The sequence below is a fragment of the Amphiprion ocellaris genome, chromosome 20 (genome assembly GCF_022539595.1).
Source record: "Amphiprion ocellaris isolate individual 3 ecotype Okinawa chromosome 20, ASM2253959v1, whole genome shotgun sequence".
Lineage (NCBI taxonomy): Eukaryota > Metazoa > Chordata > Actinopteri > Pomacentridae > Amphiprion > Amphiprion ocellaris.
In genome coordinates, this window is record NC_072785.1 from 31,391,187 (window position 1) to 31,516,856 (window position 125,670).

General features: G+C 38.3%; 6 protein-coding genes and 5 non-coding genes across 16 annotated transcripts; 1 reads left to right on the forward strand and 10 right to left on the reverse strand.

Moving 5' to 3' along the window:
* Positions 1–1,667: 1,667 nt before the first annotated feature.
* kiaa0586 (KIAA0586 ortholog) lies at positions 1,668–47,648 on the reverse strand. 5 transcript variants are annotated; one of them, XM_055005640.1, is made up of 27 exons: positions 47,103–47,648; positions 45,372–45,441; positions 45,073–45,298; positions 44,925–44,995; positions 44,478–44,562; positions 44,283–44,397; positions 38,831–38,936; positions 17,841–17,919; positions 16,606–17,687; positions 16,218–16,290; positions 15,542–15,712; positions 15,252–15,453; positions 14,982–15,176; positions 14,507–14,619; positions 13,958–14,110; positions 13,141–13,325; positions 12,508–12,632; positions 12,190–12,356; positions 11,959–12,112; positions 10,198–10,342; positions 9,876–10,129; positions 9,680–9,732; positions 8,749–8,853; positions 8,021–8,153; positions 6,892–7,022; positions 6,776–6,806; positions 1,668–1,997 (listed from the first exon to the last, which is right to left on the reverse strand). In XM_055005640.1, the coding sequence occupies exons 1-27, from the start codon at positions 47,362–47,364 to the stop codon at positions 1,882–1,884; spliced, it is 4,602 nt and encodes a 1,533-aa protein (XP_054861615.1). In that variant the 5' UTR covers positions 47,365–47,648; the 3' UTR covers positions 1,668–1,881. The 5 variants fall into 5 exon arrangements, with proteins under 5 accessions (XP_054861615.1, XP_035796996.2, XP_023150358.2 ...); XM_035941103.2 differs by having other exon boundaries at positions 16,606–17,690; XM_023294590.3 differs by having other exon boundaries at positions 17,841–17,997.
* irf2bpl (interferon regulatory factor 2 binding protein-like) lies at positions 25,673–32,572 on the reverse strand. The gene has a single exon (XM_035941104.2). It carries the CDS (start codon positions 32,430–32,432, stop codon positions 30,414–30,416), a length of 2,019 nt encoding a protein of 672 aa, XP_035796997.1. The 5' UTR covers positions 32,433–32,572; the 3' UTR covers positions 25,673–30,413.
* Positions 47,649–49,230: 1,582 nt separating the features above from the next.
* timm9 (translocase of inner mitochondrial membrane 9 homolog) lies at positions 49,231–52,337 on the forward strand. 2 transcript variants are annotated; one of them, XM_023294599.3, is made up of 4 exons: positions 49,231–49,335; positions 49,722–49,771; positions 50,237–50,332; positions 52,016–52,337. In XM_023294599.3, the coding sequence occupies exons 2-4, from the start codon at positions 49,733–49,735 to the stop codon at positions 52,148–52,150; spliced, it is 270 nt and encodes an 89-aa protein (XP_023150367.1). In that variant the 5' UTR covers positions 49,231–49,335; positions 49,722–49,732; the 3' UTR covers positions 52,151–52,337. The 2 variants fall into 2 exon arrangements, with proteins under 2 accessions (XP_023150367.1, XP_054861640.1); XM_055005665.1 differs by lacking the exon at positions 49,231–49,335 and adding an exon at positions 49,374–49,525.
* Positions 52,338–54,320: 1,983 nt separating this feature from the next.
* On the reverse strand, positions 54,321–86,108 carry arid4a (AT rich interactive domain 4A (RBP1-like)). The gene is made up of 25 exons (XM_023294597.3): positions 85,941–86,108; positions 84,925–84,975; positions 78,580–78,690; positions 76,209–76,274; positions 74,063–74,153; positions 71,268–71,347; positions 71,095–71,192; positions 70,016–70,148; positions 67,581–67,660; positions 67,277–67,353; positions 67,008–67,192; positions 66,858–66,930; positions 65,450–65,544; positions 65,046–65,143; positions 63,820–64,057; positions 63,028–63,221; positions 62,611–62,769; positions 62,206–62,287; positions 61,924–62,131; positions 61,771–61,833; positions 60,096–61,679; positions 59,917–60,021; positions 58,440–58,589; positions 58,216–58,362; positions 54,321–56,724 (listed from the first exon to the last, which is right to left on the reverse strand). Exons 2-25 carry the CDS (start codon positions 84,928–84,930, stop codon positions 56,621–56,623), a joined length of 4,227 nt encoding a protein of 1,408 aa, XP_023150365.1. The 5' UTR covers positions 84,931–84,975; positions 85,941–86,108; the 3' UTR covers positions 54,321–56,620.
* LOC111585193 (small nucleolar RNA SNORD53/SNORD92) lies at positions 75,229–75,314 on the reverse strand. Its single transcript, XR_002747808.1, has one exon. It is a non-coding gene; the product is annotated as a small nucleolar RNA SNORD53/SNORD92 (small nucleolar RNA).
* Positions 77,476–77,561, reverse strand: LOC111585192 (small nucleolar RNA SNORD53/SNORD92). Its single transcript, XR_002747807.1, has one exon. It is a non-coding gene; the product is annotated as a small nucleolar RNA SNORD53/SNORD92 (small nucleolar RNA).
* Positions 86,109–87,746: 1,638 nt separating the features above from the next.
* Positions 87,747–100,399, reverse strand: psma3 (proteasome 20S subunit alpha 3). The gene is made up of 11 exons (XM_023294595.2): positions 100,266–100,399; positions 97,853–97,935; positions 96,723–96,846; positions 94,514–94,615; positions 93,599–93,672; positions 92,162–92,234; positions 92,019–92,084; positions 90,664–90,710; positions 90,398–90,465; positions 88,044–88,108; positions 87,747–87,917 (listed from the first exon to the last, which is right to left on the reverse strand). The coding sequence occupies exons 1-11, from the start codon at positions 100,284–100,286 to the stop codon at positions 87,873–87,875; spliced, it is 768 nt and encodes a 255-aa protein (XP_023150363.1). The 5' UTR covers positions 100,287–100,399; the 3' UTR covers positions 87,747–87,872.
* On the reverse strand, positions 90,233–90,310 carry LOC111585194 (small nucleolar RNA SNORD53/SNORD92). The gene has a single exon (XR_002747809.2). It is a non-coding gene; the product is annotated as a small nucleolar RNA SNORD53/SNORD92 (small nucleolar RNA).
* Positions 93,016–93,095, reverse strand: LOC111585191 (small nucleolar RNA SNORD53/SNORD92). The gene has a single exon (XR_002747806.1). It is a non-coding gene; the product is annotated as a small nucleolar RNA SNORD53/SNORD92 (small nucleolar RNA).
* Positions 94,162–94,239, reverse strand: LOC111585195 (small nucleolar RNA SNORD53/SNORD92). The gene has a single exon (XR_002747810.1). It is a non-coding gene; the product is annotated as a small nucleolar RNA SNORD53/SNORD92 (small nucleolar RNA).
* Positions 100,400–101,801: 1,402 nt separating the features above from the next.
* On the reverse strand, positions 101,802–118,036 carry snx6 (sorting nexin 6). The gene is made up of 14 exons (XM_023294593.3): positions 117,975–118,036; positions 117,755–117,805; positions 113,909–114,013; positions 111,630–111,740; positions 111,418–111,539; positions 111,221–111,344; positions 108,389–108,484; positions 108,195–108,300; positions 107,769–107,844; positions 107,620–107,659; positions 106,065–106,151; positions 105,821–105,980; positions 104,976–105,061; positions 101,802–104,549 (listed from the first exon to the last, which is right to left on the reverse strand). The coding sequence occupies exons 1-14, from the start codon at positions 117,978–117,980 to the stop codon at positions 104,496–104,498; spliced, it is 1,224 nt and encodes a 407-aa protein (XP_023150361.1). The 5' UTR covers positions 117,981–118,036; the 3' UTR covers positions 101,802–104,495.
* Between the last annotated feature and the right edge of the window lie 7,634 nt (positions 118,037–125,670).

Sequence of the window (125,670 nt, forward strand, 5' to 3'; positions counted from 1 at the left end):
TGTTAATATGTGTGTGTTTCAGCGTGTGTGTTAATATGTGTGTGTTTCAGCATGTGTGTGTGTGTGTTAATATGTGTGTGTTTCAGCATGTGTGTGTGTGTGTTAATATGTGTGTGTTTCAGCGTGTGTGTGTGTGTTAATATGTGTGTGTTTCAGCATGTGTGTGTGTGTTAATATGTGTGTGTTTCAGCATGTGTGTGTGTGTTAATATGTGTGTGTTTCAGCATGTGTGTGTGTGTTAATATGTGTGTGTTTCAGCGTGTGTGTGTGTGTTAATATGTGTGTGTTTCAGCATGTGTGTGTGTGTTAATATGTGTGTGTTTCAGCATGTGTGTGTGTGTTAATATGTGTGTGTTTCAGCGTGTGTGTGTGTGTGTTAATATGTGTGTGTTTCAGCATGTGTGTGTGTTCAGTTTCAGTCTCTGTGTCTCCTGCTGCTTCTATAAACCTCATCTTTTCTCCACCTCAGTGTTCAGAGCTGATATCAGCGTTCTGCGTTTGAACATTTGTGTGTTAGTTTTAGTGTGTGTGCGTGTGTGTGTGTGTGTTTAGACTCACAGGTTCTCTTCAGTTCTCATCTGTATATTATCACAGAAACACACTGAATAAAATCTGATTTTAACCTGAATCTTAAAATCGTCTCACATATTTTTATATTTAACACAATGAATGAACAAACTGAGGGATTTCTTTCTGTAAAAGGAATTCAGAAATCATCAGTTAGTGTGAAAACACCACAAAAACACATGAAACAGCCAGACACAGACAATAAAATACAGAAAGTCTCACAAAACAACTAAAGAAATACAAAAAAGACACAAAATGACCATATAAAGACAAGAAATGGGCAAAGAGAGGCACAACATGAACACAAAACACACAAAGTAAACACAAAAAGAGAAAAAATGAACTGGAGAGAGACATTAAAACCCACAAAGACACAAAACATCCACAAAATGACCATAAAGAGACAAAACCCACAAAAACATAAAATAACTATAAAAACACACAAAACATCCACAAAATGATCACAAAACAAACAAAATAGCCACAAATAGAGGCAGACAACAGACATTAGAACTCATAAAACACATAAAATAACATAAAAAATGTTCAAAACAACCACAAAAAACACACAAAATTAGCACAAAGACACAAAACAACCAGAGATAAATGCTGAAAGAATAAGTAAAGAAACGCATCAAACAAAAAAGAAAAAAAAGAAACAAAATCACAAATAGAGAAAAATGAAGTGGAAAGAGACTTTAAAACCCTCAAAAACACACAAAATAACTTAAAAAAACACACAAAAATAGAAAAAATTAGCACAAAGAGACAAAAACAACCACACATAAACACTGAAACAAACAAAAACACATAAAACAACTAAAAATAGACACAAAACAACCGCAAATAGAGAAAAATTAAATGGAAAGAGACATTAAAACCTACAAAAACAGATAAAATAGCTTAAAAAATGGCACAAAATGACCATAAATGGAGACAAAAAGGGCAAAAAGAGAAACAAAAACACAAAAGACACAAAATGACCACAAAAGACACAAAAAATAACCACAAGAGACACAAACAACCACAGACAGACGTTGAAATCAACAAAAACACAGAAAATAAAGAAAAAAAGGCATAAAATCACCACAAAGACACAATTTTCATTAAAACAAATAAATGTACTTTATCTATTTATAGTGTTATAATTAAAGTACAGCTAAAAAAATGTTTATTGGTTCATAAAGTTCTAAAAACATGAATGAATCAGGAAATAAACTGTAAATCTGAGAGATTATTTATCAGTTGATCTCTTCATAAATCATTATTGAGGATCAGCAGCGTTTTAACTGATAAACTTTATTTACTTTTCTTCTAGAAAACGTCGCTGGATGAATCTGAAGCTCCGCTGATCGACTCGTCGGGTCTGAACGACTCCAGCTGAACCTCCAACTTCCTGCTTCTTCCTCTATCATCAACTTCCTGTTTACCTGAGAAACAAACAAACAAACAACCTTCAGGCTCCAGCAGCTTTTACTTATGATCTGAACTAATCTGGACACATTTTAAAACTCTGGGAAACATTTTGGAGCTTTTCTGGACAAAAGTTGAGTCTTTTTGGACACATTTTCACTTCATTTTCTGCCTGTTATTTAGATTTTTTTTTTTTTTTTTTTACAATTTTGGACAAATTATGGTCATTTAAGACACATTTTTTGTCACTTTGCACAGATTTTTTGATACATTTTGGCGAAAGTTTGGTCATTTTGGTAAAATTTTGAATGATATGGAAGATGTGAGTTATTAAGGAAACTTTTGAGTCATTCTGGACATAATGTAAAGCATTTTAGATCATTTTTGATACATATTGGACAGATTTATTCATTTTGGGAAAATTTTGAATAATTTTGGGAACTTTTTGAGTCATTTGGGCAAAATTTGAGTAATTTTGGATTAATTTTGATTGATTTACGTCAGGTTTGAAGTCATCTTTGACATACTGTAAGAAACTTTGTCATCTGAACCAATTTTGGGTCATTTTGGGAACTTTTTGAGTAATTTTTTACAAATTCTGAGTCATTTTTTTTTTAAATTTGGGGAACTTTTACAGCCATATTTGACAAATTTAGAGTCTTTTGGGGAATTTTTTGAGTCATTTTGACAGATTTTGGATCATTTTAGACTAATTCTGAATAATTTTGAGTCCAAAATGTTATTAGTTATGAAAAAGCTACTTTAATTTCAAGCCTATCATTCAGATTTGTTGCCATTTTGGAAAAATTCTTGTCATTTGCAACACACTTTTAGTCATTTTGCACATATTTCAAGGTATTTTTTTGACAATTTTGATTTGTTCTGGACAGATTTAGGTCATTTTGGGAACTTTTTGACTCAACTAGAAAAATTTGGAGTAATTTTTGGATCTCTTTGAGTCAGTCTGGACAAAATTTGAGTCATTTTATGCAGTTTTTGAGAAATTGTGGACACATTTTGATTGATTTCAGCCCAGTTTCAAGTCATTCTGGATATATTCTATGGTATTTTGGATAAATTTGGGGTCATTTTGGGAACGTTGTGAGTCATTTTGGGGACTTTTTTAAAAAAAAATCATTTGGACAAATTTTGAGTAATTTTTGACAAATTTAGAGTAACTGTGGACACTGTAAGCCACTTTTGAGTCATTTTGGACCAATTTTACATCATTTTAGGGACTTTTTGAGTAATTGTGGACACATTTTGATTGATTTCAGCCAAGTTTCAAGTCACTATTGACATACTGTGAGCCATTTTTGATCATTTTTGAGTCATTACGGATGCTGTTCACTATTTATGGAAAAATCTGAGCGCTTTTGAACAAATTTTGAATAATTTTGGACCAAATTTGAGTCCTTTAATGCAGTTTCTGGATAATTGTGGATGTATTTTGAGTGATTTAAGTAAGTTTCAAGTGATTTTTGACCATTTTTGAGTCATTTTGTAAAGAAAACACCCAGGAGCTGCTGCTCGGAGCTCATAGAGTAAATAAAAAAGAGGCAGAAAATCTTTAAGTGAATAAAAGCTGAAGCATTTCTTTGCAGTGAATCTGGTTGCCATAGAAATGTGCTGGATGTCACCGTCGGCGACCCGGCGTCTGTGCTGATATGTTTACTATCGACTTCATCGGCCAATCAGAGCACGAGTTTACGTACGTCTGACCCTGAGTGTGTGTTGATGTGTGTGTGTTGCTGATGTTGGGTCCTCAGAAGTCCTGTAAACTCCTGGTGTGTGTCCAGCTGAAGGTCTGTCAGTTTTCTGTCTTTAATTAGAGCAGCTCGGTAACCGTGACGACGGCTAACGGAGGGATGTGTTGTTGGTTTGTTGCCGTGGCGACAGCATCAGTGTGAGGCTGTGTGAGGAGGATTCAGACGTTCACACTGACTCCTCTGTCAGAGCCTCGACACTGGATCCTTTCAGGAGACTTCGAACGTTTCCTCAACGAACTGAAGCTCAGTGTTTCTGATTCACGACGAGTTCAAGGACCGTCAGAAAGCAGAAACTCTGAAGATTCTTAGGGTTTTCACAGTTTCTGCCTGATAAAAGTCTTTTAAACCTTCTGCAGGGCCTAAATTCATGTAGAAAGGCTGTTTTTTAGAAATCAGCAGGAAGCTTTGTGCTAAAAGAGACACAGAATAATCACAAAAAGACACAAAAACACAAAGAGACACAAAAAGACCCAAAACACAAAAACTTCCACAAAGAGATGCAAAATGACTGAAAAGACACAAACAATAACCAAAGAGAGACAAAAAAAACACAAATAGCTGCAAATTTAACAAAAAGAGTGGCAAAATGTCCAAAAGACACACAAAATAATCACAAACACAGAAAATGAAGACAAAAAGATGCAAATTGAAAAAAATTAAACAAAAATCACCACAGATGGAAAAAAACTATACCACAAAGAGACACAAAACAACTACAAAAGGACACAAAACCACCACAAAAAGACAAAACAACCACAAACCCGCTCCATGCTTCCATTTCCAGTCTCTTGCTGACTACAAACGTTCTTTATTTTGTGTATGAATCAGTTTTCTGGAGTCTTTTAGTCCAGATTTAGTTTCTCTACATCAGACTGACCCACAGTAACACAACACACACTAACACACACTAACACACACCATCTGTGTTGTTTCAGTAAAGATCTACATCCTGACACTCGAACAAACACTGAGATCCTCGACGCCGATGGATCCTGTTTGGATCCATGAGGACCAGAGGAATGTTTCACTGACGAGCTTAAATCAGGAAACAGTTTAGAGTCTAGAAGAGCTGGTTGGTGTAAAACAATCTGGAACAAAGATACAAAACTAGGAAAAATACTAATGAACCAGGAAGAAACACAACACCACCACAAAAAGATGGAAAACAAAAAAACAAGAAAAGACACAAGACAATGACAAAGAGACACAAAAAGAGATGTAAAGTAACTAAAAAAATGATGTAAAATGACAAAAACACAAAACAGCCACAAAAACATATTAAACCAAAAAAAGACACAAAACAACTAAAACTGATGAAAGAAGACCACAAAAGTATGAAAAATGATTACAAACATATGCAAAATCAATACAAAAACACACAAAACAACAACAGACACACAAAACAATGACAAAGAGATGAAAAATAACACTCAAAACACACACAAAGAGATGCAAAGCAACAAAAAAATTATTTAAAATGACAAAAATATGCACAACTACCACAACATGACATCAAACAACCACAAAAAATACATTAAACAACAAAAAAAGACACAAAGCAACTAAAATTGATGAAAAAAGACCACAAAAAGAGGAAAAACAACTATAAAGTGAAACGAAACAACTAAAAAATGAAGTAAAATGACAAAAAAATGCAAAGTAGCCACAAAACAGTCACAAAACAGACACAAAAAGACTAAACAACTAAAATCACGGAAAAAAAGACCACAAAAACATGAAAAACAACTACAAAACCATGCAAAAATTAATGCAAAACCAAAAAATGACATAAAAAAGACAAAAAACAACTACAAAGCAATGCAAAACAACAATAAAGGCTGCAAAACGACCACAAAAATATACAAAACAACCATGAAGATGACAAAACAACCAAAAATATATACAAAACCACCACAAACAGACACTAATCTGCAGCTTTCTCAGCGTTTTCCATCAGAACTTTGAATATTTTTGTAGCTGTGAGCAATAAAAACACAAATATTTATTATAAATGTTTGTTTTCAGCTTCATCATGTTGTTTATTTATGAATGTAAGCATCCGTTATCTACTTTACTGATGTGTAAACAACAAACATAAGAAGACACACATATAAACAGGGAGAGACGGACTGAGTTTCTCCCAGTAGAAGCAGTAAACAGTCACACAGCGCCCCCTGCTGCTCACTGGCTGCTAATGCTGTTACACGTTATTTCCTTTATCTGTTATGTTTTTATTTTTATAAAGGTCACTTTATTTCTTCTATTTTTTAACTCCTGTTTCCATTTTTAAAATTCATTTCTTGAATATTTGTGTATTTGTATGCTTTTATTTTAGTCTAATTTGATTTTTTTTTTATCGTTTTAAAGCCAAGTTTTTCTTTTTAATATTTTAATCATCTTTATTTTACTTTCTTGTTCTAGTTTATTTTCAGCACCGTGAACTGCATCAAATGGCTTTAAAAACAGTAAAAGAAATAATCATTAATGATGAAATATTTATAAAAAGGCACCACAATACCAGGTTTTTCTATCTCGGTATTTTTACACATTATTTATAGAATAATTCAATATTTTTCATTTTAAGGTAGAGAAGAATTTGTAGAATATCAACATTATTTATGTGTATTATTCATTTATTTTAATTTATTAAAACTGTCCTTTTTAGCTGCTGTAACTAACTTCCCCGCTGTGGCATTAATTATATATACACACATATATGTGTATATATATATATATAAATATATATATATATATATATATATATATATATATATATATATATATATATATATATATATATATATATTTATATAAACTATATATATATATATACATATATATATATAGTTTTATGTCACTGTGCTTTTGACAGTTTATTATTTTTACTTAACTTCATTGAGTTTAACATGAGTTTTATTAATCATTTTTTAATCACATCAGCATTAAATCATCATATTAATTCAATTTATTTGTCTTATTTATTGTGTTTAAACCTCAAACATCATATTTTAGTAAAAGTTTCCTACCTGTTGGTGAGTCGAGCTGTTTGACAACAACCTGTAAACAAACAATTAATTTATTTTACTAACTTATGATAGAAATAATCATCTAAAACCTGCCAACAGGCGAGACTTCTCCACACCTGTGCTGCTGCATTTGTTTCCTCCAGGTGAGGAGGCGGAGTCAGCGACAGGTCAGAGGTCAGCGTTTCCATTGGCTCCAGCCGGTTGCCCACGGCAACCGAGCTCTGATTGGTGGCTTCAAAACCAATGTCTGAAGGAAACAAACATCAGAGTGGAAGAAAGTCGACAGAAATTTGACTGGAGGGAAAATAAAAACTATATAATAATTATGATAAGAAGAAGAAGAAAATAGAGGGTAAAAACCATAAACACAAGGCTAAAAAAATAACAATAGCAATGGTAAATAAATAAAATAAACAAAGAATAAAAGACAAGTAAATGAAAAATGATATAAATATAAAAAAATCTACTAGACAATAAAAAGATAATAATAATAATAATAATAATAATAATAATAATAATAATAATAATAATAATAATAATAATAATAATAATAACAGTAATAATAATTTTATTCATATATCATCTTTTTAAAGAAGACGTGGAATAAAAGAAAATACAGGGCAAAATCATAAACACAAGGCTAAAAAATAATAACAGAAACTAAACAAAAATTAATATTTGAATTAGTAAACAAATAAAGAATAAAATATAATAAAATAAACTGAAAAAAATCCAAAATAAAATCTTGGACAATAAGAATAGATAATAATAACAATAATAATTAAAACTTTAATTATTATATTACATAGCATAGTTTAAAGAATAAGTGGAAAAAAGAAAATATAGGGTAAAAACACAAGGCTAAAAATAATAATAGTAATAGTAACTGAATAAAATAAATAAAGAATAAAAGACAAAAATTCTATGAGAAAATAAAAATATATAATAATATTATTAATAATAATGGAAGACAAACGCTGGCTGAGTTACCAAAATAAAAGCATGAGGGACAAACACTGGCTGAGTTACCAAAATAAAAGCATGAGGGACAAACACAGATGTAGTTACCAAAATAAAAGCATGAGGGACAAACACTGAGTTACCAAAATAAAAGCATGAGGGACAAACACTGAGTTACCAAAATAAAAGCATGAGGGACAAACACTGATTGAGTTACCAAAATAAAAGCATGAAGGACAAACACTGACTGAGTTACCAAAATAAAAGCATGAGGGACAGTCGTACCTGCAGCCTGACTGATCTGTCCAGGTGAGGACGTCTGACTCTGCCAGCTGGGATTTGTAGTCCTGTGAGGTTTTGTAGGCCGTTCGTCTCTCACCTCCCCGACACTCACCTCCTCCTCCTTCCCCCAGGAGTCCTGAGGTCAGAGGTCACAGAGTGCATTTTAAAAGGTAAAATTAATAATTATTACTTCAATTAACAATTAATTTCTGGATGAATCAATTAGTTTCATGGAAAAAGTATTTTAAAAAATGTGGACATCTTCTTTGTCCAAAAATATTCAGTTTACTGTCATAGATGAGAAAAGAAACCAGAAAATATTCACACTGAAGAAGCTGAAATCACAGAATTTACATTATTTTTTATTCAATAATTGCTCAAATCAATTGATTTATTACTGTACATCTAATGCGTTTGTGTATTTAAATCCTTTGAAGCCCAGAAACACTGAGCTTCACATATCCACCAAATAAACAGAAATAAAATTTTAAAAAAGTAAAAGTGACATGAATAAAAAACACATTAATTAAGTATAATTAGAGTTTTTTGATAAATACTATGTTAAAAACAAACAAGAAACATCTCAAATTTCCAGCTGTTTCTGTCAACAGTGAAACATTTCCTCAATATGATGCTGATATTTTGGATTAAACTTCAGTCCGAGGTGAGCATCTCCCTGATAAACCAGTTTATTATTATTAGGAGTAGTATTTTTATTATTGTTATCTAACCCCTGGCTGAGGTCTTTCTCCTCTGGAAGTGACTCGTTCCTCCATCCTGTTGATCAGCAGCAGGTCCTGACCTCTGATCTGACCTTCACTGGGGGGGTCCAGGTCCTGCAGGAGACATTTAATGTTCTTTTAATGATTTTACAGTAAAGCAGCATGGAAATGTTTAGTTTTCCTACAGTGAAGAACAAACCTGAACACATCAGAAGTGAGAAATAACACACAGAGATTATTACTGAGTTTCCCTTGTGTGTCTTGAAGCTTTAACTCTGTTGTCAGTTTGTTAATTAAATTCATTAAAACATCACCTGGATGTTTTCTGGTTAACAGGTGAGTAACAAGTTACCTGCTGGAATTTATTCCTTCTGAGTGAATCGTCTTAGAAATCAACAATAAGCAAAGCAACTGCATACATAAAACCCTCACATAAACCCACGAAATGATCATAAAGAGACAACAACGGCTACAAAAGACAAAACAACCAAAAAACATACACGGAATTACCAATCAGAGACACAAAATGAGCAATAAGGGACAAAAAATGTATACAAATGACATAAAACAAAAACAAAGACACAAAATTAAAACAAATAGACACAAAAATTACGATGGAAAGACAAAATAACCACAAAAAGACCTAGAATCACCACAAAAAGACACAAAACCACAACAAAAAAACACAAAACCATCACAAAAAGACTTAAAACAATAACAAATACACACAAAACAACCAGAAAAAGACCCAAAATTACCACAGACACACAAAACAACCACAAAGACAGAATACTACCACAAAGACACAAAACAACCACATAAAGACACAAAACAACCACAAAGAGACACAAAACAACCACAAAACGGCAAAAAGCTACAACAAAAAGACACAAAATCACAACAAAAAGACATAAAACCACCATTATTCGTGCTTCCTCACCATCTCCTGCAGCTCCTGCAGAGAACTGGAGAAACTATCGACGGCTTCTTCCTCTGAAAGACAAACACGACAAGACGATGAGTTTCAGAAAACATAGAGATCTGAAGTTTTCTACATGGAGTCTGGAGCACAAATATACAGTAAATATACAGTATATTCACTAGATTAATAATGATGATGATGATGATGAAGGTACCCGTCATGGCTGCCAGCTGGTTGAGGCTGATCAGCATCTCTCCCTCTGAGATGTGTCTCAGTGCTGCTTCTGTTCCTGCTGTCACCGTACTGGTGCTGGAACTGGAAATAGAACTGGAGCTGCTGGACTCTGAGCCGCCGGAGGGGGAGGCAGGTTCTGGTTCTGGAGGGGGAGACGGGGAGCGAGCAGTGGAGAGGGAGGGAGGAGGAAGAGGGGAGGAGAGGGGAGGCTCCTCCTCTGCCACCGACATCAACCTGCAGGAGGAGAAACAGTTTAATATGAAACATATTCACCGTGTTTAAATGAAGGTCTGAGTTCGTACAGCTGCTGTTTGGGGGAATCCAGATGTTCCTCTGGTCTCTCCTCGTCCAATGGCAGCTCAGCGTCTCCCCAGGTGAGAGGAGGCGGGGCCTGAACAGCTGCTGGACTTCCTGGCTCCGGGCTGGGAGGGGGCGTGGCTACAGGCTCTGAGGTCATAATTAGTCACAGAGAGAAACAGAATGTAATCAGATTACATAATTCTGCATTTAAGTCAATAAGAATGAAACAATTTAGGACAAGTTAGTGAATTAAACTCTGAAAACATAAACAAGTTGCTGCTGATGCTAACTCTACTGATAATTATGCTAATACCAGTTTTACTACTAAGGCCACCGTACTGCTGCTACTACTATACTGAAACTACTGCTAACAGTGCTATTGCTGCTCCTGTTAATGCTACAATGCTATTGTTTACAGCTAATGTTGCTAATGCTACAATCTGTACTGAAACCATTGCTAAAACTACTGCTGCTAACTTTACTTAAACACATTAACACCAGTGTTTGCAGCTAACATTGATAATGCTCCAATCTCAACATGAAACTACTGCCAACACTCCTGCTAAACTGCTCCCGCTAATGCTACTAATAACAGTGGTGTTTACAACTACTGTTGCTAATACTACAATCTACACTGAAACTACTGCTAACACTGCTAGTGTTGCTCCCGCTAATGGTGCTAACACTATTGCTAACAGCTAATGTTGCTAATGCTACAATCTGTAGTGACACTGCTGTTAACATTCCTACTGCTACTTCTGCTAATGTTGCTAATAACACTGGTGTTAGCAGCTACTGTTGCCAATGCTACAGTCTATCCTGAAATTCCTGCCAACAGTGCTATTGCTACTCCTGCTATTGCAACTAACACGACTGCTTACAGCTAATGTTGCTGTTGCTACAATCTGTATTGAAACTACTGCCAACACTCCTGCTAACACTGTTCCTGCCAATGCTGCTAACAACACTATTATTTACAGCTACTGCTGCTAATGCTGCAATCTAAACTCATACTACTTCCAACACTCCTGCTAAAACTACTGCTAACACTGCAAATACTACTAATAACACTGGTGCTTACAGCTAATGTTACTAATACTGCAATCTATACTGAAACGCCTTCTAATGCTTCAAATAACACTGGTGTTTAGAGCTAATGTTGCTAATGCTACAAGTAATACTGGTGTTTACAGCTGATGTTGCTAATGCTATAAATAATACTGGTGTTTAGAGCTAATGTTGCTAATGCTACAAGTAATACTGGTGTTTAGAGCTGATGTTGCTAATGCTATAAATAACACTAGTGTTTAGAGCTAATGTTGCCAATGCTACAAATAATACTGGTGTTTAGAGCTAATGTTGCTTATGCTACAAATGATACTTGTGTTTAGAGCTAATGTTGCTAATGCTACAAGTAATACTGGTGTTTAGAGCTAATGTTGCTAATGCTACAAATAATACTGGTGTTTAGAGCTAATGTTGCTAATGCTACAATCTAAACTGAAACTCCTGCTAACAATGCTATTGCTAATACTACTAATAACATTGGTGTTTACAGCTAATGTTGCTAATACTACTAATAACACTGGTGTTGAGCGCTACTGTTGCTAATGCTACAGTTTATACTGAAACTCCTGCTAAGAGTGCTACTGCTAATACTACTAATAACACTGGTGTTTACAGCTAATGTTGCTAATACTACTAATAACACAATCTAAACTATTGCCAGCACTTCTGCTAACACTGCTACTGCTGCATCTAACCTGGCACTGTGATTGGCTGAGGAGACTCCCGGTTCAGAGGGCTGGTTGGTTCTGATGGAGGAGGCGTGGTCACAGGTCCGGTCTCCCTACTGGGCTGGGTCGGACTGGGAGGTGGTGTCGGTACTGGAGTGAGGACCAGTGGAGCCAGTTTAACCTGGAACAGAGGCAGAAGTTAGCGATGAATTCAGCTGAAGGATGAAGATTGAGACTCTGTGAGGAGAGTTTCTGTACCTGCTGCTGTTCTGCTGTTCCTGGTCCTGGTCCAGTTTCTCTCTGACCCAGCATCAGGCCAACGGTCTCAGTCAGAACCTCGTTAACCAGCTGCCTGATTAAATCTGAATCCACCGACGTGTTGGAGTCGACGAAAAGCTGCAAACCTCCTCCTCCTGCTGCCTCCACTGGAGATACACAAGATAGAAGAAGAGGAGGTGAAGGAGGAGGGAGAGAAGGAGGGGAGGAGGTGAAGGAGGAGAGAAGGAGGTAAAGGAGAGAAGGAGGTAAAGAAGGAGGTGAAGAAGGAGGTGTGTAACGAGGTCAGTCCGTCCTCACCGATTTCAGAGGTGACGCTTCCCTCCTCAAGCTCTGATTGGTCGGTGTGCTGGTTGTGGGCGGGGTCAGGCTGAGGGGGGCGGTACATGTCAGAGATGATCCTGGACATCAGCTGCTGTTCAACCCTGAACACAAACACAGGACAGATCAGAACGAGAACCAGGACCAGAACCAGTAGAACCAGAACCAAAACCACTAGAACTAGAACCAGTAGAACCAGAACCAGAACCACTAGAACCAGTGGAACTAGAACCAGTGGAACCACAACCAGTAGAACCAGAAACAGAACCAGTGGAACCAGTGGAACAAGAACCAGTAGAACCAGTAGAACCAGAACCACCAGAACCACCAGAACCAGTACAACCAGAACCAGTAGAACCAGAACCACCAGAACCAGTGGAACCAGAACCACCAGAACCAGTAGAGCCAGTAGAGCCAGTAGAACCAGAACCAGTAGAACCAGAACCACAAGAACCAGTGGAACCAGAACCACCAGAACCAGTAGAATCAGTACAACCAGTAGAACCAGAACCAGTAGAACCAGAACCACCAGAACCAGGAGAACCAGGAGAACCAGTAGAGCCTGTAGAACCAGAACCAGTAGATCCAGAACCAGTCTTCCCAGTTCCTCACCATTCCACCAGCCGGGTCTCCAGGGCGTCTCGCTGCTGCTCGATGCCTGGGACGGACACCTGATCCTGGGCAGGGAGGCCAGAGGAGGCCTGGGGAGGGAAGGCTGGACCCTGGTACAGAACCGGAGGAGGAGACGGACCTCCATCCAGCAGAACCTCCTCCTCAGCCTCCACACTCACCTCCTGCTGAGGGGAACCCCAAATATTAATAAAATATCCCCAAATTTGAATAAATATCAAACAAATATCCAAAATATTTATGTAATATTACTAAAAATGTCCGCAAGTGCTTTTAAATATTAATAAATGAATATAAGATTTGAAAAAAATAGTATAATCTCTATAAATATTAAAATCATAGGTTTAAAATTATGACAAATATGAATAAAATGTCAAAAATCTGAATAAATGTACAAATATATTGATAACTTGTCAACAGATGTTTTTATAATGTCCAACATTCAAAAAAAAATTAAAAAACATTAATGTTCAAAATAGACATCAGTTTAACAACTAGTTTTATCTTCTATCTAAACAAACATACTTTTAAAAACACCTTTTGATGATCTGTTATAATTAATACCACTGCAGGATCTGTTTGTTAGTTTACAGCAGATTTTTTAGGAAGTTATGAGGAAATTTTCCAGGAAATTATCAGTAAAATAAACCTGCAGAGCAACTTTTCAGCTTTAAAATCTAGTTCTAGTCGTTTAAATAAAGATGTTGTTCTGTTTGTGTCCAGCAGGAGGAGCAAGAGACTCAATGAGAACAGCCTGGAGATTAACGAGCAGAGGAAGAAGAGGAGGAGGAAGATTTACCTGGATGACATCAGCAACAGACAGGAAGTCAGATCCAGGGAAGACGTTCTCTTCTTCTTTTTCTTCTTCCTCTTCCTCTTCCTCGCTCTTCCTCTCGATGATGTCGACGGTGTTTGATGGAGGAGGAGCTTCGTCTTCATCCAGCTGCTGCTTCTGTCGACACAAAAACATCAGAATTAGAAACAGAGTTTATGACAACATCAGGACTGCAAATTAGAATGAGTGATTTGTGTTCCTGATTATGGATTCATCATTTAGATCACAAAGCACGTGAAAACGATCAATTTTACATCTTTAAATAAACTTTATTGTTCAAAAACGTACACTAAACTATATTAAACTACACTAAGCTAAACTAAACTATCCTCACTTTGATAAATCAGGGTTCTGATGCTTGGTAACGGACGACAGTTACCGTGGTGACGCCATCAAATATAATCACTACGGTAACACCATGGATGTGTGTGTTCAGGTTGTGGCAGTAATGAACTGTAGGGGGCGCTAACACCACTTCTATAGAACCTGATCAGAGCGGAGGATTCAGCTCACCTGTTGCTCAGGTGATCCGTCGTCTATAGCAACCACAGCTGCTTCAGGAGGCGGGGCTGGTGGTGATGATGTCACTGTTCGTGGACGTCTGGAGGAGTCGATCCTTGGACGACCTGAGAGAAGATGGAGGAAGATCTGTCATTTTATTATTAGCAACATGTTTAAATTTAGCTTTTTCACAGATTTTTATTGACGTTATTCATTACTTTATCAATTTTATCTTATTTTATTTAATTGCTTTTGTCAATATTTTGCTTTAACGGCTGTTTATTTATTTGATTATCATTATTATTGATAATTTTTTGCAAACCTCAACCGTCAACGTTCTTTGGTACAAATTTTTTTTCCAATAAAATTTTTATTCAACAAGTATTGATGACCATCTCGGGGTTTCTGGGTAATGGAGTTCACTCGGTTTCCTGTCACAGCAAAGCACAAACAAAATAAACAACAACACGTTCTTTTGTTCACTGACCCAGCGGGATCGCCACGGCAACAGGGAAACTCTCTGCAGGGGTCACGGAGAGGACGGCAGGGTCACCTGAGGTCAGGTGGGAGGAGCTGAAGACATGGCGATGCTGACGTCGTCCAGGTGATAAACTGAGGGGCGGGGCCACATTAAGGGGGGGAGCCAGACTGGTCTGAGTCTTACAGGATTTCAGCTTCACACCTGAGAGACAAATCTGGAATATTTATAATTGTGTTTTACTCGTTTGGAGATTTAAACGTGTTTTTATTTCCCGACCTCGGACACTCTCCACCAGGCGGGGGCGGGGCTTCCTGCCCAGTGGCGAGGCAGGTGAGTTGAGGCGAAGGTATGGACTCTTCTTTAGGGTTCGTCTCTGGCCTTCGTACGGCGCTCTGCCGTACAGACGGTTCAGGTACGACTCTCCACCCACCTGCTGGCTGTCCATCAGTCTACCTGAAGCTGCGTCAGGCTCCGCCCCCTGTTGAGTAAGAATCATTGTGATTGGCTGCTGATGTCTTACTGATCAGATCAATCAAACTAATGGTTGTTAGTAGATCCAGTCTGACCGCTTTGTGTCCAGCTGTCCGTCCTCTGCTTCCTCTACCTGCCATCGGTCTACTTCCTGCTGTTCTGGGCATGCTCAGTGGCTTCCTCTTTCCTGGGTGGGCGGAGCTCTGTGATGTCACAGCAGCGTCTGTGGCTCTGCAGCGGGCGGCGTCTTCTAAAGACATCTCAGCCTGAGGAGGACGAGGAGAAATATGAGATTTAATCTGTTTCTTCCTCTAGTCCTCCAGAGAAGAAGAAGAAAGAAGAGGAAGAAAGAAAGAGACAAGGAAGAAAAAGAGGAAGAAGAAAGGAAGAAGAAGCAGAAGAAGAAAGGAGAAGAAGGAGAGGATGTAGTTGCTGTAGTTGTGTTCAGAGAAAACTGATCTTTATAAACCTGCTGTCATACCAGTGACAGAACACATGGTGGCAGTAGCGCTACATCACTGATTTCTTGAGCTGAATCCTAAAGAAACACGGTGATACTTTTCAAAAAAAGCTATTTTATGCATATCTAGAGCTACAAATAATAGTTTAACAGTTGTGTTCCCTTGTTTAACCTGCCGCCCTTGCTTCAAACTCATGTTTGTTATTGTTCTTTGAGTCAAGTTTTTGTTTGGGTTCACATATTTAGCCAATAAAGCTGATACTGGTTCTGATTCTGGGTCAGATTCTGGGTCTGCAGGTGTTGCAGCTCACCTGGATATCTCTGGTTAAAGTGCTGATACAGGCGTCCACCGTCTTCTTGATCCGAACCTCCTCGGTCCAATCTCTGCAGAGACAAAAACATGTTTTAATCAATGAAAGTGGTGATCAAAGGGATGTTTGTGTGTGTGTTATTTATTAGAAAGCACAATGTTAGTTAGCATCATGTTTTCAAAAATAAATGCTAGCTACCTGTCAGCTGTAAATAGATCTTAGCTACCTGTCAAATATAAATTGTAGCGACATGTTAGGTATATAAATAAGTATTTGCTACCTGTCCGCTATAAATGAGTCTTAGCTATTTGTCAAATAAAAAATTTAGCTACCTGTGAGCTACAAATAAGTATTAGCTACCTGTGGGCTATGAATTAGCATTAGCTACCTGTTAGCAGCCAGAGCTTCCAGCTGGCAGTGTAGCACCTCTCCAGTCTTGGCTCTCAGCAGAGCTTCCAGGTTCTCCTCCAGAACTTTCTTCTGTCTCCGGACCTGACGGAGAACCTGACCAGCCTCCTCCAATGGGGACGGAACCACAGGCTTCCTCTGGACCAGTACAGACTGGAACTGCTCGGACTGGGCTCGATGGGTCTGATGTTGTTTTGGCTGGATTTGATGGAACAGGGGATGGGACTGGTTTTGTTGGGATGTGTGCTGGTGGGACTGGTTTTGGTGGAACTGGGAAGGTTCAGACCGGAAGTGGTGTTCTTGGTAATTTTGGGACTGGTTTTGCTGTGACTGGGATTGTAAGAACTGTGACTGGTTTTGTTGGAAATGGGAAGGTTTGTAGGTAAAGTGGTTGTCTTGGGAACTGGTTTGTTTGGACTGGGACTGGTGTTGATGAGATGAGTTTTGAAGGCACTGGGATAGCTGGGAATGGGACTGGTTGTGTTGGGAATTATTTTGTTGAGATTGATCTTGATGGGATTCAGACTGGTGTTGTTGGGATTGGATTTGTTGGGACTGGTTTTGTTGTGATTGGTTTTGGTTTGACTGGTTTTGATGGCACTGGGATAGCTGGGGCTGAGATTGGTTTTGTTGGGATTTCTCATAATGGAACTGGTTTTGTTGTGATTTCTTTTGTTGGGACTGGTTTTGATGGGACTGAGATGGAATTTGTTGGGACTGTTTCTGTTGGGACTGGTTTTGTTGGGATTTGTTTTGGTTTGATTGGTTTTGATGGTACTGGGATAGCTGTGACTGAGACTGGTTTGATTTCTTATATTGGGACTGGTCTTGTTGGAATTGGATTTGTTGGGACTGGTTTTGATGGGACTGAGATGGGACTTGCTGGGATTGCTTCTGTTGGGATCGGTTTTGTTGAGATTGAGTTTTGGGGGGTTTGTTTTGTTTTGATTGGTTTTGTTGGGTCTGGTTTTGATGGCTCTGGTGTAACCGGGTCAGATGCTGGTTTTGTTGGACCTGGAGGTGGTCCGGTACAGGTCTGGAGGTTTCCAGTGAGTCTTCTGGCTGCTGGACGACAGAAAGTTGTTCACAGTTTACATCAATAAACTCTCAGTACAGACATAGAATCTCTGGAACTTTTTCTTCCCTGAGTTGAGTCTTGTAGGACTCTTATTTTAAATCATATCATAAATGAAGTCTGTTTGACGGTCTACTCACCGTCAGCAGCACCTTCATCTCAGTCTTCAGACGTCCCATCTCCCTCAGCATCTCATTGGCTCTCCTCACCACCTCCTGGCTGTCATTGGATGAAAAATGCAGGTGAGTTCTTTCAGCTGCAGAAACTCTGGAAGCACCTCGAAGATACCACTCGTCCCTGAATATAGAAAAAGACATATATTAGTAGACGCTACAATTTACAGATGCCCCTAAAGGCCTCACATGAACCAGTAGAAGCTGCTAGTCGTCTGTGCACTGAGAAGCTTCTAGACTCCATCAGTTACTGCAGCCTAAGCAGCGAAGAGTCCAAAAATTAGTTTTGAATGAGTGAAATACAGAGTTATAATGACAGATTAACTTAAAACCAGGTGATTTTATCGACATGGATTGTCCAAACAGAGACACACAGACAGGAGAACCAATGATCAATGAAAACGTTGAGTTGTGGCTGATAGATTTTTGGTCAGACCAACATGATATGAAGGCAACACACAGGAACGTAAACCCCGAACACACAAAGCCTCTTATATTGTCATCGCCTACTGTAACCGTAAAACACATTCTCACACTAAAATCGAATGATTTACCTCCTCAGTATTTGCTTTGTGTCTCCATAATGTGAATCTGCAAACAGACGTACGTCCCCACAACATGAGTAACTCCGACACACACACTCAGACGGCAGGAAAAGCCCATTAGCGTCGGCCGTCTGGTGTTTACTGAGTGTGTCTACGGTCTGCTGCCTCTGGAGTCAATCAGAGGACACCATGCAGCGAGAGTTACTCACGTTGTGGGGACATTAGTGTTTACAGCCACATCCGAGCACATCGTCCCCATAAATCAATAAAATTACACACTTAATGAATGGAAGTCAATGTGACGTCCTCTGAGGAGACAGCATGGCAGTGTGTGTGTGTGTGTGTGTGTGTGTGTGTGTGTGTGTGTGTGTGTGGGTGTGTGTGTCTGTGTGTGTGTGTGTGTGTGTGTGTGTGTGTGTGTGTGTGTGTGTGAGGGGTGGGGATAAAATGGCCGCCGCTATCGTCTGCTGCTCTGTCATTTAGCCACTCAGAAATGAAATCGCAAACAGCTGCCTCAGACATCATGCTGCTGCTGCTGTTGCTAGGCAACGCCTCGGTGGTTTTCCATGGTGACAGGGAGCAGGTATGCCGACAGAGGAGAGGAGCTTCCATTCACAGAGAGGAGACGAGGGGGAGGAGGTGAAACTGTTTCCTCTGTATCCAGATTTTGTTCGCCTTTTTCCTCCTCGCTGCTCCCTTCTTTTGTTTCCTCCTCACCCCCTCCTCTTCCTCACCCCCTCCTCTTCCTCACCTCATCCTCCTCCTCCTCCTCCCCTCCGTAGACCTTTACATGGAACCAATAATTCATGAGCGTTGTAGTAACGGCTGGAGATGAATATTAATGCAGCGTTTGTGAGCGTTAACCTTTTCTTTCCTTCCGTCCTTGTGGCTTCCCGTCATCCATCCGCTACAGACTGAGTGTGGACCAATGTGTGCTACATGTGGGCCCAAGCAGGCTAAAAGTGGACACAGATGGGCCAGACAAGAACTAACAGACACTGTGGAATCTGGATCAGGCACAAAATGTGGATTAATAAGAGCTAGATGTACTAAATGAGGAGAGATTTGGACTAAACAGGCTAAATCAAGACACATGGGGAGTCTGCTGGGGTTAAATATGGACCAATGCAGGCCAAAACAGGATCCCTTGTAGCTAAATATTAACCCCTTTGGTCTAATATGGGATAAATGTGGGCTAAATTGGCCTAAAAATGGTCCAAATATGAATCCATGTTTGCTACATGTTGTCTAGATTGGTTAAATCAACACCTATATGGAGTCTGTTGGGGTTAAATCAGGACCAATGCAGGCCAAAACTGGTCACTACAGCGCTAAACGTCAGCCACTTTGGACTTAAACTGGAACAATTGCAGTTAAATATGTGTATATATAATTTAAAAACTCCAAAAAGTGGTCTAAACATGAGCACATGTTGGCTATATATGGACCAAAACAGGCTAAAAGTGGACACAGATGGGCCAGAAGAGGACCAGCAGACGCTATCGGATGTGGATCAAGAACAAAATGTGGATTTATAAGAGCTAGATGTACTAAATGAGGAGAGATTTGGACTAAATGGGCTAAATTAAGAGTATGTTGGGGTTAAATATGCACCAGTGCAGGCCAAAACTGGATCCCTTGTAGCTAAATATTAACAGTTTTGGTTTAATATGGGTTAAGTGTGAGTCTAAATATGAATCCATGTTTGCTACATGTTGTCTAGTTTGGTTAAATCAACACTGATATGGAGTCTGTTGGGGTTAAATATGGACTAAAGCAGGCCAAAAGTGGACACTAAAAGTGGGCCCATGTGGGTATATGGTTGTTACCCCTAGAAGTGGTCTAAATGTGAACCCGTGTTGGCTACTTATGGACCCATGCAGATCAATGTGGGTTTATATGTACAAGATGTACTAAAATTGGACTAAAACATGCATCCATGAAGGTGCAAAATGGACCAAAAAAAGACTCAAATGGGTTAAATCAAGACACATACTGACACGGTTGGGCTAAAAATGGGCACATACGGGTTAAACGTGTCTACAGAAGTGTTCTAAATGCGGACCCATGTGGGCTCAAGCAGGCTAAACGTGTCAGACTAAGCGGGTTAAATAAAGAGCCAGAGGTGCAGGTGAGATCTGCAGCATCACCTGCAGCCGACCAATCAGACGAGACAAAGGCACAGTGAGACGTCTACAGCGGGAGGAAGTTTCTGCAGGCAGAGGGGGGGTGAGACACTCGGGGGGGGGGTGTAACGGGAGAGTGCTGACATCATCGTCTATAAATGGAGTCGACGCCATGAGACGATGACGGAGGGGGGAGGGGGATGAGGGTGGGGGAGGGGGATGAGGGTGGGGGAGGGAGGGGGGGTGAGCCTCGACTCACGATCAGATCAAAAATATTGATTATCGATCGCTGAGGTCTGAATTAGCTCGTAACCACCGGTCATGTTTCTCGGCGTCATTTTTCAGCTCATTCCTGAATAAATCCTCAATGAGGGGGGGGAAAGCTGGTTGCCATGGCAACTACAGCATCCTCCACGGCAACAGAAGAGGAGGATGAAGAAACCGACTGCAGTGAGGCAGACGACTCCGTGCCTCCGGTTTTACCCAGTTTATCCCACATGTGTTCGTCTACGTTTAGAGAAACATTTCAGAAACCGTCAAACTGAACCAGACTCCATTCAGAAATTAAATCATTTTAGATGAGATTTTATCAAAGGGAAATAATCACGTTTGTCCTGTCAAAGCTCATTTTGGACAACATAATTTCACGCCCTCACATATACACAGATAGTACCAGACTTCATTCTGCATATTCCTAATTTTAACCTCGAATTTATTCATTCTCGTACGGATGCAAAGTCATTAACAGGCCAGATGTGAATTCTGGTTGTCTAGATGAATTTCCAGCCGTACAATAATGAATAATGATGAGGTAAAAAGTAGAAATATTTAGAATGAATTCTGGTAGAATAGATGTAGTTGCAGCCACACAAAAGACTGAATAAATTCAATTCTAAAATTAGGAATATTTTGTATGAAGTCTGGTACTATAGATGTATTTATGTTTCCATAATGGGTCTTGACAGGAAAAAACACAGAATTTCCAGATGAATAAAATCTCGTATAAAATTAGCAATTTTTTGAATGAAGTCTGGTCCTGTTAATGCCTTTGCAGCTGCACAAAGTCTAAATACTATTAAGGTTATTTAGAATGGAGTCTGGTGCTATAGGTGTATATGCAGCAACAGAAGGATTGGTTAAAATCATGTATAAAATTAGCAATTTTTTGAATGACATCTGGCCTGTTAATGACTTTGCATTGGTTATTACTTCATTCAGACTCATGGAGTGAAATGTTCTGACTTTTTCCCACGGTTTGGTTGAAGGAGGATTAACAGGAGACTCTGCAGGTCTGAACAGAGCGATGCTGCAGCAACGAGTCTTTGTGCTTCACTGCAGCACAAACATCACATCAGAGGCCTCAGAGAGCAGCAGAGACGCACTGAGCATGTGCAGAAAGTCACATTATTATGAGTTGCAGTCAGACTCCCAGTGCAGTACGCGTAGTACTGTAGTAGTACTGTAGTAGTACTACGTGAGCAGCAGCAGTACTCTGAGATGTTCCTCTAGTTTGGGTTTCTTGCTGCATTGCAGATTTTCCTCTTGGAGCAACAAACACCTGGACCGCGTGGACAGTGATGGTTAAGGTGCCCTTGGCTCAGCGCTGCAGTCGTCGTGTGCATGCTAATGTGTGTGTGTGTGTGTGTGTGTGTGTGTGTGAGGACACCTTATAATTCTGCACAGGAAACCACCCGGAGTCCCCACAGAGTGTGTGTGTCGCCGTCTTCCTCATGTTGTGGGGACGTTCTATTCTGATCTGAATCGGGTTTTTTAAGAAGCCGTTTGATATTCAAGGACAAGATGAAACCCGATGTTACATTTTATTCCTAAATGGAGACGAGAGCAGCAGAGCAACACAGGATGAGCTCCAATATCTGTACCATCATACTGCAGAACACACTAGGAAACTGTTGTTTGTCAAATGAAGGACGATTAAAAACACCACAATGTCCGACTGCATCCAATCAGATTTAGCAGTTTTCTGACCCACAATTCTCTACATTCATACGTCTTGATGTCTCACGCACAGACAGATTATAGCTCATTTTACACTAGATTGGTACTAAATGATGCCAAAGTACAGTAAAATTGGTATTCACTCTGATTCGAAAGGTTTCCCTTTCAAATGCTTTTCAACGCTGAATCGTGGTAATTTTAATTTGGCTTTTTTAAAAAACAATTTGCAAAAAGACTCATTTATGTCAAAGTGAAAAAAAAATTCTAAAGTTTAATGTCAATTAATAAAAAATATAACATGTGAAATAAGTGACTGCATCAGTGTTCTCCTCCTTCTAGTCTGTATCTAGTAGATGAACCTTTAGCTTCAGTTCCATCCTTGATCCCGTTGATCTCTATCAGTCTGAACATCTGGATGCTGCAGGTTCATTTCATTCTTCTGTATAATCTCTTAAACTCTGTCAGGTTCCTCAGGGATCCTCAGTCAACAGAACTTTTCAGCTCCTGACTCTAATCTTAAGTTGGATTGAGGTCCAGAATGTCCACCTTGTTGTCTTCAAACCATTTCTGAGGATCTTTGTCTGTTTGCTTCGACTCGTCGTCTGGATGGAAAACTGATCTTCTCCAAGTCTCAGTTCTCTTCATACTGCATCAGGTTGTCCTCCAGGATTTCATTTACCCTGTACCTTTACAAGCCTTCCAGGACCTGCTGCTGGGGAACATCATGATGCTGCCACCACCATGCTTCACATCATGATGCTGCCACCACCATGCTTCACAGTGGGAATGGTGTGTTTGTGATCTCACCAAACATATCATCTAGTCTGATGAACAAGCTCCATCCTGGTCTCCTCAGACCAAAGAACCTTCTTCGGGTGTCTTCAGAGTCTCCACATGTCTTCTGGTGAACTCTAGTCCTGATTTAATGTGAACTTTTTCCAACAGAGTCTTTCTCTTTGTCTCCATAAAGCTTTGACTGGTGAAGAACAGACAACAGTTGTTGGATGAACAGTCTCTAACATCTCAGCTGCTGAAGCTTGGAACTCCTTCAGAGGAGTCATAGGAGTCTTGGTGGCCTCCCTCTCTAGTCTTTCTTCTCGGTCTCTCAGTTCTTGAGGATGTCCTGCTCTAGTCAGATTTATTTATGTTCCATCTTCCTTCCATTTCTTAATGATGGATGTAACTGGACTCCAACAGATCTTCAGGAACTTGTAAATGTTCTTGTATCGTCCTGACTGATGCTTTTCAACAAGCTTTTCTCAGGTTTCTTGGAGTGTTTTTCAGTCTTCATGGAGTAGTTCTAGTTATGGTTTTAAATTGGGTGAGTCTCTTTAAAGGGGATAAATACTTATGCAATCCCTCAGACAGAAATCTACCTGAAGCTGAATCAGCACCATGTAATTAATTAAAAACATCCCCTTGTTCTGGCCACGTTCCACCGAGCTTCGTGAAATTCTACTTGGCAGATTTTGCGTAATCCTGTTAACAGCTTCTGTTCACGTCTGGCAGAGGAATTATTATATTAGACACTTTGGCATGTTTGTGTGTTTAAATAAACGACAAAAATGTTGTTTTTTTGTAGAGATAAAGAACCAAACTGTGGCTGTAGTGTCCAGCAGTACTCCAGAAATAGTGTCCACAGATACTGTAGAGCCAAAGGAAAATAGGAAACTATTATTTCAGAACAACGGACACATTAATCCTCTGAACCTCCAAACCCACTGGCGGGATTGAAAAGCAACAAAAATCACCATTTATCAGCCGGAAACTGTAGAAACACAAAGAAACATTATGATGGTAATCCTAAGAGCTTCAGTAAAAGTAGCTGGGCTTCTGTTTTGGTTCTAGAAGATGTTTCACCTTCATACAAGATGTTTCTTTGTTCTAACGGACTGATGGAGAGTTTTATGGTCAACTCACAAGGCTCATTTGCACATATATCCACATTTAACAAGCTGTGGTGGAATTCAGACAATATTTATTAGGAAATTACCAAAATCAATTAACTGATTACCAAAATAGATGCCAATGGATGTAGTAGTTGACAATAAATCGATTGTTAAACCGCTTTTCCAAACAACCTGTCTGAAGATGTGACTGAACTGCTGCTTAAACATTTAGAAATATTTATATATTTTCTGTCAATTTGGAGACAGAGTCAATTAATTGATTGACACTGGGTCACATATTTACAGATTCTTGTATGTTAGTTTTTGGGGGGGTTGTTTGGTCTTTAAAAAGTCAGAAAATGGTGAAAAATGTCAATCAAATGATGTCCTTAAAAGTCTTGTTTGGTCCAAAGATCTTCAGTCATAGAGGAGGAAAGAAACCAGAAAATATTCACATTTAAGAAGCTGTTTTTCTCTAAAAACTTTCTTAGAGATCCATTGACCAATTAATCAAAATAAGTCTTTTAGAGTTTGACTTTTAGACACTGTGATGAACATTTTCAACGTCCTGCGATACTTGAGACAAAAATAATCAGTAGATTAAACACTAATGAAGAAAATTTTCTGTTGAAGCACTAAAAAGGCAAAAAAATACAGATTTAACAGTAGTTTTACTAGAATTTATGCTAATAATTCAGGTTACACCACAAACAAACCACACTGAGAGTCCATCAGAGATGAACTGGACTGAAACCAACAACTTTACTGGTCTAGTAATCTGTGGATTATTGTCTGGATTGATTGATTAGTTGTCAGAAAATGGTTAAAAAAATTACAAATGTCTTGTTTTGTCCAAAGATCTTCAGTTTACTGACCGAGGAGGAAAAAAAACTGAAAATATTCACATTCAAGAAGCTGAAATCACAGAATTTAAACTGTTTTCCTTAAAAAATGACTTGAACCGATTAATCAACTTCAACAATAAGTCATTTTAGAGTTGACGACGGATCGATTAATCACTGCAGCTCTACTCTAGTTTGAGTCTTAGTGAATATTTGTGCGTATTAAGAAAACAATTCCAGTTTAAGCTGCAGGAATTTCTGAAGGCTGCTGTTTTACATAAACTCATGGTGAAAACAAGTTCACTGAGTCTCTTGACATTGTGAGAAAGAATAACTTCGACTAGTATTCTGAGCTTTTTGCAAACTTGTCCATGAATTTCCGCCACCAGAATTTCAAAACAAAGTTCAGTCCCATCTGTTGAGTCAGAAAGAAAAGTCTCATTTCACTGAAAAGGTTCATACCAATGGAATTTATTACAACGGACTCAGCTCCAAGGCACGTTACAAGATCAAATGTGTTCGTTTCATCTGCTTTATCATATTTATTTGTCACTACAGGAACAGAAACAGAAACCGCCGAATCAAACCTCTGATGCGAAACACAAACACAAAGAAAGGCTGAAGAAAAAGGTCTTTATTGCAGTAAAACATTTAAATTAATAAAAAAATTCTCAATCATCAATTAAAAAATACAAAAAAATCAAAAATGATTCTAAAAAAAAATCAAATAGATTCTATAAAAAATCAAATAGATTCTATAAAAAATAAAAAACGTGTTGTTTTTTTTTCTTTTACAGACACGACTTTATAACGCGATGATGAAGTTTGTTACCGTCAGTCTCTGAACCGTCCGTCTGCTGAAACACAACATCACTGTTCACCTCCGTCACCGACAAACACCAACACTCGGATTTCTGTTAGACGACTGTTTCTGGAACATCCACACGTAGAATATTTATATGTTTGACCGCCGCCTTCATTCAGCTGCTGAGAAACCTCACGACTTCGTTAACGTGTCAGTGGAGAGAAAACTGAAGTTATCATCGTACACCGACGATCCACTCCTGTGAATCCATCCATAAAACTTCAGGTTATACTAGAAATGGTTGAGGCTAAAAGTTTCCCCCTAACAGACAATAATTACACCCAGTTTCTACATACATTTCATCTGCTTTGAGGTACAAATTACTTTGAAAACCGGTTTAAAAACAATTTAAAACCAGATGTGCGTGTTTTCCCATCTATCTTGCACCAGCCCAGTCTCACAAATGACTGTGCAATGGAGCATTTAGCAAAAAAAAAAATCTTTTCACAGTAAAAGCTGTAAAAATCTGCAATGCTCATGTTTTTTAAGAGGCTATTATTATTACGGAACTACATAAAACAATCAGTTTTGTGTTTGATTGTATTTAAACTGAAAACTTTCGTAGCGTAACCATAAAAAAGCAATCTAAAAAATGACTGTAAACAGCAAAACCAAAGTTAATAGCTGTCAAAAACAAAACTAAATAGTGAATGAAAACTAGAGTAAACAGCATCTGACAACGAAAGTAAACACAAAAGTATAGATTGATCATAAACAATCATAAACAGTGACTGAAAATGACAAACAGCGTCTGAAAAAGAACTCTGACCATAAACGTAAGCAGCCAACGAAAACAAAACTAAAAGTGATCGAAAAGAGGTTTAGAAAAGTAAACAGTGGTCGACAATGAATCTAAACAAATGTAAACAGTGAAGAAAAATGATAGCAAACAGTGACCGAAAAAGAATAACTGCTTACTGAGAAAACAAAAGGAAACCACAACTGGAAACCAAAGTAAAAACAACCGAAAATGGCAGTAAACAGTGACTCAAAACAAAACAGAGACTAGAAACAAAAGTAAATGCACTACAGAAACCAAAAGTTAATCAAAACTACAGTAAACCTTACCCAAGAATGAAAGCAGTGATTGAAAATGAAAGTAAACAGTGATTGAAAATGAAAGTGAACAGTGATTGAAAATGAAAGTTAAGTGAATGAAAATGAAAGTAAATAGTGATTGAAAACACCAGGACCACATGGTTTATGTCTTCCAGCCTCTGAACACCAACTTTCTGCTGTTTTTGTTCTGCATGAAGTGAAATAAACTAACAAAAAAACGCAACGTGGATGCAGATAAAAAAGAAAAAACTTTCAGCATCGCATCATTTTACAGCTTTTATGGTGAAACTAAACATTCTCACTCTTTTATTTAAAATTATCTCCATATTTAAGTTTTAAATCTGCTTTTATTGTGAGAAAATCTACAGATTGGTGAGAAAACTTTAACTGAGCTTCTTTTGTCCCTGATGAATCCGTCCTTAAACTTTATGAAACTTTTGCATAAATGACTCAGTAAAGTGATTTCAGCTTCCATATGGAGTGAAAATCTGCTAATAAATCAGTCTTACGAGTTGTTTTTCTTCTCTGTGCTTCATTTTTAGCATTTTATATTAATTTTAAACGTGGGTTTTGTACATTTTCCTGTTTTATTTTTTTGCACATATTTTTATTGTTGCTTGTCATCTATCATGAAAATAACTGTTCTTTTTTAAACATGCTGCAGAAATAAAGCAGATTTGATGCAATTCTTTAGTTAATTTTATTCTCTGCATCTTAAAAGGTCATGGTGATGTCTCTAAGTCTTGTTTATTTGACTAGAAGAGAAAATCTGCGTTTTTTTTTCACGTCGAACCAGAACAAAAGCTGGAAATCAGTGAGTTCTTGGTAGTTTTTTGCTTCAATAGTTAATTAATTAGCAGATTTTTGAGCTTCAGTCCTAAAAAAATCCCTCAGAGCTGCAGAATATTCTCCTGCACAGTCAGCTAATTAAATATTTACTGTTCTTAAAGTAGTAAAAACTGTTTGATATGATTCATTACAGCAGCAACACGATGCCGGGATGAAAAAACGGATCAGTTTCATGCAATAAAGTGAAAAGTTTAGCATTAAAACAAGATATTTTCATGTTATTACAACATAAAAACACGTCAGGGTGCAACAATAAACCATTTATCTGGTTCTAGTGTGAACATTTTACATTAAGTGATAAAAGTTTGATGTTCTGCTGTTATTGATCGATTATTTTGCGATCAGTCCACGACACGGAGACGGATTTTAAGGAGTCTCATCGATCAACAAGACCGATCGATGAATGATCAATGTGATCAAAAACAGCAGAAACTCAGCAGGAAGCAGAATTTATTAACATATTTTTCAATTTATCTGCACTGTTGATATAAGTTATCAAATAAAGAGGTGACAAGCTTTAATATTTTACAAGATAAATGATAAATTTGCATCATAATAACAAAAATGTGAATAAACTTTTCACTTTCTGACATAAAATTGGTCCGTTTTGATTTTCCTGCTGCTGTAATTCATAAAACAACTTTAAAGACTTTCATATTTTATGTAAATTTGCAGAAAATAAAGAATTTAGTGAAATCAGATGTGCAGCAACTGATGGAAGGAGATCAACAGCATCTGGTTTGTATTATTCTACACGCTGCTGAACACAAAAAATGCCCCTTTATTGTTAAAATTATACGTTAATTTGATGTTTTTCAGTCAAATTTGAGCCTTGAAAAGCCCAGAGTGTGTAATTAGTGAGAAAACGTGAAGTCCTTTCATATGTTTTAGGTTTAAAAACTCTTTCCTGCCGCGTGTCGACAGCTTCACTGCAAATAAAACCGCAACAGACGAGTTAAATTCAAGAATTATCGACGTAATTTAAAGTGAATTTCACCACAAAGCCTCGAAGTCTGACGGAGAACCAGCAGGGACAAAATAAACTGTGATTATTTGTTATTGGGCAATACTTCCAGCTGTGTGGAACAATAATTCCCCACGATAGAATTAATTAAATTAACCGTTAATGAATAAATGGAGGCGGCAGAAAGCAGGTGGATGAATTAACTAATTATAAGATCAACTGTTTCAGTCATTTCTCATTTAAAGCTGCAAAATGTGAAGATTTCTGTCGTACATGGAGATAAAACATCAGATCTTTGAGTTTTGGACTGATAAAGGAGCAAAAAACAAACAGATAAACTTTTATAAATTAAATTTAAGTCTAATTTTAAACCATTTAAGGCCTTTTTTTGTCTTTAACTAAGTAATCTGTTTGTGATTCTGCAGAAAATAGAGCCAAAGCGCTGCACTCCTGAAACAAACACAACATTTAGGATAATTTACACTCCAAAATAAGAACTAAAGTAATAAAAAAAATGCAAAATATCCACTTGCTTTGTGTCTAATTCGCTTTAATTTCACACAAAGTTTCCGTCTCTATGTCTTAAATGTTCATTAAACAGCATATTTCACTGAAAATCAGATCTTTATCCATCATAAAGAGCCTTAAAAACATCTTTTTATCTTTACGGTCTCAGACTCCAACATTAAAGCAACCGTCGTACATCATCACAGAGCGTTTTTAGAAATTAGAGCGAATAATATTAAAGCTTCTCTGCTCCAGATGCTGCAGGACTACTCACAAAATGTCTGAGAAACACTTTAGAGGGAGTCATTTTAGCAGAAATCTGGCAAATTATTCATATTTCCTATTAATAATCCTGTAAATTTCCTCATTCTGGTCAAATATAAATGCAAGTACTCAGTATATACTGTGTTTAAATGTATATACTGAGTGATGGAGGAAGTATTACACACTGAAATACTGCAAAAATATCCAAAAGTATGTCACATAAATGTACTGAATAACTACTATTGTACTTGTATTATGTAACTAGATTAATAATACTGATTAATTTATGCATAAACAGCATTACTTTGTCTCCTCCACAGTCCAAACTTCAATTTCCTCACAAATAATTTAAAATTATTCAAACAATTTGCCAGAAAAGCAGCAAATATTGAACATAAGTCATCTGAAAAATGACTGAAACTGTTAAACTACTGAGCTCTGCTTGTTTTTACTGTTTTGTGTGTTTAGTTTGTATAAAAAGCATCATAAGCTGTGAAATGTTGCATGAAAATTAAAAAAAAAAACTCAAAGCACCTCATTTCTGATCCAGGCTAAAAGCAGACTGATTGATTGGCTAATTGATTGATTAATTGGCATCAATAAGTCCCTCCACTGACAGACAGAAGATTCTCAGCAGACTGATGATGAAGAGCTCCAGCTACTCCTCTTCCTCCTCACGGGTCTCTCTCCTTCTTTACCTTCACGTCTCCGGCCAGGATGGTCGCTATCTCCCCCTGCATGAAGGCCCAGGGCACGTTGGAGCCGACCAGCGGGCACTTCTCCCCGCTGGGGCAGTACACCTCCCCGGAGGCTCCCTGGGCCTTGATGCTCTCCCTGGAGCAGGGGAAGCAGAACTTGTGGCCCGGAACCGACGGACACTGCACGAAGTGGGTGTCCTCCAAGCGTTCGTGGCAGATCGTGCAGCACAGAGGCCCGCTGTTGGCCATCGGGGAGTCGGGCACGTTCTGGGCGTGCACCGGGTCCAGGCCTCCCGAGGACTGGGACGGCGCCGGCAGCCCGAGGTCCCCGTTGCGGGACGAGAGGCGCCTCTGGCCGGACACGGAGGCGGGGGACACCGGGCTGCTGCTGTTGTGTCTGGAGGAGGAGGTGGTGGAGTGGACCGAGTCTCGGTCCTTGTTGGGGGACTGCGCGTTCCCGAGCGTGTCCGCGACCGACATGAGCGCGGCCATCGGGGACTGTCCGTTCTGCGGGGGCGCGGAGGGCTCCGGGGGGGAGGCGCGGCCGGAGGGGAGGCCGGGGTGTCCCGGGCCGAGCGGCGGCGGCGGACCGGCGAAGGAGCCCGTGGCCATGGAGAGTTTGAGGGCTTCGGTCTGGCTGTTGATCCACTGCTGCCGCTGCTGCTCCTCCGTCAGCTTCAGCCCGCCGTCAGAGTCCGGCTCCGGGGACGCTTTCCTCTTCCTCACCCCGGCCCTGGAGCTGCTGTTCCCGCTGCCTGAAGCCAGCGCACGGCCGGGCAGCACCAGGGAGGTGGGCAGCAGCGGGTAGCTGCCGTCGATGTAGGGCTGCGGCAGCATGTCTCCCCCCGCAGCCTCCTTAAAAAACCGAAGCGACTCCGGCAGTAAATCCCCGAGCAGCCGCCAGTCCCCGGAGCCGTGTTTCCGCTCATATTCCAGGTACTTGAAGCCGGAGGACAGACCCCGGCCGAAGTCCTTCATGCAGTCCTGGTACATCTGCTTGGCGACCCCCGAGGCGCTGGAGAAAACGTTCCCGGAGCCGCTCGGATACTCGATGAAGATCTTCAGCTCGTAGTCCATCCCGGGTTTGGAGACCGCGTCGAAGGCGAACACTCTGCCGACCAGCCCGTGGTCCTTCTTGAAGCGGACGTCGAACGGCGTGCAGCCGGACAGAGTCACCAGCGTGTCCCGGACCGTCTTCGGCTTGCTGCTCCACTCCTCCTGCCGGTTCCGGAGACTCTCGCTCAGCTCGGCCAGAGTCTCCACGTTCCGCTGCTTCTCCTTCAGCTCCCGCTCCTGGTCGGTGCTGGACACCGAGGCGGGCCGCTTTCCTCCGGGCTCCGACAGCCCGACCTGTCCGGGCAGCACGCCGACCATGGAGCTCTGCGGCGGGGCTCTGCTGGACATGTGCGAACCCGGTCCGTTCAGGAGGGTCTGCGGCAGCAGGTTCGGCGGTACATTCATCTGTCCCGGTGCCGACAGCAGCCCTCCGTGGCTCCGGCTCCGTGAGTTCGGGCTCTGTCGGTTCAGCTCCGGAGGTCCGTCGTCCTTAAAGCCGTTCGGTCCTCCGAGCCCGTTGGGCAGCCTGCTGCTGCTGCTGCTGCTGTGGCCGCTGTAGTCGAACCGAGCCCGGCTGTCCGCTCCGAGCGAGTACCGGTCCATTCCGGGCTGCTGAGCCTTCCCCGGTCCGTCCGCCTGGTGGTGGTGGTGGTTCAGCTGCCCCACCGGCTCCTTCCCGCTCAGCAGCACCGCCTGGCTCTTAGCCGCGGAGGGCTGCTGCGGTCCTCCGGCGGGGGAGCGGCCCTCCTGGAAGCCGTGAGCCCGCTTCAGATGCCGGGCCGTCTCGATGACGAACTCGATCCGGTCCGCGCCCTCGTAGTTGACGCAGCCCCGGCAGACCGGTTCGGTGAAGTCCCAGATCATGGCCCAGGGCATCCGGGGCAGGTCGCACAGGTAGCATGACTGTCTGCGGGCCGAGGAGACCTGCGGGGAGGACATTCCGCCGCCTGCCTCCTCCGCGGAGCTGCAACCAGCCGCCGGCTCGAACACAGAGAAGCACCGAGAGAGGAGGAGTAGGAGGAGATCCGGGCTGCGGTGTCTCCTCTCCGGCCGTCAGCTTATTGTTCCTCTGTTCCTCTGCAGAAGGAGGCGGCGGATATTTCCCTGCATGCATCACTCCCCAGCGGAGGAATGTGCCCCCCCCCCGCAGGAATGCCACCTGGTAGAGTAAGTGACGTCACCGCCCCTCCTCCAATGATGACACTTGATACCCCCCCAACATTTAAAAAAAATCATATATTTTTAATACTATTACAATTTTTGATGTTGACAGTATTTACAATTTTTGGTCTTTTTTTGAAGCAGCAAAACCGTAAAATGAAACTATTTTAAATAAATTAGTTATATAATGTAAATAAAAAAATATAAAAATACAGTGGATTTGTGTGTAACAATAAATCCTGATGATATAATTAATGAAACTGATAAATAAGTGCAATAAAATATCAGAAAGTCTGGTTCAGGAATTGGAGCTGCAACGATTAATCTGTCAGTTTAATTTGTAATAATTAATTTTGCTCGGACTGAGCACATTTTTGCAAAAAAAAAAAAAACGTATTGATTTTCTCTTATTTTTTACATATTTTGCACAAAACACACAGTGAAGTCATGATCTTGCAGCACTTTGAAAAGTTACAGAACTATAAATATAAACTATATAAATATATTCTTACTTTAAGTGGACAAAGATCTTCAGTTATTGTTGACTCCAGGTTTTCTGACATCTTTCTGGATTCTTTAGTGCTAATACTGCAGAGCTGCAAAGCTGTCATCTATTAAATTTACTACTTAATTGGTTTGAGTAAACAATGAAAAATCACCACAGAAAGATGCAAAATCAACATAAAAAGACGCAAAAAAGAAAAAAATCACCACAGAAAGATACAATAAGCACCATAAAAACTCAAAATGACCACAAAAGATGCAAAACCACCGGAAAATGATGCAAAAATCGCCACATAAAAATGAAAAAAAAAATTACTTTTAAAGAGACAAAATCACGAGAAAAAGCTGCAAATTTACCAAAAAAGATGAAAATTCGCCAGAGGACGCAAAACCACCTGAAAATGATGCCAAAATCACCATATAAAGATGTAAAATCACGACAAAAAGACGCAAATTTACAAAAAAAGGTGAAAAAAATCACCACATAATGATACAAAATCTCCACTATAAGATGCAGAATTGAGAATTAAAATGCAAAAGACTCAAAAAGCACCATAAAAACTAGAAATCACAACCAAAGATCCAAAACCTATTTTTTTAAACAGTCATCATGTAAATGAATTATTTACCTTTTTTAGTCCTTAATATACATTTTTTTTAAAAATTTCAAACAATAGTAAACATCTGTAAAATGATTCTATTTTTGCTGATTTAAATACAATAAAATGGTTTAATTTTATGGGCAAATGTAAAACAACAAATTAATATTTATAAAAATAGATATTTTTAAAGATTATTTTTATTTATTTGTGATTATTTTAAGTTTCAACAAACTTGTAAAATTAAAATAGTTTAAATATGAAAAATAAATAAATAAAATTATGGTCCAGGTAATGTTTCTGTGAAAAATGGTTGAAAAATGACTCGACATTCAGTCTGAGCAGATTTACGTCACTGTAGATAAAATCTAATAATAAATAAAATTCTTTAAAACACAGAGAAGCAGTTAAAATGTTATAATTTACAGCTGAATAATTCAAACCTGCAGAACAAACTGTGTTTATGTAGAAACAGCAGAGAAGCTGCTGCTGCAGCGGTTTAAGGCGGACGGTTTAAGGTGGATCTGCTGCAGACTGTTGCTAGGCAGGTTTCCTCTCTCTCTCTGAGCCTCCATTGCTGCTCTTTGTGTCTCTCGGCTTGTTTTCGATTCTGATACGACGACATGGAAACTTCGGAGACGATCAGTCAGCGATCAATAACCTGCTCCACTGATCGATTAATAAAGAAAAACTCATCCATCGGAGATTTAACAGAACAAGATCGATAAAATCACAACAAGCATCGATTCTCCAGGAAAAAACCTGTGAAATAATGTCGCTGCTTGTTGTTTACGTCACTCAAATGTTCAATTTATCCAAAATAAAGACAAGAAGCGACTTTAAACGTCCTAAAAACACAAAAACAGTTTAATTTAAAACAGTTGCTGGATCTGCAGCAGTTCTGGCTGCTCGATATTCAGGCTTGAAATGATTTAACTGAATGTTTGCTCAGCTTCAGACTAACTGACACCAAGTTAAACAGATGAAACAATAGCAAAGAGAGACGAAATTATTCAAAACAAACACACAGACAGAAGCAAATACAATGAACATAAACAGAACTAAAATCACAGCAACGCCTCGTTACTGGATGCAAAACGGCTAAAATGAGACAGAAATTTAAAAACCAACACAGAGAGAGACTGAAAAACAGCAAAGACGCATAAAAATGATTCAAAACAAACAAGAAGAGACACAAAACAGCAACAAAGAGAAACAAAAAGACCAGAAATAGACAAATCAACCGAATAAAAACGGACGCAAAATGATGCTGATTCATTGTGGTGACGTAAAATCACCACAAAAGACGCAAATTTACCAAAAAAAGATCCAAAATCACCATAAAAAGATGCAGAAATCACCAAAGAAAGACACAAAAAGCACCATAAAGATTCAAAATCACCACAAACGATGACAAAGTCACCTATAAAAATGCACAATGCTTTCAAAAAGATGCAAAAACCCCCACAAAAAGAGGCAAATTTACTGAAAAAAGATGAAAAACCATGATGTAAAGATGCCGAATAACCATAGAAAGATACAGAAAGCACCATAAAGACTCAGAATCACCACAAAAAGATGCAAAAATCTTCACAGATGAAACCACCTCTTAGACACACAAACCGATCACTACTAGATGCAACACGGATGCAGACACACAAATCAGCCACAGAAACACAAAGTGAGAAATACACGATGCCCTCAAAGGGATTGAAACTGACTATAAAAGACAGAAATAAAAAGAAAACCAATGCAAACGAACACAAAACAACAGCAAGGAGACACAAAATTACTACCAGACAACTGCAAAGACACAAAACGACCAGACAGAGACGCAAACACAATGAACACAAACAGATGCTGTTATAATTCAGACAGATATCGGCGATAGAAAAACCTTAGACACACCAAAGGACTATGAGATGCAAAATGACAAACACATCCAAGATTACTCAAAGCAAACACCAAGAGTCACAAAACAGCAACAAAAACACACAAAAAGACGGAGACAGAGAAAGAATCAGTCGACTCCAAACTAACGAATGTCAAAGAAGTCGTCTGTGTTTCTGCATTTCGTTCAAACTCATTCAACTGTACAAACAGCAGCTCAACAACCAACATCTGCATCATCTAGAAACAGCAGCTCATTGTTCTTTGTTTTATTCCTCATTCCTTCTGCTTCTGGATCTCCAACTGACATATTTTCATAAATCATGTGAATGTCTGGTCTCATATGAGAAGAAAGTATGAAAAGATGCAGGAATCACCACAGAAAGACACAAAAAGCATCATAAAGGCTCAAAACCACCAGAGAAAGATGCTAAATCACTGCAAAACGATGCGAAAAGCACCGTAATAACTTGAAAAATCACCACAGAAAAACACAAATTTATCAAAAAAGATGAAATATCACCACATTGTATCGAAACTATTTCAGTCCATTTAGATGTTTATTTGGTTGAATTTATTCCCCGATTATCGGAGAGAAACGAAGAAGCAAATATGACAAACGACCAGGTTACTCCTGAAATATGACGTCATCTAGTTCTTTCAGAAACACGTTAGCAGTAGTTTACATGTTGGGATCTCTATAAAAATACACGTATGTAGCTAAAAGTAAAACCTTCTGTCTCAGTCTGATGTTAACAGGCGGATAGAGACGCTGTATGATCTGAGTGACATTAATGCACAACTCTTTTGGTTTCTCTATAAATCCTTAATGTTGGACGAGCAGAACGTTTTAAATCCTGATCTTTACTGTGTTTCAGACGTGAAGCTGCAGGAATCAGGAGTTTACCGATGTAGAGAGGAAATAAATCCAGATTTCAGCTTCCAGACATGACGGGGTTAACCGACTCTGTGTGGCTCCTCGCCATCCTGATGCATTCTGGGTAAAATATGAAGTTACCAACCAGCCGCCACGAAACCTCCAGGCGAAGGTTTAATGTCGGCTGTTTGGCTCAGAGCCACACACTAAAACACACACTGAAACACACACACACACGAGCATTGGCGTGCCTCTGATGGATACCGCCTGCGTTGCCGTGGAAACGTGCCCGGCGACGAGGAGGAGGAAGCTGAACACGTGACGAGCTGCAGAGTCTCTATGAATGATTATGCAAATGAAGCTGCTGCAGCGTTCAGAGGGTTGATGCTGATGCAGTGAATCTGAGAGCGACAACACGCTACACAACACGCAACACGCTACGCAACACCGCTACACAACACGCTACACAACACGCTACACAACACGCAACACGCTACACAACACCGCTACACAACACGCTACACAACACGCTACGCAACACAACACCGCTACACAACACGCTACGCAACACGCTACACAACACCGCTACGCAACACAACACTGCTACACAACACGCTACGCAACACACTATGCAACACAACACCGCTACGCAACACGCTACACAACACAACACCGCTACACAACACACTATGCAACACAACACCGCTACACAACACGCTATGCAACACAACACCGCTACACAACACGCTATGCAACACACAACACAACTCAATACACAACACACTACACAACACAATACACACTACACAACACCATACATGCTACACAACACGCTATGCAACACAACATGCTACACTACACGCTACACAACACACTATGCAACACAATACACACTACACAACACGCTACACAACATGCTACACAACAGGCAACACAACACAATATACAACACACAATGCAACGGTTTATATGGACACAACACCAATATGACGCTTTATTTAAAAAAATAAAATATCTACACCTGACCTGATGGTGGCAGTATTGTAACGTCTAAACCCAGACACACTGATACAGAAGTTTGTCCCTTTGTCTTATCGTCATGGTAACATGATGCTGCTACATCTGGGCAACACTTTTAGCACAACTTATCCAGTTAGCATCTGAAGAGACGTTCAACTTTCTAGCTTGTAAAATAATTATTACTGACATTAGTCACACCGACTTCTTATTAAAAACATGTTTTCACAGCAGCATTACATCCGTATGTGACAAGGTTAAGAGCTGAGAGACTCTCCTGGAAAACCTTCAGCTGCAGACACATGACTTCCAGAAGCATCTTTAGTTTGTGCAACAACAACAAACGTGACTGTGATCGTTGATTACTGTCCGACTGATTTGGGTTCATTAGGCGTCGCTTTAGATTCAACATTTACGATTCAAGACCTTTATTATCATAAATGTTGCTGAAAATCTGATTTGATTTGTGGCTTCATCTGCCTTAGTGTTTAAAAACAACCCTTTAAATGAGTTCTAAAGCTGCAAAGGTACATAATTTTAAATATCAGCTATTAAATTCCTTTATTTACTTTATTTATCAGTTTATTTATCAGTATCTGCCCCGAATAAACCATATTAGTCCACATGATAGAGGTATAAGGTTAGCAGGTGAAATCAAACTGTTTCCAGTGTTTTAATTTGTCTTTAAACAGCCACAGATTCACAGTTTTCCAACAACTTTTAACTCTCCCAACAAAAAACAAAAAAAATTTTCCCAACAAAAAATGTGCAAAAATTTCCCAAAATGTTGAAAATGTGGACATCAGAAGTTTCACTGTGAAAATAGATTTTTTTTCTCCACATTTTCAAAATTTAAAACGGGTCAATTTTGACCCACCAGACGACACGAGGGTTAATGGAATTATTACTGAAGTATCGTTATAGTGGAGTGTAATATCCAGATGCCAGCAGCTGCTATTTGTGTTTAAATGTGTTTTGAACGGAGCTTTGTGACGCTGCAGAGATGCTGCAGTCCGTCTGGTGCAGACAAACTGCAGCAGGAGTCACATCATCACTTCTACATTCGGTGGAGAACAGATGCAAAAAAAAAAAAAAAAAAAGACCGTTGTCACCGAAATCGTGACTCACATCTGCAACATCTGTCAGAACAGCGTCGGTGCGATTCCTCTGTTCTGACACTGAATCAGATTCATCCTAATGACCTGAAGCCTGCAGGATTCAGTTTCAGTTTAAGAAAACCATCACGATCGGACCCACAGAAACACCCTCTCCATCCCCTCCCCCTTTACCTGGTTTGCTCTGGCCATCGGTCACGGCGGCACGTTTCCATGGCAACTGGCACGGTTTCCACGGCGGCAGAAGAGGCTGCAGTTGCCGAGGAGCTCCGGCCATTTGCTGGAGGAGAGGAGAAGGAGACAAAGCAGACGACACATCCATCATATTTATTATCTATTATTATTTATACTATAAATATATATACACTAGATACACTCACTGACCACTTTATTAGGTACAGCTGTGACATTTTCTTATATAAAGCTGCTGCATTTTTAAAAATATGATAAAAACAAGCCCATTAATACCCAAAATAAACATATTAAGGATGTCTCACTACATGAATGTATATTGAAAAGGTGGAAAAATGAAATACAGTCCAGTAATGAGCCACCACCAACACCTCAATAATAAATATAAGGTACAATTACTGCATTTTTAGCAGTGAGACAACAGATAAAAATGCACAAGTTTCTTGAAAGTAGAATTTATGGCAGAGCTGTTGTATTGGATTGCATTAGATTTTGCAAGTGTTCCTAATAAAGTGGCTGCTGAGTGTACAGTACAGTAGAAAAAGTAAAAGCCCTCTTCTCAAATTCTTATTGTTTTGAATATTTCCCCCTCTTAAATGTTTAACACCATCAAACAAATGTTATTAGATAGTAATTAGACAAAGATAACCAAAATAAACACAAAATGCAGTTTTTAAATGATGATTTAATGTTTTAAGGGGACAAAGTTATCCAAACCTACCTGGCCCTGTGTAAAAAAGTAATCGGCCCCCTTGTTAAATCATGAATTAACTGTGGCTAATCACATTTTTTGGAAAGCGAGTTCAATTTCACTGACTACACCCAAACCTGATGACCTCCAGAACAGTTCAATCAAGAAATCACTTCATTAGAACCCGTCTGACTAAATGAAATCGACCAAAAGATCTCAAAAAGCTGCAACAAAATGATCCAAAGAAATTCAAGAACAGATAAGAAATAAAGTAACTGACATCTATCAGTTTGGAAAGGGTTACAAAGACATTTCTAAAGCTTTCGGACTCCAGAGAACCACAGTGAGAACCATTATCCACAAATGGAGAAAACATGGAACAGTGGTGAACTTTCACTACCAAAATGACCCCAAGAGCACAGCGATACTCATCCAGGAGGTCCCAAAGGAACCCAGGACAAAGACCTGCAGGCCTCCCTGGCCTCAGTTAAGGTCAGTGTTCATGACTCAACTATAAAGAAGAGACGGGGCAGAAATGGATCCATGGCAGAGTTCCAAGGTCAAAACCACTGCTGACCAAAAAGAACAGAAAGGAAACAAACATCTGAATGATCCCCAAGACTTCTGGGAGAAGATTCTACAGACTGACGAGACCAAAGTTGAAGTTTTTGGAAGGTGTGTGTCTCGCTGCATCTGTGCCCCAGCAACCCAGTGTCCCCTAGCAACCCAATGTCCCCCAACAACCCAGTGTCCCCTAGCAACCCAATGTCCCCCAACAACCCAGTGTCCCCTAGCAACCCAGTGTCCCCTAACAACCCAATGTCCCCCAGCAACCCAGTGTCCCCTAGCAACCCAATGTCCCCCAACAACCCAGTGTCCCCTAGCAACCCAATGTCCCCCAGCAACCCAGTGTCCCCTAGCAACCCAATGTCCCCCAACAACCCAGTGTCCCCTAGCAACCCAGTGTCCCCTAACAACCCAATGTCCCCCAGCAACCCAGTGTCCCCTAACAACCCAATGTCCCCCAGCAACCCAGTGTCCCCTAGCAACCCAATGTCCCCCAACAACCCAGTGTCCCCTAGCAACCCAATGTCCCCCAACAACCCAGTGTCCCCTAGCAACCCAGTGTCCCCTAACAACCCAATGTCCCCCAGCAACCCAGTGTCCCCTAGCAACCCAATGTCCCCCAGCAACCCAGTGTCCCCTAGCAACCCAATGTCCCCCAACAACCCAGTGTCCCCCAGCAACCCAGTGTCCCCTAGCAACCCAATGTCCCCCAGCAACCCAGTGTCCCCTAGCAACCCAATGTCCCCCAACAACCCAGTGTCCCCTAGCAACCCAGTGTCCCCTAGCAACCCAATGTCCCCCAGCAACCCAGTGTCCCCTAGCAACCCAATGTCCCCCAGCAACCCAGTGTCCCCTAGCAACCCAGTGTCCCCTAGCAACCCAATGTCCCCCAACAACCCAGTGTCCCCTAGCAACCCAGTGTCCCCTAGCAACCCAATGTCCCCCAGCAACCCAGTGTCCCCTAGCAACCCAATGTCCCCAACAACCCAGTGTCCCCTAGCAACCCAATGTCCCCCAGCAACCCAGTGTCCCCTAGCAACCCAATGTCCCCCAACAACCCAGTGTCCCCCAGCAACCCAGTGTCCCCTAGCAACCCAAGGTCCCCCAGCAACCCAAGGTCCCCCAGCAACCCAGTGTCCCCTAGCAACCCAATGTCCCCTAGCAACCCAGTGTCCCCTAGCAACCCAGTGTCCCCTAGCAACCCAATGTCCCCTAGCAACCAAATGTCCCCCAGCAACCCAAGGTCCCCCAGCAACCCAAGGTCTCCAAGGTACAGCAGCGTCCCAGTGTCCCCCAGCAACCTAAGGTCCTCCAGCAACCCAAGGTCTCTACCAAGAAATCCTGAAGGAGAATGTTCGGCCATCAGTTCGTTACCTCAAGCTGAAGCTCGTTTGGATTCTGCAGCAGAACAATGATCCAAAACACACCAGCAAGTCAATTTCTGAACAGCTTAAAAAAACTAAATGAAGGTTTTGGAGTGGAGCATTCAAAGTCCAGACTAGAACCCGACTGAAATGCTGGCAGGACCTTAAAAAGGCCGTTCATGCTGGAAAACCCTCCAGTGTTGTTGAATTAAAACAATTCTGTAAAAAACAGTGGACTAAAATATCTCCACAGAGACGTGAAAGACTCAATACCAGTTCTAGAAAACGCTTGATTTCAGTTGTTGCTGCTGAGGGTGGCCCCTCCAGCTATTAGGTTTGGGGGCAATTACTTTTTCACACAGGGCCAGGGAGCTTTGAATAGTTTTTTTCCTTAATATATAAAATCATCATTTAAAAATTGAATTTTGGGCTTATTTGGGTTATCTTTGTCTGATATTTACATTAGGTTGATGATCTTAAACATGAAAGTGTGGAAAATATGCAAAAAATAAGAATTCGAGAAGGGGGCAAATACTTTTTCACAGCACTGTATATATTGTCTATAATGCTGCAGTGAAAAAAAACTTAATTTAATTTTGGATTTATTCTGAACGTGCTGCAAACATAACGGTGGAATAAAACCACATAAACATGCTGCAGATCTACATCATCTTCCAGGATGACGCAGTGATTTTCAGCACATTTCATCATTTCTCTCATTTTCTGAAAATCTGCTCTGAGATTCTCCAGGTTTTCCAGATGGAACTTATAAACACCGCAAAGAACAATTTTCAGGTTTTCTGAGACATTAATGAGGATGTTTGGTTCGATGTCGTCGTCTGTCACAACCCAAAACACACACACGCTAAAACACACACACTACAACACACACACACTCGGCTGCAGAGCATCAACGCTGAATTCAGGATGGAGGCTATAAATAGGAGCACTGCTACAAACACCCCGGTTACCATGACAACCTCGTCTCCATCCCCTGCAGGAAGAGGCATCCACACACACACACACACACACACACACACACACACACACACACACACACACACACACACACACACACACACACACACACACACACACACACTCCGATGTGTTCTGCTGCATCACGTCGCCACGGTAACGACACATATTCCAACAGCATCACTAGAGAGACGACGTCGCCTCCTGCTGGTCGCTCTGGTTCAGTTTAATTCTGTTTATAAACATTTATTATTGATTTATTATCATTATTATTATTATTATCGTTACATTATTATTATTGCTATATTATTGTTTTATTATCATTATTATTATTGTTTTATTATTATTATTATTATTATTATTATTATTATTATTATTATTATTATTATTATTATATAATTATTGTTATAATTGTAATATTATTATAGGTACTGGATGTAAAAATTAGCATCACATTTAAACTTTGTTCCACTGATGTTACAAGAAATACCAGATTTATTTAGACGTTTATAAAACACATAAAATGCAAATTATTACGTTTTCCATAGTACTACAGGTTTAAGAATGACAGGAGCTACTACTACAACTGCAGTACCTACAGTCAGTACTACAGTATCTGCAGTTAGTACTACAGTATCTGCAGTCAGTACTGCAGTATCTACAGTCAGTACTACAGTATCTGCAGTCAGTATTGCAGTATCTACAGTCAGTACTGCAGTACCTACAGTCAGTACTACAGTATCTGCAGTTAGTACTACAGTACCTACAGTCAGTACTACAGTATCTGCAGTCAATACTACAGTATCTGCAGTCAATACTACAGTCAGTACTACAGTATCTACAGTCAGTACTACAGTCAATACTACAATATCTGCAGTCAGTACTGCAGTATCTACAGTCAGTACTGCAGTACCTACAGTCAGTACTACAGTATCTGCAGTCAGTACTACAGTCAGTACTACAGTATCTGCAGTCAGTACTGCAGTATCTACAGTCATTACTACAGTATCTGCAGTCAGTACTACAGTCAGTACTACAGTATCTGCAGTCAGTACTGCAGTATCTACAGTCAGTACTGCAGTACCTACAGTCACTACTACAGTATCTGCAGTCAGTACTACAGTATTTGCAGTCAGTACTACAGTCAGTACTATAGTATCTACAGTCAGTACTACAGTCAATACTACAGTATCTGCAGTCAGTACTGCAGTACCTACAGTCAGTACTACAGTACCTACAGTCAGTACTAGTCAGTACTACAGTCAGTACTACAGTATCTGTAGTCAGTACCTACAGTATCTGCAGTCAGTACTACAGTCAGTACTACAGTATCTGCAGTCAGTACTATAGTCAGTACTACAGTACCTACAGTCAGTACTACAGTCAGTACTGCAGTACCTACAGTCAGTACTACAGCCTGTACTACAGTATCTGCAGTCAGTACTACAGCCTGTACTACAGTACCTACAGTCAGTACTACAGTCAGTACTATAGTCAGTACTACAGTACCTACAGTCAGTACTACAGTCAGTACTACAGTCAGTACTACAGCCTGTACTACAGTATCTGCAGTCAGTACTACAGCCTGTACTACAGTACCTACAGTCAGTACTACAGTCAGTACTACAGTACCTACAGTCAGTACTACAGTACCTACAGTCAGTACTACAGTCAGTACTATAGTCAGTACTACAGTACCTACAGTCAGTACTACAGTACCTACAGTCAGTACTACAGTCAGTACTACAGTCAGTACTACAGCCTGTACTACAGTATCTGCAGTCAGTACTGCAGTACCTACAGTCAGTACTACATAGTACAGGTGTGTGTTTACCTGCAGCGTCCAGGTGTGTAACCTGCAGGTGGGCGGGTCGCCCTGGAGCTGTGAGGTCAGAGGTCGTGGGGGCGTGGCCTGTGACTATCCTGAGGGCGGACTCCAACAGCTGGCTCTGATTGGAGGAGAGGAGAGCCAATCAGCAGTCAGCCAGCAGAGAGAGGAAGCAGCACCTGGACAGGTGAGTGTTTTTACCTGCAGCTGCAGCTGTTGGTTCTGAAGCGTCTCCAGCTGCTGCAGCGTCTGCTGGCTCAGGCTCCGCCCCCTCCCCTCGCCGTGCCTGGCAACAGAGCAGACAGTGATGTCACCGTGATGTCACAGCGATGTTGTGTTTAACTGTGTTCAGGTAAACGTGTTCTCTGGTGTCATTCATGACCTCATCAGAACAAAGTGTAACATGAATACTTCAGTATTTTTTTAATATTAAACTGAATATTTGTGCTGTGCTGCCCCCCACAGGTAAACACAGGAAGTACACAATGCAACACCTGAGATATTACCTGTTAAACTGTAGAATGTTTAACAGGTAATATCAGAATGTTTGTGTTGCTGCAGTCAGTACTAAATAATTCTCGACATCTTTATCTTTGATCACCTTTAATAGTCGCTATAAACCAGGTGTTCGGTTCCAGGTGAGTTTACCTTTCAGGCTGCAGCAGCTTCTCAACTCTGTCTGCCAGCTGAGACACTCGAGCCTCCATGTCTGACTGAGCCTGAACAGTAAACAAATAAAATGAAGATAAATAAACACACAAACATGTCAACAAACAATAAACACACATCTATCTACCTTGATCAGTGGAGCTGCAGCAGCAACAACAGCCGCTGCCGTTGTTGCTGCGCTGCTGGCGTCTCCATGGCGACCAGAGTTTAGCTCCGCCTCCCTCTGGACCGACGCCACACCTGTTGCATTCTGGGAACTGAGAGCAGCGTCCTGTGGGTCTGCTGAGGTCTGGAGGGGCAGCTGGTCCAACATCTGGACCCTGACCTCCCTCCTGTGGGGGGCGCTGTGGGACCTGAACAGACAAAACACATTATTATTGTTATTATTATTACTGTTTATTATTTTTATCATAAAACTGGACCCACCGTTGTTTCAGAGCCGCCAACACGACGCCTCGACCTCCGGCCTCGAATCGTGATGTCAGCAGGTCGGGACCTGAAGGTGATGATGTAATCAGAGGTGGAGTCAGCACTGTGATGTCATAATTAGAGGAAGCTGGTTTGGATTTCCTGTTAGAATTTTATAGACATTAATCTGTAACATTTATCAGTAATTATTAATCAATAATTAATAAAGTTATTGATATGGAGCTGCTGTTTTATTAAGAGGCAGCTGGAATGAACCTGAATGTTTATTTGTAGAATAACATATTAAATTATTAGAACTATTACAGTTAAATTCACATGGATCAGATCAGAGCTGGTGCCAGAATTACAAAAAAACAAAATATAATAGTGATAACTTTGAACTGTTGTGTTACCTCAAAGTATTTAATTTAATTTATTTTTTAAAATATTATTTATCTATTATTCTGAATTATTTGACAATTTAGACGTTTTCTTTCAATAAATTAAAAAAAAATATATATATATATATAGATATATAGATATATATTATCATACTATCTTGAACTTATTTTTTTTATTTATTTATTTTGAACAAAGTACTATTATGGAGTAGTGAGAGTGCCAAACTACAAAAATAAATCTATAAAACAAAAAGCAAATAAAAGCGAAAATACAAAGACGAATAAATAAAATAAATAATAAATACTGTGACAATATAAAGAAATATTAAATAAAAAATTCATCCATAAAAGAAAAAGCGATATTATAATATTATACTATTATAATGTTGCTTTAAAAACAACATTATAATAGTATTTTTATTATTATTATTTTCTACTTTGATCAGTCTTTTCTTTTATGGATTCATTTTTTTGATTAATATTTCTTTATATAGCAACATTATTTATTATTTTTTTATTTATAAGCATATTTCTTATTATTATTTTTTAAATTATTTAATTTATTTGTCTTTATGTTTCTAGTTTTATTAGCCTTTTTTATGGATTCATTTTTTGATTAATATTGCCACATTATTTACATTTTATTTTATTTAGAAGCACATGCCTTCTTATTTTTTTTAGTATTTTATTTGTCTGTATATTTCTAATTTTATTCGCTTTTTTAATGGATTCATTTTTGATTAATATTTCGTTAAAAGGCAACATTATTTATTTTTTTATTTTATTTATTCTTCTTTATATTTCCACTTTTTTCTTATTTTTTATAGATTTATTTTTGTAATTTGGCTCTCTCACTACTCCATAATAGTCCTTTGTACAAAATGAAAATAAATAAAATAAATTCAAGACAGTATGATTAAAAAAAAATAACTTTAAAAAAAATTGATTTATTGAAAGAAAAGATGTCTAAATTGTCAAATAATTCAGGATAATGGATAAATAATACTTTCAAAATAAATCAAATTATGCTGTATATAATGATGCACATAAATTACAGTAAAAAGTGATAGAAAATGTAAAATACATTAAAATATTTTTTTTTTTAAATTGTGCTACTAGCATTTACTACTAATATTAACAATAAAATGGTTGGTGATTAATTTAAAAGTTAATTATTGGTTTTTAGCTCTGATTATTAATAAATAAAAAAGTGAAAATAAATAGTGAAATAAATAAAATGAACCAGAACAGCATCAGAAAACTCCCAGATAAATTATTAAATTAAATATTCAGTATTTTCCTCCATGGTTCCAACTCTCATCTCACCCCCGGTGTTTGTTGCTCTTACCGGGCTCACGGTCTGCTGCTGCCGGCTTTGCATCGCTGATCTCCGGCTTCTGCCTGAGCCGCTGACCGGTCAGAGGAGCCTGAACCCGGGGAGGCTCCCGGAGCTTCTGGACGGTGATCTGGACGTTACCGGCTCCAGCTCCGTGTCTCCGGGGAAGAGCCCTGGTGGAGCGAATTAAAACGCTCCCGGTTTCCGAGCTGCAGGAGGACTGATCCGGACTGACGGGACCAGAGAGAGAACCGGAACCGGGCCGAGACAACATGGCTGTTAACGGACCCGCGGCTCAATAAAGTTAATTTAAAGTGAGCTAGCGGTTAGCCTGCATGCTAACAGCAGCTTTCAAACTTCCCGCTCCGCAGAAAGACGGATTAAAAAAAACAGCAGCTGACGGTTAAAACTCGGCAAAGAAGCGAAGTCAGAGTAGAGTGAGGAGGTTAAAAATCATTTCTTAAACTCTAAGAGACGACAGAAAGATAAAAACAGACTAAAGTGTAAAAAGCGTCAAATCTGGAAACACAGCAACTGTTGCTAACAAAACACGACTACTTCCGCGTCAGAGATAGGAAAAGAACTACAAAGCAGAGGTCTCACTCTCAGTTTACTTTAGTGAAAATACAAGAAAATTACTTTTAAAATGTATTCCAGCAAATTCTACACAGTAATTTTTGAAGTTTGAAGAGCTAAATATGTAAACTAGGACTGCAACTAAAGACTTTTTCATTTCATTAAAATTTCTTAATCAGCAATTTTCATTGCTGATTAAGAAATTTTAGGATTTGTCGAGTTTTTGTGTACAAAATTGCTGGTCCTTAATGTTGATATTAAAATTATTCAGGTAAATATAAATAATAAATAATATTTTACGGTCATAGCCATTATATTCAAATTTTTCTGATAAATTTACCTGATAAATAATATTGTAAGGTCCTAAGTTTTAAAATAAATGTAGAGAATAAATGTTATTTTAGAGTTTTATCCTTCATGTTTAAATTAGTCCAGTAAATTTCCATAATAAGTCATATTTTGTCTGGTAATTTTACTTGATTAATAATCTTGTAGGGTCTTAAATTTAATATTTAACTTAGTTAAGTAAATTTACATAAAAAATAAAATTTTAGGGTTTTTTGTCCTTAATATTTAAATTCACTTGGTAAATGTACAAAATATATAATATTGCAAACAGTTAACATTAATACTTAAATATAATGATTAATAGGTGCAAAATATTATGTAGGGTGTTATTATTAACATTTAAATTGGTTAGGTTAAAAATACTGCAGCGTTTTTACATTATTTAATTTAGTCTTTTAAATTTGGTTAATACGTGATATTTTAGGGTCTTAATCTTAATATTTAGATTAATTGGGTTGATTTATATTAGAAAATGTTATCTTTATTAATTTGCAATGTTGCAGCAGCAAAAATATTGCAGACATTTAAAAAATGTACATAAAAAACATTATTGAACATATCACTGACATTGCACCGTTTTTTTTTTTAAAAATACAAAATACTGATGGAGTATTCAAGGTTAAAACTTTGTTGTAATCTATACTATACTTTGAAATATAATATAATATATAACAACAATACAAATCTTAGTACAAAATATATTTTAAAAAAAATAAAATAAAAAAATAAAATAAAATAAACAAGAGAAAAAAATTGAGAAATAATATAATAATATTTCAAACTTTTATATTATTCACACAGAAATTTGCATCGGTCTGAAAATAAAACTGGATTTACTAAACAATTTATTTTAAAATTAATTCTTAATTTCTGAGCTTTATTTATTTATTTATTTAGTTAGTTAAATAGTTACTTACTTATTTATCTTTTTATTTAATTTATTGTTTATTTATTTACTTGTTTGGTTTTTTTTTTATTTTTACATCGAGCTCTGTTTCTCTCTTTAATCGTGTTCAGGTAGGAACTCTATGTCGTTACACGTTCGTTTCTCTCCGGACCGCTTCCCCGGCAGCGCGTTGTCTGGTTCATTGGTTTCTGATGTGAACTTTCGTCTCATTTTTAAATCAGGTTTAAATCATATTTTAGCTCTTTAGGCCTGAATAACTGTGGTAATAATTCAGTAACTTTATGTTCAGTTAATATTGAGTTCCGTGTTTTTGTTTTTTGTTGTTTTTAAATCGGATTAAAGGTTTAAAAGTTGTCGAATCTGCGCCTCAGATTCTCAGTTCGTCCTTCAGCTCTCAGGAGAAACACGCAGCGGGTAAAAGAACAGCTCGGATTCTGGTTTTAGTTCATTATTTCACCTTTTACTGCAGATTACACGTCTGAACGAGAAAAAATTACAAGAAAACACCGAAAAAAATCAAACGTTGGGACGGAAACACGCAGCTAACGGGGCTAACTGTTAGCTTCATGCTAACTGAGCGACAGATCGAATCAGGATTCTGACAGTATTTTATATTTATATTTTTAGTGTTTATTCACTTAATTTAAATTCAAATCAGACGTTAAATATTTACCAAGCAGCTCTGGGGTTAAATCAGCAGACAGGGCTGTGAATCAGAATTAATTTTAAATTGTTGGTTTTTTTTAATGGAGTTTGGTGCAGCAGCAGAAGCGCTGATTTTTTCTGTTTTTTCTACTCAGATTTTAAAATCATGGCGATGCAGGTGTCAGAATCCGACCAGATCAAACAGGTAAATCGGTTTTTATAAAAGTTTGATGCAGAAACATAGAAAATAGACTGAATTCAGCTTCTTAAAGTACCGTCTGTTGTCGTTCCCAGGGTCCATACAAGCATTTCATTAAAATAAGAATTCATCTCAACCAGAGTTTAAAACAGAAATAAACAGAACTATTTTACATCGTGAGTCTGTTGTATTTTAATAGTATTTATCATAATATTTCTAACAATATCTATAATTATTAGCTTTGCAGTGTTTTCCAGACTTGGAAAAACTGCTGAAAAATGACAGAAAAATATTGAAAATAAAATTAAATATGTGAGAAATAAAGACAAAATCATGGAATTAAAGTCAATAAAAAAGAAGTTGCTTCTGTTTGGTCTTGAATCTCAGCTGGATGTTTTCAGAAATGTTTTTCTGTTGGATGTTGTAAAAATGTTGAGTTTTTCGAACATATTTTTTTGTGTTTTCTTCCAGTTTAAGGAGTTTCTGGGGACGTACAACAAGGTGACGGAGAACTGCTTCATGGATTGTGTGAAAGATTTCACCACCAGAGAAGTGAAGCCTGAAGAGGTAAAAAAAAAAAAAAAAACTGATGAAGGTTTTATTTCATTTCCAGCCTCAGATGGAGGATTTCTGCTTGTTGTTTAAGTAAACTAGATAAAATGAGTCATGTCCAACATTTTTCACAAACTAATCAATCAACAAGTCCAGAAAATAGTCTTTTCCTTCACCAGGAAAATCATAATTCACTAAAAAACAAGTTTTCATGCCTTGAATATACCAAATAAGATCAACTTTTAGTGGGGAAATGTACACGTTAGAGCAGCTGGATCCAGATGAGACGTTAAAGAAGCAGGAAAATAGTTCTAAAAACTACAATAAGGCTAATATTTAATGTTTAATTTAATAAGTTTAGATTTACTCCAATCTGTTGATGTTTTTTCTTCTCCAGATTTGATCTAAATCCACAACAATCAGCAAAAACTGATCTGAGAGCAGCAAAAACAATCAATCTGTGTCTTTATTTGACAGAAATTTCTTTATTTTCTTGGTATTTCTGACCAGTAGGGAGAAAAAAATGTTTATTTTTCTAACCACAGTGAACTAAAGTGGTGAAAAAATTGAATTTCATATTTAGATTTTTTTTCATTTTAGTGCCAGTTAAAACGTCTTTAGGACGACAAAAATTCTTAAACTGTCAACATTATTCTGAGATAAAACTCTCAAAGCTGGAAAACGATCAAATAAACTTTTTTTAATTCCAGAAGTCACAGATCAGTTTTCAGGTTTAATGTGGACAAATTAGTCTTTTGTTCTTAGTAGTAAAACAGTTTTGAAACCTTCTGAAACCAAAATATTGGAATGATTCACATATAAAATATAACAGTTGTACATGACATTGATTTTTAAAACTGTTTTATTTCAGATTTTGAATTTTCTTCTCTTCATGGAGTTGATAAATTAATGTTTTCTGTTCAGGATAAATGTGTGAAATGAACCGTTTTATATGTTGAATACTCTGAATAAACCGAGCAGAAGAAGTTCCAGACTAAAAATATTTTTAACTATTTTTTTGTAGATTTTTTCAAATTAAAATGGATCAATTTGACCCAACAGGAGATGATTTAAAATCATGATTTAAAACTGAATCAATTTATGATCCAGTGTCGTCCTCTGGTGGCTGCTTCAGGGAACAACAAGCACCTTTTTTAGTCGTTTTGTGTCTTAGAGGTATTTTTGTCTCATTTTTTTATCAGTTTTTGAGTGTTTGTGCAGCTTTTGTGTTGTTCAGAGGTTGTTTTCCTCTTAGCTGTCATTTTGTGTCTCTTTGTGATTGTTTTGTGTGTCCTGTCGTCACTTTTTGGGCGTTTTGTGATTATTTTTCATCTCTGTTGTTGTTTTGTGTCTTTTGGGGAGATTGATTGTCTCATTGTGTCATTTTACAGTTTTTTTTTCTCTATCATCACTTCTTGATCTTTCTGTGAGGTCGTTTTGTCTCTTAGCTGTGGCTTTGTCGTCGTTTTATGTGTTTTTGTGTAACTTTGTTTTCTGTCTCTTTTCAGCTCTTTTGCATCAATTTATGGTCATTTTGTGTGTCTGTAGTAGTTTTTGTGTTCACTTTGTGTCTCTTTTCAGCTCTTCTGCTTCATTTTGTGGTCTATTTCATCTATATGTGTTCATTTTGTGTTGCTGTGCATCCCTGTGGTTGCTTTAAGTGTTTTTTTTTTTAACCTCTCGTCGTTTGTTTTGCAGTCGAGCTGCTCAGAGTCGTGTCTGCAGAAATACCTGAAGATGACTCAGCGGATCTCGATGCGTTTCCAGGAATATCACATCCAGCAGAACGAGGCTCTGGCTGCTAAAGCCGGACTGTTGGCTCAACCTCGCTGATCCCAGATCTGATCCCGGATCTGATCCCGGATCTGAGCCCCGACATGAGAACAGACTGAAGCTCTGCTGAGCATGATGGGAAATGGAGTTCAAACACATTCATGGACAGAAACTGTGGAATTATCCTTTAATGTGGGATTTTCTTTATGTTGAAATGTTTTTTTTATTAAACTTTGTGACGATCCGACGCCTCGTCTGAAAATTAATCCAGCAACACAAGTTTTAGTACCTCATTGTAGTACTTTAGAAATACTTTTTACTGTAACATTAACGTTCCAGCTGCAGCTACTTTACAGATGTTTTATGATACTTTTGCTGTTTTAGGAAAATTTGTGAACTCAGGATTTGGGGGAGTTTGACGTTTTGCTTTTTATGGTTTAATGATCCATGAGTTGTCGAAGTTTTGTTGGTCTGAAACTAAACGTCTGTTGAACTACTGCAGCGATCTGGGTTCCAAAACGATCAGCTGAAAAAAGACAGAACAACCAGACATGAAAAACGATCACAAAAAGACACAAAACGACCAAAAACCACGGAAAGGTGACCACAAAGTGATTCAAAAAATGACCACAAAAAGACACGAAATGGCCGTAAAGATTTTAAACATACAGCTACCAAGAGACAAAGTAAGCTCAAAAAGATGAAAACTGACCAAACTGATGCATTATGACCAAAAAGAGACTTAAAGCAACACAATAGTGATGCACAAAATGCCTACAGCAACACAAAATGAACAGAAAGACACACAAAGATGAAAAACAACCACAAAGCAACAGCAAAGAGATTAAATATGTGAAACAGCTGTGAAAAGACAAAATGACCACCAAAAGACAAAAAACTACAAAGTAACAGCGACTGTAGAAACAAACACAAAAAGTTGTAATACAACTGTAAAAATACACGAAGAGGCTAAAAAAATAGACACAAAACAACCCTGAAGGAGTAAAAAAATAACCACAAGAGACAAAAATGACCACAAAGAGATGAAGAGCTGTACAGAGACGTCAAACACGAAGCGACCACAAAAAGCTAAAAAAAAATAACGAGCTCCCCAAGAGTAAAGAGCCGATCCAGCGTTCCACGACTAGGACGAATCCCGATGCTCCTCCTGAATCCGAGGTTCAACAATCATCAGAGCCTCCCTTCCAGCATCCCAGGGAGGCTGAGAAGTGTAAGACCTGGATAACTGGTCCACACCCACCAGCCTCCCTTCCTAAGGATGGGAACCTCCACCCCACCCTCAGCAGAGGACGTGTTTACTGGGTTCAGGAGTTCCTCAAAGTTCTCCTTCCACCATCCAACAATGTCCCCATTACAGATGAACAGTTCTCCACTCAGAATGTAAACAGCCTGAGTAAAGCCCTGCCTCCCCTTCCTGAGGCGTCAGTTTGCCAGAACTTCCTTGAGGCCAACCCAAAGTCCTTCTCCATAGCCTCTCTGAACTCCTCCCACACCTGAGTTTTAGCTTCCACAGCTGCAGCCCTTTTGGCCGACTGCTACCCATCAGCTGCTTCAGGAGAACCCGAGCCAACCAGACTCCCCCAGGATGGGGGATAGATGGACCTCATACAGACCAAATAAAATGAGAACAAAAATGTTCAAAACAGCTGTAAAGAGATGCATGAAGACCACAAAGAGTCCAAAAAAATGAGACTAAATCTCAAAAAAGTGAAAAATGACGATGAAATGACAAAACATCCATAAAGTCAGTTATTCTAAACACCTTCAGACTCTTGGACCAGGAAGCAGAAAGATCTGATTTACCTGAACTCACCTGGTTTGCCAGAATTTCCTTGAGGCCGACTGAAAGTCCTTCTCTATAGTCTCTCCGAACTCCTCCCACACCCGACTTTTAGCTTCCACAGCTGCAGCCCTTCTGGTCGACTGCTACCCATCAGCTGCTACAGGAGAACCTGAGCCAACCAGGCTCCTCCAGGATGGGGGTTAGATAGACCTCATACAGGACACATGTAGACATACATGACAAAACATCCATAAAGTCAGTTATTCTAAACACCTTCAGACTCTTGGACCAGGAAGCAGCAAGATCTGATTCACCTGGACTCACCTGCAGCAGCTCAGAGACTTAGAGCAGAATTTTACACTTTGAAACATTTAAACCAGTTTTTCTTTGACGCTGATGGAAACACTCCAGCATTAAAGAGTCGAGTCATATTTAAAAACTTTATTAGAAACAGAGCTGCTCGTTGTGCAGTGCAGCAGCTTTCTGCTCTCAGAGGAAGTTTCTTATTTACAACCGTCGCAGCGGAAACACCACATAGAAAAAAAAACAATGGAGGAAGTCGTAAGAATCCAATGGTACAAACATCTGCTCTTAAAAAATATTAGAAATCATTCTTTACAGGCTGCAAAAGTCACTTTGCTTCATTCTCTCCTTGACTCAGAGCTTCTCTATGTACAAAACAAGAAACGACGAGGAGCCGTCGACCGACACACCGCAGCACAAGAACAGGAAGTAGATGGGAGGAGACAGGAAGTGCAGCAGAAAACCTCCAGAGTGACGCCCGAACTTTAAACCCGCCAGAAGAAGACGCAGATTTACCACCGAAGATGAATCATTTCAACGCCTATCAGCTCCATTTATTGATTATTAAACTCTTAGCTCTGATTTGTGAGAATTAAAGAGTTCTGATTTTCAAAATAAAAGCAACATTTTCCATTTCGTGAAACTTTTGAAGCCAAACTTGTGATTTTTAAATCTAAACTTTTAGGTAGTCAAAGTGAAAATAAGTACTTTTAAATCAAAATAACAGATTTCATATTAATTCAAGTCAAATATTCGGATAAAACACGTCAGAATTTATGAATTCACGAATCAAAAATAAATGATTTCATGTAAAGTTCGAGATAAAAATCATGACTTAACTTTAGCTCGCTTAAAGTCAAATTATCAGAAAAAAACGGAAAAGTGAGTCAATATTACAGCTTTTTAAACCAAAACATCGACTTTAACGACAAATTCGACTCATTTAAAGTCAAATTATCAGATAAAAATGAAGCTTAAAGTTAAACAGAAAAAAATTAGTGAAGAGCAAAAAACTGTTGAAAAAAATTTTACATTTTTACTGCACATGTGGTTTTATTGACTAAGTATGACGTCTGAGAATGAAAAAACAAAATAATTTTAATTTCCTGACATGTAAAAAAAAATACAGTAAATAAAAATTACTGCCAAATAAATAAATCAGAACAAGCAGAAAAATGGTTTAAATTCTGAAATTAAACAGGAAATACTGAATATTTTGTTTTTTTCTGTTTTTATACTTAATTTTTATTTTCTTGGCATTTCTGGTCTTCCGTACAAAAACCGAAAAATATGAAAAAAAAAGTTTGCAATAAATACCGAAGGAGCTGCAAGTTTTTAACCTTTTTTTTTTTTTTTTTTTTTTTTTTAAACACAAAAACTAAATATTTTTCTCTCCCGCTGTGACGCCGCAAACTTTTTTTGGTGATTTTTTTTTTCCTTTTTTGTTTTTATTTTTACCAAAATAAAAGCTCTGATTCTGTATTTTAAAAAAAACAAAAACTTTCACAGCTGAAAGTCAAGAAACTTTACTTTTTCTTTTTTTGTTTTTTTCTTAAATAATTCAAGTGAAGAAATAAATGTGCATATTGAGCTGCCTAATTTCAAAATAAAAGGCTCAAGTGAGAGTTATTTTGAAATTTTTTAATCAAAATTTTTTGATCTCTAATTTCAAAATAAAAGTCTTGGGTGGGGGTGGTTAGGGGTCAGCGGTGAAAAACTCCAAAATAAAGGTCTCAGGTGAAACTTTTATTATGAATTTTTTTTAATCTACTAAATTTTTTTGATCTCTGATTTCAAAATAAAAGTCTTAATAAAAGTCCGCCCAAGACTATTTTGAAATCACAGATTAAAAAAATTAACTAGAGATTTAAAAAATTTCAAAATAAAAGTCTCAGGCCGGGAGTTAGGAGTCAGTGGTGAAAAAAATTTCAAAATAACAGTCTCGGGTGAGGGGTCAACGGTGAAAAAAATTCAAAATAAAAGTCTTGGGTGGGGGTTAGGGGTCACCGCTGACCTCTAACCCCCCACCCAAGACTTTTATTTTGAGATTAGAGATGAAAAAATTAACTAGAGATTAAAAAAAATTCTAAATAAAATTATTTTTAAACTAGGCGCTCCAGAGGAAGAAGAAGGAAAAGAAGAAGAGCTGCGGCGGCTGAACAGACAGCGTTTTTCTCTCGTCAAACAGGAAGTCAGTCTGTCAGTGAGGGGGCGGGGCTTTGGTCAGCACCTCCCCCTCCCCCCGTGCGGCGTTTTCCCATCAGCCACTGTGTCAGTCGAAGCTCACGGCTACATTGTTTTTTTTTTTTTTTTTTTTTTTACCCATCATGCCCTCAGAGCCGGCAGAGAGGGGGGCGGAGTTTGTGGCGGGGAAAGGGGGCAGGGCCGAGCAGGAAGTAGGCGGAGTCCGTGTGGGCGTGTCATCACCTGCACTCCACGGCAACCGTGTTCTGAGTGGGCGACGCCGAGGACGGACTCATGCCGGTGTCCGAGGAGCCCGAAGACGTGGACGCTGTCGTGTTGGACACTGAGACAGGAAGTAGAGAGAAAAACTGATGATGTAGCAGGAAACAGTCAAAATACAAAATAAAATATGTCTCAATCAACAGGAAGTAAGTAAGTCTGTCTTTACAAAGTAAAATAACTAACAGGAAGTAAGTAAGTCTGTCTTTATAAAGTAAAATAACCAAACGGAAGTCAGAAGTCTGTCTTTATAAAGTAAAATAACCAACAGGAAGTAAGTAAATCTGTCTTTAAAAAGTACAATAACCAATAGGAAGTACATTTTTTCATGTCTTTATAAAGTAAAATAACCAACAGTAAGTCTAACTCAATAAAAGACAAATACAGCAAAATTTTAAGTAGTTTAGAGAAACTTTTATGGAAACTTTGAGTCAAATTAACAGAAAAATGCATATTTACAATCAATTAGTCAAAATTCTGACTATAAATAAAAAACAATAAGTTTGACTCATTGAAGTCAAAAATAAATCTAAATTATTGATTAGTTCATGAAAATTAGGACTTTTATTTAAATCCAAATAACTTTCATGATAACTTTAATTCAGCTAAAGTCAACTCACTGTAAAAATGTACAAAAATTTAAGTATTTAAAATTTGACCTTTAGAGAGTGAAATAATGAGACAAAAAGAAGCCAAAATTAGATCTGACGAGTCAATATTGGAACTTTTTAAATCTAAACAATGACTAAGATGAGCCGAACTTACTGAAAACAAATGAGTCCACAAAACTCCCTCAACTTAAGATTGTAATATGTAATCAAATTCATGTTATTCTACATGTCACATTTTAAAATTTGACTAAAACAATGTGCTTGCTTTAACCCGATTCTGTAAAAGACAAAAAAAACTGCACTCAAAGACACATTTTAATGCATTTTGAATTCTTTTTTGGTAATTCTGCACAGATGTAGACTATTTCCGACTGTTTTTGAGTCATTTGAACATTTTTACATTGATTTTGCACAAGTTTATGTCATTTTGGGCAAATTTTGAGTAATTTTGAATATTCATAACTATGCTTCCAGACTTTTCCTCTCTATTCTTTTCATCAGTAGTAGATGTTCCTCCATGCTGAATGGATCTCCAACAACCTGCTCCTCTGTTCACTGTTTCTGAGCCATGATGCATTTATTTATTCATCCAGTAGCTTTCATTTTCCTCTCAGTCTAATGTCTAAGATAAGATTGTCTAAAATTAAATAAAATCTGTCAAAAGCAACATGAAATGACCAAAATTGACTCGGAAAATATCCCAAAACACTCAAAATCTGTTAAAAATGACAATTTTCTAGTCATTTTCAACAAGTTTCATTTAATTTTTGGCACATTTAGAGTCTATTTTTGAGTTTCATTTTAAAAAAAAAAAAAAAAAAAGGAAGCAAAAATGTCTCCTCATCCTGTAGATGTTCAATTATCTCCATGGTTCCTTTGTCAGACTTAAATGAAGTTAAGCGATCATGTTGTGTAGGACACAGTTGAGATGATTCGACTCCTACCTTCCCTCTCCTTCTTCTTTAGTCTCTTCCTGCGTCGGTCGATGGAGGCGACCTCCGACTTCAGCGTCATGTAGTACTTCCTGATCTCCTGCAGCTTCTCCTGGAGGAAGGAGATCCTCTCTGTGCTCGACATGCTGTCCAGCTCGTCTACAGAAGAAGAAGAAGAAGGTTTTAAATAAAGCTGGTTCCAGAACATGGAGGACGTGAGGTGAAACGTGAGTTACCGAGCTGAAAGGTCCACTTGTAGGTCCTCTGAGGAGACGGGAAGCTCTGTTTGTCTTTACTGTGAGACGACGGAGATGAAAGTCCAGGACAACGAGACTTCTGAGACTTTAGAGACAGTCGAGACTGGTCCTCGCTGTCACTGCTGTGACCTGAAGGACGGAAAGTTAACCAACATCAGCTCTGAAGTTTCTCATAGTTCAGTTCTCTACTTCTAGAAAGCCCCAGAGCATGATACTGCCATCTCCATGCTTGGTGGTAGGTTTGGTGTTCTTGGGGTTAAAAAGAAGTCAAAAACCAGTCTTCAGAAGGTCTAAAACCAGGACCAAAACCAAACCTAAACTACTCGTCAGAAAGTCTAAGAACCACCCAAGACAGTCTGAAACCAGTCCTCATCCAGGACCAGATCCAGAATAAAATAAATCCTAAACCAACTTTAAATCACATCCAAAACCAGGACAACTAGAGAATGATACTGCCACCACCATGCTTGATGGTAGGTTTGGTGTTCTTAGAGTTAAGAAAAAGTCAAAGATCTGCTTAAGACAGTCTGAAACCGGTCCTCAAAAGGTCTAAAACCAGGACCCAAATCAACCCTAAACCAGTCCAAAAAATTGTTCAGAACCAGTCAGAATACAGTCTGAAACCAGTCCCAAAAAAGTTTTTTAAAAATTGTACAAAATCAGGACCAAAACCAATCTAAACTACCCCTAAAAAAAGTCCAAGACAGTCTGAAACCAGTCCAGAAGCTCTTCTAGAAAGCCCCAGAGCAGGTTTGTTGTTCTTGGGGTTAAAAGAAGTCAAAGACCTGCTTAAGACGGTCTGAAACCAGTCCTCAAAAAGTCTAAAACCAGGACCAAAATCAATCCTAAACTACTCATAAGAAAGTCCAAGACCTGCCCAAAACAATCTAAATTATTACTAAGCCAAGACCAGATCCAGAGAAAAATAAATCCTGATCATTCATTCAGACCTGCTTTCTGATGATTCTTGGTTGACTCTTGACCATCCTGACCAATCGTCTCTCAGCAGCAGGTGATTGTTTGTGTTTTCTTCCTGATGGTGGCAGTAACACAACTGGACCATGAACCTTATTCTGACAAACAGATGATTCTGGATCTGAAGCTGTTTTCAAATGGCTCCAAGTGACTTTCTGACTTATTCAAGTCAACAAGATCCTCACTGAGCTCGTCAGACTTTCCCCACTGTAGTGTTTGAGTCTAATGAGTGGATCTAATGGGTTCTATTTAAATAGAATCAGAGGAGTCAGCAGCTGTAGTCGACTGGAATCACTCAGGAGACATTAAGAGGCCATGAAACTACGAAAATGACATTAACACAATTTCTACGTCATCAAAACTGGCAATTCAGGTTTCTGTTTGTATATTTTTGACCCAGAAAGTTTTCTCAATCAGTCTGCCATGTGACCCGTCAGTGACATCATACGACCCATGTGACCTGTCAGTGACATCACCTCACCTGCTCCGTTCTTCTCCACCTTTCCAGGTGTGCTCAGTCGCTTCTGGTTGCGTTTCTGCTTCTTGGCTGATGGACTGGAGTTGCAGTCTGTCATCCTCTTATGACCTGCAGGTGGAAGGTGATGCGTTAATCACAAACGGACCAATCACGCTGCGGCGTTTGTCTCCGTGCATTCTTACCTCGATCTTTGCTGTCCTGCAGTGACAGCAGGGAGGTGGAGGACGAGGAGGCGTCGAACCCGGGGCTGGAGTCGCCCTCAGGCTCCGCCCTCGCTGCTCCTCGCTCCTCCTCACCGCCGCTCTTGGCCGAGTGGAGCTCCTCAGGGCAGGGGGCGGAGTTTGGTGTGGCGACGGGGAAGAAGGGGCGGACCTGAGGCTTGGGGAGGCGGGGGGAGGGGAGGGCAGTGTGGAGGAGGTGGGGCAGTGGGGGCGGAGCCTGCTGCTCCCGCATCATCAGGAGGAGGTGCTCCGAGGAGACGGGCTTCTCCTTCTCGTCGGGGTCGTCCAGGTCGACCTCGTGGCAGACGAGCGCCTCGGGGCCCATCGGCGGCTCCAGCTCCTCGGCAGGTGCGGGGCCCGCGGTCTCGGGGGCGGGGGGAGGTGTCCGAGCATGCACCTCAGGCTCCTTTGTGCCTCCACCCACCAGACGCTCCTCTGACGGCTCCTCTGCGGGGCGGGGCCAATCCTCCGCCTTCGTCACCGCCTCGCTCCGCCTCTCGGAGAGCACCGGCGAGGGGAAGGTTTTTGGAGATGCTCCGGCAGCCATCTTGGGTGTGGCGGCAGGGGTTTTGGGGGAAGCGGCGTCCTCCTGCTTCCTGTCTGGGCGGGGCTTCTTCTCGGTGGCTCTCTGCTCCGTCGCCTTTCGTTTGATGGCGGCGTTTCTCTCCTCGCCGTCGTCCTCCACCTCCTCCTCCTCGGTGGCCGAGTCAGTGTCGGAGTCGTCGGCGGTAGACTCGAGGGGGAGGCGCTGCGAGGGGAGGCAGTGAAGAACCACCATCGGCTCATCCTGCCGCTTCAGGACGCCACGAGGAGGCGATGACAGTGCGGCGGTCTGGGAGGGGCTGGAGGCGGGGCTACAGACGGGGATTCTGGGAGGAGTCTCAGTGCCTCCCTCCCTGAGGTTGGTCCGTCGACCCTTGACCCTGGGGGAGGACAGAGGGGGGGAGCGGTCGTCCTCCTCGGCGGCGGCCGGCAGTCTCTCAGGAGTTTTGCTGACATTGTCGGGCGGCGGCAGCGTCCTGCTAGGAGATGCCTCAGCGATCACTTCCTGTTTAGGAGACATCTTGTTTTTGTCCTGGACAGGTGTCATCTTAGCAACCAGACACATTTTGTCCTGGACAGGTGTCGTCTTGGTAACAGGAGACATTTTGTCCTGGACAGGTGTCGTCTTGGTAACCAGAGACATTTTGTTCTCCAGGGGAGGCGGCGACACGGTGGCGTCTCCTTCAGGCTCCGCCTCCTTTTCCTCCTCCTCCGGTTGGCTCAGGACTTTCTCCTGAGGGATGCTGGGAGGTGTAGCTGCAGCAGCTGGTGGTTGTGCTGTTGTTGCCATGGTTACTGCGTTGCTAGGAGAAGCTGTGACATCAGCAACCTCACTCGGCTCCTCCTCTTCCTCCTCCTCTTCTTCTTCCTCCTCCTCTGGCGCCTCCTCCTCCTCCTCCTCCACCGGGCAGGACTGGGCTTCAGCCCTCGATCGCCACGGCAACGGCTTTTTGTCAGGCGGATCTTCTGATTCGCTGTCATCTGATGAGTTCCCAGAATCCTCTGCAGGGTGAGAGAGGAGTTGATTGACTGATTGATTGATTATTAATAATAACCAATAAGTGATCAGTGAATGGATCGATGCTGTTCTCACCGTTGGACGCTCGATCTGAGTCGTACATGCCAGACGTTCTCCTGGTTCTCCTGCGAGGAGTATCTGCAGAGACACACACGACATTTAAAAACTACATTCTGTCTCAACCAATGAGCGTCCTCATCTGTTCTGAGCGTGCTCAGTGAGTCTCACTGTCTCCGTTGGCCATGCTGGACGTCGTCTCCATCCTGTTCTTTCCGTTGGACCGTCCTTCACTGCTGGGCGTCGTGGAAACGCTGCGTCCGGCAGCGCTGCTCGGTGTGGTTCTGATGGGAGGACGTCCTCGCTTCGCTCCTGTCGGCTTCGGAGGCGCTGCCGTCGGTTTGTCTTCGTCCTTGTCCGGCTCATCCTTGTCTTTGTTCTGTCGGAGAGCAGAGTGTTAGTTTGGGTGATGACATCATCAGACTGACTCCACCCCCTGACCTTCAGTCTCACCTTCACCTTCTTCTTCTGCCTCTTCTTGCTTCCTTTCTCTGCCGGCCAGATGATGCGGTCGGCCTTCACCCACTCGTCGTACCTGAGATCAGACACACCTGGTCAGCAAAGCAGCAGAACCCACTCGTTTTGTGTCTCGTTTTTGTCGTTGTGCCTTGTTTTTGTCGTTTTGCTTCTTGTTTTTGTCATTTTGTCTTGTTTTTGTCATTTTTTTGTCTTGTTTTTGTCATTTTTTTGTCTCGTTTTTGTCATTCTGTGTTTCGTTTTTGTTGTTTTGCGTCCTGTTTTTCTCGTTTTGTGACCAGTTTTTGTCATTTTGTGTCCTGTTTTTGTCGTTCTGTGTCCTGTTGTTGTCGTTTTGTGTCCTGTTTTCTCTCCAGGGTTTAATAAATTCTGAGTTCCTACCTGACGTTCCAGCCGTAGTAGTGAACCAGGTAGAACTGTTCTCCGTTGTCTACGTCCGTCTTCTTGATGTGAGCCTCGTAGATCTTCTGAGTCTTTCCTCGGCCGTACTTCACCCGAACCTTCGTCCCCGTCACCGAGTCTCCGTCCTCATCCTCACTCCTGTTAAACACACAGAACATTTCTATCAGATCGATAATAATCCAGCAACAAAACGTCAACGCCTCACAGGATGTCCACGTTTTCTTTTTTTAAAATAAAAAATAAAGTCATATTTATGTAGCGCTGCAGATGAATCATATTTTCATTTTCCGATTTACGTATTTAATTAAAAATATATATTTTTTAAAATTTATAAAAACATTTCTTATCAAAGTGATTCATGTGACATTTTTGAAGTAATGTTTTAAATGTTCCTACATTTTAAACTCCTCGTCTTCGTCGTCCTCGTCGTCCTCGTCTTCGTCTGAGCCCTTCTCGGAGTCGTCCATCCTCCTGCTGCTGCGTCTCCTCACCTCCCTCTGCTGCTCCTCCATGTTCTCTCCTCGTTTCTCCGGTCTGGACGGAGCTTCTCTCTCCAGCTTCACCCGACTCCCGACGCACCTCCTCCTCCCCTGGAGCAACGGACGGCTCAGATTAGACAGGAAGTCCCCGTGTGACATCACAGGAAGGTAAACACAACAGAAACACAAACAACGTAAACACAAACAACGTAAACACGACATAAACACAAACATGGTGGAAACATGATGTAAACACGACGTAATCAAAATGGAAACAAACACAACGGAAACACGACAAACATAGCTTAGACACAGTGTCAACACAACGTAAACACATACACAACGTAAACACAAAGTAAAAACGACGTAAACATAACGTAGACACGGCGTCAACACAATATAAACACAAACACAACATAAACAAAGTAAACACGACGTAAACAGATCAATACAATGTAAACACAGCGGAAACACAACGTAAACACGTCAACACAACGTAAACATGATGTAAACACAACGCAAACAACATAAACACAATGTAAACACATCAACACAACGTAAACACAACGCAAACAGCGTAAACATGACGTAAACACGATGTGAAACACGACGTAAACACTACGCAAACACAACGCAAACACAATGTAAACACGACGTAAACACGACGGACCCACGATGTAAAACAACGTAAACAACATCAACGCCTCACCCTCGGGGACGACTGCATCTCCTTCACTTTCTCCTCCTCGCTCTCGCTGTCCGACTCAGTCTCCTCCTTGTGTTCGTCCACAGGTTCCACCTTCACCTGCGGCGTGGTGGGCTCTTTAGGCTCCGCCCCTGCTGGCTTCTGATTGGCTGGTGGTGCAGGAGGGCGGGGGTTGTTGTGATGGATGGTTCTGAAGGTGATGGAGGCAGAGCGGCAGTACTCCTCGAAGCCGTACAGGTACCTGAAGACACAAACCAGGGAAACAAACATTTAACCCTCTGAACTCAGCGGTTTTAGGTTTTTATTTCTCATTTTTCTTCAAGATATATATATAAAATATGTGATTTATTTCTCTTTTTGCACTCTGAACTTAATGGAAGTCGATGAAAACAAGTAAAAATACAACAAAAAAGACTAAAATTTGGCACTGAAACATCTGTAAGACACAAGACAAGAAAAGATCTGCAAGATTACAGGCTATTTTTTATCAACTCAACAAAACAACTAAAATGTGGCTAGGTTACATCCTCCTGCTGCTCATCGGGTATTTTAGTGGTTTTCTGGGTGAATAATGATGACAGCTTATTTTATTTTGCATAAACTACTCCCTTGTTTTGCTCCTTTTTCATTTTTAGGCCCCAAATAAATGATTTAATTCTCTTTTTACCACGTGAAACTCAATAGAAGCTGACAGAAAAGAGGAAATAAGCAACTAAAATAAATTAAAATGCAACAAAAATGACTAAAATTTGGAGATGGGACACAGAAAAACAGTTCCGAAAAAGGTGTGCATGATTTTAGAATCCAAATAAATGATTTAATTCTCTTTTTTACCAAGTGAACTCGACAAAAACATGTAAAAATGCCACAAAAATCACTAAAATTTGCCTTGTTGACACAAACATCTGGAGATACAACACAGAAAGCCAGGACAGAAAACGATTTGAACATTTTTAAACCCTAAACATGTGATTTATTCATCTATTTACTCTCTGAACTCAAAGGAAGTTGATAAAAACAAGCAAAATCATAACAAAAATGACGATACTTTGCCTTGTTGACGCTGAAACATCTCTACGACACAGCAAAGACAAAGATCTGCTGCTCAATGAGGAATTCAGAGACCTAAATAACAGCTGTCCTCTTTAACCAATCAGCAGAGGAACCCGTTCAGCAGTTTTTCAGACATATTGACCCAACAGAACGCTCTTTATTCTCCACTCTCTTACTTTTTGTAGGCCGTCTTTACGTTGTAGGACGCGGCAGAGTTGAGAACAGGGATCCCCAGATCCATGTAGACCTGCTTCCACACGGTACCGGACTCAATCTGGAACACAGAAACCAGAACGTTGGTTAATAAAGCTCAACAGATCAGCAGGATCTGAGTATTTTCTGCTTTAATCTATCAGCTGAACGATCAAAAACGTAAGATATTCAGTTTATTATTGGTAGAGATGAAATAAAATCTGAAAATATTTACAGTGAAGAAGCTAAAATCTGAAAATTTAGACCCTTTCTGTTTAAAAAAGCTCCTCAACCTGGTGAATCTAAATATTTGGGGGCTAACTTAATAGTGGGAACTACTCCATGAATCCATGGTCAGATCAGTGGATGTTAATTAACGACGGCTCACCTTGTGGCAGCCTCCCAGCTGATAAACCAGCCGGAACAGCTTGAACAGGTTCAGATCTTTGTAGCCCAAAACTGGAGGTTTGTTGATGGGAGTCCCTGAAAAAAAAAAAAACACAAGTGAGAAAAACCCAACAACATCCAGACTAACAAACTACACAGTACAGCAGAAATAGATCTAGTGTGTCACAACGTGCAGTATGTTAAATATAGTGAGGAAAGAACAGTGGATTTTCCAGTTTATAGTCAACAAGACATCCCATAATAATCTGAAGTTACATCATGTAGTAAAAGGTTGAGCACCAACTTCAACGGTCAAAGTTTAGGGCACATTATGACAAAGTAGTTGGTCTCAGTGGTACACAAACTTAATAAGTGACTAATTTATAATACAAATCTGGCACACTGGCATTGATATTACTATTTTAAACCACGGACACATGATGCTACAGGATACATGAGTCACTATTATATGTCTCTAGCATCAAGTTTTGTCCAGAGTTCATTAAATGTCACACAAGTCATTGTCATGGTGCCCCTTTACTAGCTTAAAAAAAAAAGAAGATGGTATTTCTCCCTTATTAGTTTCTCTTCATTGTCTCCCTGTAAACTCCAGGATAGAATCTAAAATCCTGCTTGTAACTTTTTAAAACTCTTAACACTACATTTACCCTCTAATGCTACATTTACCCTCTAACTCTACATTTACCCTCTAACTCTACATTTACGCTCTAGTACTACATTTACCCTCTAGTACTACAGTTACCCTCTAGTACTACATTTAACCTCTAACGCTACATTTACCCTCTAACGCTACATTTACCCTCTATCGCTACATTTACCCTCTATCGCTACATTTACCCTCTAACACTACATTTACCCTCTAGTACTACATTTACCCTCTAGTACTACATTTACCCTCTAACACTACATTTACCCTCTAACTCTACATTTACCCTCTAACACTACATTTACCCTCTAGTACTACATTTACCCTCTAGTACTACATTTACCCTCTAACACTACATTTACCCTCTAACTCTACATTTACCCTCTAACACTACATTTACCCTCTAGTACTACATTTACCCTCTAGTACTACATTTACCCTCTAACGCTACATTTACCCTCTAACACTACATTTACCCTCTAGTACTACATTTAATCTCTAACGCTACATTTACCCTCTAACGCTACATTTATCCTCTATCGCTACATTTACCCTCTAGTACTACATTTACCCTCTAGTACTACATTTACCCTCTAACACTACATTTACCCTCTAACACTACATTTACCCTCTAACTTTGCATTTACCCTCTAGTACTACATTTACCCTCTAACACTACATTTACCCTCTAACTCTACATTTACCCTCTACTGCTACATTGTGTACTTTAGTTCCGTCTCACCTCTGTCCTCCATGAACTTGTAGAGCTGCTGCAGGAAGTGGTCTCTCTCCTCAGGGTCTAACTCCTCCTCTGGCTGGACGGACAAACAGGAGAGTTTTTAGATCAAAGCTAGAAGAACGACTTCGACTGTCGACTGAATCAAAGCCTCACCTCCTCCTTTATGTGCTTCTTCTTCTTCTTCTCCTCATCGTCGTCGTCGTCCTCCTCCTCGCTCTCCTTCTCCTCTTCGCCGTCCTCGTCTTCGCTGGAGGACGAGTCCAGGATCTGACTCATGTCCATCTTCCAGACATCTGAAACCTCCCTGCTCCTCAGGAACATCTGGGCCGCTTCCAGACCTGCAGCAGGAGGATAAACGTCGTATGAAGACGCAGAAGAAGAAAGTGGTGCCCTGGTGCATCGTGGGAGTCGTAGTTTCTCACCTCTCCTGTTGGAGAACTCAGACTTGGTGAGGCTGAGGGAGTTAACGGTGTGGACATGTCTCCTCGCCACCGTGTAGCTGGAACATCAGAGAGGAGGGAAGAGATCAGTGCGATTACATGGATATAATAATAATAATACATTTTATTTATAGGCGCCTTTCAGAACACAAGGTCACCATACAGAGGAAACAAAGTTAAAACACATTCAAATATACATTATAAAACGTAAAAATTTAAAAGAAGGAACTAAGAGTAAGAGGATATAAGAGTTCTGATCAGGTTCTTCCAATCAATGTGAACTCACAACTTTCCGTCGCCGAACGACCGGACCAGACACTGGTCCTTCTTCACCACCAGCTCATCGTTACAGCTGGGAGACACCACCTGCAGGAGAAACACACCTGAGTGAGTCATCGTCAGCCATTTCACCTGAATCTGTCTGTGGAGGAAATGTGGAACTTCTCCTTTTCATTTACATTTCTGTTTGCTTCCCTCTGACCTCGCTAGTTCTGTATTTTATCCCTGGAACCTCCTCATATAAATACATCTAGAACGCCACAATTCATCACAGTTATTTTTGGACACTCTTTGAAATAAAAATCTAAGATAACAAAACCCATAATTTGAAGTTTTCTGTGGTTATTTGCTAACAGTACAAACAATCACAGGCTGGAGTCAAACAACCAATTGTGCAGAAAGCATCAAAGACGGCTGCAAAATGGTGATTTTAGAAACGCAGAGATCTGAGATACATCATGATGATTTAGAAATCTCTTGCAGCAGAGAGGCGACTCTCAGAGTCAACGAGAAAAGCTCTCAGAGCACAGTCCTCCTCCAAGACTGCGCATTCCCCCATAATTTTAGAAATGCAGCATTTGTTTATCAGTTATTGATCAGAAATCACGGCTCCATAGAATGTGTCCATTTAATATAGATGTACCCACAAACAAAATGACCTGAGTACAGGCGTGTGTTCTGCATGTGTACGTTATGTACGGATACTGAATCATGTGACCTAAATATGTAGCGGATGGCGGGAATTGATGGGACTCAGAAACACCCCCACAATTTAATCAGTTGTTCCTGGTATCATTTCTGATAGATAAGTCCTGATAAGTCCTCAGTGGTGGATTTGTAGTAGGATCACAATCATGTGATCATCAGCAGGCAGCTGATGTAGTGTTCACTTGTTGTCATGGTTACAGTGATGCCGTGCTGCTATCTGGCAATGATATAGACATCTCACATTTGTCCAAAATGTTTAGAAATTTGTCCAGAATGTGCTCAAAAAATCCTCTGTTCCTGTTCACAATCTGTCCAAAATGAGTTAAACAACAAGGATGGCTTAGAAGGGTTCCAAAAATGACTCAAATTTGACCTCATGAAATAAGTATGTTCTCTAAATGTTGTCAACATTTGTCAAATATGACCCGAAATATGTGCAAAATGACTAAAAATGACTCAAATTTGTCCAGAACTTGCTAAAAAAATCCTCCATTACTGTTCAAAACCTGTCCAAAATGAGTTAATTGTCTCGGATGACTGAAAAGGGTTAAAAAAATCCAAAAATGGGTCCAAAATCACTTTAAAAACTATTTTAACTTTCTTTAAAATGCAGGAATTATTCACAGTTACAGTTTTATAAACACTGGTGGTCCTTCGCGGTGGATTTGTAGCAGGATCACAATCATGTGATCATGTAGTGTTCACTTGTTGTCATGGTGACAGTGAGGCCGTGCCGCGATTTGCCAATGATACAGAAATCTTTAACAATTCCCTGGATCCAGACTATAAGCTGCATCACTGCCAGAATCAGTTGGTCCTTGTGTCATTTCTGACCTTCAATGAAAATTTCATCCAAATCTGTTAGTCTGCTTTTTGAGTGATGTTGCTAACAGACAGACAGACAAACGTACGCCGATGGTCACATAACTCTGCCGCGCTCCTTGGCAGAGTAAATAATGCCAAGAAAGCTCTATTTAGTGTTTATACGAGCTGCTACTTTAGTGCACATTAGAGGAAAAACTCCAAGAAATGCTGCACTTCTGACAACAGCTGAATAATTCGACTTCACGGAGGCACATTTTAGTTTTGAGGCTACAAAAATATAGATATTAAAGTTTTGTTGTGAAAAACTTGATGCACACAGAAAAAAACAAGTTCTTGACAACTGCAGCACAAACATAAAAACAACCTGTTGAGACATCAGTTCATTGTTTGTTATATATTATTAGGCTGGAGGAAGCGTTGATGAAGCCAAATTCCCAATAAAGCTCTTCTAATTCATGTATTTTTTCTGTTACATTAAAACTATATGTTAACCTGCAGTCACATCAATCTGCTGCTCTGCGACTGTTAAACGAGTTAAAAACAGTTGAATTCAGCTGCATTTCTGTGAAATCTGGACGCTCAGAAGGAAAGTTAGCGCCGACAAACACTTCTTTGTTTCTCAGAGTTCAAAACTGCTGCACAAGTCAGAGAATAATTATCCAATAAGGAGAAAAGGAGCTGGTCTGTGCTTGTAGAATATCTAACGTAATACTAAGTTCTCTGTAGAGCAGCCTGAGGAACTGAAACAGAAGAACTAAGAGAACCGAAGACATTTCAAACCAAACGTCAAGCACTAGACGGTTCAAACATGAGCAGTTCCATCCAGAAAATGCTTCAATATGAAAGTTTTCTACATGATCTGGTCTTTTAGCTGGAAACTAGCTGGTTGTTGGTGTGTTTATTGTTTACCAGAGCCAAGAACCAGCTGCTGGACTCCTCCACGTTCTCAATGCTGCACACGGCTCCCAGCAGCTCGTCGTTCAGCCTCCTCCGGTCGTCCTCCTCGTCCTCGCTGGACGAAGACTCGTTCTCTTCGTCGGCCCTGGAGACGCACACAGGAAGTGAACAGAAAGTGAAACAGGAAGTGACGTCAGAAATCGACAGTGGAGTTTAGGAAGAAGACTCTGGTTTATAATGGTCTGTAGAGGAAGACCAGATTAGACCAGAACGGTTCCCTTCTTTATTTCTAAGTTTATGGAGTCATAATTTTACATCTATAGCCGTCCGATTAACCTCAGAAACTAATAATAATGAATAATATCACACATATAATAATGATAATAATGATGATAATAATAATAACAGCTTCTTCCTACTAGACAGCTGAGCCATTCTCAGATAGAATATTGCTCACTTCTATTAACTTTCTGCACAATACTGCACCTATACAGTGGTCATTCTGTGTGTACATGTATTCTCTTCTAGATGTGTAAACAGCTGTGTATACGTACGTACGTACATACGTACGTACGTACATACGTACATACGTACATACATACATATATATTTTTCCTCCGATAGTTATTTTATTATCTCTTCCTTATTCCTAGAGTGACAACAACAACCGAAGCCAAATTCCTTGTATGCCGTCTGCCATTAAAGCTGATTCTGAATTGGATAAAACAACAATAATACATTTATTAGTTCATTTTTAGTTATTCATTCACTATTCCTGCATGAATAAGCATTGAAGCTCACTTATTACTGTTACTCGGGTTTATTCCTATTATAAATTCTTAGATGCCAGATTCATAGCTTTTCAAAAACCATTATTAAAAATTATACAGAATTAAACCTAATTCACAATCTAAACGGGTCACAATGCTTTAAATGTTGTTAATTTAATCTACTATTCTGAGTTTTCTCAGGGTTTTTATGCAGTTTAAGTTATTATGTTGTTGTGTTTTATAAATAATGTTGACCACACAGGACGATGTAAAGGCGGTTTTTCAAAAATAAACGCTATAATTTCAAGAAGTGAGACTCACACAGCCTGAGACGAACGCCGTCCTCCTCGGTTCATCTTCTTTCCGATGACCGGAGTCCCAAAATGCTCCGGGTTGGTGAGCGGCAGCTGATCCAGCGTCTAGTGTTGAAGCAGCATTAAGTTAGTTTGTTTAAATCTTTACACTTTAAAAGCACCGATTAACGACAGACTCACCTCGCTCTCTGCAAAGTGTCTCTCTCCCTTCAGACACAGAGACGTCCGGCGAAGAGTTTTCTCATCTCCATCGTCAAACACTGAAACGATCAGAAACATTTATTCACTTTAAACCTCCTGAACGACCCAGAGTCTCAGTTTTATCTGCCAGGATGCAAACTTACAGCAGTAAAGACCGAATATTTCATCATTCTGGAAAGATTTCACACCTTGATGAGGCAGGTGAGAACAAGAGAGACTTTAAGAGAGGATCTGTCTGAGGTGTTTTTGTATTTTAGTGGCCAGAAATGCTTAATTTCTGCAGCGGATTTTCACAAAACTGTAAAGTTTTCTCTCTTATCTTGCATCAATTTTTGATGCCACAGCAGAGCAAATCTTTAATTAATTCACAGATTCTATTTCCAGGACTTAAAGTAGTAGTTTGTAAAATTTATTGGTGTTTAGCAGTGAGGCTACAGCGGTCACTAAAAACACAACTGGCCCTCTCTAGAACCATTATTCTGAATTTCTTCATCATGACAGAAGCAAATTAATTCATGTTCTGTACAGGAAATGAGTCTCTACAGCTGTTTTTGACAACAATCTCTATATTTTCCTGTTAATTCTGATTATTTGATATAGAAAAATATGTCTATTATAGTAAAGAAATGACACCACAATTCACAAAATTGGTTAAAAATTAGATTCTTCTTCTCAGTTTTTAACATTTTGGTGCTTCTAATTTGTTCTCAATGCAGGAAAAACTCTGGAGTTTAGTTTGTCCACTCTGAACCACTGTAGAAACATGGCAGACTATGAAAAGACTAGAAATAAAGGCTGATTTTAAGGTGACAAAACCATAATTGTCACTTTTACACAGTAATTAACACATATTTAATGTGGATTTTTGAAAACAAAAAGTAAACACGTTTAGTTTCTGAGATTTTTAGCTTTCTAACCTGCTCAAAAATACACTAACTTGTCTCTATGGGCAAATAATGGGTATTGAAATGCAGCTAGAAGGGTCTTTTTTACTTTAAATATTAGTATTTTACTCAAATGAGCTTTCATCTTTCTGATTTAAACCATAACTGAGGAAACTGACACTCAAGGGCTCATTCACAGCAAAAAAAAAAAGGAGACACAAAAATCTTCATTTACTGATCTTCAGCAGCTAAAGCTCAACCTAAAAATATAAAAATATCATCTGAAAAGTTCTTTATTCTGCCATCGTCGCTGGATATTTTAGCATTCTGGAGGTTTTCAGTTAGAATTTAAACAAAGATGTTGTTTTTAATTAATTTTTGCAACATTTAATAATCAAAATAGCATCTCTAGTTCTGATTATTATCATTTTAATTCAATTTTTTTTTTTTCTGCTGAGAGATTCCCCTCTGATACCAGCAGCTTCTGGCAGCGGATTGGTCACACAGCCAAGAGAAGTTGTGACATCATCAGTTCGTTAAGCGAAACCTTTTCTCAGCATCATCACTCCTCTCCGACAGCCAATCAGAGCAGCCGGAAGTCACTGAAAACACCTGGTGAGTCTCATTAGAGCGTCTCTGCAGCATTTATCAGACGTTAGAAACACATCAGGGATCATTTAGAATTATTATTAATTAATTAAGTCGCTGCTGTTTGCTTCCATCACAGACTCCGGGTGGATATTTACTAGAACTTTTTCCCCCAAAACAGTTAAAATATGAGGTTAAAGTACGATTTAAATCACTTAAACAGTATTTAAAGTCTAAACTTCTATTTTATAACATCATCCTGGGCAGTTTAACTTCATTTAAGAACTTTAAAAGGACAATTTACACATGTTGAAATGAAAGAAATTAAAGATATCTTGAACTAGAATTATAAAAAGTCAGATTTAGAATGTAAATATCAGAGTTTAGCTGTACAATTTGTCACATGAATTGTTGATATCCTTAATTATCAACACATTAATGGTGAAAAAGACACCATTTATCTGTTAAGAATGATTATGTTGAGATCAGAAATGTTCTTTTTGACTAATTTAACTATAAATGTATGCAGTAAAGAGATTAAAATTTAATTTAAAATTGAACTCCCGTCTGTAAATGGCCAGAATTTCATTTTTTCTGACTACATTTCCTGAGACTTTCAAGTTCTATCCATCACTTAATAATGCCCGATGCTTTAAACACTACAATACCAATGATCCTCGGCAGCTGTTACCATGGAGACAGTGAAAACAACAATTAAACTAGCCTCATAATCAGCAGAATTAAAACTTTAATGCTTTTAAGTGTTTATAGTTTTATCTTCAGCTCAGTGATCACAACTTTTTACCAAGAATGCACCCTGGGAGTCGTAGTTTCTACCAGAATGCACCCTGGGCGTCGCAGTTTCTACCAGAATGCACCCTGGGAGTCGCAGTTTCTACCAGAACGCACCCTGGGCGTCGCAGTTTCTACCAGAAAGCACCCTGGGAGTCGCAGTTTCTACCAGAATGCACCCTGGGCGTCGCAGTTTCTACCAGAATGCACCCTGGGAGTCATAGTCAACTTTACGTCCACAAACTTCCACTTCTAAATTACAGAAGCAGATATTTCCTGATGCCCTCGGTAATAAATCAGAATAAGTCGCTGTGTGAGGATCTAATTTCTAAAGCTGTTTTTTCCCTCTTTCCTCAGATTGTTTTTATTCTCTGGGACTGAATCAGCAGATTGACCTCACAAGTTTCCCAGAAAGACGTCTGTGGACGTCAATCAAAGTGAAATCATGAGGTTTGACATGTGACTCGTTAGAGGAAGGACCCGGCGGTTATCCAATCAGGGATCACTGACCCACAGTGTAGAGGCTGGCGTCGGTCAGTTTACTGATGACGGCTTCACTGCATAAACCCTCGTTGGTCTTCACCTCCACCGTGGAACCCACCTGAGAAGGAAAAACACACCATCAGCAGCAGAACAACAACTTCTTCAATGTTTACAGCAACAAATCTGACAGAAGTTCCCCCAAAACCTCCTCAGAACATCTGGTTCTTCATCTCCAGTAACTTTAATGATCAGAGTTCTATCTTCATCCTGTGAATATTTCCAGAGTTCCAGGTCCTTGAAGTCCATAGAGGTGGGTCCAGATTTATCACTTTTTAATGGACTTTTTCCATCATTTCTGATCCTCAGAACTTCATCAGTCCAGCAAATAGAACCATGACATTTAGGAGGAAAAACACATCTGAGTTCTGGAAAAAACATCATGATGCTGCCACCACCGTGCTTCACAGTGGAGATGGTGTGTTTGTTATGATATTTTGTGTCTAGTCTTAAGGACAAAAAGCTCCATTTTAGTCTTAGTCTTCTAATCTTCTCATTTTTTTCTGATAATTCAACAGAGAAAACTTTAACAAGGTCATTCTGGGTAAACTTTAAGGCTCATATCAGCATGTTGGTAGGTGGTTGGTCAGAACTATGAAGGGCAATGAAAGAAGAAACCAGGATCATCTACAGACACAATTCACTAACTGGCAAAACAGTTTTCTAACAGAATAAAAGTGAGTTAAACATGTCAAAAATGACCAAAAAATATCCAGAATGAGATTTAAAAAATAATCCAAAATGACCTACAAGAGTCCAAAATCGCACAACAATGTCCTAAATGACTTGAACAAATGTCAACAATTTGTCCAAAATGACTAAACTATGCTTACGGCTCTGAAGACTATGTTGTGGCATTTTCCCCATTATGCACCAAAATAATTGTGACCCCTGGATGGATTTAAACTGATCTGGTGTCAGTCTTTCCCAGAACTCAGATGTGTTTTTCCTTCTAAATGTCATGGTTCTATCTGCTGGACTGATGAAGTTCTGAGGCTCAGAAATGATGGAAAACGTCCATTAAAAAGTGATAAATCTGGACCCACCTCTATGGACTCCAAGGACCTGGAACTCTGGAAATATTCACAGGATGAAGGTAGAACTTTTGCTAAAAGCGCCTGTAAACTGGCAGCGGATTGGTCAGACAGCCAAGAGAAGTTGTGACATCACGTGACATCATCAGCTCGTTAAGCGAAACCTTTTCTCAGCATCATCACTCCTCCCCGACAGCCAATCAGAGCAGCTGGATGTTAAAGGTCATTTAGAGTTTCTGTAGCGTTTCCAACTATAATACATCCCATAATACTGAACATAAATAAACAGAAACCAGATTCAGTGTTCAGACTGTAACACCTAGATGGATTTAAACTGATCTGGAGTCAGTTTTAACAGAACTCAGACGTGTTACTCCTCCTAAATGTCATGGTTCTATCTGCTGGACTGATGAAGTTCTGAGGATCAGAAATGATGGAAAATAAACAATTACAATATTGCTCCAATTTTTTCCAAAATGGCTCAAAAAATGTTCAAAATGACACCAAAGTTCCAAAAAACTACATTAAATTTATCCAAAATTACTCAAAAAGTGTCCAAAATGACACAAAAATCGTTCAGAATTCCTCTGTTAATTATGCATCAAAAAAAATGTCTAGAATGACTTAAAACAGTTCACATTTATTTAAAAATGTTCCAAATAACGCAAAAGTGTTCCAAAATTACAAAGAAAATGATCGAAAACTATCCAACAATGGTTTAAAATTACCCCAAAATTGTCCAAAACATTCAATAAATTTCCTCAAAAACACACAGGAATGATGCAAAATGGCTCACATTTGTCAAAAATAAATCAAAATATGAGTAAATAAAGACTGAGCTGATTCTGAGAAGGTCTGGGAGGAACTTCTGTCAGATTTGGTTGCTTTTTTATGGAATAAACCAGCTTTATAAAACAATAACAGACTCTAACAACCAACTTTTGGCCCTCAGGATGTTAATTCAGCCGTAATTAACAGATAAAATTAACATTAGTTTCAGTCTAAACACCTGGTTCTGTTTAAAAACATCAAATTTCTTGATCAGAAAAGCTTCCATCATGTTTTTTTTATTATAATCTCACCCTCAGAGGTCCTTTGACTTGGTCGTCCTGAACCACCTGGGACGTACTTTCACCTTTCAGAGTCACCTGGAGACACAAAACAGGAACACAGTCAGAATCAGGATGAAACAGTTAAACGTGTTTTTATTTCCATCCCGGAGCTGAAATCTGAAGGCTGAGGACCAACAGCAGCTGTGGTTTCTGCTGCGAAACAAACTATAAAAAGCAGCGAGTTTTTATTTATCATCAGTCTGATCAATAACAGTCCGTTAAACACTCACAGCTCCAGGAAATGACAACTTCATCTTTACATTTTGCTGCTAAAACCTGCAAATATTCTGCATATTTACTTTAAAAATGAAGCTTTAGAATATTTTGCTGGACAGTTTGGTCAACTAGTTGTAATTCGAAGGCAATAATGTTTAAAAATACACATCAGATGTTCATTAAATCAACACAAAATGAAGTTTTAACACCAGATTCATATCATAATGGTTCCACAGAAGCTAGAGATTAATCAGTTTCTCATTTTCTGATGCTCAGAGATGAAGGAAAAACTCTCATGGAAAGAAATATGCCTGACGATGTCAAAAAGTGGTCCTGAAAGTGAAAATTCTCTCCGTTTTACTGCTTATTTTTGTTGGTATTTCAACAACGTGCCCCTAAAATTCAAAATGTTTCCTCTGAGTTTAGTTGTCTGCTTTTACTCCAGGAGTAAACTAAAGATTTTAACAGTTATGGGGATATTTTACTGCAAAGTTTAGCTAAAACAGCAGCAAAACAAAGAAAATCTCATTTGGAAAATAGGTTCAGGACACTAGAAAATAATAAAATGAATCTATTTAAATATAAACTCTTATTTAAAATAAACGCCTGCACACAGTTTTTGGAAGTTACACATAAATTTAAGCAACTTCTCATGTCTGACAAACAAAAAAGCAACTTTTTTACCTCATAAATGCTAAAATAAAAGTGTATTTTGTAGTTAATATCTGTAGACTAAAGAGCAGCTGTTCATGTTTAACTGACTCCAGGACACAGGGGTTGAATTATTGAGGTTGTTATGAAATATCTGGAGCAGATTTCAGAATAAAACTACAAAATAAATCAGCTCCAGTTCAGTGTAGAAGCTTCCTAAAGGCAGCTGCTGTAGTTCAGACGTGTTCCTAATAAAACGGTTGCTGAGATGAAGCAGATTAAAACCAGAACCAGTTATAAAGTTCTACCTTCAGCTTAAACTCTCAGCTGCTGTTTGTCCAATAACCAGAGGCTGTAAGCTGGCAGCGGATTGGTCAGACAGCCAAGAGAAGTTGTGACATCACGTGACATCATCAGCTCGTTAAGCGAAACCTTTTCTCAGCATCATCACTCCTCCCCAACAGCCAATCAGAGCAGCTGGATGTTAAAGGTCATTTAGAGTTTCTGTAGCGTTTCACTGCTGTTCACACTACGACACATCCCATAATACTGATGAGAGAAGCTTATTAAAGAGAAAATGAACAGAAAACAGATCCAGTGTTCAGACTGTGACTCCTGGATAGATGGAAAACTGATCTGGTGTCAGTTTTTACCACAACTCAGATGTGTTTTTGACTCAAAAACTGACTAAAATTACTTAAAATTCATCCAAAATATCTTGAAAGTCATCCCAAATGACCAAACCTGTCAAAAAACTTCAAGATAATGACTCAAAACTTGTCCAAAACCAATTTAAAATGTGTCAAAATATCTTGAAATTTCTCCAAAATAACTCAAAACTTGACCTAAACTGTCCAAACTTTGTCCAAAATGTCTTGAAACTCATCCCAAATGACCAGATTTGTCCAAAAACTTCCAGATAATGATTCAAAACTTGTCTAAAAACTATTTAAAGTGTGTAAAAATATCTTGACGCTCCTCCAAAATCACTTGTTTCAAAATTACAGAAAATTTGTCCAAAGTAACTCAAACCCTGTCCCAAACTATTCAAAACTTGTCCAAAACTATCTGAAAGGTATCAAAATATCATCTAGATGGTAAAAAGAGAACTCAATCATATAATCAGGACCTAAAATCATGCAGATCTCATTTCATCTTGTTTCTTGCCCTGTTTTTCACAGATGTCGTTCTATCAACAAGCCAAATTTTAGTCATTTTTGTTGCATTTTTACTTGTTAATAATTGACTTCCATTGAGCTCAGAGTCAAATAAGAAAAAAAATCACATATTTATGAGCCTAAAATCATGCAGACCTTTTCCTGTCCTGTGTCTTTCAGTGTTAACAAGTCAAATCTGAGTCATTGTTGTTGCATTTTTACTTGTCTTGATTGACTTCAGCGTGTTAAGAGAGTTAAAACAGTTGTCTGGACGCTGCAGATCCTCCAGATGTGTGCAGATGTTGGCTCTGACTCACCTTCACCTTCACCATCCGTTTAACCGTCTTGATCTTGGCCTCACAGAAAGCTCCTCTGTACTTGGCGCTGACATCCGTCCCCACAGTCAGGTAGGCAGGCTCGTCTGCTGCCTGGAGTAAACAACAACAACAACAACAACAAATCAGGACACACAACAACAACAACACACTCTCCCAGCATGCACTGCAGCTGCTCTCAAGTCTGGTTCCATCCAGACTCTTGGAGCTTCTGAGACGTTTTACTGTCGTTTAATCAGAGCAGAGGAACGGAAAAATACTGGAAATAAAATCCACAACTCTATAGCAGGGGTGTCCAACATGAGGCCCGTGGGCCAAAAGCGGACCTCCAGAGGGTCCAATCCGGCCCTCAAAGTGTAAAAATTCCAGAGAAGACATTAACTGCAGATTGTAAATTAGTAAAACTATAAATTTAAAATCATTTCTAGACCATGACAAGTTGTTTGGATCAGAAAGTAAAATACTAGACTGTTCATTGTTCTTTTGTCGTCTTGTTTTTGTAATTTTTTGTCTTGTTTTTGTTGTTTTTCGTCTTTCTTTGTTGTGCTCTTGTCATTTGTCTCATTGTTTTCGTTGTTTTGTTCCTTGTTGTTGTCGTTTTGTTTCCTTATTGTCTCGCTTGTGTCGTTAGTCTAATTTTTTGTCACTTTGTTTCTCACTTTTGTCGATTTTTGTCTCATTTTTGTAATATTTTGTCTTGTTTTTGTTGTTTTTTTTGTTTGTTTTTTTTTTACTTTTTTTGTGGTTTTGATCCTCCAGTAAATCCTCTCTGGTTCAGTTCCAAGTGACTAAATGTTGTGTTCCTTTGTCGACACACTCTGATCTGGAAGTTGTAATGTGGAAATGATAAACTGAGGCTGAATGTTGCTGAAATTTAATTTCAGGTTTTTCATGATGTTTGGCAAAAAGATAATTCCTTAAATGTGAACATTTTGCTCTAAACCAAAGGAACCATTAGGAGTTGTGTGGTTATTTATCGGTTATTATGCTGTGGTTTGAAGGCTCCTGAACTAAAATGAGTTTGACATTCCTGCTCTAAATCATCCACAAATTCTGAACTTCATCTCAACACTGTAAAATGATAAACAACCAAACATCCATCCTGTATTAATAATGTGACTCATATAAACTCTGATTCTGGCTGAAAACATCGTGAACATTTGAAACTAGCAAAATAAATCTTTCTCTAAATGCAGCTTCTTGTTTGATCTTCAGAGGATTTAAAGTTAGACGATGTTTGATCTGTTCTTCATCCATTAAAGAGCCTCAGGATTCCTGTCATTTACATTTTTAATAACTTCTCCTTTATTCTCTTTATAAATAGATTCTCAGGAGCTCTTTGTTGATCTGAATATACTCAGGAACACAAGAATTTACTGGATTTAATGTAGAGGGGACATAAAAATATGAAAATATGCAGCAAAGATGTCTGGAAACAGTTCAGACGACACATTTTAGTTGTTTTTGTCAAATTTTAACTTGTTTTTTGTTGAGTTTAGAGGGTAAAAAGAGAATTAAATAATTTATTTGGAGTCTAAAATCTTGCAGATCTTTACCTGTCCTGTGTTTTACAGATGTTTCAGCATCAACAAGCCAAATTTTACCCATTTCTGTTGCATTGTAACTTCTTTTTGTCAAGTTTAGTGGGTAAAAGGGGAATTTAGTCATTTATTTGGAACCTAAAATCTCCATTATTCACTTTATAAATAGATATTTGGGAGCTTTTTTATATAGTAATTTTGGATTAAATGTTGACATATTGGACAATAGTTCAGGCATTGTGGATGACTTTTTATCAATGTGGACATGTTTTTGTCATTTCTGAGTATTTTGGACGATTCTACTCATTTTAGTCATTTTTTTTAGTGAATTTGAATCAGATTTCAGACAGACAGATTTAAGTCATTGTGATTCCATTTGTCCAAAATACTAAATAGTCGTTCTGTTTTCAGAAATCATCTCTCATCATTTAAACAGTAAATAACCAGGTTACAGTGGTTTAATCTGCTGCTAAAACTACATTTTTACGTTAAACTATGATTCATTCAGACTGAAAAACTGCTGATTTATGTTTCTGGTTGAGGACAAACGTTTTCTCTGCTCTGCTACAAACTAAATCACATCTAGACAAACTAAACTCTCATCACAATCTGTGATGCTCTGATCAATAATTAATTATTTCACCGGAGAATCGAGACTTTCTGGGTAATTTTTTTGGACTTTGATGCAATTCTCTGTGTCTGAATAAAGCTGGAGGGAACAGCACAAGTTTAGAGCTAAATGTCAAATAAATTAAGAGGAAACGGCTGAACTCTGGTCACGTTTATTTTAGAAGAAAGTTACGTAACAGACGGACGAGTCTGATGGAGGTCTGAGACAGAAAGCACCAGAATACAAGTCATTCTGCAAGTTAGAACATCTGCAGGAGGCGGGAAATGTTGGTTCAAAATGGAAAAATAAACTGTTTTTATGCAGCTGAAATCAGAATTTAGCTTCATTCACAGAAATCAAAAGAAGAAAACAACCACATAATCCAGAGAAAAACAAGGTTTCAGTCATTTTACACATTTTATTTGTAAGTTTAGGGATTTTTATAGTCAGTTTGGACAATTTTCAGGTCATTTTTAGGAAATTATCTACTACATTTTAGAATATCTTTCAGTAGTTTTGGATGAGATGTTGACATATTGGAAAACAGTTGAGTCACTGTGGATGGATTTAAGTCATTTTGGATAAATTTTTGGCATTTTTGAGTTATTTTGGATGACATTTTACTCATTTTAGAATATTTCTGGACAATCTTCCAAAATTAGGAGCAAATATATGCCGTATAAAACAGGGCAGCATTTAATCCCTTCTAGATTAGTTGTGGGGACATTAATTTATCGTATTAAGCAGCGTATAAAGTTGTAGTCGGATGTTTTTGAGGTTATTTTTCTTACTTTATATCCCTGTGGCTGACCTTTAGAGTATTTTCTGGATGTAATTTTGTGAACAAAATATTTTTTTTAAAAACTCCATTATAGTTTGCTTGAGCCTCAGACGACACATTCAGACAAAAACACATTTTCTGTCACGTTTACATCTAAAGTCGACACTAATCCGCAGTTTTTAGACGTTAAAGACAGACAGAGGAAGTTATTAATCCTCTGGGGGAAGTTTAAATGTCAGAAAACACACATAAAAAGCACTATTTTAAATATATATACACTAGTTAAATAATAAAATGGAAGCAGTTTTAGCTTTAGGACTCCATGTTTGTGTTTTAGTCGAACCGATCACTGATTTCTGGAACCAAACGAAGCAGCAGCTGTTAATGAAACACATTTAATGACTGACAGGAGACACTGACCTGCTGTTCTGCTCACTTAAAGAAATCTCTGCTCTTACCAGCCTTGCCTTCGTAATATTTCCTACAACCTCCTGCTTCACGTTTAACCTCTGATCACTCATGTTGATCGTACATAAACTAAAACATAGAGGTGAGATTCACGGCAGATTTAAGGTGGAACTTTTCCTAAACGTCTGCTTCTGATCCAGCTGTGTGTCGTTGTTTTAAAGCGTTTATTTTAGTTCGTTTGGAAGCTTTTTGATCAACAAACATACAGTAGCTTCATCGACTGTAACGTCCATAAAGCTCATTTTCTGGATTTTAAATCAGAAACTAGTTTGTAGAAGGAGATGAACACGAGCAGTTTTAGATTATCTGAAGTTTTTAATGTTTTAGCAGAAACTAGACTCATTTTCTGATTCGTCAAACATGTGGATAACTTAGTAAAATGTAAAAATTACAGAGAAGACATTAACTGCAGATTGTAAATTAGTAAAACTAGAAATTTAAAACCATTTCTAGAGCATGACAAGTTTGGATCAGAAAGTAAAATTATTCTTTTGTCATTTTGTGTCTCTAACTGACTAAATATTGTGTTCCTTTGTGATCTGGAAGTTGTAATGTGGAAATGATAAACTGAGGATGAATGTTGCTGAAATTAAAGTGATTTTTCTTCAGAAACTTCAGGTTGTTCATGATGTTTTGTAAAAAGATAATTCCTTAAATGTGAACATTTTCAGAACGTACTTTTTTGCACTAAAACAAAGGAAGCATTTGGAGTTGTGGTTATTTATAGATAAGTATGCTGTGGTTTTACTGGTCACCAAAGCTTCTGTGTTTGTTGAGTAACAGACGACTAGTTTTGGTGTTTTTACATTTCAGCAACAATAGTTGTGCATCTGCTGATTTCCACAAACAACAAAAATCTTAATTAACTACTTCTACAGACTTTTCTTTGCAGCTGCCATCTCTGTTTCTGGCACTGAGGTGGACGTTAGCTGTCACAAATAAGAAAAATTAACATTTCTAGAAGCAGCAGGATGATTAGAATGATTGAATGAAGCCGTACGATGCTAGAAAAACTGACTTTCTGATGTTTTGCTTTTCTGTTATGTGAAAAGAATTTTCACCAGAGGACCTGAACTGTTAACTCTAACATGATCAGGGGTGGTTTTGTAGGGAGTAAACCTGCACAGAAAATTAAAAATCACTTTGAAAAAGCTGTTTGGAACCTTTCTCAGACTTTCTATTTGTCTTTCAGGGCTTTGTGCTGCTGATTTTTAAAAAAAAACTAACCATTTACTCGTGTGTTGGCAGCAGCTGCTGACTGAAAACTGGCTTTCATCTTTTCTGTAACCAAAATATTTGCTAAAAACTCACGGATTTTACATTTGTTGAACCAGATCTTCCTTCTCAGTGTTTTTTCAACGTTCCTGAAGTGAACATATGAAGTCTGGACGTCTAAAAACTCTGAATTTTACATCAAGTTTTGGCTTAAAATCTGAGTAAATTATATTCTATTAAAGCGACTTCCCTTCTAGATTAGTTGTGGGGACATTAGTTTATCATGTTGAGCAGCGTATAAAGATGTAGTCAGACTTTACATCACTGTGGCTGAGCTTTAGAGTATTTTCTGGATGTAATTTTGTAGACTAAATGTTAAAAAACCACCATTATAGTCTGCTTGAGCCTCAGATGACACATTCAGTCTGCATTTTTGACAAAACACATTTTCTGTCACGTTTACATCTAAAGTCGACACTAATCCGCAGTTTTTAGATGCTGAAGACAGACAGAGAAAGTTATTAATCCTCTGGGGGAAGTTTAAATGTCAGAAAACACACATAAAAAGCACTATTTTTAATATATACACTAGTTAAATAATAAAATTGATAATTTTGGATATTAACTTTAGTTTCACTACAGAAACCAAAAGGAGAAAACAATCAAATAATCCACAGATAAAGTTTTAGTCATTTTGTACATTTTATTTGTAAGTTTAGGGATTTTTATTGCCAGTTTGGACAATTTTCAGGTCATTTTTAAGAAGGTTTCTACTCATTTTAGAATTTTTTTTGTAGTCTTGGATCAGATGTTGACATTTCAGACAATAATTGAGTCACTGTGGATGGATTTTTGTCATTTTGGACAAATTTCTGTCATTTTTGGGTTATTCTTGATGACATTCTACTAATTTTAGAATATTTTTCAGTAGTTTTGGATCAGACATTGAGAAATCTGACATTTGTTAGTCATTGGGACGATTTTGGAGTTTAACCTTAGCTTCAATACAGAAACCATAAGGAAAAGACAACCAAATAATCCAGAGATAAACAAGGTTTTGTCATTTTGTATATTTTATTTGTAAGTTTAGAGAGGTGGGTTTTTATGGCCAGTTTGGACAAATTTCCAATTATCGGAGCAAATATACGTCCTATTAAAGCGACTTCCCTTCTAGATTAGTTGTGGGGATATTAGTTTATCGTATTAAGCAGCATATAAAGTTGTAGTTGGATGCTTTTGAGGATATTTTTCTCGTGGTGGCTGATCTTTACAGTATTTTCTGGTTGTAATTTTGTGGATTAAATGTTAAAAAAAAAAAAAAACACCTTTATAGTTTGCTTGAGCCTGAGATGACACATTTAGACTGTTTGCTTGATTTAAAACCAAAATATATTCAGACTTTTATCATATTTCATGTGTAAGAATGTGGCAGGAGCACATGTTGGTCTTTTATGCTGGAAGCTGATCATCAATAGATCACAGATACAGTGATCAATACGTGTTTTTAGCTCTATTCTACTGATTGTAGACCTGCTCTCCTTCCTCCACTGAGACCCCAGAGTTAATATCTGCCCTGTGGAGCTGATCAGCCGGACCCAGGTGAGCCTCCGGACCGGTAAAGGTCCGGTCCGAACCCGGCTGGACGGAGCTGAGGCTGGCGGTGTGAGGCGGTCAGAACCCCGGGAACAAGATGTGTCGCAGGTCAAACTCACCTTCATCGCTCCGGCTATTTGAGGGAGTCCAGGGCGGAACACTTCAGCTCTCTGAAAGACACAAAGCAGGCCGAGAAACGGGGTATAAGTTGTCGGCGGCACAGAGGACAGCCAGCGGACAGAGAGTCGAGCTGTCCCGGGTTGTAGCTTCGTGCTAAGCTAACAGCTAGCCGCTCAGGCATTCTTTCCTGGCTCGGTGCAGCCCCCTCCCTCCTCCTCCTCCTCCTCCTCCTCCTAGCCCGGGTCAGATCAAATATGTGGCACAAACACCAACTCAGCTAACACCGAGCACCGACACCGAGCCGCCGGGGCCCGGGGAGGACTCCTGCGGGGCGGTGAGGCGCTCTGAGTGGCCGCGGGGTGAGGCGGAGCGTTCCTTCCCGCTCCGCTCCCAGCTCCAGTGTCGCCATCACAGCTTCGCCATGTCAGCTAGCTCGGGCTAACTTTACCTCAACCAACACCCCCCGCACCAACCGCCCGCTACCCACCCGCCGCCGGGGAACCGAGGGGGGTCTCCGCTACGTAACCGAGCCCGAACAAAGTCCACACGGCGGGGGGAACCGAGCGGGCTCCACTCCGCTCTGCGCTCCAGAGCTAAATTTAGCTAGTTGGCTAACTAGCGACTCAACTAGCTAGTTTGTGGATCACACGGCGATTTAAACCGTCTGTTAGCGGCGGGGCAGCGGCGGGCAGCGGTCACACGAGCCGCCCGGTCGGCTCCGAGCACCGGCCAAGTTTGAATCCGCCGAACCAGAACCGGTGACATTCGACGGAACGAGAAGCGCCGCGGATTTATTTATTTAATAAGCGGCTCTTCCACAAAGGCGCAGGAGCTTCACATTTCTTCACTGCAAAAACAAGCCGACTGCCATTCAATTCACCGCGGACACCAGCGGAGAGCTCCCGGCCTCTCCGCTGACCTCCGGCCGGCTCCCCACTCGCCGAACCGCCGACCCGTTTCCCCCCCGATCAAAGTTTTACCTCGGTTCGGACACATTCTGGAGGTTTATACTCACATTCTCAGCAGCGGTTGCTTCCCCTCTCGCTCGGGCTGCGAAGCGAACAACAAGCTGTTGAGCCCCGAGCTGTGTTTCCCGACAAGCGATTGGGTGCGCTGACAGCGGTAGTCGCGGCGGAGAAATCTGATTAGCTGAGCGAGTCCTCCATTTCAATAGGACGCGGCTCTTCCGGCGTCGCTATTGGCCGATACAAACGGCGCGCCACGAGGGAAATGACGGCGACTGCTGGCCAGCTGCCCAATCAGAAGCGAGATTAAAAGAAAAAATATACATCGGAAATCGTGATTTGCCATGTGGTTTTCGTTCCCAGCAGCGGCGCCTCAGGATTGGCCGAGAGGGCTTCCTTGTCTGTAGGAAGCCCCGCCTCGATACGTGCTGGAGACCCGTCAACCAAACTTCATTCAAAAATCCTCCGAGTTAATTTTACGTTGTTTACCGACAGAACTACACAACTGGTCGAAAATAACTGAATATTTTTATACATTTCTAAGATATTTTATCACAAAGAATTTATTAACTCCCACAAACTCTAACTATCGCCTATTATAGCCTGTTTTTAACTGCTTCACACCGAACGGAAACAGCCGGAAAGAGCGCATAACTACAGGACTAAAGTTGAACTTGTGTTCCTATACGAGCTGCTTGTTGCATGACATGTGCGCCGAATTTAAGAGCAGTTATAGTGCTATTATTAACTGTTTTTGTTTTCGCTCGACTGCGTCAATAAGTCACATATGATCGCTGCAAACTTTAAAAGGCCATTTTTTTGAAGGACGTTTGGCGGTGCGGTTTCCATATGTGAGAAAACGTCACGTCTCTGTGCCTGTGGTGAAGCAGGTTCCAAAACAAACCGCTCCGCCGCGTTTTTTACCGCACGACAGTCGGTGAGCGAACCGGGGTGGGGGGCTAGCGTGTGGTAGGGGGCGGCTGAACCGAGTTTACCGGAGAATCACCGGGACAAACGGCCGGTTTTAGCGAAAACACGGTCGTTATTTGTGCCGCCGTTTGTAGAGTGGGCGGGAACGTCGGAGCGTCTACGTCACAGGAAGAGAGTGGCGGCAAGATTAGTCATGTGTGTGTCCGGGGAAGAGAAGGTTGTTTCTAAACAACCGAAGAAACAACAAATAACAATAAAAAGCAGAGTGACAGTTACACTAATACATCCCGAAGATATTTCAACTCAACCTCACTCAAAAATTCTTAGTTATTTTTACCATTTTGATTAAAGTCGTCATGTGAGTGGAGGAAATTACCTGAAATTATGACTTTTCTTGAAAAAAAATTGCTTAAAAATTATCAATTTACAAAAACTATAAAAAAAAACATGTTGTCTCTTGGTTTATTGCAGCTTTACAAGTAAACAGCCAGAAAATGAAGTTTAATAACATAGTCAAGCTTAACTTCTGTTCATATACAAATCAAAAACAGCTGTTAAGCTTTTATTTGCCATTATTTTAGTTTTACTGCATCAATGTCATATTTTGCTGCTGTCAACATTAAATTGATTTTTTTTTTAAATCAGGTTTGTTGCTATGCATGTGGTGTAATCTAAATTACCACTTTAATGAATTTCTGAGTTATTCACCCACCAAAGAATCTGTTTATTTCCACATTTAATAGGATTTATTTAGTTCTCCTGCTGTGCCCTCATTCATCAATTTAAACACCAAAAAAACCACCAACAGTTTTCTGACTAAAGCCTCTAAATCTGAGAATTTTCTGCTCATTTTAATCATATGTTTAATTTTTGCTGATACATATTCACCGTTGATCATCAGCTGATCGACAGAAACGGAACCCGGGAACTTTTCCTCCAACTTTATTGTCAAAGTTGAAATTCATGGAAACAAAAAGCAAAAAGAACAAAACGTGTTTGTGAACTATAAAACATAAAAAAGAATCCGGTCCGAGCAGATCGAGTGCAGAGTTTTACATGTTGTCCTCGTCGGAGTCGTCCTCCTCCTCCAGAGAGTCCTGAAACACAGAGAAACACCAGAGTTACCTGAACGCAGCGCCGCCTACAGGAGGAGACAGGAACTACAGAAACACAGTGTTGCCCTCTGTATGTCGGAGTGTTTCAGAAGACGACTTCTGACTCACCTTGGCGTATTTCTCTGCTTCCTCTCTGACGTCTTTGGGTACAAACTCGTGTCGTCCATTTGTGACTGAAAGAGAAGAGACAGAAACGCGTTACCACGGCAACCACAGGGCTAAATTGAAGGTGAAAGTCCGTTTTTGTTGTGTTTTATGCATCTTATAAACATGGAGTGCTAGTGTTAGCATGTCGGGTGGCTAATGTGGCTAACGTTGAAGGTCAGATCTCCATGGAAACTTGAAACCAGAGTTCTGAACTACAAAGTCAGATTAGAGGATCAGCAGGTATGATGAGCCGGAAGTCAGACTTTTCAGTAACTCGAAGGTTTAACCTGCTAGATCTCCATAGTAACCGATGCTGTGGAGCTAGATCTCCATGGTAACTGATGCTACAAAGCTAGATCTCCACGGTAGCTGATGCTGTGGAGCTAGATCTCCATGGTAACTGATGCTGTGGAGCTAGATCTCCATGGTAACTGATGCTGTGGAGCTAGATCTCCATGGTAACTGATGCTACAAAGCTAGATCTCCATGGTAGCTGATGCTGTGGAGCTAGATCTCCATGGTAACTGATGCTGTGGAGCTAGATCTCCATGGTAACTGATGCCATGGAGCTAACCTGGTCCAGGTTCTGTTCAGAGTTCAGATTTAAATCGGCTCTAAGAAGCGTCTCCCTTTAACCAAATCGCTTCCTGACGTTTATTTATCAGCGATCCAGATTCTCTGTGAGGGAAAATGTTTTATCTGTAAACCTGCTGATCTGAACGTTACTAAAACCACTGAATGAAGCTGTTTAGTTACAGATTCACACCCTGGATGCATCGTGTTGCCATGGAAACCTACATGTATTTAGTTGTTGATGCAGAAACCATATAAATGCGTTTTTATGTTTGGTCCGTTTAAACTGCAGCTGATAGACCACTGATTAGAACATTGATGATTGTATTTACTACAGAGGATATTTAATCAATAACTTTAGTTTATCTTTGGTTCAAATTAAAGTGATTTCCTTGTTCTGATCTGATGAATGCCGTAAAACACTAGAAAATCTGCTCTGGTTAAAACAGAATCGTTAAATTTAAAATCCCCTCATAATTTATTGATTATAGATTTGTATAGGATGAAGTCTGGCTCCAGTTAGTGACCTGGGGTCGAGCATGTAGTGGATTAAAGGAAGCCTCCATTCAGAGAATTTAGCCTCCAGGAATTATTGGAATAACTACAGGAATCGTTTCAGTCTTGGTATTTTAAACCAGTGGGTGGGTTACTGTGCTTTCATGTTAGCTTCCCTCCTGCTCCCTCTGCTCATTAAACTGCATTTTAATTCAGATTAACTCACAATAAAGTTGCTCTCATTTCAATATTTTGTCAGACGGCAGAATGAGGCTGAAACTGAAACTCATTCAGACGATGCATTAACCAGCAGTAGCTTCATTTTAAAACTGATTTTATAACGTCGTCCGACAAACTCACCAATATAGGAGATAAAAATTGTGACTGTGCAGAGAATTTACACATATTTCCATGTAAAATGATCCTCAGAGAGAAAGTTAAAGATAGAAAAGGTCCTGGTTTCACACAATTATTCATGTCTGTCGTCTAGTTTTATTTTCATTCCAGACGCAGAGAGTTTTCTTCCTGAACTGGTCGGGGATAGCAGCAGCTGCATTTAAAGCTACCTTTAGTTTAAAAACAGCACTAAAACTAGGGTTATATGGTCCTAAATTATCGGACATTCTCATTAATTTCAGTAAAAAATGAAACAATACAGGATTTTTAACTGTTCTGGCTCAACTGATTGATGTTTCTTCACCTAAAATCACAAGAAGTTTTTCCTTTTCTCGTAAATTTAATAAAAAAAATTTGATTTGTTTACAATTCTGTTTCATGAAGTGGCTCAAAAAGCAGCTCCTATAACACGTATTTTCAGTCGACTCAATAATCTGGGTGCAGAAAGTTAAATATTAATAAAAGGTAATGCTCTGTTAATAAACTATTTACTGCAGTAAAATGTTTTTATCAATATGAAACTATTTTGGTTTGTTTTTCTCTCTGCTTGTCAGTGAAACTGAAAGTAGTTTTACATCCTTATATTTGTTCATGAAGTTCAGTAAAAGTCGTGCCAGTTTGGACGTCTCGATCAGAATCAGAAACCCGATCGATCGCTGTGATTGGAGGAGAGTTCAGCTCAGGGATTGGTCAGACAGCCAAGAGGAAGTGACATCACAGGAGTTCAGTCCAGTGAGCGAAACTTTTGGGACTCATCATCCCTCCCTGCTGATTAACCGATCAGCTGGATTGATTAATCTCAGAGGAGCTTTAAGATGGAGAAGAAATGCAGAGCTTTGATTGGTTCTTACCTTCTCCCACCCAGCTGAGCTCCAACTCAAACGCTTTGTCCTTCACCTCGTCGTGAACAATGTAGATTCTGGAGATAAAGAGTTTAGTTTGGTGAAGATTTACTGCAGTACAGAACTTTATACGTTTTATTTAAAGTTACTTTATGTTCCTACACTTCTTTATAATCTTCTTTAGCTTCAGCTCCTGTTTTTCTTCTATGCAAAGATTAAACCTGATGCCGTCTAATTGAGTTTATAAAAGTTCAATTTGAACATTTCCGACTCACATTTTAGCGACTTCTTTAACCAGCTCTCTGCACGTCATCTCCTTCATCTGACACACAACAAACACACGCAGTTACAACAGGAAACAACAACAAAAACAAAACCTACAGCGCTCCAGTTTAGGCAGCATTCGTCAATTTTATCCTTCAATCAACAAATGTAAAAAACATTATATTAAAATATCCCATAAATTCAGAAAATGTCCCAAAAATCTGAATAGAAATCCAAAAAATAGTCTCAAAAATCTCACAAAATGTAATAACAAATGTTAAAGATATTTTCTTAAAAAAAAAAAACATTTTTAAAATAATAAATATCTAAAATCTAAAAATAGATATGTAAAAAAAATACAAAAAATGCAAATGAAACGTGTAAAACTTTGAAATTCTACGACAAATAAAATATGCAGAAAATGTAAAAACAACAATATTTGTCTAATTATTAATAATGTCCACAAATGTCACACACATATCAGAAAAATGTAATAAAATATGTAAAATACATAGTAAAAAAGACTTAAAATTTTAATTTAAAAAAACATATGTATATAAATGTAATAATGTAAAAATATGGATATGCAAAAATAGTTTTTTTAAATATAAATAAATAAAATATACAAAAAATATAAAAATAACAAACTTTGTCTAAGTAATAATAATGTCCACGAATGCCAGAAACATAAATAAAGAGCAAGAAAGCTCATAGGAAAAAAACTAAATGAGCACATTTCTTAAATGTCAGGAAAAAAATAACAAAAGATTAAAAGTTTATTAATAAAACGTCTAAAAGGTCAAGAAATATTTGTAGTTTCTAATAAAATGTGCAGGAAATGTTTTAAAAAAAAAAAGCTCAAACATTAATATGGAAGAAATAAAGAATAAAAAGCCTCAAAAAATAGCTTAAAAAATATGATTAATGTCCACAAATGTCAGAAACAAGAGTGAAGGGTTTTAAAGTGTAAACAATATATAATAAAAAATGTCAAAATATTTGTAATATTTAATTAAATAAAATGTATTTTAAAAAAATACAACTCCAACTGTTTATACAGGGTTTAATAATTACTAGAAAATATGAATAAAATATGATAAAATGTTCCAAAAATAAAATAAATTGTTTTATTAAATGATGAAGTTGGTTGAAAATCGGCTAAAACACTCCTAAAATATGATGGTAGTACAGTACTGCCTGATCATACTGACTTATTGACTGATTATTGATGAACTGATCGAGCTTATTGATCGACTGTGATCAGCTGAAGTTATGGTTTTATTGATCTTCATCTGATTTCAGGGTTCAACGTTAATCTCTAAATAATAAAAACAGCAGACAGGAGGTTGTTAAGGTCTAAACTCACCTGCAGCTTCTCGATCTCCGTCTTGGCGGCTTGTTTTGCTTTTCCGATGGCGCATCCCCAGTAACCCTGAACACAACACAGTCTGTTAACAGGAAGTCCGGAGCTCACCTGAGTTCACCTGCAGTCAGATGAACCACACTCACGTATGAGATGCCAGACGGGTCGACCATGTAGAGCTGAGGACCGTCGTCTTTGTCATACGAACCCAGGATGAAACTAGGAGACGGAAACACAATGTAAACAACAAAAGCAGATGCCTGAACGCACCATGATGCCCATGTTTAACCCTGGTGTCGTCCTGCGGGTCAGAATTGACCCGTTTTAAAGTTTGAAAATGTGGGGAAAAAAATATTTTCACAGTGAAACTTCTGATGTCCACATTTTCAACATTTTTGGGGAAATCTTTGAACATTTTTTTGCGGGAAAAAAGAAATGTTAAAATGTTTCTTAAGAACATTCACAAAAAGCCAAAATCCAGTGAATTTCACTGGATTTTGGTTGATTTTTATGTGAATGTTCTTAAAGAAAATATTAAAAGTTTTACTGATATATATGGAATCATTTTAGATACTAGGATTTTTTTTTTTTTTTAAGATTTTTACTCATGTTTTAAAATATTTACAAGAATTTTCTTGCCAAATTTGGGAGATTTTTAAAAAATAAAACTTTAAAGGGAAACTTTTAAGGAATTATTGGAATATTCTTCCTGAAGGTTTTGCAAATTTTCAGAAATCTGGGGAATTTTTTTTGCTGATTTTTTGGATTTTTTTCAGACAAAGAAACAATATTTTTTGTTGCCCGTAAATGAGGACAACAGAAGGATTAACACGAAACACCTCAGTACTTTACTTTTTGTTGTACCTGAACGCACCACAGCCCTGATGTTTGCTGTTAAGTAAAAACTCCTCTGTGTGATTTTTCTGGATCAGACTAGAAACCTGATCTGATTGGTGATCAGAGGAGAGTTCAGGTGTTTGAAGTGAAAACAGCTCAGGGATTGGTCAGACAGCCAAGAGGAAGTGACATCACAGGAGTTCAGTCCAGTGAGCGAAACCTTTGGGAGTCTCATCATCCCTCCCTGCTGATCAGCTTTAATCGATCAACGTTATCGATCAGTGTGGTTTTAGTGGTGAAACAGAAACTAAGATGTTTGTTCACAGAAACACTAAATATCACAATAACGTGCAGCTCAAGAGTAAACTTTTACAACGATCAACGTTATCGATCAGTTTGGTCTCATTTTTGGAACGTAGATAAATGCAGAAAATATTTTATCATTCAAAACTTTGTTTTATTTATTCATTTATTTACCTTTATGTAACCAGGAAGTTTCATTGAGATTAGAATCTCTTTTACAAGGGACACCTGGCCGAGGTAGCAGCCGTACAAGATTTAAAAGTTACAGAAAACAGATACACAAATAAACAATTAACACTAAAACAATAGTTTTACTGATTATCTTCTCGTCTGTCATCGTAAACTTCTCTCAGCCGTACAGATAAAGTTCGACTGATCATGTTAGACATCTGTGAACTTTTGCGAATGATTTTTAATGTTTTTCTAAAACTTTCGCGACTCACCTGCAGCCGAACGGCCTGACGGCGCTGTACAGGGTGTAGGCGTGGACGTACATGGCCACTCTGTCCGACAGGTGCTGCAACGACAGGAGACAGCTCTGTTAGCTTAGCATGCTAATTCTGCTGTCCGCTGAGGTCATCAAAGGGTTTCTGGTTGTTGTTTTTTTTAACTAAAGTGCAACATTTCTCTGATCAGAACCAGAGGAAGATCTTAAATAAATACTGACTAACAGCTAAAAAGGAGCTGTTTGCCTTTATGCTGGATGACTATAAATATATAAGAGACGTCCAGTCACAAAAAGAGATGATGTGTTGAATAAAATGAGCATTGTGGAGTTTAGCAGCAACGGGCACCATGACAAAGACTTGTGCGGTACTTAAATGCCTCCGAACAGGGTCATGTTGGAAAGACAGAAAATATTCTACCAACTCTGGTATTTGAGCAGCAAACTTTCAGTAAAAACCTGTCTGTGTGATTTTTCTGGATCAGACTAGAAACCTGATCAATGGCTCTGATTGGTGATCGGAGGAGAGTTCAGGTGTTTGAAGTGAAAACAGCTCAGGGATTGGTCAGACAGCCAAGAGGAAGTGACATCACAGGAGTACAGTCCAGTGAGCGAAACCTTTGGGACTCATCATCCCTCCCTGCTGATCAGCTTTAATCGATCAACGTTATCGATCAGTTTGGTTTTAGTGGTGAAACAGAAACTAAGATGTTTGTTCACAGAAACACTAGATACCCCAGCAATGTGCAGTTCAAGAATAAACCTTTAAAACGTTATTTTAAACTAGTTTTTCTTCCTCTTTTATTTCTTATTGAAATAAGAGGAAAAAAAACTACTTTTTAAAGATAACTAAGATTTAACCAGTAGGTGAGTGTTTTTATCCAGCGTTTCCTACTTTAACTCGGTGTTTTACCTTCAGAGGAATGTCGTGTCCGTAGTTTGATCTGAAGTTTGAAGCTTCTTCTCTGGCGACTTCAGCGAGCGATCGAGCATCAGCCAACAGTCCAGCTACAGCCTGGAGAGAGAGAAACCTTATTTATCCACTTTAATTCATAAACAGACCTGAGATATAAACACAGAAGGACCACAGACAACCTCTGCTACTTAATTTACTACATTATCAATAACATTATTTTAGGAAATCAAATGTAAAGAGTCACAGCTACTTATAAAACATATTTGCTTAAAATACTTTAAAAGTGCTAAAACAGGGAATTAAAAGAGATTAGAAACACCAATAATCAATACAGAAAGTATCTTAATGGACAAATTAACGCAAATATCAAGATCACAAAAAGCACAAGTGGACGAATAATGGAGTAAATGTGCTCAAATGTCAGAACGGAAAACAAACTAAAAAGAGAAAGCACCAGAACTGTCTGGATGTTTGTTTTCAGGAGTTATTCATGTTGAAGCTTTATTTGACTATTTTAAACAGTTTAAAGGCTGTGTTTTCTCAAAAATGTGCAAAAATATCAAGAGGTATAAACAATTTTGCAGGTTTCTAGTAAAAAAGGTTAAAAAAGTAAAAATCTAACATGAATATGGCTGCAATTCCGTATTATTTTCACTGTGAGCTGAATTAATCAAAAGAAAACACATTTTAGCTGCAATATATGACTGAAGATACTTAAAACAGGTTGGATTACTGCTGTGTCCTTGTTTATTATGTCTAAAATTATGATATTTCTATTAGTTTTATTTCAGTTATTGTGTTTTCAGCCACTTTCACCTGAGGACCTGAGAAACAGTGTAGATCTTTACCTCTGTTATTTTGGGATTAATTAAGGATTTCAGTTATTTTTCAAGCAAAAACAGAGACAAAAAGTCAACTATTTGCAGATTTCAGCTTCTGGAAAGAGAAGATTGCTGCTTTTCTTGGTCTTATTTCATTTTAAACTGAACACTTTTGGACTGTTAGTTAATTAAAATGAAACATAAGAGGCGTCTCCTTCTGCTCGACCGGTTTTATTTTCCTTTTTATTGACAATGAATCAAAAATGTACTAAAACGGATTAATCGGTGATCAATTCAACAGTTTAATACATACATCCATTCCCTCCATTATCTATACACCTCTTATTCCTCACTAGGGTCATGGGGGGGGGCTGGAGTCTATCCCAGCTGACTCAGGTGAAGGCAGGGGACACCCTAGACAGGTCACCAGTCTGTCACAGGGCTACATACAGAGACAAACAATCACTCTCACATTCACACCTACGGGCAATTTAGAATGATCAATTAACCTCAGCATATTTTTGGACTGTGGGAGGAAGCCGGAGTACCCGGAGAAAACCCACGCATGCACAGGGAGAACATGCAAACTCCATGCAGAAAGATCCCGGGAAAGCCGGGACGTGAACCAGGGATCTTCTAGCTGCAAGGCGAAAGTGCTAACCACTACACCACTGTGCAGCCCACCAGTTTAATCCAATAATAGCTAAATTAAATGAAAAATTCTAACGTGACCAAAGTTTTAATTTAAGTTTATGAGCCAGATGAATGTATTATAAGGAGAGCAGCTCAATTTTTCAGTAAAACAAGGATGAAGCTTGTACTGACAATCCTGATCTTTCAGGCTGGATTGGGACTTTCCTGCATATAAAGACCACAGAATGTCTCAAAATTACCACATAAATGACATAAAATTGCTGAATTTATCATCTGACCAAAGATATTCAGTTTGCATAATGAGTTAAAGTTATTTCCTGCTGCCTTTTCCCTTCGGTCTGTATATAGATTATAGACGACATGTAAACTGAAGGGAAAAAGGAATGAAATTTAACTCTATCTGTCAGTTATGAGCTAAAACATGGAAAACCAATACAATTATCTTTTCTATCTGTAGATCTAGCATGAAAAAAATCAACTCCACATATTGTGAACAAAAAACTTAACTAAAACTGTAATTTACCTTCGTATTTATAATAAACTTCATCACACCTGAACTAGAATCGCTGGTTTAAACCTTCAGTAAACAAACCGAGACTCAGATTATCCTTGATTAAATTCTCTTTTTTCTCTAAAATCTCTCTACAAACCAAACTGCTCTTTTAACACGTTTAAGAGCTCGAACATGTCAAGTTGTGTATTTCTGTGTGTGTGTGTGTGTGTGTGGTTACCATGCCGACGTGTCTGTCGATGTTGAAGATGCGTTTGTTGGATCCGTCTTCGTACAGTTTGGACAGAACGAGCTTTTCCACCCCGAACACGATGCCGTCCTTACAGCGGATCCCAATGGCTGTGCTGAATATGCAAAAACACACACGAACACACACGTTTAACTAAAGTCTGATCATGGTGACACACCTCAGAACCAATCAGAACCTTCAGAACCCTGGATTAAAGCCGACTGGAAACATGTTCTGAGCTCTAAGAGCTTTAGTTTCTACTCTGAGGTGAGTTCAGGTGTTTTCCTGTGTTTGGTGGGAAAAAAGAAATGTTAAAAATGTTCCTTAAGAACATTCACAAAAAAATCAACCAATTATTTTGGTTGATTTTTATGTGAATGTTCTTAAAGAAAATATTAGAAGTTTTACTGATATATATGGAATCACTTTAGATATTTTTAGGATTTTTTTGGAAGATTTTTACTCATTTTTTGAAAATATTTACAAGAATTTTCTTGCCAAATATGGGGATTTTTTAAACAAAACTTTTAAGGGCAACTTTGAAGGAATTATTGGAATTTTCTTCCTGAAGGTTTTGCAAATTTTCAGAAATTTGGGGAATTTTTTTGCAGAATTTTTGGATCTTTTTCAGACAAGGAAACAATATTTTTTGGTGCCCATAAATGAAGACAACAGGAGGATTAACACTAAACACCTCAGTACTTTACTTTTTGTTGTACCTGAACGCACCACAGCCCTGATCTGTGTCTTTGAATGCATCACAACTCTAACTCTGTCGTTAATAAAAACTTTTTCTGGATCAGACTAGAAACCTGATCAATGGCTCTGATTGGTGACCGGAGGTGAGTTCCTGTGTTTGACGCGAACGCAGCTCAGGGATTGGTCAGACTGCCAAGAGGAAGTGACATCACAGGAGTACAGACCAGTGAGCGAAACTTTTGGGACTCATCATCCCTCCCTGCTGATCAGTTTTAACCAATCAATGTTACTGATTAGTTTGGTTTCAGTGGTGGAACTTTTACTCATAAAATCAGTTCTACTGGTTTTAAAGTCACTTTCTAAGTTTTTTATGTGTTTTAAGTAGAAAACATTGTGTTCTCTGTGGTTCTGGAGACTCTGACCTGCTGTTCTCCACGGCCTTCATGGCGTATTCCACCTGAAACACTCGTCCATCTGGAGAGAAGGTGGAGGCCGACAGGTCGTACTGAAACAGTAAACGTCAGTAGGTTAAACAATAAAACACATGACTGGTGATAATATTTACACAGGACAGCGGTTAGATCCAGTAAATTTACATGTTAAACACATGTTCTTGTTTCCCCACAGCAGGATTAAAAAAGAATGATTATTTTCACAGTTTGATAATCAGTTGATTATTTTGTGGATTCTTATTAGTTGTTTCATCTCTAAAATATCAAAAAATGTTGATCAGTGTTTCCCAAAACCCCAAAATACTCAGTTTACTGTCATAAAGGAGGAAAAAAACAAGTAATATTCAAATTAAAGAAGCTAAAAACTGTTTTTTTTTTTTTTTTTTTAAATGACTCAACCTGGTTACATGTTTAATAAAATAGCTGGTGATTAAATTAATAGTTGACATCTGATAATATCTGATTATTGCAGCTCTGTTATTAAACTTTAGCTATATAAATAGTGTGTGTGTAAAGATAAATACATTAATTGGGGAATATTGCTGCTAACAGAAGTTAAAAAGAGCTTCTAACAGATTTTAGAAACATCTCAATCTGTGCAGAAAATTTATTAAAATCTCCCTAATGTATTACAGCGCATTCTGCTGTCCACTAATTTTAAATACCTGGATATAAAAGGAGAATAAATAATATTATTAATTACTAAATGCCTTTAAATTATAATTAATGTAATAATTTTATAGTGTCAAATAATTCTACTTAATGTGCAAAATTATCTGTCAATCAGTAAATGGATAAATTAAGGGATATCTGTCAAACAAACACCAAAAACACATTTTAGTTTCAGGTTTCTGGTGTGTTTTTAGACGTAAACAGGCGATGTTGTTTCACTCAACTTAAAATCTGGAATATTCTAGATGGAGTTTGACCAGTGTTGGAAATAACTGTGACCAATGACTATGCTAATTACTATTAAAGTGACTTAAAATGTCCCAAAATGAACATAAAACCTGTGACCAAACTTCTAATTTCTCATCCCAACACTGTCCTGCTGACAGAACTACAAGAGGCTCTAAAAGTCTGGATTTTACCTGGATAAAGTTTATTTAGTAAATAAAGATGAATCCCGATTGAACTAAAACAGCTCATTAAAATCAGAAAAACTCCTACATGTCATCTTTGTTTAGCTATTTCTAGCTGACAGGCAAATTAATTGAAATCTGAATTATTCTAAATGGACTTTGGCAGGAGTTAAATGCTCGCAGTGACTGTGCCAACTGTCAGAATCGCAAAATGATAACATTAAAATGACACACTGTCTTAAAATATAACAATATTTACATAAAATATCAGAACTTCTAAAGAATTATTAATTAAAAATTGCTTTAACCTCATAAACGCTCAACTTATACAGATATCTCATCCCCACACTGTTTAACTGACAGTGCAATAAGTTGGGATTTATTCTGGAAAAAGTTTATTTAGGACATCAAGTAAAACCCCGAATTAACTGGAACATTTTACTGAAGTTATAAAAACTATTATAGATCATCTTCATGTAGCCAATTTTATCTGACATGCAGATTAACCTAAATCTGAATTATTCTAAATGGAATTTGGCAGGAGTTAATTGCTCGCAGTGACTGTGGCAAATGTCAGCATCACAATATTATACTATTAAAATGACACACTATCTTAAAATATCACAACATTTACATTAAATATCACAACTTCTAAAAATATATTAATCAAAATTCCCTTTAACCCCATAAATACAAAACTAATACAGATATCTCATCCCCACACTGTTTAACTGACTGTGCAAAAAGTTGGGATTTTATCTGGAAAAAGTTTATTTAGGACATCAAGTAAAATTCCGATGTAACTGGAACACTGTGTTAAAGTTATGAAAACTATTACAGATCATCTTTATGTAGCCAATTTTAGCTGACACGCAGATTAACTTAAATTTTAATTTATTCTAAATGGAGATTGGCAAGTGCTGGAGCTAACTGCTAGCTTCCACTGTGTTGTGTAAGTATCACGAATTTCTCTCATTAAATTGACGAATTCTGGCACCAAGCCGCAATGAGACGTTTATTTTACATCTGTTTGATTTAAATTAAGCTCTAAAATGAGATTTTATTGAATTTAAACGTTATTTTCATTCTACTTTCAATTTTCTTTTAGCTGTTGCTAGCGGGCCTCGCTGTGACTCAGCAGGCTAACACGCTAGCTATCTGGCTACAGGTTTCTGACAATGAGGTGATTTTCAGCAGAAAAGCGAGTTATTCTCCTGAAGCTTGAATCAAATTATACACATAAAGAGTCAGAGTGAATTCTAGGAGACGGTTCGGTTCAGGTAAACCCAGAAAACACTCACCCCGGTCCCGATGGAGCTCATTTTACAGCCTGAGAGCCGCTCTGCTGCTGCTTCTGGTTTCTGCTTTACTGACGGAGGAAACAGTGACGTAACGCAGCAGCGCCGCCGCAGGCTGGAGGGAGAATTACAGCCTGGATTTACTGCAGTGGTTCAGAAAATAACGCTCTGTGGCTGACTTTAGTCACTTTACATCTCATGTTTGACCATTTTCTCTCTTATTGCATAAATTTTGATTATTTTTCACATAACTCTGGTCATTTTCCATCTAATATTCATTATTTTGCATCTATTTGATTATCCTTCATCTAGATTTGGTCGTTTTACACCTAGTTTGGGTCATCTTGCATCTCATTTGAGTCATTGTGCATCACATTTTGATCATTTTGCGTCTAGTTTTAGTCATTGTCATTTTGCTCTGCTTGTTTTTCATCTCAGTATGGTCATTTAGTGCTTAGTTTTAGTCTTGCATCTCATTTTGGTATTTTGCGTGCCAATTATTCATTTTGCATCTAGATTTGGTTGTTTTACACCTAGTTTTGGTCTTATGAATCTCATTTTGACCATTTTGCATCACACTTTGATAAATTTGCATCTAGTTTTGATATTTTTGCATCTAGTTATGGTTTGTTTTGCAGTTTTATTATTTTGCATCTAGTTTTAGTCATTTTCATCTTGTTCTGGGTTTTTTTGCATCTCAGTTTGGTCTTTTTGCATGTCAGTTATTCATCTTGCATCTAGTTTGATTATCCATTTAGATTTTATAATTTTGCATCTAGTTTTGATTATTTTCCATCTAATTTGGGTCATTTTGCTTGTCATTTTGATAATTTTTCTAATACTTTTGGTTATTTTTAATTTATTTATGTACATTGTCCATTTAGTTTTGCTCATTTTCCTTCTAGTTTTAGTCATTTTCCTCTTGTACTGCTTGTTTTGCATCTGAACCTGGTCATTGAGTGTCTAGTTTTGATAGTTTTCTGTCTCATTTTGCATCTAGTTCTGGTGTTTAAGTGCCTGAGTTGCTTCTACATAATCAGACTGTACTTTTGTCTTTCATAGGTTTTAGATCAGCTGCTTCTTTCTGCCTCATATTTCTGACAGAATAACATTCACATGTTCTGTTTGTTCAAACCACCATCTGTCTGCAACACTGCAGCTGTTTAGGGTCGAAATTCAGTTGTTTTGCATGTAGTTATTTTGTGTCAAATTTTAATCGTTTTCTCGATAATTTTTGTTTTTTGTCCTTTTGGTCAGTGTGTCTCATTTTTTTCCATTTAGTGTCTTGTTCGCATCTAATTTTTGTTTGATTTCTAATTTTAGTCATTTGTCATCTAATTTTGGTTGTTTTATATGAACAACCCTCATATATCTACCTAGAAATCATAGAAAACAGAAACAGAAGAGGCTATCTGAGACACACGGCTAACAAACATCTAAATGTCTAACCTTCTTCCTGAGACAATAAAAAGCTCCCACTGTGACACTGTCATCCAATCAGAAGCCTCCGTCTCTCCCAGTAAACACAGGATTTGTAAGAAAAGTGTCTGTAGAGTTTTATTGATCTCAGTATGACCAGGGTGGATTACAGACCTGCTGAAGTTGAAACAACTAAAATGTTGTGAATTTTCAGAACCATCACTTTTATTCTTCTCTTTCTGTTTCATCACGTCTCCATGTTGAATCAGCAAATGGAAGCTTTGGTCACATAAGAGTGAAAAACATTCGTATACAGTGCACTTTAAAAAAGAACGGGAACAAAAAACTGCTTTCATTCGGTGATTTTTTAAAACTTTTTTCTTTACAATAAATCAAACGGAGCGACTGATCAACGTTAAGGCAAACAGACTGAAGCTCCACCATCAACTGGAATGACAAAGAAACAAGTGACGGAGGAGAAAAGAAGCTACAGTTAGTGATGAAGATGAGCAGCAGGAGGAAGGTTAGCGTCGATTAGGGAACTAATACAAACATGTACAAGGCTGTCTTTTTATTTATTGGTGAAATTACACTTCAATAAGAACGGGACCGAGAGCCGAGTCAGCAGCAGCACACCGCCACAATAAAACCATCCCAGACACACAAGAACCACCAAAATAACATGACAGGAGAGGATGGAGAAAATAAAACCAGAGACAGAAAAACAAAAACCTCCAGAAGTTCGTCTTTTGTTGAAACCAACGAGTTTCAAGGTTTTCTTTAATAAATCTGAGAACTAGATGAGGACGTAACAGCTGAATGAACCAAGAAAATAAACTTTACCAAAGCTGCAAAACTCTTGAAACAAGTTGATCTTTGTGCCTCGACTTTGTGTCTGAATTATCTCAAAAATCAGAGAAATAACTTTTAGAATGATGAGAAATCTTCAGAAAAAATGCTGTAATTTTGATAAATTTGTTCCATAAGTATGAGAAATATTTCCGAGTTGAGAAAAAAAGTCTCATAAATATGAAAGAATTTAAATTTTAATAGTAAAAGTTCTCAAAGTTACAAAGTGTCATAAGAAAAACTCAGAATTATGAGAAATCTGTCTGATAATTATGAGAAATCTCTAAGAATTAAGAAACAAAATCTGTCATAAGTACAAGATTTTTTCTCAGAATTACAAAAACTGTATCTGATAATTATGAGAAAAATACTCAAATATAAGTCTGTCTTGTAATTTTGAAAAAAAAGTCTCTCATAACTATGAGAAAACAGTCTCATGTTTATGAGAAATCTTTCATGATTTCAAAAAAGTCTCAATTATGAAAGAATCGAAACCAAAACAGAAGTTCTCACAGTTACAAAAAAGTGTCATCATGAGAAAAATTCTCATGAGATCTCTTCCAGAATTAACAAAATCAGTCTCATAATTATGAAAAATTAAATATACAACAACGCAAGAATGATGAGAAAAACACCCATAACTATGAGAAATCAGTGTGATAATTTTGAGACAAAAACAGTCTGACAGTTCCAGGAAATCTGTTTGATAATTCTGAGAAATCTCTTTCGGAATTATGAAACAAAATCAGTCTCATAATTGCAAGAATTTTGTCTCATAATTACGGCAAATTGATCTCATAATTATGAGGGGAAAAACTGTCTCAATTATAAGAAGTCTGTCTTGTAATTTCTCATAACTATGAGAGAAAATAGTCTCATCTTTACGAGAAATCTCTTTCATAATTATGAGAACTCTTTCCTGGTTGTGAAAAAAATTCTCATAATTTTGAAAGAATCCAAATTAGAACAAAAAAGTTCTAAGTTACAAAGCGTCAGAATTATGAGAAAGTCTCATCATTCTGAAAATTGTCTGATAATTATGAGAAATCTTTCATAACTAAGAAACAAAATCCATCTCATAATTACAAAAATCTATCTTATAATTATGAGAAAAAAATTGTCAGTCATCAGAAGTCTGGTAATTTCTCATAACTGTGAGAGGAAACAGTTTGATGGTTTTGACAAACTTGTCTCATGTTTATGATGAATCTCTTCCATAATTATGAGAAAAATCTGTCGAAAGGTTACAAGAAATCATCAATTTATAAATGAGAAAAAAGACTTGAAATTACGACAAAAAGATCTCAGAATTACAAAAACATTGTCTATAATTACTGGAAAAAATGTCTCTTAACTACATGAAGTTTTTAATATTTATGAAAGATTTTCTAAATATGACCAGAAAATCTGTTTCATAAATATGAGAAAATAGTCTCATAATTACAAAAGAAAGTCTTCTCTTTTTACCGTCTCAACAAAAGACAAAGTGAACCGGACGATGGAGGTTTTTGGAGGATGAAGACCAGCAGAGATGAACTGGGACCAGTAGAGATGAACTGGGACCAACTGGCCAGACTGGGAGATGTTTATATTCTGATTATATTCTGATATGATCTAAAATGATTTATTATAGATGAATATGAACGTCCCTCAGTAACAAGAGCTGCTGGTCTCATACTGGACCAGTAGGACCAGTGGAACCAATAGGACCAGTAGAACCACTAGAACCAGTAGGACCAGTGGAACCAGTCACACAGGGGGAGGATGAGGATGTGTCTGCTAGTGATGAAGACTTTCTGCCGTTTTAACTCTGTTCTCTCTCTCTGGTCCAGAGTTCTTGGTGTCGTTCGTCCGTCCTTCTGGGCGACGCCCCCCCTGCCCCGCCCTGATGGGCGTGTCCAGCTGGAGGTGGGCGGGACTGCATACAAGGGGCGCTGCCAGTGGGTTGTGGGCGGGGTCGTACAGTTAAGTGTTACCTTTCAGGACGCCAAGACAGCTCTGCAGCAGCTGGAGGTTCCCCTGCAGGTGAGAGGGGGCGGAGTCAGATACAGGTGATTAATATACAGGTGTGAGAGTCTCTGACCTGCTTTTCCCGGTGAAGTATTTTCAGATACTTTCAGGTGTTTAAAGAGGCTTAGCTTCATCTAAATTCATTCTTTTGGTTTCGACAGCTTTGAAATGAATGTTCTTTGAATTAATCTATTTTTTTTTAATCACCTTCCTTCTATATCAGACATCAAAACCTAATTTTAGACCACTGTAAACTCTGCGTCTGTATTCTACTGGATTCTAATTCAGTGGTTTGGTGTTTGAGCTGCTCTTCCTGCTCCTGCTGTAGAAACATCAGGTACATCAGACAGTCTTGAGGTTGAGGCTGAAAAGATTCCGTCCTGACTCTGATCTAATAATCTAAGAGGATTTTCTGAGCAGCTGAACAGTCGTTACCTTGGCGTGTTTGAGCTCCAGCTCTGCCAGCTCCACCAGGTTCTTCCTGAACGCCGCCACTCGTCTCGTCTTGAAGTCTATGAGCTCTGTTCAGAGGAGAACCCACCGTTAGATGTACAAATATAACTGCAGGAACTTTAGACCACCAGAGAGACACAACAGTCCAACATCCAAACATCATAGTATCTATAAAAAATATTCACCCAACTGGAAGTTTTACTTTTGATTGCTTTCCAGCATTTAATCATAATGAAAGAAAAGGAAGGAAAATGATCTGACGAGAGCAGGACGTCCTCAAAACCTGAGAGAGGGAGGACACCAAGACACCTATGACTCCTCTGAAGGAGTTACAAGCTTTACAAAACACTGAACATCATCACAAACACTCCATCACCACTGTGAAGCATAGTGGTGGCAGCACCATGATGTGAAGCATGGAGGTGGCAACATCATGATATGAAGCACAGTGGTGGCAGCATCATGGTGTTCCTCAGCAGCAGGTCCTGGAAGGCTTGTAAAGGTGGAGGGTAAATGAAATCCTGGAGGACAACCTGATGCAGTATGAAGAGAGCTGAGAGAAATGGTTTGAAGACGAGGTGGAAGTTCTGGAGGAGTCAGAGTCCAGACCTCAATCCAACTGAGTATTAGAGAAAGTTCTGTTCATTCAGGGTCCCCGAGGAACCTGACAGAGTTCAACAGTTTATAAAGAAGAAGGTCCAGATGTTCAGACTGATGGAGACCAACTGAAGTTAAAGGTTATTCTACTAAACAGGAGAGCTTCCAGTGGGTTTCATACTTTTTACAGACACTAATGTTGTGAAACTCTGAGGACTAACTCAACCGACCCTGCTTGGCCGACTCGGAGATCTTCTCAAACTTGTGGCAGCAGAGCTGCTGGCTGGTCTCGGCCTGCAGGACGTCTCTGTTTTTGGCCCGAGCTTTGTCCAGAGCCTTGTTAGCGTTCTCATAGTCGACCAGAGCCCGACTCCTCCGGTACAGCAGGTCCTGCAGGAGAACATCAGTCAGTATCTAACAGAACATCTCAGAACATCTGAGCTAACTCTGGACTTCAACCAGCAGCCGTCTGACCTTTGCAGCCTGAGACTCTCTCAGGTAATATTTCAGCAGATCGGCCAGTTTCAGGTCTTCATCTGCTGCCACACGAGCTTCAATTTTCTGGAAACGAAAACAGAACAATTTAACCCTGGTGTCGTCCTGCGGGTCAGAACTGACCCGTTTTAAAGTTTGAAAACGTAGGAAAAAAAATATATTTTCACAGTGAAACTTCTGATGTCCACATTTTCAACATTTTTGGGAAATCTTTGAACATTTTTTGATGGAACAAAAGAAATGTTTCTTAAGAACATTCACGAAATAAATCAACCAAAATCCAGTGAATTTCGCTGGATTTTGGTTGATTTTTATGTGAATGTTCTTAAAGAGAATATTAGAAGTTTTACTGATATATATGGAATCACTTTAGATATTTTTAGGAGTTTTTGGAAGATTTTTACTCAAGATTTACAAGAATTTTCTTGCCAAATTTGGGGGATTTTTATAAAATAAAACTTTAAAGGGAAACTTTTAAGGAATTATTGGAATTTTCTTCCTGAAGGTTTTGCAAATTTTCAGAAATTTGGGGAAGTTTTTTTGCTGAATTTTTGGATTTTTTTCAGACAAGGAAGCAATATTTTTTTGGTGCCTGTAAATGAAGACAACAGGAGGGTTAAATAAAACAACAGGAGGTCTGAATTAAACTGAAGAGAACCCCACAGACTGACATCCATTTCAGTCTTCTTGTGACTCTTAATATTATAATAGTATTTTGTTGGCATTTTTTCATCATTTTGGACAAATTTTAAGTAATTTCTGACTTTTATTTGATAATTTGGACAAGTTTTAAGATATTTAGAGATTTTTGGATCATTTTAGACAAATTTTAAGTCACTATTTTTATTTAATTTTAGATGAATTTTCAATCATTCCCTACAAGTTTTGAGTTAGTCTGGACAATTTAAAAAACATTTTGAAAGATTTTTTAATAATTCTAGACAGATTTCAATTAATTTTAGACAAATTTCCAGCAATTTGGGATAATTTTCTGTCATTTTGGACAAATTTTAACCAATTTTGGACAATTTGTGAATCATTTGTGACATGATTTGAGTACTTTTGGACAAATTTCAAGTAATTTCTGACTTTTATTTGTTAATCTGGAGTTTTAAAATATTTAGATCCTTTCTGGATCATTTTTGATAGACTTTGGACCTATTTTTATTCTAATTTTAGACAAATTCTAAATCATTCCAGACACATTTTGTGACTCTTGATATTAGTTCTGAGTAATTTTTTCGGTTTTACATTTATTTGTGTAAATTTTGCACCTCGTTTTGTCAGTTTTTATTATTTTCAGGTCATTTTGTGTCATTCTGGTCATTTGCATCTCTTTTCTCTTGTTTTGTGTCTGCAGCCATTTTTCATCATTAGTGAGCAGTTCTGTGTGTCTAAGAGGTGATTTTATCAGTTTTATTTTATGTCTATTTGCAGTGAAATTTAATGTGTTTGTGTTCATTGTGTATCACTTTCTGGTTTTTGTGAGTCTTTTAGCTGCTGGACCAGGTCAAAGTTGTGAAGTCGTTCGTACCCTCGTTTTCTCAAACAGCTCCGACACTTTGAGGAAGAATCTTAAACAGAGGAAAAACAAAAACATCGAGACGTTTGTTGAATTATATTATTTAAAAATGCTCTTAAAACCAAAACCAGAGTCTCAGTAAACTTGTAAAGTGTTCGTACTTGCAGAGGTCTGTGGAGTCCTGCGTTCCTAATGTGTACAGAGACGAGGCGATTCTGTTGATGTCATCAGCAGCATCTAAACAAACAAAGCAACAAACATCAATTAAACAGTGATGGAAACATCTGCAGAAAGTATTTTAGAGTCTAAAATCACTGGAGGAGTTCCTCAGGGATCCGTTGTAGAGCCACTACTTTACATTCTACTTCAGATTTTGTTGTAGTTTTTCAGAATCAACGTAGAAATCTTTAACATACAGGTAAAGTAAAGAGAAACGCTAGCTGGAGTTAGCCATGCGTCGCGACATGATGCTGTCACCACCGTGCTTCACAGTAATGATGTCTTTTTTTAAAATTATGAATCAAAAGCATCTTTCATTAGAGCCAGGACAACATCTCTGAATCCCTGTTTTGTGACTTCTGACTTACTTTTGTGCGAGCGGATCATTCTGTCGGATTTGGCCGAGGCATCTTTGACTCTGTTGTGATATTCTAGCAGGAACGTTTTCTCGTGTTCGAAGAAGTCGTCCACGTCCTGAAACACACGGAGAACATCGACTGAAGACAACGAAATACGAGGCGGTAAAACACTCATCTGGAAGTTTGTGTTATTTTTTATTTACCTTGACTCCGGCCACCAGGACGCCGTCTGCAGACTTCACCACGTTCTTGAAGAAATCCTCCAGTTTCTCCTTCTTGTTCTTCCCTCGTACGCTCAGCTGGGACGCCAGAGATCAGACGGTAGAATACATGTTAAACCATTCTGGACAAGTTTTGAGTCAGTTTGGACACTTTAAAAAGCATTTATGAAGAATTTTTAATAATTATAGACATATTTCAGATCATTTTGGACACAATTCTAGCAATTTTGGACAATGTTTTGTCATTTCAGACAAGTTTTAACTAATTTTGGACAATTTAGGAATCATTTGGGAGATGATTTGAGGAGTTTTGGACAGATTTCAAGTAATTTCTGACTTTTATTTGTTAATCTGGACAAGTTTTAAGATATTTAGATAGTTTTGGATCATTCTAGACAGACTTTACATCACTTCGGACCTATTTTTATTTTTCATATTAGACAAATTTTAAATCATTCTGTACAAGTTTTAAGCCAGTTTAGATTACATAAAACAAGTATTTCTTGATATTTTTTTAATCATTTTGGACAAATTTTCAAGTAATTTCTGACTTTTATTTGTTAATGTGGGCAAGTTTTAAGATATTTAGATGTTTTTCTAATCATTTTAAACAGACTTTACATGACTTCGGACCTATTTTAGACAAACTTTAAATCATTCTGGACAAGTTTTGAGTCTTTGGACAATTTAAAAAGTGTTTCTGAAGAATTTGTAATAATTCTAGACAGGTTTTAAATAATTTTGGACAAAGTTCCAGCAATTTTAGATATTTTCTTGTCATTTTGGACAATTTGGGACATGATTTAAGCAGTTTTGGGCAAATTTCAAGTAATTTTGGACTTTTAGTTGCTAATTTGGACAAGTTGTAAGATATTTAGACATTATCGGATCATTTTAGACAAAAATACTTGTGTGTTTGCAGGTAAATGAAGTGTTAATTAACTGAAGCTGTGTTTAAACGACGTCCAGCTCTTGAGTCAACAGCTGATGTTTGTTCAGTTTGGATTCAGGAAACGGCAGCAGAGTGAGACGACTCAGCAGCTGGATGAAAACATTCAGCAGGACGAAGGTTTATTATATTATGTTTGGGGAAACTTGTGGCTCATTCAGAGTTAATTCTGCTGAAGACTGCGCTAAATGTAAATAAAAACACTCGGTTCTACAGAGTGAAAAGCTTTAATCTATCTGAATGATAAACTGTGAGAAGGAACTCAGCCACCATTTAGTTTTACTCAGTGAAACTCTTCTGTTTTTAGAGCTGACGTTGTTGATTAAAAGAAACATAAAAGCATTAAAATCAGTGTTTTGTTCGTCCTAAAGACTTGGAGGTGTAAAATAAAACCTGTATAAAACCTCTGAGCTTTACAGGCAGTAAATCTGTTATTAAACTGAATTATTGAGGTCTCTGTCCCACAACATTAGCAAAACCATTAGCATTAACATCTAATGAGGCTAACATTAGCTTCAATGCTATTAGACGAACACACTTTAAATCACTGTGGACATTTCCTGTCTTTTTTGATAAGATATTTTGGACAAATAGAATCACCTTGGACACGTTTCAAGTCATTTTGTTTGTTTGCTTGTTTGTTTGAATAAAGGTTTTGAGTTATTTTCTACAAATTTTAGGCCACTTTGGACATTTTCTTTAATCATTCTATACAAAATTCAAAACAAATTTACAATAATTTTAAACAATTTCATGTCATAATGGACACATTTCTAGTCGTTTTGTATATTTGTATGAGATTTTGGACTTTTTTTATTCATTCTGTACAAGTTTCGAGATATTTTGGATGAATTTCAAGTAACTTTGTTCATCTTTTGGCAGTTTGACTGAGGTTTTGAGTTACTTTTATACAAATTTTAGGTCATTTGGGACATTTTTTGAATCAATCTGCACAAAATCTGAAACAAATTTTAAATAATTTAAAACCTTTTCGTGCTGTAATGGACACATTTCTGCTCATAAAAATACTTTTGGTGATTTTAGACATTTTTTGAATTGTTCTGTACAAGTTTTGAGATATTTTGGACCAATTTAAGTAACTTTGTTCATATTTTGGCAGTTTGACTGAGGTTTTGAGTTACTTTTATACAAATTTTGGGTCATTTTGGACATTTTTAAAAATAATTCTGTACAAAATTCTGAACACATTTACAATCATTTGGAACCTTGTCACACCAAAACAGACAAATTTCCAATCTTTCTGGATATTTCTTTTGATTTTAGACATTTTTGAGTCATTCTGTGCAAGTTTTGAGATATTTTGGACCAATTTCAAGTGATTTTAGACTTTGTGTTTGTCATTTTGGATATTTCTTTAGACCATTTTGGCATTTTGGACGACTCCTCTGTCAGAGGTGGTCACTATCTGTTTATTGTGCACATTAAAGGTCTGCAAACTTGAGTTTAAGTCATTGTGGACTTTTCATTTGCTATTTTGGTTGTTTTTTACTCATGCTGGCCATGTTACTTTTTGTGACTTTGGACATTTTTTCAATCATTCTATATAAGTTTTGAGATATTTTGGACCAATTTCAAGTAACTTTGGACATTTTCTTTGTCATTTTGGTAGAATATTAAGTCATTATGGATATTATTTGGGTCATTTTTGGACAATTCTTTGATCAGAGGTAGTGTTTTTTGGTTCCTCCTTTCCTTCAGTCTTGTTCGTAGCTGTTTTTGTGCATGTTAAAGGTCTGAAAACTTTGAAGTCATTTTGGACTTTTTATTTGTTATTTTGGTTGTCTTTTAATCATTTTGGCCACGTTTTGTGTCATTTTTGACAAATTTTTGTTGTTATTACTTACGTCCTGGTTGTACTCCAGGAACACATGGAAGTTGAGGTCCTTCCTGAGGACGGGATGAGCAGCAACGCGACACAGAAACACCTCGTGCATGGCGACAGTCTTCTTAAAGATGGCCAGGTATTCTCTGGAGACGAGACACAGCCGGTCAGAAGTCTGTTTGTTTATCTGTTTGTTTGTTTGTTTGTCTGTTTACTCACGCCTCCAGCTCCTGCTTCATCTTGGTGAACTCCTCCTTGGTCATGGAGCCCTCCCCCTCCCCCAGCTTCTGCAGCTTCTCTCTGGACGCATCAAAGTCTGGTCTGGGAGGAGCCGGAGGGATCTAAACAACAACAACAACAACAACAACAACAACAGTCGCACTGAAGCTCTGCGGCTTTAAACCCTCTGAGCATCTCTGAGCGAATCTTACGATGTATCCGGCATATTCCTCGTTCTCCACGAACGAGTCGTGCAGCCAGATGAACTCTTCGTGCTGCCGGACCACCGAGAACTCGTTCTGCTTGAAGTTTGGCAGCGTGCTCTGTGGAGATAAACCAGTTAGAAAACCATACTGGGAGGACTGGGGAGTTGTAACATCAGCTGCTTTAACCCTCCTGTTGTCTTCATTTACAGGCACCAAAAAATATTGTTTCCTTGTCTGAAAAAAATCCCAAAATTCTCCAAATTTCTGAAAATTTGCAAAACCTTCAGGAAGAAAATTCCAATAATTCCTTAAAAGTTTCCCTTAAAAGTTTTATTTAAAAAAAAAAAAAAATCAACCAAATTTGGCAAGAAAATTCTTGTAAATATTTTCAGAAAATGAGTAAAAATCTTCCAAAAAATCCTAAAAATATCTAAAGTGATTCCATATATATCAGTAAAACTTCTAATATTTTCTTAAGAACATTCACATAAAAATCATGATTTTTTTGTGAATGTTCTTAAAGAAACATTTCTAACATTAAACAAAATGTGCATGTTTCACTGTGAAAATGATTTTTTTTCTCCACATTTCCAATTTTAAAACAGGTCAATTTTCAGAACCTGTCTTTTTAACGAGGGTTAAAAAGACCAGATTCAACTTCATGGTTCCTCCTTTTATTCTCTGTGTTTGCTGAGCAGCTAAAAGGTTTAATGTGAGTCAGTTTGGACAATTTAAAAAAACATTTCTGAACAATTTTTAATAATTTGAGACAGATTTCAGATCATTTTGGACAGATGTACAGTAATTTTGAACCATTTGTGAATCATTTGGGACATGATTTGAGGAGTTCTGGACAAATTTCAAGTAATTTCTGACTTTTATTTTTTAATCTGGACAAGTTTTAAGACATTTAGATAGTTTTGGATCATTTTAGACAGACCTTACATCACTTCAGATTTATTTTAGTTCATTTTAGGCAACTTTTTAATTATTCTGGGCAAATTTTGAGTCAGTTTGGACAATAATGTATTTATTTATTTATTTTTTTTTACATTTTTCCATCATTTTGGACAAATTTTCAAGTAATTTCTACTTTTATTTTTTAATCTGGACAAGTTATAAGATATTTAGATATTTTATGGATCATTTTATACAGATTCTACATTAAATCTGACCTATTTTTAGACAAAAAATTCAATCATTCCAGACAATTTTTGAGCCACTATAGACAAAAATACAGTTTTCATAATTTTGGACAAATTTGAAGTAATTTTAGATATTTTTAGTCTTTCTGGACAAGCTTTAACTAATTTTTTTACAATTTGTGAATCATTTAGGACACAATTTGAGTAGTTTTCTACAAATTTCAAGTAATCTCTAACTTTTATTTGTTAATTTGGACAAGTTAGATATTTAGAAATAATTTGGATAATTCCAGCAGATTTTTCATCAAATCAGACCTATTTATGTTTTCATTTTTGATAAATTTTAAATCATTCCAGACAAGGTTTTAGTTGGTTTGGACAAAAATCAAATATTCTTTGACATTTTTCTTCATTGTGGACAAATTTCAAGTAATTTCTGACTTTTATTTGTTAATTTGGACAAGTTGTAAGATATTTAGTTATTTTCAGATCATTCTAGATCGACTTTATATCATTTCAGATCTATTTTATTTTAGACAAATTTTCAATCATTTCAGGCAAGTTTTGAGTGATTTTGGACAAATTTTAAATAATTTTTGATTTTAATTTAGTAATTTTGACAAGTTTTACATAATTTGGATCGTTTTTTGCAACATTTTTACGCTACTTTGGATTTATTTTGTCATTTTAGACAAAATTTTAAGACATTTCAGACAAATTTTAATCATTTTAAGTAATTTTGGACTTTTATTTGTTAATTTGGACAAGTTCTAAGACATTTAGATTTTTCATGGCTCATTTTAGACAGATTCTACATTAAATCTGACCTATTTTTATTTGAATTTTAGACAAAAAAATTCAATCATTCCAGAAAAGTTTCAAGCCAGTTTAGACAAAAATACAAAAATCAAATATTTTTTCATTATTTTGGACAAATTTTAAGTAATTTTGGATATTTTTAATGTTTCTGGACAAGCTTTAACTAATTTTGGACAATTTGTGAATCATTTGGGACATGATTTTAGTGGTTTTGGACATTTTTCAAGTAATTTCTGACTTTCATTTGTCTAAAATAACAGTCCTGAGCCTGTAAATGAGCAGAACTTGGGTTTTCATCAGTCTTCCAGTTCTGGTTCTGACCTTGGTGTGGACGGTGAACTTGACCTTGTCTCTCTCGCTGAGGGCGTCGGAGATGTCGACCTGCAGCGTGGCGTCCGTCTGCAGATCCACGTTGACGGCCCGCGGCTGCAGCAGGATGACACAAACCACATTTCCCACAATGCACCAGCGATCAGCACAAACCAATGAACAACATGTGACGGATTTTAACACAGAAAGGTTTCGGTCCAGAGAAGTTCCAGATCATCAGGTTTTATCTCCTCGGCTCATTTTGTTATTAATTCATCAGGATGGAAAAAATGATTTGGGTTTGTTAGAAACATGAAATCTGTTGGTTTGACCTGATTTATTCTCACCCAGGGGGAACAAACGGTGTCAGAAATGAATTTTAAAGGCTAATTTGGGACTATTTTGATCATTAATCAATCATTTTGAGTTATTTTTAGATGCAGATGTGAATCCTCCATCACAGTAAAATGAATCTCGGGTTTTCTAGTGTTTTAACATCAGATCTAATTTAATTAATTAAAGGCTTTGTGATTAATTAAGCACATTTTTGTCAAATATCAATATTTGACACAATAAGTAAAGTTTTAATTTAAATAAAGTATGATTACGACTGAGTGAGTGAACAGACATACGTGAACTTAAACAACTAAAATGTTAGTTTCATTTCTATTTATCTGCATTTTCCAACTGTCTGCTACATTCACAGATTACTGCTAACTCACCATGTAATTATAGCAATTATATTCAACATTTTACGACTTTTTCTTTGTCATTCTGGATATTTATTGAATGATTCCTTTCCTTCTCTCTGGTTCATAGCTGTTAAAGGTCTGCAAACTTGAGTTAAAGTACCTTTGGACTTTATATTTGTTATTTTGGTTGTTTTTTAATCATTCTGGCCATGTTTTGTGTCATTTTGGACAAATTTTAGGTCATTTTGGACATTTTTTGAATCATTCTGCACAAAATTCAAAACAAATTTACAACAATTTTAAATATTTTCTTGCCATAATGGACAAATTTCTAGTTGTTTTGGATTTTTTTTTTTGATTTTGGACTTTTTAAAAAATCTTTCTGTACAGGTTTTGAGATATTTTGGCCGAATTTCAAGTAACTTTGGATGTTTTCTTTGTCATTTTGGACCAATATTAACTCTTTTTTGGACGATTCTTTTGACAGAGGTGGTGTTTTTGGCTCCTCCTTTCCTTCAATCTGGTTCATTTTAAGACGTTTTTTTAAAACTCCAACACTTTCAGTGTCTTTTAAAGTGGTCTATTATGGGATGGCTACACCGTCAGCCGGTACCAGGACTGTCGTAGCTAACGTTAAGCTACGTGTCCACAGGGACATTTTTCACCCGCATGTAAACGCACCGCACCTGAAAATTGCCCATTTGGTGGGCGGTCACTAGGAGGTCACATGACAGCTGTCGGACCAACATGACGGCTCGGACACAAACTTTCTCTTACATTACGAAAACAGTTCAGCAAAAAGTATTTCTGAAAGCATTGGAGGCGAGAACTAACTTACTGAATCTGTCCTGGTTTTAGTTCAACGACGGCTAGTTTAGACATTGAACGAAAGTTTCTCGATGCATCTGGAATCAAATTTGCATAAATTAGAGGTCGAGTCTACTTTATGCAAATGAGCTGTGGTTAGACGCAACCAGCATGCAACGTGGTGCATTTCACATAGACGATGAATGGGATGTGAGAAACTGATGGATCCTTTGGACACTACTTTCAGTGTGTGCTGTGGATGTTCTTCACGGCTGGAAACAGACTTTAGGTTCATTAGCGCCACCTACTGGGCTGGAGTGTTCATCAGTGTTACCGGTGTGCCACAAATTAGGGAACTGAGGAAGGAGTGATTAAATGCGTTATTTTTTCTGTAACTCAATCAATCAGTGCCATTCCACTCAGCGTAGGCGATCATTTCCCTCTGTCTAATCCGATCTTTTTCTTTCTGAATTGTAACTGTTGTTGTTCCATGATGTCAGTCCGTCCATCATTTTCATTCTCTGTCTGCCTCATCCTCCCTTCACATTAATTTTTCCAGCTGTGATGATATATTCCAGGGTCTGTTTCCTCATGATGTGTCCAAGAAATGTGGATAGTCGTTTCCTAATTTTGTTCAACAGCGTATAATTTGTGTTTAGTAATGTCAAAACATCTTCACTGGTTATTCTGGCCGTATAAGTTACACGTAACATGTGTCTGTAATTAATTAACATATTAAAGTCCCAGCCCTAATATAATTTAAGCCAATTTGAAACAACAGAAAATATCGTCGATGAGCTACATTTGCTCATTCCACACAAAAAATTAAGCAATATTTTACGCTACTTTGGACTTATTTTGTCATTTTAGACACATTTTTCATCATTACAAAAAAGGTTTGTTCAAATTTGAACAAAAACCAAGTATTTTTTCACGTTTACATCATTCTGAACACATTTTAAGTCATTTTGATTATTTTTAAGCCATTTAGATCAATACAATCATCAGTGTGTGGTTTTCTCCCAGACAACATAATAAGATAATAACTGATTAAATTCTGCAGCTCTCCTTGAAACAACAGAAAATATCATCACCTAGCCACATTTGCCAATTTAACATGAAAAAATAAGCAATAATTGATGCTACTTTGGACTTATTTTGCCATTTTAGACACATTTTTAATCACTCCAGACCAGTTTTGTGCAAATTTGGACAAAAAATCTGGTATTTTTTGACATTTTTGCATCATTTTGGACAAATTTTCAGTCATTTTGATATTTTTTAAGTCACTTCAGCTCCATCTCTCTTCCTTAACGTCATATCTACTTTAATCCAACAATCAAAATATTCATTAATACGTGTGGTTTTCTCCCAGACAAAGCAACGACCAGCGTTGTAGCGAAATATAGCTTTGATTGTCGATTAATTTCTGGATTTCTGGACTTATTTTGTCATTTCAGACCAATTTCTAATCATTCCAGAGAGTTTTGTGCAAATTTGAACAAAAATCAAGTATTTTTTGACATGTTTTCAGCATTCTGGACAAATTTGAAGTCATTTTGATTATTTTTAAGTCACTTCAGCTCCGTCTCTCCACTTTAATGTCATATCTAATTTAATCCAACAATCAAAATAATCATTAATACCTGTGGTTTTCTGTCAAACTAATACCCAGCGTGGGAACGACAGATAGCTTTGACTGTCGATTATTTTATTATTCTAGATAAGTTTTGTGCAAATTTGAACAAAAATCAAGTGTTTATTGACTTTATAAGTCGAGTGATGGGTTAAACTGTGGACAGATTAACTGGTAGTTAAACAGCTGTTACTGGTTGGACTTTGTGGTTCCCAGTTTAACAAGTTACAGACCGCTGGCAGGTTTCACTCTGCTCTGGTTTCCTCTGAACTTTCCTCTGGACTGAAACTGATAAACAAATAAACATCAGTGTGTGTGTGTGTGTGTCATGTGACAGCTCAAACAGCTCATTAGCAGCACGCTAATGATGTGAAACAGCAGCACAGCGGCTAGCTAGCTGCTAGCTCAGCCTCCCCGTTAGCTGCCCGTTAGCCGGTGCAGCTAACGGCCTCGCGGCTGCACCGGCACCGGGGTCCGGTTCGGTCCCGCAGAACTGGTCCGACCACAGCTGACAGGCTAACCGGAGGCTAGCAGGAAGCTAACGTTAGCTGGGTCGGCTAACCAGGCTGGAAAAACACAAGCTAATGCTAACTAGCCGCTTTAGCCGAACCGAGAGCAGAACCCAGACAGACAGATAGACAGAGAGAGAGACAGGTGGCGGTCAGACAGGTGAACGGACACACAGGTGAGCGGACAGGTAAACAGGCGGACGGAGACACTCACTCCCCGGTCCTCCTCGGAGAGGAAGTCGGGTCCGTCGTCCAGCCCTTCCTGCTGCGGAGACAGAGACACACGGAGCCGTTAGTTCAGCGGCACAGCGGCCGGAACAACAACAACACCGTCAACGGCAGCGGCGGAACCGGCAAGGCAGCACCGGGCCGCCGCGGACCGACAACCGAACCGAGAAACGACACAAAACCGGGAGGAGAGAAGAGAGACCCACCATCATGGCTGCAACGGGTGTAGGAGGAGTGACGTCAGCGCGGCCGGGCGGACTCTATGACGTCACGCTCGGAACGAAAATAAACAAAAACAAAAAGAAAACCGTCGCAAAAACTAAAATAAACAAAAATACACAAACAAACAAATGAAAGCAAAGAGAGAATGATAGCCAAATGAAAACAGAAGTTCACAAAAAACAAGAACTAAAATAAAATCTGATAAAACACTCAAAATAATTCAAAATAAAATAAAATCTATTACAGAATCAGCTTCGAAACAATAAATAAATAAAAATAACCCACAATAAACAGAACTAAAATCATATTCAACTCAAAAATTTTAAATAAAATTAATATAAATTACAATAATTTAAAACAAAATCACGTTCAAAATAAAAACAAAACGTCCAGTAAAATCTGATCAAAACTAATTCGTCAATAAAATAACTTTCAAAACTAAAATTAATAAAAACACACTAACAAAAGCAAATTATAGTAAAATCTGATTTTAAAATAAACAACAATTAAGGAAAAATTCTGTTCAAGACAAACAAGAAAAATGATCATAAATTGTCATCAGAATAAAAACAATACAACAAAAAATTATTTGTAAACAAATGGAGATAAAAGCAGAAATTAAAAAAATACAAAACCTGAATAGAAAAAAACAGGATCAGAAATACAAACCAATAAAAATAAAATAATAAAATAAAAGATTAATAATAAAACCAATTGGCATAAAATCTGATAATTGAACAAATGAACAAAAATAAAATCAGTTAGAAACGAACAAAGAAAATATCAAAGAATCAGAATATAAACAAAAAATTACAAGAAATGCCTTAAAAACAAAAGGAAATAAAAGCAGGTTGAAAAAATTACAAAATCTAAATAGAAATAAAATGTGATCAGAAACACAGATAGGAAATAAAAGAATAATAAAATAAAAGATAAATAATAAAATTTTAATTGTCGAAAAATCTAATAATTAAACCAATGAACAACAATAACTTAATTTAAAAAACTAAAACAAACAAAAATTGAATAAAATCAGGTTCAAAATAAACACAAACATAATAAAAAATGTCAATGAAAAGCTGTTCAGTTCTTTGTTTCAGCACAAATATAACTGTTTAGAAGGACCTTTAGAAAAGTTTTTTATTGATTATATTTCTTTATTGATTTGCTTTATTGATGTTGATCAACCTTTATTTTTAAAATAATCTGGTAATTGAATATAAAATCTTCAAACTGTTTTTATGAACAGAAGATGGAATCAGTTCCTGTCAGTGACCAGCAGGAGGAGACAGAGATCTGTGATCAGCTGACTGTCCTCAGAGGGATTCTGGGTAATGGAGTCCATCTTAAACTGATAAAAACATGTTTTACTTCTTTATGGAAACTGGACTTTAATAAAGAACATTTATGAAGTGAACCTTAATCAACAGTGTTCAGATCATTTTAGTTTTACATAACTATTCTCTAACACATTAAAGGAAAATGTTGTACTTTTCTTTTTATTCACATAAATGTTCCATTATAAATATCAACCAGATGAAAACAGCAGGAACAGGGAAAGAAATACTTTATTAAAATCTATTTTATTTATAGTTCTGGCCCATTTGCACACATGCACAGTTAAAAATAATTATTTCCAAATAAATACATACATTTATATAATGCAGATTTTCCATGTTTTGTTAAATTACAAATCAAATCTAATACATCTGACTTCATTAGATATTATCTTTTGTGTACATTTTGTATAAGTTTTTTATTAGATTAGACTAATTTAAACACCTTATGGATGTTTTGGACAAAGCTGCTAAATAGTTTTTTGTTGTTCTGCAACTTTGATGACAAACAGATTTTTACTCTGTTATTTATTGTTCTCAATCTGATGCTCATACAATAAAATAATACAAATATAATAAAAATAAATCATAATACATGAGACATAATTGTTCTTGTAGAATTATTCCAGTTTTGTTCTATTACTATAGAAACACAATAATGACATCATATTGGTTCTAATGAGGTTCTATTGCATTAGTTTTGGCTGTGATGAGATCTACTGTGGTCATATTGGTTCTAATGAGGTGATGTAGGTTCTAATGAGGTTCTACTCACTGGTTCTAATGAGGCTGTCCTAATCCTAATGAGGTTCTACTGACTTGATTTTGGTTGCAATACGATTCTATTGAGGCCAGACTGGTTCTAATGAGGTTCTACCGAGATAGGTTTCATTGTGATGAGATCTACTGCGGTCATATTGGTTCTACAGAGGTTCTATTCGGTTTGTTTGGTTGCATGAAGATTCAGCTGAAGTCATGTTGGGTTTGAATGGTGTCAGACTGGTTCTAATGAGGTTCTATTGAGTTATCTGATATGGTCATATTGCTTCTAATGAAGCCGTCCTAATTCTAATGAGGTTCTACTAAGTTAGTTTTAGTTGTGCTGAGACTCTGCTGAAGTCATATTGGTTCTAATGAGGTTCTACTGAGTTATTTTGGTTATAGTGACTGTGGTTCTAGTGGGTTCTACTTCTTGTGTTGCTAAACTCTGGTGCGTACATGGGTTACATATTGTGGACAGATGTAGTTGTGTGTCTGTTGTGTGTGTGTTGTGTGTCAGTGTTGTGTCTGTTATGTGTGTGTTGTATGTGTGTTGTGTGCGTATTGTGTGTGTTGTGTGTGTGTTGTGTGTCAGTGTTGTGTTGCTGCCTTGTGTGGACACGCTGACAGCAGCAGCAGCAGTTGTGTGTCCATAAATAGCAGCAGGATCAGATTCTCTGATCAGAGCGTCGGCAGCTTCTTTCTGTCTTTCAAACACAAAACGCTGCTTCAGACCTGGTCCTGGTTCTGGTTCTAGTTCTGGTTCTGGTTCCTGCTGAACCAAAGTCAGAATCCTGCAAGTCAATCAGAACCAAGAGGCTGAAAAAACGAACCAACTCTGGGCCAAACTGGTCCACAGAATGTGAGAAACTACAAAATGATGTCAAAGATAGTCAAATAAGGAACTGATCAGATTTCAGGGTCGGTCACCTGATCTGTCTGCATGTTGTTCTGTTTCCCAGAATGCACTGCAGGCCCAAGTCTCCAGGAGATCTCAGATGTTTCCAGAGTCTGAGGCCGAAGGAACGCCGGTGACTCAGCTCACATTTAACCATCGACTGAAAGCAGTTCCTGAAGTAAACTAAACCAACAACTACCTGTTTCAGCAGCAATAACGCTTCAAAGTTTCGACATTTTCCCCCTCAGTCCACCCATAATCCTTCACTGCAACATTTTTAGCCACATTTAGTATTCAGGTAAACACGGAAAACAAATATTAGTGTTGTTATTACACTGTGAGTTAATGATAAATGACCAAGTTACTTCTACAAAGTAGCATCTGGTCCAGTTAAATGTCTAAAATGGTTTAAAGACAGGATGTGACTCCTTTGTTTTCTCTTTACTTTAACATGACTAATTATCTGATTAACTTGAATGTTATGGTTAAAACCCTACTACATTAAAATTAATCGGAATAATGCAAATTAATTTGAATAATCTGCATATTAAGGATAAGATTTTTTATTGTTGGACTCCAGCACACAAGTCATTAAGAGTCACAGAAGTCTTTGTCATGGTGACCCTTTACTAGCTAAATTACCATAATGTTCTCTGCCGCCCAACATGAACCGTCAATAGTCCATGTTACTGCCTCCTCTGGTCTCAAAAGAATTAAACAGTTTGCTGTTGGAGTATTAGAGCATTTTTCTCATTGATCCTGACTTGTGTTGAACACATTAGCTCTGTTTTGAGGTCATTAACTGTCACAGAAGTCTTTGTCATGGTGCCCATTGCTAGCTAAACCCACAAAGTGGATGTTCTCTAAAGTGTGCTACTTCTGGGTTATAAATGTCTATTCCACCCAAAATACTACTTTCTGTCAATGCGCTTAAAGTTTTAAAATGTACTCCTCAAACTAACAAATCCATCCATCCATTATCTATACACCGCTTAATCCTCACTAGGGTCATGGGGGGGCTGGAGTCTATCCCAGCTGACTCAGGTGAAGGCAGGGGACACCCTAGACAGGTCACCAGTCTGTCACAGGGCTACATACAAAGACAAACAATCACTCTCACATTCACACCTACGGGCAATTTAGAATGATCAATTAACCTCAGCATATTTTTGGACTGTGGGAGGAAGCCGGAGTACCCGGAGAAAACCCACGCATGCACAGGGAGAACATGCAAACTCCATGCAAAAAGATCCCGGGAAAGCCAGGATGCAAACCAGGGACCTTCTTGCTGCAAGGCGAAAGTGCTAACCACTACGCCACTGTGCAGCCCAACTAACAAATCATGGTTCTAAATGTTTATTCTGCCCACATAGTTCTTTTTAAGCTGTTTAATCTCCATTGTGTCCTTGAATGCACCACAAACAGAGACACATTAATAAGATTTGGACTGGCAGATACTAGGCCTTTAATAACTCAGATTACATTGTGGAGAAAGAACACTATACTGGGACATCCCTGCAAACATCTGAGGACTTTAGTTTCATGCTGACCATTTTCTGTTTTTTCTCTTCTTCCCAAGTCCTAAGCAGTAAGTTTGGTAAAAGTTTCAGCTTTTCGTTTGAAGTCTCTACTCTGTATTCACTACTGATCTGCCTCATTAGCCTATCTTTAGTTCATCTTTAGTTCATAATAAATAAAACAGCTTTAAATTTCCCCTGGAGTGGGGAGAAATAAAGAACTTTATCTTATCTTATCTTATCTTTAATCTTCAGTCATGTGATTCCCGTTTGTGAGGTTTCTGTGATAAAATGTAACTCAAGCTCCAGAGAGTTTCACGTTCAGACCTTCATGGACAGACATGGATGAAGACCTGGTTGAGTTTGAATCCAGATCACACCTGAGGAGCCCCTCCCTTTCTGTTGACCTGGACTCACCTGAGTGAACCTTACCTGTCTGACATACGTCACTCCTCAACAACAGCCGACGTTAGATGTGTTTTTACTGAAAACTCTGTGAAAAACGATCCGGTTTGAGCTGGAAAGCCTCGTATGAAGACTTCAGTGAAGGAGTGGAGCTGATCCGCCTCGTTCAGCAGAAAAAAGAAGTTTAAACTTTCTGATGAAACAAAAGCAGCTGATCTAAAGGTGGATAATGTGTTTAAACAGAGAACAAAGCAGAACGTTCTCAAGTCTGAGCCAGGGATGGACAAATCAGGCTGCAGAACTTTGATATGAAAACGAATGAAAATCAAGTCTGTAAGACGATAAAAACAGTTTATTACTGAAATCTGAGAATTAGTCACTGATCAAACAGAAGTTCTAAAGCTGTGAGAGATCTGTTCTATGAGGCAGGATCTGAGGTTCTGGAGGTAACTTCAGGTTTAATTACAACATTGATTAATTTCTTACATCACCATGGTAACTGAAGCTGAACACCTGATCTGCTCTGGAACAGGTGATGTTCTAGACAACAGATCAACACGTTTTAAAACATCTACAGACCAATCAGTCCTCCTGGAAAATGACATCACTATTCCCAGTAGAACAGTTTGACTCGACTTTATAGGTTCCTGCTAATGGTAATGTTATTCTAATGGGTTTGTAATGTTCTAAAGTTGTTCTATTGAGTTTGTAATGGTTCTAAAAGGGTTACATTGGGTTTGTAATGGTTCTAAAAGGGCTCTGTTGAGGTTGTAATGGTTCTAACGGGGTTCTATTGAATTTGCAATGGTCATTCTGAGATCACATCAGTTCAAACTGATTCCACGTCTCCTGAAGTCATGGAGACTATTTGAGGTTCTACCAAGGCACACAATGATTTGAATGAGGTTCTGCTGAGTTTGAAGTGGTTTGAATATAGTTCTACTGAGATCACATTAGTTCTCCTGGGGTCCTTCAAGTTCTAATCCTATTACAGTTCTACTGAAGACCGATTGCATTGATTTTATGCTGCCCTGGACATAATGGACCTATCAAAGTTATTTTAGGTTGGTTCTACTGTAGGACTGTCCACTGAGGAGTCAGACACACTAGAACCCTAATGGTTGTACTGAGATTACAATTCCATCATTCCTGTTTAGGTAGTTGTATTAGAACCCAGTTCTGCTACACTCCACTGGGGTCACAGTTGTTCTAAGAGCACTGTAGATTTTTTATGTCATAGTTGTTCTACTGATGTTCTACTGAGGTCAAACCATTTCTACTGCAGTTCTACAGGTTCTACTGGAGTTCTACTAGCGTCTCAGTAGGATCATTCTTACTTTGCTAAGGCCATAATAGATCTATCTAGGTTCTACTGAGGCTATGCAGGTTCTATTGGCGATTCACTGAGGCCCAGTAGAGCCATAATGGTTCTACTGAGATCAATTGTTGATTTATTAGTTATATTTAGAACCTAGTTTTGTGGTGTTCTACTGGACTCACACTGGTTCGACTGAAGTCACTTTAATTTTCTAGGGTTCTACAAGTTCTACTGACATCTCACTAGCATTAATCTGATATTTCTAAGACCATACTGGATCTATGAAGGTTCCTCTGAAGTTATGGTTGTTCTGCTAGGGTCACAGTGAGGTTATTCTAGGTTGTACTGGTTCTACATCCTTCACACAGGTTCTACTGTGGTTCTACTGTGGTCACACCATTTCGTCTACAGTTCTACAGATTCTATTAGGGTTCTACTAGCATCTCAGTAGCATCATTCTTACTTTACTGAGGCCATAACAGATCAATCTAGGTTCTACTGGCTGTCAACAGACACCCAGTTGAGCCATGAGGATTCTACTGAGATTGATTGTTGATTAACTAGTTATATTTAGAACCCAGCTGTGTTATGCTGTAGTTCCACTGCAGTCATGTTAGTTCAGCAGGTGTTCTGCTAAAGTCACTTAATGTTCTGGGGTTCTACAAGTTCTACTGACATCTCACTAGCATTTATCTGATTTTGCTAAGACCATAAAGAACCTATAAAGGTTCTTCTGACATTAGGGTTCTTCTGTTAGGGTCCTACTGAGGTTCTACTGTGGGCACACTATTTCTTCTGCAGTTCTACAGGTTCTACTTGAGTTATACTAGTGTCTCAGGAGCTTCATTCTCACTTTGCTGAGGCCATAATAGATCTATCTAGGTTCTACTGAGGGTCAGCTAACACCCAGTTGAGCCTAAAAGGTTCTACTGAGATGGTTGATTTACTAGATTTAGAATCCAGTTGCGTTATGCTGTAGTTCCACTGTAATCATGTTATTTCTGCAGGTGTTCTACTGGACTCACACTGGTTCTACTAAAGTCACTTCATTTTCTAGGGTTCTGCAAGTTCTACTGACATCTCACGAGCATTAATCTGAAGACCATAATGGATCTATAAAGGTTCTTATGACATTTGGATTGTTCTGCTGGGGTCACAGTGAAGTTATTCTCGGTTGTACTGGTTCTACATGGGTCACAGAGTTTCTACTGTGGTTCTACTGAGGTCACACCATTTCTTCTGCAGTTCTACAGGCTCTGTTAGGGTTCAACTAGTATCTTTACTAGTTATATTTAGAACCCAGTTGTGTTATGTTCTACTGGATGCTGGTTCCACTAAAGTCACACTTAATTTTATGGGGTTCTACAAGTTCTAGTGGAGTTCTACTGACATCTCACTAGCATTAATCTGATATTTCTAAGACCATAATGGATCTATGAAGGTTCC

What these genes read in the sequence shown, in the direction of transcription:
- timm9 (XM_023294599.3), top strand. Translation starts at nt 49,733, where the DNA reads ATGGCGATGCAGGTGTCAGAATCCGACCAGATCAAACAG. An exon ending in AATCCGACCAGATCAAACAG is followed by an intron (nt 49,772 to 50,236) that starts GTAAATCGGTTT and finishes GTTTTCTTCCAG; the next exon opens with TTTAAGGAGTTTCTGGGGAC. An exon ending in GAGAAGTGAAGCCTGAAGAG is followed by an intron (nt 50,333 to 52,015) that starts GTAAAAAAAAAA and finishes TTTGTTTTGCAG; the next exon opens with TCGAGCTGCTCAGAGTCGTG.
- kiaa0586 (XM_023294588.3), bottom strand. Translation starts at nt 47,364, where the DNA reads ATGTTGTCTCGGCCCGGTTCCGGTTCTCTCTCTGGTCCCGTCAGTCCG. An exon ending in GAACAGCAGAACAGCAGCAG is followed by an intron (nt 12,113 to 12,189) that starts GTACAGAAACTC and finishes CCTCTGTTCCAG; the next exon opens with GTTAAACTGGCTCCACTGGT. An exon ending in TCAGCCAATCACAGTGCCAG is followed by an intron (nt 10,343 to 11,958) that starts GTTAGATGCAGC and finishes TTATGACCTCAG; the next exon opens with AGCCTGTAGCCACGCCCCCT.
- psma3 (XM_023294595.2), bottom strand. Translation starts at nt 100,286, where the DNA reads ATGAGCTCCATCGGGACCGGG. An exon ending in GTCAGGCCGTTCGGCTGCAG is followed by an intron (nt 92,235 to 93,598) that starts GTGAGTCGCGAA and finishes TCCGTCTCCTAG; the next exon opens with TTTCATCCTGGGTTCGTATG. An exon ending in CGGAGATCGAGAAGCTGCAG is followed by an intron (nt 90,711 to 92,018) that starts GTGAGTTTAGAC and finishes GTTGTGTGTCAG; the next exon opens with ATGAAGGAGATGACGTGCAG.
- snx6 (XM_023294593.3), bottom strand. An exon ending in TCTCCGAGGAGGACCGGGGA is followed by an intron (nt 114,014 to 117,754) that starts GTGAGTGTCTCC and finishes ATCCTGCTGCAG; the next exon opens with CCGCGGGCCGTCAACGTGGA. An exon ending in GAGAGTCTCAGGCTGCAAAG is followed by an intron (nt 105,981 to 106,064) that starts GTCAGACGGCTG and finishes GTTCTCCTGCAG; the next exon opens with GACCTGCTGTACCGGAGGAG.
- irf2bpl (XM_035941104.2), bottom strand. Translation starts at nt 32,432, where the DNA reads ATGTCCTCCCCGCAGGTCTCCTCGGCCCGCAGACAGTCATGCTACCTG.
- arid4a (XM_023294597.3), bottom strand. An exon ending in GAAGACGAGGAGTTTAAAAT is followed by an intron (nt 62,770 to 63,027) that starts GTAGGAACATTT and finishes TGTGTTTAACAG; the next exon opens with GAGTGAGGATGAGGACGGAG. An exon ending in CTCAGATCGAGCGTCCAACG is followed by an intron (nt 61,680 to 61,770) that starts GTGAGAACAGCA and finishes CTCACCCTGCAG; the next exon opens with AGGATTCTGGGAACTCATCA.